The 137,364-nt window shown below is 54.2% G+C and overlaps 29 protein-coding genes across 31 annotated transcripts; 14 read left to right on the top strand and 15 right to left on the bottom strand.

Annotated features, from left to right (window-relative positions):
- Window positions 1-478: 478 nt before the first annotated feature.
- IUM83_13828 (uncharacterized protein) lies at window positions 479-888 on the bottom strand (the record flags this gene model as incomplete). The annotated part of the gene is made up of 2 exons (XM_067938529.1): window positions 479-661; window positions 730-888. The coding sequence occupies 2 exons, from the start codon at window positions 886-888 to the stop codon at window positions 479-481; spliced, it is 342 nt and encodes a 113-aa protein (XP_067790818.1).
- A 23,546-nt stretch (window positions 889-24,434) lies between these two features.
- Window positions 24,435-24,716, top strand: IUM83_13827 (uncharacterized protein; the record flags this gene model as incomplete). Its single annotated transcript, XM_067938528.1, has 1 exon — window positions 24,435-24,716. One exon carries the CDS (start codon window positions 24,435-24,437, stop codon window positions 24,714-24,716), a length of 282 nt encoding a protein of 93 aa, XP_067790817.1.
- Window positions 24,717-46,912: 22,196 nt separating this feature from the next.
- Window positions 46,913-53,165, bottom strand: IUM83_13826 (Gag-pol fusion protein; the record flags this gene model as incomplete). The annotated part of the gene is made up of 5 exons (XM_067938527.1): window positions 46,913-47,354; window positions 48,458-48,732; window positions 48,949-49,994; window positions 51,861-52,265; window positions 52,364-53,165. The coding sequence occupies 5 exons, from the start codon at window positions 53,163-53,165 to the stop codon at window positions 46,913-46,915; spliced, it is 2,970 nt and encodes a 989-aa protein (XP_067790812.1).
- A 176-nt stretch (window positions 53,166-53,341) lies between these two features.
- IUM83_13825 (Gag-pol fusion protein) lies at window positions 53,342-53,968 on the bottom strand (the record flags this gene model as incomplete). The annotated part of the gene is made up of 1 exon (XM_067938526.1): window positions 53,342-53,968. One exon carries the CDS (start codon window positions 53,966-53,968, stop codon window positions 53,342-53,344), a length of 627 nt encoding a protein of 208 aa, XP_067790762.1.
- Window positions 53,969-60,097: 6,129 nt separating this feature from the next.
- IUM83_13824 (uncharacterized protein) lies at window positions 60,098-61,568 on the bottom strand (the record flags this gene model as incomplete). Its single annotated transcript, XM_067938525.1, has 2 exons — window positions 60,098-60,361; window positions 61,134-61,568. 2 exons carry the CDS (start codon window positions 61,566-61,568, stop codon window positions 60,098-60,100), a joined length of 699 nt encoding a protein of 232 aa, XP_067790816.1.
- Window positions 61,569-62,127: 559 nt separating this feature from the next.
- On the bottom strand, window positions 62,128-63,210 carry IUM83_13823 (uncharacterized protein; the record flags this gene model as incomplete). Its single annotated transcript, XM_067938524.1, has 1 exon — window positions 62,128-63,210. The coding sequence occupies one exon, from the start codon at window positions 63,208-63,210 to the stop codon at window positions 62,128-62,130; it is 1,083 nt and encodes a 360-aa protein (XP_067790811.1).
- A 2,510-nt stretch (window positions 63,211-65,720) lies between these two features.
- Window positions 65,721-67,969, bottom strand: IUM83_13822 (cGMP-dependent 3'; the record flags this gene model as incomplete). The annotated part of the gene is made up of 2 exons (XM_067938523.1): window positions 65,721-67,269; window positions 67,344-67,969. 2 exons carry the CDS (start codon window positions 67,967-67,969, stop codon window positions 65,721-65,723), a joined length of 2,175 nt encoding a protein of 724 aa, XP_067790815.1.
- A 352-nt stretch (window positions 67,970-68,321) lies between these two features.
- IUM83_13821 (uncharacterized protein) lies at window positions 68,322-70,746 on the top strand (the record flags this gene model as incomplete). Its single annotated transcript, XM_067938522.1, has 3 exons — window positions 68,322-68,336; window positions 68,795-68,808; window positions 68,886-70,746. 3 exons carry the CDS (start codon window positions 68,322-68,324, stop codon window positions 70,744-70,746), a joined length of 1,890 nt encoding a protein of 629 aa, XP_067790814.1.
- A 404-nt stretch (window positions 70,747-71,150) lies between these two features.
- IUM83_13820 (uncharacterized protein) lies at window positions 71,151-72,437 on the bottom strand (the record flags this gene model as incomplete). Its single annotated transcript, XM_067938521.1, has 1 exon — window positions 71,151-72,437. One exon carries the CDS (start codon window positions 72,435-72,437, stop codon window positions 71,151-71,153), a length of 1,287 nt encoding a protein of 428 aa, XP_067790761.1.
- Window positions 72,438-72,677: 240 nt separating this feature from the next.
- IUM83_13819 (uncharacterized protein) lies at window positions 72,678-74,679 on the top strand (the record flags this gene model as incomplete). The annotated part of the gene is made up of 7 exons (XM_067938520.1): window positions 72,678-72,735; window positions 72,815-73,223; window positions 73,285-73,353; window positions 73,451-73,565; window positions 73,631-74,052; window positions 74,125-74,196; window positions 74,277-74,679. 7 exons carry the CDS (start codon window positions 72,678-72,680, stop codon window positions 74,677-74,679), a joined length of 1,548 nt encoding a protein of 515 aa, XP_067790743.1.
- A 746-nt stretch (window positions 74,680-75,425) lies between these two features.
- Window positions 75,426-76,003, bottom strand: IUM83_13818 (DENN domain-containing protein 5B; the record flags this gene model as incomplete). The annotated part of the gene is made up of 2 exons (XM_067938519.1): window positions 75,426-75,433; window positions 75,481-76,003. 2 exons carry the CDS (start codon window positions 76,001-76,003, stop codon window positions 75,426-75,428), a joined length of 531 nt encoding a protein of 176 aa, XP_067790744.1.
- Window positions 76,004-76,127: 124 nt separating this feature from the next.
- IUM83_13817 (uncharacterized protein) lies at window positions 76,128-76,819 on the bottom strand (the record flags this gene model as incomplete). Its single annotated transcript, XM_067938518.1, has 3 exons — window positions 76,128-76,398; window positions 76,552-76,607; window positions 76,817-76,819. 3 exons carry the CDS (start codon window positions 76,817-76,819, stop codon window positions 76,128-76,130), a joined length of 330 nt encoding a protein of 109 aa, XP_067790739.1.
- Window positions 76,820-78,910: 2,091 nt separating this feature from the next.
- On the top strand, window positions 78,911-81,665 carry IUM83_13816 (TKL protein kinase; the record flags this gene model as incomplete). The annotated part of the gene is made up of 3 exons (XM_067938517.1): window positions 78,911-79,310; window positions 79,366-80,130; window positions 80,215-81,665. 3 exons carry the CDS (start codon window positions 78,911-78,913, stop codon window positions 81,663-81,665), a joined length of 2,616 nt encoding a protein of 871 aa, XP_067790847.1.
- Window positions 81,666-81,828: 163 nt separating this feature from the next.
- On the bottom strand, window positions 81,829-83,493 carry IUM83_13815 (TKL protein kinase; the record flags this gene model as incomplete). The annotated part of the gene is made up of 1 exon (XM_067938516.1): window positions 81,829-83,493. The coding sequence occupies one exon, from the start codon at window positions 83,491-83,493 to the stop codon at window positions 81,829-81,831; it is 1,665 nt and encodes a 554-aa protein (XP_067790737.1).
- Window positions 83,494-84,665: 1,172 nt separating this feature from the next.
- IUM83_13814 (Dynamin family protein) lies at window positions 84,666-87,314 on the top strand (the record flags this gene model as incomplete). Its single annotated transcript, XM_067938515.1, has 1 exon — window positions 84,666-87,314. One exon carries the CDS (start codon window positions 84,666-84,668, stop codon window positions 87,312-87,314), a length of 2,649 nt encoding a protein of 882 aa, XP_067790738.1.
- A 2,130-nt stretch (window positions 87,315-89,444) lies between these two features.
- On the top strand, window positions 89,445-91,292 carry IUM83_13813 (TKL protein kinase; the record flags this gene model as incomplete). Of its 2 annotated transcripts, XM_067938514.1 has the most annotated exons (2): window positions 89,445-90,925; window positions 91,224-91,236. In XM_067938514.1, 2 exons carry the CDS (start codon window positions 89,445-89,447, stop codon window positions 91,234-91,236), a joined length of 1,494 nt encoding a protein of 497 aa, XP_067790681.1. The 2 variants fall into 2 exon arrangements, with proteins under 2 accessions (XP_067790681.1, XP_067790682.1); XM_067938513.1 differs by having other exon boundaries at window positions 89,445-91,292.
- A 202-nt stretch (window positions 91,293-91,494) lies between these two features.
- IUM83_13812 (uncharacterized protein) lies at window positions 91,495-93,540 on the bottom strand (the record flags this gene model as incomplete). The annotated part of the gene is made up of 1 exon (XM_067938512.1): window positions 91,495-93,540. One exon carries the CDS (start codon window positions 93,538-93,540, stop codon window positions 91,495-91,497), a length of 2,046 nt encoding a protein of 681 aa, XP_067790742.1.
- A 2,191-nt stretch (window positions 93,541-95,731) lies between these two features.
- IUM83_13811 (TKL protein kinase) lies at window positions 95,732-97,018 on the top strand (the record flags this gene model as incomplete). Its single annotated transcript, XM_067938511.1, has 1 exon — window positions 95,732-97,018. The coding sequence occupies one exon, from the start codon at window positions 95,732-95,734 to the stop codon at window positions 97,016-97,018; it is 1,287 nt and encodes a 428-aa protein (XP_067790740.1).
- A 537-nt stretch (window positions 97,019-97,555) lies between these two features.
- IUM83_13810 (putative phosphatidylinositol-3,4,5-trisphosphate 3-phosphatase) lies at window positions 97,556-105,975 on the top strand (the record flags this gene model as incomplete). Its single annotated transcript, XM_067938510.1, has 4 exons — window positions 97,556-97,562; window positions 97,638-97,762; window positions 97,839-97,884; window positions 105,743-105,975. The coding sequence occupies 4 exons, from the start codon at window positions 97,556-97,558 to the stop codon at window positions 105,973-105,975; spliced, it is 411 nt and encodes a 136-aa protein (XP_067790741.1).
- Window positions 105,976-111,017: 5,042 nt separating this feature from the next.
- Window positions 111,018-111,662, bottom strand: IUM83_13809 (thymidylate kinase; the record flags this gene model as incomplete). The annotated part of the gene is made up of 1 exon (XM_067938509.1): window positions 111,018-111,662. The coding sequence occupies one exon, from the start codon at window positions 111,660-111,662 to the stop codon at window positions 111,018-111,020; it is 645 nt and encodes a 214-aa protein (XP_067790835.1).
- An 853-nt stretch (window positions 111,663-112,515) lies between these two features.
- IUM83_13808 (DEP domain-containing mTOR-interacting protein) lies at window positions 112,516-113,256 on the top strand (the record flags this gene model as incomplete). Its single annotated transcript, XM_067938508.1, has 1 exon — window positions 112,516-113,256. The coding sequence occupies one exon, from the start codon at window positions 112,516-112,518 to the stop codon at window positions 113,254-113,256; it is 741 nt and encodes a 246-aa protein (XP_067790834.1).
- A 1,613-nt stretch (window positions 113,257-114,869) lies between these two features.
- On the top strand, window positions 114,870-116,729 carry IUM83_13807 (Gamma-tubulin complex component 2; the record flags this gene model as incomplete). The annotated part of the gene is made up of 1 exon (XM_067938507.1): window positions 114,870-116,729. One exon carries the CDS (start codon window positions 114,870-114,872, stop codon window positions 116,727-116,729), a length of 1,860 nt encoding a protein of 619 aa, XP_067790841.1.
- A 62-nt stretch (window positions 116,730-116,791) lies between these two features.
- On the bottom strand, window positions 116,792-117,857 carry IUM83_13806 (phenylalanine 4-monooxygenase; the record flags this gene model as incomplete). Of its 2 annotated transcripts, none has more annotated exons than XM_067938506.1 (6): window positions 116,792-116,802; window positions 116,884-117,020; window positions 117,089-117,219; window positions 117,283-117,561; window positions 117,635-117,709; window positions 117,774-117,857. In XM_067938506.1, 6 exons carry the CDS (start codon window positions 117,855-117,857, stop codon window positions 116,792-116,794), a joined length of 717 nt encoding a protein of 238 aa, XP_067790840.1. The 2 variants fall into 2 exon arrangements, with proteins under 2 accessions (XP_067790840.1, XP_067790839.1); XM_067938505.1 differs by having other exon boundaries at window positions 116,799-116,809.
- Window positions 117,858-118,098: 241 nt separating this feature from the next.
- Window positions 118,099-120,111, bottom strand: IUM83_13805 (Phenylalanine-4-hydroxylase, henna-like protein; the record flags this gene model as incomplete). Its single annotated transcript, XM_067938504.1, has 10 exons — window positions 118,099-118,221; window positions 118,294-118,467; window positions 118,542-118,595; window positions 118,670-118,753; window positions 118,835-118,918; window positions 118,988-119,239; window positions 119,321-119,419; window positions 119,490-119,587; window positions 119,665-119,989; window positions 120,061-120,111. 10 exons carry the CDS (start codon window positions 120,109-120,111, stop codon window positions 118,099-118,101), a joined length of 1,344 nt encoding a protein of 447 aa, XP_067790843.1.
- Window positions 120,112-120,820: 709 nt separating this feature from the next.
- IUM83_13804 (UV excision repair protein RAD23) lies at window positions 120,821-122,316 on the top strand (the record flags this gene model as incomplete). Its single annotated transcript, XM_067938503.1, has 2 exons — window positions 120,821-120,886; window positions 121,039-122,316. 2 exons carry the CDS (start codon window positions 120,821-120,823, stop codon window positions 122,314-122,316), a joined length of 1,344 nt encoding a protein of 447 aa, XP_067790842.1.
- Window positions 122,317-122,815: 499 nt separating this feature from the next.
- Window positions 122,816-124,132, top strand: IUM83_13803 (CMGC/MAPK/ERK7 protein kinase; the record flags this gene model as incomplete). Its single annotated transcript, XM_067938502.1, has 4 exons — window positions 122,816-122,881; window positions 122,968-123,187; window positions 123,248-123,807; window positions 123,884-124,132. 4 exons carry the CDS (start codon window positions 122,816-122,818, stop codon window positions 124,130-124,132), a joined length of 1,095 nt encoding a protein of 364 aa, XP_067790837.1.
- Window positions 124,133-124,307: 175 nt separating this feature from the next.
- IUM83_13802 (Serine protease family S10) lies at window positions 124,308-126,277 on the top strand (the record flags this gene model as incomplete). The annotated part of the gene is made up of 2 exons (XM_067938501.1): window positions 124,308-124,636; window positions 124,726-126,277. The coding sequence occupies 2 exons, from the start codon at window positions 124,308-124,310 to the stop codon at window positions 126,275-126,277; spliced, it is 1,881 nt and encodes a 626-aa protein (XP_067790836.1).
- A 6,810-nt stretch (window positions 126,278-133,087) lies between these two features.
- Window positions 133,088-133,768, bottom strand: IUM83_13801 (aspartate aminotransferase; the record flags this gene model as incomplete). The annotated part of the gene is made up of 1 exon (XM_067938500.1): window positions 133,088-133,768. One exon carries the CDS (start codon window positions 133,766-133,768, stop codon window positions 133,088-133,090), a length of 681 nt encoding a protein of 226 aa, XP_067790696.1.
- A 127-nt stretch (window positions 133,769-133,895) lies between these two features.
- Window positions 133,896-134,981, top strand: IUM83_13800 (uncharacterized protein; the record flags this gene model as incomplete). Its single annotated transcript, XM_067938499.1, has 3 exons — window positions 133,896-134,051; window positions 134,144-134,355; window positions 134,438-134,981. The coding sequence occupies 3 exons, from the start codon at window positions 133,896-133,898 to the stop codon at window positions 134,979-134,981; spliced, it is 912 nt and encodes a 303-aa protein (XP_067790838.1).
- Window positions 134,982-137,364: the final 2,383 nt, after the last annotated feature.

The following is a 137,364-nucleotide window of genomic DNA, read 5'->3' as shown; positions in this document are numbered from 1 at the left end:
CTCCAAGTTGGTAAGGCTTTGTGCGCTTTGGTCATCAGCTGGTGTTCCTCTCGTGGTTTCGCTATGCGACGCTCCAGATTACGCGCTAGCAAGGTGATCACATCGAGGCCAGGCTCACCATCAATACTCGCTGGGTCCTTCGACCTGTAGCGCGCTTGCGTGGGAGGGCTAGTCCCCGGAGAGGCTGTCGGCGAACACCTCTCTTCTTTGGGTTTGCAATTGGCGTATTGGGTGCCCGATCGCCACGAGAGGGTGGAGCAGCTGATCCGACTTCGACTCGCTCTCGAGCCGCACACACATACGCGGGTAGGGTCCTCACGTTATGTATTCGTTCCAACACAGCAACAACACAAAATTAATCTGCAACATTATAAACACAACATAACAAGGAACATAGTAAGCAACACCCCACATACAACATACCTGGCCTTTTTAGTCGCGATTTTCCGTCTTCATCGCATCGTCATCCCCGCAGCCGCTACCTCCAACGTCTCCGCTCTGACCTGGTGTCATCCTCCACGTCCTCGTCCCTGAACAGGTCGTCGCTGTCCGCATCCGCGTCGGCCTCGGCGTCGGCGTTGCCGGACATGACGCTGCCGGGCTTGAATCCGTCGTCGTTCGCCATCATGGCCTTTGCCTCCTCCTCGTCCGTCGCCGCATCCTATTCATCGTCCGCGCCAGCCTTGGCGCAGCCGGCTTGGGGCCATCCTTCTCCTCCTCGTCGTCCACCTCCTCCTCGTCCACCTCCTCCTCGTCCACCTCCTCCTTCTCCTTGACCAGGTCGTCCATGGTGTCGTCGTCGCTGTCCTCGCCGCCGCCAATGGCCTCGTCCTCGTCGCCACCGCCGTCCTTGACGTAGTCCTTATCGTCCGCGTAGGCCTTTGTCAGGTCTTGGGGTGCTTGGACTTAGTCGACCGCCTTGCGAGGTCGTAACCCGCCACGACGCCCTAAAACACAGCTCGTTAGTGCATACTCAGGACCCCAGTACGACGTACCCACACCATATCTTTCTCTCCACGGTCCCGCTGCCCTACTCGCCACTGCCCTTTTAACTTTGTGCGAGCCCCTCCACTGCTTACCTCCTCTTACTGCTGACAGCTAGTCGTCGCCCTCGCCCCGCACTAAAAGTTCGCAGCCTGTATCTTCGGCACAACGCAATGTATTGTAGTCTTAACTTGCTGCGGCCCTGCAACAAATCGCAACTGAGGGTCGAGCTGCCAGTCCGCAGCTCGGTGCCCCCTCTTACCTATCGCTACCCTACGCATTGGGCGCCTCGTTAACCTACTTGGACCTCTCCCTCTTCGCGCCTCATCACCATTCTCGCGGCCTCCTGGCCTCGCGTCGTAGATCTTGCGTCTCCTCTCCTTCCCGCATACTCGTCGTCCGTCTTCCTGGCGATCTTCTACAGACTCTCCTCTTCAACCTGGTTCACGCTGTGGTGGCGGTAACCGTCTCGTTCGCCATGGTCACCGTCTGCTGCTTGCCGTACACCTCCTGTAGTGGGTCTAACTTGACTCACTACTTTAGCTTACACGTTGCGCAACGTGTAGGAGGAAGCGTAAGTACTTAGTAATTACTTAGGTTAATTATATTTGAATACACAAATATAAGTTAAGTAAGCAAGGATTCCACGTGACTTAGATTAGGTAAAATGAGAACTGTATTGTTTGTAAATTGATCTTCCTCTAAAATCTGCTAAAAACTGTTTATCATCTATGAAAGGGATTGACAGCGGCTGGCTGTCAGAGCCCCGCTAATATGCATGTCTCTGATTGGTAGAAAGATGCTGCTTTCTACCAATAGGATCTTTGGGTATGTGTGGACCACTCATTGTGGTGGTCCACTTCAATGTATCCATTGGTGTGTCTTACACCAAGGTGAGGAAGTATCCAAAACTTTTAACAGATAGCCTATCTGTTAAATTCACAAGTGGCTGCAAGCCACTTGTGCGTGTAACCCCGTTACACCATCCCCCCTTAAGGTTAGACGCGCGGGGTCTCCGCACGTCAATCTTCGCAATTGACCATTCGTCAATTCTCCGCGTTTGGAGAAGACATCAGCGCTCATTCAACGATGAGCGCGCCTCAAGAGAAGTCCACAAAGTCGGTGGGGAGTCATCTCTCCATCGACGACTACTTCGAACGCCAGAAGGCGAAGTATGGCGACTTCGTCGACTTCGACGACGACGATGAAGACATGGAGGGCGAGGAGGACTCGCCCTCAAAGCGTAAAGACTCAGTGTCGAGCGAATCGCTCGACCCTCACGCCAAGAACGTTCGCCCGCGTGAAGGGGACGAATCGGACGCTTCGAGTTCGAAGCGTTCGCGTACTGAGAGTGATACCCCACTCGCTTCAGCTGGGGCTCTCAGTACTCCGCGCGCTGCTGCTGCAGCGCGTGATGTTAAAGCTCAAGGCTCTCCGCGCGCTGCGCCTGCAGCGCGCGATCCGTGGATGCCGTCCGCGTCCGAGATCTCGGACCGGTATGGGAACTCGGTACCTCCGAATGAGGTGCCGCTGTACGTATGCAGCGCCATCAAAGATGACGCTGTGGCTGCTGAGCTGCACTTTGATGCGGAAACGCATCAAAGACGCGATTACTACATCGGACTCTTTCATGAGCTCCGATGGTTTGAAAGCAAGAAGACCTCTTCTCGCAGCAAAGTGCCCGAATGACAGGCACTTTGTCAAAGCTGGAACGCCTTTGTTGAGAACTTCGACAAAAAGCGGAGTGCTTACCGTGATCGGATTAAGCAAGCGCGTGATCGCTTCGAGACGTACTCGAAGCGTGGAAAACTGGAGCAACTTCATGTGCTGCTTAGGAGGCAAATGTGCCGTGCGCTGTGCCCGAGGGCTTTCAGTGCACGAAGTGCTTCCCAGGCGCGGTCCGCTTGAGCGACCGCGACCTGAACGGGTACACGTCGTTCCGTGTGCCCGAGAGTCTCAAAGAGCTCCGTGCTAAGTTCTTAGCACGTGAGGGTTCGGGCGCTAGCGATGATCGCAGCGCTCGTATTACTTCTGCTGTACCAGCGCGTACTGCTCCTCGTACGCTCTCACCATTTCCGGAACGTCCTCCAGCAAGACGTTGCGCGGCTCCCATGTATCTTGATGGGGAGGAAATCCTCTCCAACGAATACGAAAACGAGCCCCTTGAGGGTTCGTATTCGGGATACTATGGTCAACAATCCGCTCAACAATCCAGCGGGTTGAGCCGCGGGCGTCACGGATCGGCGGTGGCGGGGGTGGGAACACGCCCCGAGTATGATCAGCCCCGGGCTGATCAGTATGCGCCTCTCCACGACCGGGTGACCGCCGTGGAGCGTCTGCAGGGCGCTGAGTTCGCCGCCCTGAAACAGGAGCTGGCGAACCAGAAGGCCCAAGTCGCGGCGGTCTCGCAGACCGCCTCGAATATCCAGGTCGAGTTGGGGACCCAGATGAAGGAGTTACTCCAGCGCGTCCGCGCGCTGGAGGAGAGGCTGCTCATCGCCGAGGCCAAGTCCTCCGCTCCTGCCTCGGCTCCTGCCAAGGCGTCGGGTCAGCCGAGCTAGATGGCTCGTGCTGCAGGTATGGCTTCAGCCGTCCGACGTAAAAGGTCGGATGGAGGCGCATGCTAGACGGTATGTCTAGCGTGTATGCGTTGCCGTGCCGTGCCAACACAGTGAATGGCCCGATGAAGCGCGGAGCAAGCTTGCTTGCTCCGAAATCCGAAACTGCATGTCTAGGCAGGTTTTGTGTAGCTAACAAATCTAATGAACCAACTTTAAATTCATTTGTGTTGCCTCTGCCCGCATTGTCTGCGTTCAGCTTCTGTTGATCAACAGAAGCTGCTATTGTGTCTTGGACAAACCGAATTACGGCTTGTCTTTTGGTGATAAAACTGATTGCATCCGAGCTGAAGTCATTCAGCTCGCTCTCCGCTAGAGGCCCTGCCTCTGCGTGGTTCTTTGCGGTGTCGGCGCCCTGCGTAGACCCGTGGTCTTTGTCATTGTTGTTGGAGGAGTCTGCGCCCTGCGCAGACTCATTCGTTTTGTTAGTTCTTGCAGCTGACACTGTGCAAGTGTCAGCGGTTTTCTGCGGCTGCTGTATTGCAGTCGTAGATCCTCCCCCGCTTAAAGTGGGAGCCATCACTCCGAGTAAACTCGGTAGACGTGGATGTCGCATGGCATTCACGTAGAACGGTGTATGCCCGGTTGAGGCATGCACTGAGTTATTGATGGCAAACTCTGCCATCGATAAGCACTCGCTCCAGTATTGGAACGAGTGAGCGTAGCTCTTCAACATATCGACGAGCACTCGATTCACGCGCTCGGTTTGGCCGTCCGTCTGCGGATGATCCGCAGTCGACATGGAAAGCTGGCCCCCAAGAAGTGTAAACACTTCTTGCCACAGATGCGCTGTGAAGCGCGGGTCTCTGTCCGACACGATGTCGGTCGGCATGCCATGGTGTTTGAACACCATGTCGACGAGCAGACGGGCCGTCTGCTTCGCGGTCACCTCTGCTGGCACCGCAGCAAGATGTACCATCTTGCTGAAGCGGTCGACGAAGACCACAACACTGGTATTCCCTCCGCTATCCGGGGGAAGACCAAAGATGAAGTCCAAAGACATGGACTTCCAACACTCCGACGGAGTCGGTAGTGATTGTAACGGAGCCTGCGCGAATGGCGCAGGATTTACGCGTTGGCATACCTCGCAAGCACGGAGGTACTGGCGCACCTACTTATACTGGTGGTGCCAGTAGAAGTCGCGCGTGAGAAGGACCTAAGTCTTCTCACGTCCGAGATGTCCCGCAGTCGGTGCATCATGATACTCGTACATGATCCTGAGTCGCAGGTCATGGTCATTTGGCACGACAACGCGATCCGCGTTGTCGTCGACTGCATTGTAAAGCTGTAGTCCGTCGTGCACACGAAAGCGGTGTACACGCGCTCGAAGGTGCTTGGGCAACTTCTGACGGGACTTGTCAGAAGGCGCTGTGCCATAGGCCAGCAAGAGCTTCGCGTCCGCGTCGTGCGCGTCCGCGGCCTTCACATCGTCCAACAGAGATGATGTGGGTTTGCTCGATCGCATGGCGTCAATGGCATTGACGTCAGCAGCTTCTGCGTAGTCCGGCCGACGTGATAACGCGTCGGCCACTACATTCAATCTTCCGGGTTTGTATTCGACCCGGAAGTTATACTCCGCAAAGAATGCGAGCCATCTCGTCATTCTTTGTGAAATGTGTGGTGACTTCACTGCAGTGCGCAGTGATGCATGGTCGGTGTAGACCACAAATGGTCTACTCACAAGCAAATACACTCGGAACTTTGCGAGTGCGTACTTCATGGCAAGGAGTTCCTTGTCATGCACCGGATAGTTGCGCTCAGCTGGCTTCAGCTGACGCGGTTGGTAGTAGACGACACGAGCACGGCCCTCGTGATCGTGCTGCATCAACGCGCATCCGATCGCGAAATCGGATGCGTCACATACTACGTGAAATGGGCGATCTTGGTCAGCCACTGCCAAGATCGGCGCCTCAGGCAAGCCCTGCTTGACTGCATCGAATGCCTTTTGGCAATCGGTTCTCCAATTCCACACAGCTTCCTTCTTAAGAAGCTGTGACAGCGGGCGGATCTTGCCCGCATAATCCTCCACGTACTTGCACAAGTACGTGGCCAAGCCAAGGAACTGTCTCCGTTCCTTAACATTTGAAGGCGTTGGCCATTCATTGATCACTCTGACCTTTTCTGGGTCAGGGCGAACACCATTCTTTCCTACGAGACACCCGAGGACGGGTATCTCGCTCGCCCCGAAGATGCACTTCTTCAGGTTCGCGTAGAGCTTATGCTTTCGCATAAGCTCAAGCAGCTTCCGGAGATGCACCCTGTGCATCTCTACGTCGGTCTTCCCGTCCACAGCCCGGCTGTGGATGAACACATCGTCGAAGTAGATCGGTGCGAAGTCGCGCACCGAGCGCAATAAGTGCGTTACGCACCTGTTGAAAGTCGCAGGGGCGTTCTTAAGCCCCTGTGGCATTACTAGCCATTCCCAGAGCATGCCGCTTGGCGTGCTCACTGCCGTGAGAGGGATATCGCTCTCACGCATTAGGATTTGATAAAATCCATCTCGCAAGTCGAGAGCACTGTAAACGGTGCTCCCGGCCATCGAATCGATGATAACATCTTTTCGGTATCGGTGTCTGCGCCGATACCGTCGCATCGTTCAGCTTGTTGTAGGCATGAACGATGCGCCATCCGCCCTGTGGCTTTTTGACACAGAACGTCGGAGCATTGTGCGGGGACTTTGATTCCCGCACTTGTCCTGCTTTACGACGACATTCGAAGAAGTCGTCGATTGCTTTTACTTGCTCCCGCGGCAGTGGCCACTGCCGCGTGACACAGGACTTCGTGCCCGGCACGAGATCAATCTCGTGCTGAATACCCTTATCCTGCGGAAGCTCCGCAGGAATCTCTTCCGGGAGTACGTCTTTGTACTCCCTCAGCAATTCGTAATAGGGACTCGACTTTAACGAGTCCCAACCTTGTTCCTCGAAGCGCTCTCGCTTCGTCTTGGCACTGAGAGTGTCTTCACTCTCAGTGGTACTTCCCATGAAGAGCTGCCTCAGCTCTTCGCTCTCGCTCTCCGTTCTTTCGCTGTTCGAAAGAACGCAGACCTGCTCGATGCGTCCATCGTGCAAGTCGCGTGTGAAGCGCTTCCAGCTCATGGCTGGAAGCGAAGTCAACTCCGACGCCGTCGTCGGAGGACTAGCGAGTTCTATGTCACGATACTGGAATCCAGTATCGGTGCGCGTCAAGACGTTCAGCGTCTCGACGCCCGGCGTCACCGCCTCAGTGTGTCCAGCAGACGGTTCTTGTTGCGTCTCGGTCCCGAACCGAGACTTGCGCAGCGTTTTCCACTTGCGCCGTCTTCTTGTTGTGCGGAGCCCGGCTCCGCACAGTTGTTCTTCTGGTCCAGGCCCGGCCGTGGTCAGTTGTTCGCCGGCGGACCCTGTCAGCGGGAGCGCGGTATCAAGCCCGGCTTGACCGCATTTTCCTTCGTGCAGCCCGGCTGCACGGTAATGTGTCGTTTCGCCGGCAGACCCTGTCTGCGGGCGCGCGATATCAAGCCCGGCTTGATCGCATGGCGCTTCGTCGTGCAGCCCGGCTGCACGACAGCATGCAAATTGCGTCAGTGTGGTACGTTTGCAACCGTCCGCACTGTTTGCAGCGTCACCTCCCGGAGTTGACACGCCTTCGTCACCTCGACGCCATTCATTGGCGGAGCCCCTCTTGACCGAGTGTGCGTCGGCTCCCGGAGCCGACGCGTCGTTGTCGACCTGACCTCTTCGGGTCAGAGGCTGTCCCTTACACGCTTGAACGTGGGTGTTGGTTCCCGGAACCAACATATCTTTTTCTTCTAACGTCGGCAGCATTGACGACGTGGGTCTCACTTGTGCGCGCCCTCGCGCACTTCTTGGGCACTCCGGGACAGCAGGATTAAGCGCTGTCTCGACTGGTGAGCCGCGGTAACAGGGCCATCGCTCTCTGTTCCGCAGTCGCGACCGAAGCGCACGAGCGTGCGCTTCTTCCAGTCTATCACCGGATTATGCCGTGCAAGCCACGGCATGCCCATTACTACGTCGAACTTATCGTCCAGGTCCAGGACGATAAAGTGTTCGACAAACACTCGTTGTTTGTACGAGAAGCGCACGTTCACGACGCGCTTCTCGGTCTTCACGATGGCACCTGTTGCCAGTCGTACCTCCAGAAGACTTCGAGGTGTATCTACCTCCTCGAAGTCAAGTCTCAACAGAGCTTCGTAGTCGAACAAAGTTGTTCGACGCGCCTGCATCTACCAAAGCTTGAAGAGAGTCACTCGCTCTCTTCGAGTAAACCTTCAAGATGACTAGGTTCGGCCTGTCATCTTGTTTCTGCAGTGAGAGCTGGTCTCACTGGGGCTGCAGTCTCAGTGTCGCGTGCCCGATGTCGGCACGCGCGACTGCATTACCAGTAGGGCGCCCCGCGCCTACTGGATGTTCGCGTTTTTTGTTGGTCGGCGGCGATGCCTAGCATCGCCACGACGGCCACCTCCAGGGGGCATGGGAGCTGTGCACTCCCGTGCAAAGTGACCGATCCTTCCGCAACGGAAGCATCGCACGATACCTCCCTGCTGCTGGTAATCAGTAGTTGTTGCGTTCGAGAGGTCCATTGGCTCCGGACCTCCCGTCCTCGCTACCGGGCGCGGTTGCGGCTTCGGCGCAATTTGATGGAGTTTAGCCCGCCGCAGGCTAAACGCTTCTTGCATTGCGAAAGTAATCGCAGCTTCGAGAGTACCCGAGTACTCGGAAGAGATAGGTCTACACAGGCCCATCTCTAAGCCCTTCATGAACGTGACGACCTTGGTCGCCCCGTCAATCGGGTTAAAAGTGCCTGCCACTCGGGCACTTTGCTGCGAGATGATGTCTTCTTGCTTAGGATCGGAGAGTCGGCGTCCATACGCCCAACTCCTTGCGCGTCCGCCAAGGCAGGACATGGCGAACGCGACCTTCGACAGCGGGTCGACGATGCGTCGAGCCGCTTTGGCTGTGTCCAGCTCGACAAGCCATCGGAGGAGAGGCTCACCCTCTCTTCCCACGTAATTGCTTACGCTCAACTTTAATGGTTGAGCACGCGGTGTCGTCACTGACGACGCCGTCACTGAGGAAGCAGCGTCACGCTGCTCCTTCATGATAAATCCCAGAGCAACACCATGTTGCTCCGTCGGCGATAGCGTACGCAGCATCGTAGCTATCGCCGCTTCTCCAATGACTGTTGACAGTCGTTGGAGGGCTTCCCACTCTGGGTCAGACAGGTGGGAGCAGTCAGCGCCTGCAACATGCGTTGCAGGCGTATTGGAGCTCTCCATGGGCACCTCCGTGCTCATGTGGTTCTCCGCTCCGCGTTCGTACACCGCGTACGAACGTCAAGCAGTCGGTCGTTGGACGGACTACAAAGTGCTACCAGGTGTAGTGGGTGTAACTTGACTCACTACTTTAGCTTACACGTTGCGCAACATGTATGAGGAAGCGTAAGTACTTATTAATTACTTAGGTTAATTATATTTGAATACACAAATATAAGTTAAGTAAGAAAGGATTCCAAGTGACTTAGATTAGGTAAAATGAGAACTGTACTGTTTGTAAATTGATCTTCCTCTAAAATCTGCTAAAAACTGTTTATCATCTATGAAAGGGTTGACAGCGGCTGGCTGTCAGAGCCCCGCTAATATGCATGACTCTGATTGGTAGAAATATGCTGCTTTCTACCAATAGGATCTTTAGTATGTGTGGACCACTCATTGTGGTGGTCCACTTCAATGTATCCATTGGTGTGTCTTACACCAAGGTGAGGAAGTATCCAAAACTTTTAACAGATAACCTATCTGTTAAATTCACAAGTGGCTTGCAGCCACTTGTGCGTGTAACCCCGTTAGAAGGCCCGGCCGTGGATAGTTGTTCGCCGGCGGACCCTGTCCGCGGGAGCGCGGTATCAAGCCCGGCTTGACCGCATTTTCCTTCGTGCAGCCCGGCTGCACGGTAATGTGTCGTTTCGCCGGCAGACCCTGTCTGCGGGCGCGCGATATCAAGCCCGGCTTGATCGCATGGCGCTTCGTCGTGCAGCCCGGCTGCACGACAGCATGCAAATTGCGTCAGTGTGGTACGTTTGCAACCGTCCGCACTGTTTGCAGCGTCACCTCCCGGAGTTGACACGCCTTCGTCACCTCGACGCCATTCATTGGCGGAGCCCCTCTTGACCGAGTGTGCGTCGGCTCCCGGAGCCGACGCGTCGTTGTCGACCTGACCTCTTCGGGTCAGAGGCTGTCCCTTACACGCTTGAACGTGGGTGTTGGTTCCCGGAACCAACATATCTTTTTCTTCTAACGTCGGCAGCATTGACGACGTGGGTCTCACTTGTGCGCGCCCTCGCGCACTTCTTGGGCACTCCGGGACAGCAGGATTAAGCGCTGTCTCGACTGGTGAGCCGCGGTAACAGGGCCATCGCTCTCTGTTCCGCAGTCGCGACCGAAGCGCACGAGCGTGCGCTTCTTCCAGTCTATCACCGGATTATGCCGTGCAAGCCACGGCATGCCCATTACTACGTCGAACTTATCGTCCAGGTCCAGGACGATAAAGTGTTCGACAAACACTCGTTGTTTGTACGAGAAGCGCACGTTCACGACGCGCTTCTCGGTCTTCACGATGGCACCTGTTGCCAGTCGTACCTCCAGAAGACTTCGAGGTGTATCTACCTCCTCGAAGTCAAGTCTCAACAGGCTTCGTAGTCGAACAAAGTTGTTCGACGCGCCTGAATCTACCAAAGCTCGAAGAGAGTCACTCGCTCTCTTCGAGTAAACCTTCAAGATGACTAGGTTCGGCCTGTCATCTTGTTTCTTGCAGTGAGAGCTGGTCTCACTGGGGGCTGCAGTCCTCAGTGTCGCGTGCCCGATGTCGGCACGCGCGACTGCATTACCAGTAGGGCGCCCCGCGCCTACTGGATGTTCGCGTTTTTTGTTGGTCGGCGGCGATGCCTAGCATCGCCACGACGGCCACCTCCAGGGGGCATGGGAGCTGTGCACTCCCGTGCAAAGTGACCGATCCTTCCGCAACGGAAGCATCGCACGATACCTCCCTGCTGCTGGTAATCAGTAGTTGTTGCGTTCGAGAGGTCCATTGGCTCCGGACCTCCCGTCCTCGCTACCGGGCGCGGTTGCGGCTTCGGCGCAATTTGATGGAGTTTAGCCCGCCGCAGGCTAAACGCTTCTTGCATTGCGAAAGTAATCGCAGCTTCGAGAGTACCCGAGTACTCTCGGAAGAGATAGGTCTACACAGGCCCATCTCTAAGCCCCTTCATGAACGTGACGACCTTGGTCGCCCCGTCAATCGGGTTAAAAGTGCCTGCCACTCGGGCACTTTGCTGCGAGATGATGTCTTCTTGCTTAGGATCGGAGAGTCGGCGTCCATACGCCCAACTCCTTGCGCGTCCGCCAAGGCAGGACATGGCGAACGCGACCTTCGACAGCGGGTCGACGATGCGTCGAGCCGCTTTGGCTGTGTCCAGCTCGACAAGCCATCGGAGGAGAGGCTCACCCTCTCTTCCCACGTAATTGCTTACGCTCAACTTTAATGGTTGAGCACGCGGTGTCGTCACTGACGACGCCGTCACTGAGGAAGCAGCGTCACGCTGCTCCTTCATGATAAATCCCAGAGCAACACCATGTTGCTCCGTCGGCGATAGCGTACGCAGCATCGTAGCTATCGCCGCTTCTCCAATGACTGTTGACAGTCGTTGGAGGGCTTCCCACTCTGGGTCAGACAGGTGGGAGCAGTCAGCGCCTGCAATATGCGTTGCAGGCGTGTTGGGGCTCTCCGTGGGCACCTCCGTGCTCATGTGGTTCTCCGCTCCGCGTTCGTACACCGCGTACGAACGTCAAGCAGTCGGTCGTTGGACGGACTACAAAGTGCTACCAGGTGTAGTGGGTGTAACTTGACTCACTACTTTAGCTTACACGTTGCGCAACATGTATGAGGAAGCGTAAGTACTTATTAATTACTTAGGTTAATTATATTTGAATACACAAATATAAGTTAAGTAAGAAAGGATTCCAAGTGACTTAGATTAGGTAAAATGAGAACTGTACTGTTTGTAAATTGATCTTCCTCTAAAATCTGCTAAAAACTGTTTATCATCTATGAAAGGGTTGACAGCGGCTGGCTGTCAGAGCCCCGCTAATATGCATGACTCTGATTGGTAGAAATATGCTGCTTTCTACCAATAGGATCTTTGGGTATGTGTGGACCACTCATTGTGGTGGTCCACTTCAATGTATCCATTGGTGTGTCTTACACCAAGGTGAGGAAGTATCCAAAACTTTTAACAGATAACCTATCTGTTAAATTCACAAGTGGCTTGCAGCCACTTGTGCGTGTAACCCCGTTAGAAGGCCCGGCCGTGGATAGTTGTTCGCCGGCGGACCCTGTCCGCGGGAGCGCGGTATCAAGCCCGGCTTGACCGCATTTTCCTTCGTGCAGCCCGGCTGCACGGTAATGTGTCGTTTCGCCGGCAGACCTTGTCTGCGGGCGCGCTATATCAAGCCCGGCTTGATCGCATGGCGCTTCGTCGTGCAGCCCGGCTGCACGACAGCATGCAAATTGCGTCAGTGTGGTACGTTTGCAACCGTCCGCACTGTTTGCAGCGTCACCTCCCGGAGTTGACACGCCTTCGTCACCTCGACGCCATTCATTGGCGGAGCCCCTCTTGACCGAGTGTGCGTCGGCTCCCGGAGCCGACGCGTCGTTGTCGACCTGACCTCTTCGGGCCAGGGACTGTCCCTTACACGCTTGAACGTGGGTGTTGGTTCCCGGAACCACCACATCTTTTTCTTCCGACGTCGGCAGCATTGCCGACGTTGGTCTCGCTTGTGTGCGCCCTCGCACACTTCTTGGGCGCTCCGGGACAGCAGCGTTAAGCGCTGTCTCGACTGGTGAGCCGCGCGCACCTGTTGGTGCGTGCGCTGCGGTAACAGGGTCATCGCTCTCTGTTCGTCGCGTTGCACTCTACGTATCTCCAGGTTCCAATGAGACAAATTCAGGCCCCACTTGACCGTTCGACCGTCAGCTGACTGCGACGTGAGTAGCCACTTCAGCACAGAGTACCGAGTGTACACGATTATCTTGGGACTGGACACAACCAGAGTGTGAAATAATTCCAGGACTCTCAGGATGGCAATCACTTCCTTTTCAACGACGTGATACCTCAGTTCGGCATCGTTCAGGACACGGCCCGTGAATCGGACGGGATGCACGATCCCCTCGTATTCCTGGCCTAGCACCACAGAAGCCGCCCACTGGTTTGCGTGCGGAATGATCACAAACGGCTTGGAACGGTCAGGATGCCTGAGCAGCGGAGTCGAGACGATCTTGTGTTTCAGGATTTCGAACGCTTCCTTGGCTCTGGACAAGTCTCGCCCGGATTTCACTTGTTCTTCCGTCAACTCATACAGGACGGCAGCGGTTACGGGGAGGTCTTCGATGAACTTATTGTAATAGTTCAGACTTCCCAGGAAGCTCTGCACTCCCTTGAGTGTCGACGGGAAAGGTAAATCCTGGACTCCCTTGGCAATCTTGGGTGTCGCCCGAATTCCTTCGGCACTAATTTCGTGCGAAAAGTACGGGATAGACAATTTTCCAAATTCGCTCTTAGGAAGGCTCACAGAGATATTCCAGTAGCGTAAGCGGAAGAGCAGGGCGTTCAAATCCAGGCACAACTGCTCCCAGGTGGGCGCACCGTGGGCAATGTCGTCGATATACGAGCTTCGACCAAGTACTGGACCCATTTGGGGTGGTGCCGGGATATTACGCTGAAACACCGTCATCTCGTCCGTCAGAACTGGAAGGTCAAGCGTCGTTTCGGCTGAAATCCTGGGTTCACCTGAGATCAATCCCAGGAAATCCAGGATATCTTGGTCGACTTTTGCGTCCTCTTCCGGCGAGAGTCTTACAAAGCCCCACAAGCAGTTGTTGAGTACTGCCTGGTAGATTAGGGGTGCATTCTTCAAGCCGAACGGCATTCGAACCCACTGGTAGTGGCCCAAAGGACAGATGAACGCAGATATTAACTTAGCTCGCTCTGTCATTCTGACGGCCCAAAATCCACTCGCCATATTCAAACTCATAAACCACATTGCGGACTCAAATCCAATCAGGAGGTCGTCGATGAGCGGCAATGGGTAATGGGACAGCTTGATGAATCCGTTGACCACCCGATAATCGATACACATCCGGATGTCAACGCCATTTTTCTTCAGGACTATGACAATCGGAGAAGCCCAGGCCGACGTCGATATTTTGATCAGCCCAGTCTGCAGGAGTTTCTTCAGAAGTTCAAACACCTTCATCAAGAGGTGAGGTGCAATAGACCTTGGGCGCTGGGCAACAGGTTTAGCGTCACCAACATCCAGGTCGCAGACCACACCCCTGCCCGGCGCGGGTGCCGTGTTGCCGTCACCCAGGAAGATTTTCCGATGATACTCCAGGATTCGTCTCAATTGTGCGTCCATTTCTGGCGTTGTTTTCCTATGAACTCCGACGTCAGCCTCCTTGATCATGCACTCGGGTGCTAGATCCTGCAACTCAGGGAGCATAACCAATTGGTCTCGCAGCTGCGAGAGCAGCTCACTGCCTTCACACATGTACACCGCGGGTTCATAGTCGAGATCCTTGGTGGTAGCCCTCAGGCAACGGTCGTACTCCTGCTTCAACTTCCCGAGCGGGGTCCCTGGCATGCCAGAGATCGGGATATCCCAGTATTCATCTAGAGACTGCAGCGAATCGTCGTCATCGTCGGGTACATCCAGGATTCACTAGACACACCGGGATCCGGGCCGGTGGATTCAGGGTCGCCTTCTTTACCAGTTGTCACCACAATGCCTTCTCCAGCGGTCTCCGCCTCACTTGTCCTTGCTTCGGCTTCTTGTGGAGTGACAACAGTTTCACGGGCACCTCCATCCGTCTGAGTCGCAGCATCCTGAGCAAAGCGCACGCGCCGAAGAATTGGCCTTGGAAGCACCGCAGCAAACATGGCTCTGTCAGAGCCGCCTTCAGGTCGAGGTAGAATTCTGAGCGACCACTGATACGCTGGCGTCTGAGTGCACCGCGGTTCTGGCGTGGAGTCCTGGAGCTCGGCGAGTCGTTGCATACGCATCTTGGCTTCAGGGGACGGTATATTCTCTAAGATAGATACTTGCCAATCCCGATAGGCTGAAGACCCTGGACGCACAAATCGACCTGCTCTTGGGAAGAACCCGTATTTCACAATTCTAGCGACAGGGGTTCGCGTGTCAATCCAGACGTTCTTATCCGAAATGTTCACCACTCGTACAGCCACTGGCCAGGATTTCGCTGCATAGATGATTTACGTAACCCAGCGATCTCCTCGTCCAGCCCACACCAGCTCACGCTGGGGATAGGTCTGGCCATACTGAATTCGAACCACCGCATCTTCTCCTGGTCGGAGATACAGACTGCGCTGGGGGTTCACCGGCAAGCCAACACCTGTGCGGTCTCCAGGCGACCATCCACACATGACAATTGTCTCTTCATCTGGCAGTGTCACAAGACCTTCGCGAACGCTAATCCTCAAACCAGCTGCAAACATGAAACTCATACCCAGAAGTACATCGATCGCTTCGCCGATATTTGCAACCCAGACATTCAGGATATACACCACCCTCGGACCGAGGGTGATCTTTACCTCAGCGCTTGCACCAATGTATGTCGGGACGCCTCCCATTCCGGAAACCTTGGTTCGTTTGTGCGACTTGAGTTTGAGTCCCAACTTACGCGCTAAGTCGAAACTCACAATATTCACAGTCGCACCGGTATCCAGGAGGACTTTCGCCCGACAGTCATTTACTGCATCGTGCACCATCGCAACATCACGTTTCTTTGGATCAGGATTGTGGTCTTCCCCTCTCCAAGATTCAGCTTGTACTCCACAATTTCATCAGAGTTAGCTGCATCAGGGTGCGATCCATCAGGTAGCGGGAATTCTGAACACGTAGTTGAATCCTAAATCAAAGTGGCCATGCATTGTTGGTTATCTTGGGTCCTTGCTCTCAGCTCCGGGCCTACGTACACTAGAACACATAACGCTGGGGCCTTCTTCTGCCCGGCGCGTACTGGGTCCCCACCCAGCGGGCTTATTGGTTTAACGGCCTCCCAGAATTTGCTTCGCCATCGAGGAGTTTATCCAGGATTTGGCTCGGCATGTCCTTCAGTGCACCTTGGCGGGCGAGTTTCTTCACAGCTTCTAGCGTCTTCCAGTCTTCACACGTTTTTCCGAGATGTAATTTGCCACAGTGCCCACACGGTTGGGCACGACACATGTGTGTCGGATGGCCCACGTCCAAGCATCGGTCACACTTCATGTCCTTCCAGCAGCTGTCTTCTGGATGTCCCCACTTCCCACATTTCTCGCAGTACTTGTCCCAATTCGGGTTGTCGCGGCGCGGCGAGCGGTAACCAGAATTCGCCCCAGGTACCTGGGCAGGTGGATGCCAACCCATGTTATCCATCACACGATAGACTTCATTCGCCACAGACTGCGTCCATTCAGCACTGCTCACACCTGGAGCGTTTCCATTCCCAGAGGAGACAACGTCATCCCCCCGAGTTCCGCGGGTCGATTCTGTATTCACGTTGGCATCCCGGGACGAAATCCTGAGATCGGCATTGTTATCTTGGAAGTGTCCGCGTTCCTCAAAGTCCTCGCTCACATCAGAGTCAGAGTCATCGACCCTGGTCTCAAAGGCACGTCCTGGGCGCTTTGACCTGAAGCGTCCTTGCGGGATGTTGTCAGCTCTGAAGTCCCGTGTCCTGGATGTAGGTGCATCCTGGTCACTCCGACTCCAAACATCTTCGTCCTGCTCCAAGGCGTACTCCAAGTCGGCGATACCCCTGAATCTCTGGCCTTGCAACGACGTCTTGAGTCGCGTGTCCCTGAGTTTCGTGATGGATCTTCGGATATGTTTCTCCAGGCGCTTCGATGACTTGCGGAAATCGATTTCAGCCTTGCCAGCCGCAGAATTCAACCGGTAAAAGAAATCCAAGGCGTTCTCAGAGTTCTTCATCTCCATCGTGGAATAACGTTCGGAGTATGGCGAGCGCGCCTTGCAGAACAATGCCGCCGACAATTCCTTCCAGTCACGCCGAGTGTGCTTCGACAACTGATTGAACCAGTCGCGCGCAGCTCCCGAGAGTTTCAACTTGAGTCCCTGAATCCGCATCTTGGTGGACCATCCTCCTTGCGCAGCCATATTCGAGAAGCGCTCCCACCAGTGTACGCGTTCTATGAGTGAGGCCTTGGTATCGAACTCACTCAGAGTGTTCGAGTTGATGTATGGTCGGAACGTCAGGAGTGTAGTGCCCCCCTTGGTCGTAGCTGCTGTCGTCAAGTTCACACCGGGGGCCTCATTCGAGCTGTCATCGGAACTGTCAGAAGCCGAGTCGTCGTCGCTGGATTCGGAGCTTGGGTCCGAGTCTGAAGGCGGGTCGGAATCGTGGCGGTTCTTCTTCTTGAACGTCTGCCTCCTGGCCGGCGAGCGTTTAGAGTCCTCGCCTCGGTCCTGCTGAACACCGGAGTCCGTTGTCCTCCCGGATGCAGATGTCTTCGCCACAGTCATAGACACTGGCTTAACCTCCGTCGTCACCTTGGCCTCCGTCGCGCCATGCTCCTGCTTCACGTGCGTCGCGCGGCGCGAAGTGTCGGTGGACTGCACGACGATCGCTCGCAGTTGAGTGAGCGGCGGCGAATTCGGAGGTGTTCTTCAAGCCAGCTGTCACATGTCTCTTACGTGCGACACTTGCGTCATCACTGATTACACCACTGGATACTGGACTCACAGTTGCAAATTCAGGGTCCTGAATTCCACCAATACTGGCTCGAGTTGCCAAATCAGGGGCGGCCGTTGCACGAAACACTTGAACTTGGGACAATGTTGCACGAAGGTCGCGCAACTGTCCGGCGTGGAACCCTTGCACATTCTGAGCAGTTTCCCGCTCACGGTCTCGTTCGGCCTCGACATCCTGGACTTTCTTCTCCAGGGCAGACACTTGTTCCTCCCAGGTCGCGTGAATCTCCGAGGCCCAGCGTGCGCGTTCTGCGTCGGCTTCGGCCTCGCGCTTCTGCCAGCGCTCCTCGTAGGCGGCGTCCAGGCGCGCAGCTTCGGCTGAATTCCAGGCCGAACCCTGGGTGCGCGTTGCATCCTGGGTTTGGCGGACCTCTAAACTCTGCGAGCGCCGTTCGGCTTCACCTCGAGCGATCTCCGCTTGGACCAATCGGTCAGTGAGCTCTTGGATCTGGTGCCGCGCTTCCAAGTCGCGCTGCTCCCTCAGGCGTTCACGCTCCAAGGCATCCAGACGCTCCCGGGCCAGAAACTCGCGCTGCTCCTGCTCCATGCGGGCCTGCCACTCTTGCTGTTGTCGCAAGACATTCAGCTCGATTTGGGCAGGCCCAGACCTCGCGGACACGGTAGAAACTGATCCAAGACGCCTGGATTCACCCGAGCGACTGGAGGCGGCCGACATCCTGGATTTCGCCGAGCGTCGAGCGCGCACCTCGCTCTTAGAGCTTTGGTGTTGACTCCGCTCATCGCCGCTGCCGTCGCCAGTGTCGACGGGCTCGGAAGAAGCTGGAATCCTGGATGCGTCGCGCTTCGGAATCCTGGCGTCGGCGTCAGAGTGCACGGATGGCGCCATCTCGACGTCATCTTGGTCGACCGGCACAAGCCGCGGAGGGATGAATGTCCGGGTGACTTGGAATCCAAGATCACCAGCGATCGCGACACCGCCAGAATTCTGGGCAACCAGCGCCAAGGCTCCGACCCTTTGACCAAGCGACATCATCGACGAGGATGAAGAGCTGCCGCGAGACACTTGCGCGCCTGAGGCGGTGCTTTCGTCTGAAGCTCGCGATGTGCCGAGGTTGGAATCCTGACGCGAGGTACCAGCCGAAGACTTGTACGCCGGCAGTGAAGACAGCGATGACGTGGACAACGCGGACGGCGTCGTCGGGACTTGCGGCTGAGGTGGTCCAAGCTGAGTGCGCTTGGACTGCGGCTCGCTGTCACTCGACCCTCGCGGGCTCCGTGAAATCCTGAGTCCAGTCACCCTGAACTTCAGGACAAACTGTCGCCCGAGTAGGTCCGCGTCGTAATCCGTCATCAATAAATCGCCGTCTTCATCCCACGTGTGGTAATCCAGTCTTGGCGGTCCTCCTGGCGCAGGTTGATCTTCAGGCGCAGCGTTCACCTTGGGAGGCACTCCGGCCACCACAAGTCTCCATTCGACAAGCTCCGCCGTGCGGAAATTCTGGATCTCCTCCATGACAGAGCGCACCATGCCGTCTGGAATCCTGGACGCACGTGTCGTGGACCATTCCGGAATCAAGTTGACGAACTCGAATCCTGCCTCAAAGAACAGAGTCTGGAGAATGGCGACACACTCGCGTGGCGTCATGACGTTCAGAGGATTCGGAGTAGCCGTGAAATCCTGGGCCCCACCAACGCCCCACCGGGCGAGGTGAAATTCAGAGATCCAGGCATCATCCTGACTCGTCAGAGCTGACCGCCACTTGAGGTAGTCGCCGGTCCCGTAGGCCGCAGCGAAATACGCATTAGCGTCCGGTTTTGGAGTTGGCCACTCGTAGTCGACACTTGAGGGCGTCACCTTTCCAGGTTCCGCGTCTTCCCAGCGTCGGACCTCGCGTCGCGCGTACATTACCGTACGCTCTCCATCCAGCACCGGTGCTCCCGATTCTGGAGCAGCCTCAGCAGCATCCTGGACGTTGCCTTCCGGTGTCGTCCTTGGCGCAGCTCGTGAACTTGGGGCCGGAATCGTGGGTTCAGGTGGTGCGGACCCAGAATTCACAAGTGAATCCTGGGTTTTCGCCTCCTCCTTCACACGCACGGGCTCCGACTTCACTTCCACCACAGACTCGTCCGAAGATGAAGACTCAGAAACCAAGTCCGTCACCTCCGGGGGCTCAACCGCATTGGCGCCTCCCTCAGACGCCTGAGCACCACCCTCGCGGACGTGCTCCTCCGCGACGTCAGGATTCGCCTCCGACGAGCCTTGAACCTTGGACGAAGCTTGGTCATCCTGGGTCAGCGGCTCGTTAGCCGGCTGATTTTGAATCGAAGACGCCTCGACGTCCCCTCCTTGCGCTGCGCCGCTCTCACGAGCAGCCTTCCTCGCCTTCCGAGCATCGCGGACGACTGTTTCCAGGTCCTTGTGCTCCTCAGGACCCAAACCTTGAACACGACGTGACTGACGCGCCGCACTACCGCGTCCCCCGTCATCACGTCCAGCCTTCTTCACCCCTCGTCCTCCAGGCATCTTCGACACTTGAAGTTGACGGGCACTCAGCAGATCTTCAACACTTGAACTCGGTGAAATCCTCGACAATCGAATCCGGGCACGCGCACCAGCTGAGGCGAGGCCGATGAAACCTTGATCGCCCAGGGGGGTTGTGTATAGCGTAGCCCAGGAAAATACTGGGAGTCAACAGAAGAAGAATAAAACCCAGAGTGCCGCAAAGCAAACCCTGAATTTCACCCTCCCTTGTTTGGCGTGAGTACCTTGCGTAATCCCTGTCGGCTCGTTTGTCTTCGACGGAACGGCACTTCACCGGAGTTGTAAATGTAGCCTTTGAAGAAGCGCTGAGGTGCACGTCTAATCCAGAACGCGTCCTCAATGCTGAAGGCAACCCAGAATTTCAGATCACCCGAACACAGAATATCACGAATTCAGGATCCAGGATTTCACTTCGACTCTGGGTGAAGCTTGGAACTCAGAAGGCACCTTACCCAAGTGCTCTCTTAGTCCGATAACCAACAAATACAGAGTATACAACACTACAACTAGCCGTCATTTATTCTTTTGGACCCTCGGACGGTGGGTCACTCACACTAGGCTCACTCGAGTCTGAAATCCAGGCACCTAACTCGCCTGAATACTCGCCAATACGCGCACCACCCTCAATTAAGAGGGAAAAATACAATCACTATCAGTTAGCCTTCCCGTCACACGCAGCAGTCAATACAATATCCTGGAGGCGACTACTTAGCACTCCAGAACACAATCGGGAACATGAAATGGGCTACCACGAGCACAGCAAGTGACCCAACTAGGATGTGAAATAGATGGATCACCCCAGGAAGCACAAGGCGTCTCTGGTCACCACCTAACTGGACTCAGAGTAGGTGGAGCTCACACAGACGACTCGTCCTTGTAGTCGATGTGCCCTTAATGTCCCGCGGTAGTAGTCTCGGGTCCTCCGGATTTCCGTCGGCAGGATTGGCCGAAGTCACTTGCGCGTTACAGGGAAAATTGTCTTGGTTACCGACTACACTATCACTTCTCTCTTCTGCACTCTTCTTCGGGCAAATGTCTTCGGTTCATTATGCTTCGGGTCGAATATCTTGGCTTCAGTATACCTTGGGTTCAGAGGTCCTGACTAGTGACGACTTGGTCGTCGCACCTCGTCGTGGGTTAACAAATGACTTGGTTTCACCATGCAGCGAGTCCGTTGTCTTGGTTACAGTATAGTGTGAGCACTCTTCTTCTTCTCTTCGAAAAGTCGAGTCGACAGGTCTTAGTGGATTCTCGATTGTTCTTCAAGCCACACATCACTTGATTGGAAACTGGCCTCAAACTGGCTCCAAACTTTCTTCGCATTCACACTCAGGATTCTACTTGGTATCTTGGGTGATTCTTGGAATCTTGGCGTAACTTGGTGAATCTTGGATGTCGGCTTGGGAGATACTTGGTTTCAGTATAGGGCGTCTGGATTCACGGCCTAATCCCAGGATTCCATCTTGAAATCCTGGGGCACTTGTCTTCACACAAGTGAATCTTGGGTTTCCGTGATGCACTCTGGGTGCAAACTCTTCTTCATCACAGACTATCGTGTATCTCCACAAACATCAACTTGTACGGCTTCCAGCGCGTGTGATCATGGTGGTGGTAGTGGGTGTTTCTTGGTACTTAATCCATCTTGTCGCTCTGGACCACAGCAAGACGAGGTGTACTCTGGGATACGTTCTCCAGAGACACTTTCCGCCAGCTTTTAGGCACTCGTCGTAAGGAAAGTCCGGTGGCTGGACTGAATGCACTAGTTGAATCCTGGGTTTGCACGCCCAGGATTTTGCACTTCCAGCCGGTTGGGCCCATCTGCGGTCAGGCGCGGGATTCCTTCCACAAGAACACGCCCCATACCTGTCGCCACTCATGTCACACGGGTACGGCCGCGCCGCATCCTCTCTCTCCACCAATCACAACTCAATATAGACTCCAAGTCAAACCAGTGACGGTTCGTCGTCAGCGAAAATCTGGGGCTGCTATGTGTCATCTCCGATCGAGCCAACTCCAGCCGCCAATGCATCAATTTTACCGCTCAATGCTTCAAAGTTTTCTTTCAGCACCGCTGCTGGCTGATGTACGACCGATTCCAGAGGATGAAGTTCAGGTGTCACCATTGAAGATGTTGTTGTTGTCACTTCCTTCCGACACGAAGCATACTCCACTGAGCTGAACAGGGGATGTTTCCACAAGCGATGGTTCGGATACTTTTCTTGTAAGCTAACAGAGTCCTGCAGAAAAATAACCCGCATATGTCTGAGCATCTTGAGAAAAGCACCATCGGCAATTTCAGTTTTGTCAGTGGCTGCAATTAACCCCTCTGACTTTTCGACATCAGGAAACACAAGGCGTTGTAGCTCATTGCTGGGAACGACGCATGCACGGTGCAGCCGATACGAACCACATTTCGTAGGGAACCCCGCCAAAGATCGCATTGCCTTTTTAGGCAACGACGTCAAGTCGTAGCCCTCCATGCGAGTTGCGTTCCATCTGCCAAGGCGGCGAATCTGCTCTTCACTTGCCCCGTAAGTCTCGGCTAGCTTTGCCCCCGACCCACGATTTGCATGCGTCCAAACAGTCGAATCGATACCACAGGCGTCAAAGGCTCGTTTAATTCGATTCAGTTGTGTGTTGTACGGCATATCTTTAGTTGTGTTAGATCCATTAATTAGACGAATGTCATACCATTTTTTCCAACACGACACATCTGGAAAGGGCTCCAAATCGATCTGCCACCTGCAAAAAAGATGACACGCCACAGCATTACGAGGGCATATCAATTCCGTTTTGCATCGCATTGCTGCACCATACTCGATCCTGCCGTGCTGATTCGTCTTGCCACGATTGATTAGAATAACTAGAGGTGTGCACAATGGAGGCCCTTCGTCCGGTAGCTCCAAACTTAACATGTCAGGTAGCTCGATAAACCGTCGCGTTTCTCCTCTCGCTAGCAACGAATGGCCAAGAAAAAAAATCTGCTCCGTCGCGAAGGGCATCTCCATCATTGTCCGACATCCAAAAGTCACGTAATTGATTAATATCCTCCACGTTGTAGCAGTCCAAAATGGTTCCCAGACCCGATCTACATCTGCGTGCGCTTTGCTTTGGCATATGCTTCAATACTCGCTATGCCCAGTGGCAACCCTTGACCATTTTCTCCTTTCTTCCGCTTATTCCCACGAGGAATAATATATGTTTTGAGGAAGGTCACTAGCTTGCCTTCGTAAACCAAACAACCATCATCATAGTTTTTCATTACACACCATTGCTTGAACTCAGCTTGCTTAGGTGCATACTGCTTCGTTGTGTTTGACGGGCGCGACGCTGCATGCTCCAGCACAATGTCAGAAACAACATTCGTAATTTCCTGCGCGTTGGACACCGAGACTCGAGTATGAGAATCCATGAGGTTGACTTGCTTGTTGCGGTGGTTGGCGTCGAGCGAAAGTGGAAGGGGGGGAGTGGGAAGGGGGGGGATTTTGTTTGGTAGGTGCGACTATCATTTGAACATGACACCGATGCAAATACAGAGGGTATTTTGCGCGCCTACGCTCAAATCCCCCACAGATCATTGGCCCGGTCGCTGGACGCGGTCCGCCTCGTCGGGAGATACCGAGATGTGTCCTCGCATGCTAGCGGGTTCATATTCGCACCAATTCAATACCGTGTCTGTGCATTACCACACCGAGCAAGCAGGATTCCCCCTCATACCACGCTCAGAACCCGCGCCTCTACGTGTTGATCTCGCTCCCGATCAAACCAGTGCATGCTCGAGTCGATGCACTTGGATAAGATCGAAGGGTAGCAAGCGTAAGCGCGTTACAGTTGGCATGGGAGTGCTCAAGTGCAGGAGTTCGTGAAAAGCGTGATATTCAAACAGTTACATTGCCTCTCTTGAGCGATTGATTTGCCCATAGATTATCCCGAATTAACTAGTCTTTTGTAGGTTAATAGGTCCCTCGTGCGATTTGGCATGGTCTCGGGAGGATCTATACTTTATGACCAAAGATGCGATATTTGCCGAGGTGCCGACCAACTCCCTAGATGATCTATTGTATTGTCTCTCCAATACAAATTTTCACAGTAAATAACTTTTTTATGAGAAAAACCGCTTTTCTTCCAGTAAGGTATTGTTGTTACAGGTAAATATCAATGTTTCTTTTTTTACGGAAAGAACTTTTTACGATGACCAGCTGTAAAAAATGCTATGTTCACTGTAAAAAGTGATCTGTTCATCACAACGACCAGATATGTAGCTCGCTCAGGCTGGCCCAAGCCTAGTCGGTAGTTCGCAAGCTCTAAATTTACTGCCAGTGTCTTAGGCTACCATTCCCGAATTCACCATGCGCTCGCCCAGCACCTTCACGACCAAGCAAGTTTCTCCTACTTCTTCACCCCGCTCCTCGACGAGCAAGACGAACCTACTGAGCATTTCCGCTGCCAGTGCGGTGTAGTTCGAAAGCAAGATGTTAAAACCGGTTATTCCAACCACTTCAGCCACTTGATGAAACAGCACCCCGACTACGTCACGACGCTGAAGAGCAGTGGCTTCAACTCAGGGACGCTTGTGACGTTTATCGATCAGAAGAGCCAGACCGTGTACTGCTGGCTCGACTTCACCACCGAGTGCAACCTGTCGTTTTCGTTCTGTGAGAACCCTATTGCCGACAAGTACACGAAGATGAAACGGATCTGCACCGAAACGCTGCTGAAGTACGCTGTTTTGGTAACCAAGGAGGTCAAGAATGCCATCAGCGTGTTGATCCCTCGCCAATTGGTATCATAATTAACGGGTGAACTTTCATTCGGAGCATTACGTTGCTGTGTTTGCCGTGTCTGAACACGACCAACACTCCGAGAAGGTGCTCCTGGCACTGGCACCAATTGTCGATGGTGATGCCGATGACCAGACGGCTGATAGCCATGTCGCTTTTCTCGCGGGCATTCTACCTTTCTTTCAACGAGACATCACCAGCATTGTGTACCTGGTGGGTGACAACTGCTCGGTCAACTCGAGGCTCACGGATTTGCTGCAAGTGCCATTTATTGGTTATGCTAGCCATCGACTTAATCTGGCGGTCAATTTGTTTCTTGACGACTACGAGCCCCAACTGGAGCACATACAACAACTTATGCGGAAGCTGCGAGGAATGAACAAGGCAAATCGACTCCGGTAATGTACCTTTTGTTCTATTTTTGTGCCATTTCAAAATTGGGATTCCGATTAAGCGCCTTTTTAACGTGGTTTTTAATGTGCTTTATATTTTGTGTAATAAGGAAAATGCACAAAGTGCAAGGTCAAATGAGCTTAGCATGTACCGTACACCTTTCTAATCATACACCCTGACATGCAAAAATATCTCCCAGGTTTGGTATACAATTAATGGCCTGTGATACTTAATAGGTTCGGTTCGCGGTACAGGTGTAAATTCAGGAACTGGGGATGAGCGAAAAAAAGCAGGCCACACACCATACGTACTGGTAGTTTGCCAGTGGTAGTAACGCTTTATCTCACGATGAAACGGGTCTAATCCCCCACAGTGTGCTAGTGGAGAAGTTGTCGCCAAACACCACGGCCAAAGTGCAACCGATGGATCCAGACATTATCCATTGTATTGTAGTAGGGTGGCCTGACACTGGTCGGCAGGGCGTGGCTCACTGCCGGTGAGCGACGGCTACGTCGAGACCGACGTGACGTAGTCGGTCGTGTGGAACTCCAAGGACAGTCGGTGACGGAGGTGTAACGGGGTTACACGCACAAGTGGCTGCAAGCCACTTGTGAATTTAACAGATAGGTTATCTGTTAAACGTTTTGGATACTTCCTCACATTGGTGTAAGACACACCGATGGATACATTGAAGTGGACCACCACAGTGAGTGGTCCACACATACCCAAAAGATCCTATTGGTAGAAAGCAGCATCTTTCTACCAATCAGAGTCATGCATATTAGCGGGGCTCTGACAGCCAGCCGCTGCCAACCCCTTTCATAGATGATAAACAGTTTTTAGCTGATTTCGGAGGAAGATCAATTTACAAACAGTACAGTTCTCATTTTACCTAATCTAAGTCACTTGGAATCCTTTCTTACTTAACTTATATTTGTGTATTCAAATATAATTAACCTAAGTAATTACTAAGTACTTACGCTTCCTCATACATGTTGCGCAACGTGTAAGCTAAAGTAGTGAGTCAAGTTACACCCACTACACCTGGTAGCACTTTGTAGTCCGTCCAACGACCGACTGCTTGACGTTCGTACGCGGTGTACGAACGCGGAGCGGAGAACCACATGAGCACGGAGGTGCCCATGGAGAGCTCCAATACGCCTGCAACGCATGTTGCAGGCGCTGACTGCTCCCACCTGTCTGACCCAGAGTGGGAAGCCCTCCAACGACTGTCAACAGTCATTGGAGAAGCGGCGATAGCTACGATGCTGCGTACGCTATCGCCGACGGAGCAGCGTGATGCTGCTTCCTCAGTGACGGCGTCGTCAGTGACGACACCGCGTGCTCAACCATTAAAGTTGAGCGTAAGCAATTACGTGGGAAGAGAGGGCGAGCCTCTTCTCCGATGGCTTGTCGAGCTGGACACAGCCATAGCGGCTCGACGCATCGTCGACCCGCTGTCGAAGGTCGCGTTCGCCATGTCCTGTCTTGGCGGACGCGCAAGGCGTTGGGCGTATGGACGCCGACTCTCCGATCCTACGTGCTTCAGCACGTACGAAGTGTTCAAAGAGGAGCTCAAACGCTTGTTTGAGCCCCCGCAAAACGAGTTCCGGTCGAGGGCGGAGTTCCTCGACCTTCAGCAGGGTAAGCATGACGTCCATGCTTACGCGCAGCGCGCACGATACTTGGTCTCAAATATCGTGACTAACTCGATTATCGAGGCGACTAAGGTCGTCACGTTAATGAAGGGGCTTAGAGATGGGCCCGTGAAGACCTATCTCTTCCGAGAGTACCGGAGTACTCTCGAAGCTGCAATCACTCTTGCCATGCAAGAAGAGTTTAGCCTGCGGCGGGCTAAACTCCATCAAATTGCGCCGAGGCCGCAACCGCGCCCGGTAGCGAGGACGGGAGGTCCGGAGCCAATGGACCTCTCGAACGCAACAACTGCTGGTTACCAGCAGCAGGGAGGTAACGTGCGATGCTTCCGTTGCGGAAGGATCGGTCACTTTGCACGGGAGTGCACAGCTCCCATGCCCCCTGGAGGTGGCCGTCGTGGCGATGCTAGGCATCGCCGCGGACCAACAAAAAACGCGAACATCCAGTAGGCGCGGGGCGCCCTACTGGTAATGCAGTCGCGCGTGCCGACATCGGGCACGCGACACTGAGGACTGCAGCCCCCAGTGAGACCAGCTCTCACTGCAAGAAACAAGATGACAGGCCGGACCTAGTCATCTTGAAGGTTTACTCGAAGAGAGCGAGTGACTCTCTTCGAGCTTTGGTAGATTCAGGCGCGTCGAACAACTTTGTTCGAGTACGAAGCCTGTCGAGACTTGACTTCGAGGAGGTAGATACACCTCGAAGTCTTCTGGGGGTACGACTGGCAACAGGTGCCATCGTGAAGACCGAGAAGCGCGTCGTGAACGTGCGCTTCTCGTACAAACAACGAGTGTTTGTCGAACGCTTTATCATCCTGGACCTGGACGATAAGCTCGACGTAGTAATGGGCATGCCGTGGCTTGCACGGCATCATCCGGTGATAGACTGGAAGAAGCGCACGCTCGTGCGCTTCGGACGCGACAGCGGAACAGAGAGCGATGGCCCTGTTACCGAGCAAGTAAAAGCGATCGACGACTTCTTTGAAAGTCGTCGTAAAGCAGGACAAGTGCGGGAATCAAAGTCCCCGCACAGTGCTCCGACGTTCTGTGTCAAAAAGCCACAGAGCGGATGGCGCATCGTTCATGCCTACAACAAGCTGAACGATGCGACGGTACCGGCGCAGACACCGATACCGCGAAAAGATGTTATCATCGATTCGATGGCCGGGAGCACCGTTTACAGTGCTCTTGACTTGCGAGATGGATTTTATCAAATCCTAATGCGTGAGAGCGACATCCCTCTCACGGCAGTGAGCACGCCAAGCGGCATGCTCTGGGAATGGCTAGTAATGCCACAGGGGCTTAAGAATGCCCCTGCGACCTTCAACAGGTGCGTGACGCACTTGTTGCGCTCGGTGCGCGACTTCGCACCGAGCTACTTCGATGATGTGTTCATCCACAGCCGGGCTGTGGACGGGAAGACCGATGTAGAGATGCACAGGGTGCATCTCCGGAAGCTACTTGAGCTTATGCGAAAGCATAAGCTCTACGCGAACCTGAAGAAGTGCATCTTCGGGGCGAGCGAGATACCCGTCCTCGGGTGTCTCGTAGGAAAGAATGGTGTTTGCCCTGACCCGGAAAAGGTCAGAGTGATCAATGAATGGCCAACGCCTTCAAGTGTCAAGGAACTGAGGCAGTTCCTTGGCTTGGCCACGTACTTGTGCAAGTACGTGGAGGATTATGCGGGCAAGATCCGCCCGCTGTCACAACTTCTTAAGAAAGAAGCTGTGTGGAATTGGACACCCGATTGCCAAAAGGCATTCGATACAGTCAAGCGGGGCTTGACTGAGGCGCCGATCTTGGCAGTGGCTGACCAAGATCGCCCATTTCACGTAGTATGTGACGCATTCGATTTCGCGATCGAATGCGCGTTGATGCAGCACGATCACGAGGGCCGTGATCGTGTCGTCTACTACCAATCGCGTCAGCTGAAGCCAGCTGAGCGCAACTATCCGGTGCATGACAAGGAACTCCTTGCCATGAAGTACGCACTCGCAAAGTTCCGAGTGTATTTGCTTGTGAGTAGACCATTTGTGGTCTACACCGACCATGCTTCACTGCGTACCGCAGTGAAGTCGCCACACATATCACAAAGAATGGCGAGATGGCTCGCATTCTTTGCGGAGTATAACTTCCGGGTCGAATACAAACCCGGAAGATTGAATATAGTGGCCGACGCGTTATCACGTCGGCCGGACTACGCAGAAGCTGCTGACGTCAATGCCATTGACGCCATGCGATCGAGCAAACCCACATCGTCTCTGTTGGACGATGTGAAGGCCGCGGACGCGCACGACGCGGACGCGAAGCTCTTGCTGGCCTATGGCACAGCGCCTTCTGACAAGTCCCGTCAGAAGTTGCCCAAGCACCTTCGAGCGTGTGCACACCGCTTTCGTGTGCACGACGGACTACTGCTTTACAATGCAGTCGACGACAACGCGGATCGCGTTGTCGTGCCAAATGACCATGACCTGCGACTCAGGATCATGTACGAGTATCATGATGCCCCGACTGCGGGACATCTCGGACGTGAGAATACTTACGTCGTTCTCACGCGCGACTTCTACTGGCACCACCAGTATAAGTGGGTGCGCAAGTACATCCGTGCTTGCGAGGTATGCCAACGCGTAAAGCCTGCGCCATTCGCGCAGGCTCCACTGCAATCACTACCGACTCCGTCGGAGTGTTGGAAGTCCATGTCTTTGGACTTCATCTTTGGTCTTCCCCCGGACAGCGGAGGGAATACCAGTGTTGTGGTCTTCGTCGACCGCTTCAGCAAGATGGTACATCTTGCTGCGGTGCCGGCAGAAGTGACCGCGAAGCAGACGGCCCGTCTGTTCGTCGACATGGCGTTCAAACACCAAGGCATGCCGTCCGACATCATGTCGGACAGAGACCCGCGCTTCACAGCGCACCTGTGGCAAGAAGTGTTTACACTTCTTGGGAGCCAGCTTTCAATGTCGACTGCGGATCATCCGCAGACGGACGGCCAAACCGAGCGCGTGAATCGCGTGCTCGTCGATATGTTGAAGAGCTACGCTCACTCGTTCTAATACTGGAGCGAGTGCTTATCGATGGCAGAGTTTGCCATCAACAACTCAGTGCATGCCTCGACTGGGCATACACCGTTCTACGTGAATGCCATGCGGCATCCACGCCTACCGAGTTTACTCGGAGTGATGGCTCCCACTTTAAGTGGGGAGAAGGATCTACGACTGCAATACAGCAGCCGCAGAAAACCGCTGACATTTGCACAGTGTCAGCTGCAACAATGGGCAAACCACATGAGTCTGCGCAGGGCGCAGACTCCCCCAACAACAAGGCCAACGACCACGGGTCTACGCAGGGCGCAGACACCGCGAAGAACCACGCAGAGGCCGGGCCTCTAGCGGAGAGCGAGCTGAATGACTTCAGCTCGGATGCAATCAGTTTCATCACCAAAAGACAAGCCGTAATTCGGTTTGTCCAAGACGCAATAGCAGCTTCTGTTGATCAACAGAAGCTGAACGCAGACAATGCGGGCAGAGGCAACACAAATGAATTTAAAGTTGGTTCATTAGTTTTGTTAGCTACACAAAACCTGCCTAGACATGCAGTTTCGGATTTCGGAGCAAGCAAGCTTGCTCCGCGCTTCATCGGGCCGTTCACTGTGTTGGCACGGCACGGCAACGCATACACGCTAGACATACCGTCTAGCATGCGCCTCCATCCGACCTTTTACGTCGGACGGCTGAAGCCATACCTGCAGCACGAGCCATCTAGCTCGGCTGACCCGAAGCCTCGGCAGGAGCCGAGGCAGAAGCGGAGGACTTGGCCTCGGCGACGAGCAACCTCTCCTCGAGCGCGCGGACGCGCTGGAGTAACCCCTTCATCTGGGTCCCCAACTCGACCTGGATATTCGAGGCGGTCTGCGAGACCGCCGCGACTTGGGCCTTCTGGTTCGCCAGCTCCTGTTTCAGGGCGGCGAACTCAGCGCCCTGCAGACGCTCCACGGCGGTCACCCGGTCGTGGAGAGGCGCATACTGATCAGCCCGGGGCTGATCATACCCGGGGCGTGTTCCCACCCCCGCCACCGCCGATCCGTGACGCCCGCGGCTCAACCCGCTGGATTGTTGAGCGGATTGTTGACCATAATATCCCGAATACGAACCCTCAAGGGGCTCGTTTTCGTATTCGTTGGAGAGGATTTCCTCCCCATCGAGATACATGGGAGCCGCGCAACGTCTTGCTGGAGGACGTTCCGGAAATGGTGAGAGCGTACGAGGAGCAGTACGCGCTGGTGCAGCAGAAGTAATACGAGCGCTGCGATCATCGCTAGCGCCCGAACCCTCACGTGCTAAGAACTTAGCACGGAGCTCTTTGAGACTCTCGGGCACACGGAACGACGTGTACCCGTTCAGGTCGCGGTCGCTCAAGCGGACCGCGCCTGGGAAGCACTTCGTGCACTGAAAGCGCTCGGGCACAGCGCACGGCACATTTGCCTCCTCAGCAGCACATGAAGTTGCTCCAGTTTTCCACGCTTCGAGTACGTCTCGAAGCGATCACGCGCCTGCTTAATCCGATCACGGTAAGCACTCGGCCTCTTGTTGAAGTTTTCAACAAAGGCGTTCCAGCTTTGACAAAGTGCCTGCCATTCGGGCACTTTGTTGCGAGAAGAGGTCTTCTTGCTTTGAAACCATCGGAGCTCATGAAAGAGTCCGATGTAGTAATCGCGCCTTTGATGCGTTTCCGCATCAAAGTGCAGCTCGGCAGCCACAGCGTCATCTTTGATGGCGCTGCATACGTACAGCGGTACCTCATTCGGAGGTACCGAGTTCCCATACCGGTCCGAGATCTCGGACGCGGACGGCATCCACGGATCACGCGCTGCAGTTGTAGTGCGCGGAGAACTGAGAGTCCCAGTGGAAGCGAGTGGGGTATCACTCTCAGTTCGCGAACGCTTCGAACTCGAAGCGTCCGATTCATCCCCTTCACGCGGGCGAACGTTCTTGGCGTGAGGGTCGAGCGATTCGCTCGACACTGAGTCTTTACGCTTTGAGGGCGAGTCCTCCTCGCCCTCCATGTCTTCATCGTCGTCGTCGAAGTCGACGAAGTCGCCATACTTCGCCTTCTGGCGTTCGAAGTAGTCGTCGATGGAGAGATGACTCCCCACCGACTTTGTGGACTTCTTCTGAGGCGCGCTCATCGTTGAATGAGCGCGGATTTCTTCTCCAAACGCGGAGAATTGACGAATGGTCAATTGCGAAGATTGACGTGCGGAGACCCCGCGCGTCTAACCTTAAGGTGGGGATGGTGTAACGGGGTTACACGCACAAGTGGCTTGCAGCCACTTGTGAATTTAACAGATAGGTTATCTGTTAAAAGTTTTGGATACTTCCTCACCTTGGTGTAAGACACACCAATGGATACATTGAAGTGGACCACCACAATGAGTGGTCCACACATACCCAAAGATCCTATTGGTAGAAAGCAGCATATTTCTACCAATCAGAGTCATGCATATTAGCGGGGCTCTGACAGCCAGCCGCTGCCAACCCCTTTCATAGATGATAAACAGTTTTTAGCAGATTTAGGAGGAAGATCAATTTACAAACAATTACAGTTCTCATTTTACCTAATCTAAGTCACTTGGAGTCTTATCTGATTTAAATTATATTTGTGTATTCAAATATAATTAATCTAAGTAATTACTAAGTACTTACGCTTCCTCATACACGTTGCGCAACGTGTAAGCTAAAGTAGTGAGTCAAGTTAGACCTACTACAGGCCTGGACCAGAAGAACAACTGTGCGGAGCCGGGCTCCGCACAACAAGAAGACAGCGCAAGCGGAGAACGCTGCGCAAGTCTCGGTCCGGGACCGAGACGCAACAAGAGCAGTCTGCTGGGCAGACTGCGGCGGTGACGCCGAATGTCAAGACGCTAAGCGTCTTGACGCGCACCGATACTGGATTCCAGTATCGTGACATGGAACTCGCTAGTCCTCCGACGACGGCGTCGGAGTTGACTTCGCTTCCAGCCATGAGCTGGAAGCGCTTCACGCGACTTGCACGATGGACGCATCGAGCAAGTCTGCGTTCTTCGGACAGCGAAAGAACGGCGAGCGAGCGAAGAGCTGAGGCAGCTCTTCATGGAGTACCACTGAGAGTGAAAACACTCTCAGTGCGAAGACGAAGCGAGAGCGCTTCGAGGAACAAGGTTGGGACTCGCTGAAGTCGAGTCCCTATTACGAGCTGTTGAGGGAGTACAAAGACGTACTCCCGGAAGAGATTTCCTGCGGAGCTTCCGCAGGATAAGGGCATTCAGCACGTGATTGATCTCGTGCCGGGCACGAAGTACTGTGTCACGCGGCAGTGGCCACTGCCGCGAGAGCAAGTAAAGCGATCGACGACTTCTTTGAAAGTCGTCGTAAAGCAGGACAAGTGCGGGAATCAAAGTCCCGCACAGTGCTCCGACGTTCTGTGTCAAAAGCCACAGAGCGGATGGCGCATCGTTCATGCCTACAACAAGCTGAACGATGCGACGGTACCGGCGCAGAACACCGATACCGCGAAAAGATGTTATCATCGATTCGATGGCCGGGAGCACCGTTTACAGTGCTCTTGACTTGCGAGATGGATTTTATCAAATCCTAATGCGTGAGAGCGACATCCTCTCACGGCAGTGAGCACGCCAAGCGGCATGCTCTGGGAATGGCTAGTAATGCCACAGGGGCTTAAGAATGCCCTGCGACCTTCAACAGGTGCGTGACGCACTTGTTGCGCTCGGTGCGCGACTTCGCCGAGCTACTCGATGATGTGTTCATCCACAGCCGGGCTGTGGACGGGAAGACCGACGTAGAGATGCACAGGGTGCATCTCCGGCAGCTACTTGAGCTTATGCGAAAGCATAAGCTCTACGCGAACCTGAAGAAGTGCATCTTCGGGGCGAGCGAGATACCCGTCCTCGGGTGTCTCGTAGGAAAGAATGGTGTTCGCCCTGACCCGGAAAAGGTCAGAGTGATCAACGAATGGCCAACGCCTTCAAGTGTCAAGGAACTGAGGCAGTTCCTTGGCTTGGCCACGTACTTGTGCAAGTACGTGGAGGATTATGCGGGCAAGATCCGCCCGCTGTCACAACTTCTTAAGAAAGAAGCTGTGTGGAATTGGACACCCGATTGCCAAAAGGCATTCGATACAGTCAAGCGGGGCTTGACTGAGGCGCCGATCTTGGCAGTGGCTGACCAAGATCGCCCATTTCACGTAGTATGTGACGCATTCGATTTCGCGATCGAATGCGCGTTGATGCAGCACGATCACGAGGGCCGTGATCGTGTCGTCTACTACCAATCGCGTCAGCTGAAGCCAGCTGAGCGCAACTATCCGGTGCATGACAAGGAACTCCTTGCCATGAAGTACGCACTCGCAAAGTTCCGAGTGTATTTGCTTGTGAGTAGACCATTTGTGGTCTACACCGACCATGCATCACTGCGTACCGCAGTGAAGTCGCCACACATATCACAAAGAATGGCGAGATGGCTCGCATTCTTTGCGGAGTATAACTTCCGGGTCGAATACAAACCCGGAAGATTGAATATAGTGGCCGACGCGTTATCACGTCGGCCGGACTACGCAGAAGCTGCTGACGTCAATGCCATTGACGCCATGCGATCGAGCAAACCCACATCGTCTCTGTTGGACGATGTGAAGGCCGCGGACGCGCACGACGCGGACGCGAAGCTCTTGCTGGCCTATGGCACAGCGCCTTCTGACAAGTCCCGTCAGAAGTTGCCCAAGCACCTTCGAGCGCGTGCACACCGCTTTCGTGTGCACGACGGACTACTGCTTTACAATGCAGTCGACGACAACGCGGATCGCGTTGTCGTGCCAAATGACCATGACCTGCGACTCAGGATCATGTACGAGTATCATGATGCCCCGACTGCGGGACATCTCGGACGTGAGAATACTTACGTCCTTCTCACGCGCGACTTCTACTGGCACCACCAGTATAAGTGGGTGCGCAAGTACATCCGTGCTTGCGAGGTATGCCAACGCGTAAAGCCTGCGCCATTCGCGCAGGCTCCACTGCAATCACTACCGACTCCGTCGGAGTGTTGGAAGTCCATGTCTTTGGACTTCATCTTTGGTCTTCCCCCGGACAGCGGAGGGAATACCAGTGTTGTGGTCTTCGTCGACCGCTTCAGCAAGATGGTACATCTTGCTGCGGTGCCGGCAGAAGTGACCGCGAAGCAGACGGCCCGTCTGTTCGTCGACATGGCGTTCAAACACCAAGGCATGCCGTCCGACATCATGTCGGACAGAGACCCGCGCTTCACAGCGCACCTGTGGCAAGAAGTGTTTACACTTCTTGGGAGCCAGCTTTCAATGTCGACTGCGGATCATCCGCAGACGGACGGCCAAACCGAGCGCGTGAATCGCGTGCTCGTCGATATGTTGAAGAGCTACGCTCACTCGTTCTAATACTGGAGCGAGTGCTTATCGATGGCAGAGTTTGCCATCAACAACTCAGTGCATGCCTCGACTGGGCATACACCGTTCTACGTGAATGCCATGCGGCATCCACGCCTACCGAGTTTACTCGGAGTGATGGCTCCCACTTTAAGTGGGGAAGGATCTACGACTGCAATACAGCAGCCGCAGAAAACCGCTGACATTTGCACAGTGTCAGCTGCAACAATGGGCAAACCACATGAGTCTGTGCAGGGCGCAGACTCCCCCAACAACAAGGCCAACGACCACGGGTCTACGCAGGGCGCAGACACCGCGAAGAACCACGCAGAGGCCGGGCCTCTAGCGGAGAGCGAGCTGAATGACTTCAGCTCGGATGCAATCAGTTTCATCACCAAAAGACAAGCCGTAATTCGGTTTGTCCAAGACGCAATAGCAGCTTCTGTTGATCAACAGAAGCTGAACGCAGACAATGCGGGCAGAGGCAACACAAATGAATTTAAAGTTGGTTCATTAGTTTTGTTAGCTACACAAAACCTGCCTAGACATGCAGTTTCGGATTTCGGAGCAAGCTTGCTTGCTCCGCGCTTCATCGGGCCATTCACTGTGTTGGCACGGCACGGCAACGCATACACGCTAGACATACCGTCTAGCATGCGCCTCCATCCGACCTTTTACGTCGGACGGCTGAAGCCATACCTGTAGCACGAGCCATCTAGCTCGGCTGACCCGAAGCCTCGGCAGGAGCCGAGGCAGGAGCGGAGGAGTTGGCCTCGGCGATGAGCAGCCTCTCCTCCAGCGCGCGGACGCGCTGGAGTAACCCCTTCATCTGGGTCCCCAACTCGACCTGGATATTCGAGGCGGTCTGCGAGACCGCCGCGACTTGGGCCTTCTGGTTCGCCAGCTCCTGTTTCAGGGCGGCGAACTCAGCGCCCTGCAGACGCTCCACGGCGGTCACCCGGTCGTGGAGAGGCGCATACTGATCAGCCCGGGGCTGATCATACCCGGGGCGTGTTCCCACCCCCGCCACCGCCGATCCGTGACGCCCGCGGCTCAACCCGCTGGATTGTTGAGCGGATTGTTGACCATAATATCCCGAATACGAACCCTCAAGGCTCGTTTTCGTATTCGTTGGAGAGGATTTCCTCCCATCGAGATACATGGGAGCCGCGCAACGTCTTGCTGGAGGACGTTCCGGAAATGGTGAGAGCGTACGAGGAGCAGTACGCGCTGGTGCAGCAGAAGTAATACGAGCGCTGCGATCATCGCTAGCGCCCGAACCCTCACGTGCTAAGAACTTAGCACGGAGCTCTTTGAGACTCTCGGGCACACGGAACGACGTGTACCCGTTCAGGTCGCGGTCGCTCAAGCGGACCGCGCTCAGAAGCACTTCGTGCACTGAAAGCCCTCGGGCACAGCGCACGGCACATTTGCCTCCTCAGCAGCACATGAAGTTGCTCCAGTTTTCCACGCTTCGAGTACGTCTCGAAGCGATCACGCGCCTGCTTAATCCGATCACGGTAAGCACTCGGCCTCTTGTTGAAGTTTTCAACAAAGGCGTTCCAGCTTTGACAAAGTGCCTGCCATTCGGGCACTTTGTTGCGAGAAGAGGTCTTTGCTTTGAAACCATCGGAGCTCATGAAAGAGTCCGATGTAGTATCGCGCCTTTGATGCGTTTCCGCATCAAAGTGCAGCTCGGCAGCCACAGCGTCATCTTTGATGGCGCTGCATACGTACAGCGGTACCTCATTCGGAGGTACCGAGTTCCCAAACCGGTCCGCGATCTCGGACGCGGACGGCATCCATGGATCGCGCGCTGCAGGCGCAGCGCGCGGAGTACTGAGAGCCCCAGCTGAAGCGAGTGGGGTATCACTCTCAGTACGCGAACGCTTCGAACTCGAAGCGTCCGATTCGTCCCCTTCACGCGGGCGAACGTTCTTGGCGTGAGGGTCGAGCGATTCGCTCGACACTGAGTCTTTACGCTTTGAGGGCGAGTCCTCCTCGCCCTCCATGTCTTCATCGTCGTCGTCGAAGTCGACGAAGTCGCCATACTTCGCCTTCTGGCGTTCGAAGTAGTCGTCGATGGAGAGATGACTCCCCACCGACTTTGTGGACTTCTCTTGAGGCGCGCTCATCGTTGAATGAGCGCGGATTTCTTCTCCAAACGCGGAGAATTGACGAATGGTCAATTGCGAAGATTGACGTGCGGAGACCCCGCGCGTCTAACCTTAAGGGGGGGATGGTGTAACGGGGTTACACGCACAAGTGGCTTGCAGCCACTTGTGAATTTAACAGATAGGTTATCTGTTAAAAGTTTTGGATACTTCCTCACCTTGGTGTAAGACACACCAATGGATACATTGAAGTGGACCACCACAATGAGTGGTCCACACATACCCAAAGATCCTATTGGTAGAAAGCAGCATCTTTCTACCAATCAGAGTCATGCATATTAGCGGGGCTCTGACAGCCAGCCGCTGCCAACCCCTTTCATAGATGATAAACAGTTTTTAGCAGATTTAGGAGGAAGATCAATTTACAAACAATAGAGTTCTCATTTTACCTAATCTAAGTCACTTGGAATCCTTTCTTACTTAACTTATATTTGTGTATTCAAATATAATTAACCTAAGTAATTACTAAGTACTTACGCTTCCTCCTACACGTTGCGCAACTTGTAAGCTAAAGTAGTGAGTCAAGTTAGACCCACTACATCACGGACCGGTATGGGAACTCGGTACCTCCGAATGAGGTACCGCTGTACGTATGCAGCGCCATCAAAGATGACGCTGTGGCTGCCGAGCTGCACTTTGATGCGGAAACGCATCAAAGGCGCGATTACTACATCGGACTCTTTCATGAGCTCCGATGGTTTCAAAGCAAGAAGACCTCTTCTCGCAGCAAAGTGCCCGAATGGCAGGCACTTTGTCAAAGCTGGAACGCCTTTGTTGAAAACTTCAACAAGAGGCCGAGTGCTTACCGTGATCGGATTAAGCAGGCGCGTGATCGCTTCGAGACGTACTCGAAGCGTGGAAAACTGGAGCAACTTCATGTGCTGCGGAGGAGGCTAACGAGCCGTGCGCTGTGCCCGAGGGCTTTCAGTGCACGAAGTGCTTCCCAGGCGCGGTCCGCTTGAGCGACCGCGACCTGAACGGGTACACGTCGTTCCGTGTGCCCGAGAGTCTCAAAGAGCTCCGTGCTAAGTTCTTAGCACGTGAGGGTTCGGGCGCTAGCGATGATCGCAGCGCTCGTATTACTTCTGCTGCACCAGCGCGTACTGCTCCTCGTACGCCCTCACCATTTCCGGAACGTCCTCCAGCAAGACGTTGCGCGGCTCCCATATATCTTGATGGGGAGGAAATCCTCTCCAACGAATACGAAAACGAGCCCCTTGAGGGTTCGTTTTCGGGATACTATGGTCAACAATCCGCTCAACAATCCAGCGGGTTGAGCCGCGGGCGTCACGGATCGGCGGTGGCGGGGGTGGGAACACGCCCCGGGTATGATCAGCCCCGGGCTGATCAGTATGCGCCTCTCCACGACCGGGTGACCGCCGTGGAGCGTCTGCAGGGCGCTGAGTTCGCCGCCCTGAAACAGGAGCTGGCGAACCAGAAGGCCCAAGTCGCGGCGGTCTCGCAGACCGCCTCGAATATCCAGGTCGAGTTGGGGACCCAGATGAAGGGGTTACTCCAGCGCGTCCGCGCGCTCGAGGAGAGGTTGCTCGTCGCCGAGGCCAAGTCCTCCGCTTCTGCCTCGGCTCCTGCCGAGGCTTCGGGTCAGCCGAGCTAGATGGCTCGTGCTGCAGGTATGGCTTCAGCCGTCCGACGTAAAAGGTCGGATGGAGGCGCATGCTAGACGGTATGTCTAGCGTGTATGCGTTGCCGTGCCGTGCCAACACAGTGAATGGCCCGATGAAGCGCGGAGCAAGCAAGCTTGCTCCGAAATCCGAAACTGCATGTCTAGGCAGGTTTTGTGTAGCTAACAAAACTAATGAACCAACTTTAAATTCATTTGTGTTGCCTCTGCCCACATTGTTTGCGTTCAGCTTCTGTTGATCAACAGAAGCTGCTATTGCGTCTGGACAAACCGAATTACGGCTTGTCTTTGGTGATGAAACTGATTGCATCCGAGCTGAAGTCATTCAGCTCTGCTCTCCGCTAGAGGCCCGGCCTCTGCGTGGTTCTTCGCGGTGTCTGCGCCCTGCGCAGACCCGTGGTCGTTGGCCTGAAAGAGTTGGGGAGTCTGCGCCCTGCACAGACTCATGTGGTTTGCCCATTGTTGCAGCTGACACTGTGCAAATGTCAGCGGTTTCTGCGGCTGCTGTATTGCAGTCGTAGATCCTCCCCACTTAAAGTGGAGCCATCACCCGAGTAAACTCGGTAGGCGTGGATGCCGCATGGCATTCACGTAGAACGGTGTATGCCCAGTCGAGGCATGCACTGAGTTGTTGATGGCAAACTCTGCCATCGATAAGCACTCGCTCCAGTATTAGAACGAGTGAGCGTAGCTCTTCAACATATCGACGAGCACGCGATTCACGCGCTCGGTTTGGCCGTCCGTCTGCGGATGATCCGCAGTCGACATTGAAAGTTGGCTCCCAAGAAGTGTAAACACTTCTTACACAGGTGCGCTGTGAAGCGTGGGTCTCTGTCCGACATGATGTCGGACGGCATGCCTTGGTGTTTGAACGCCATGTCGACGAACAGACGGGCCGTCTGCTTCGCGGTCACTTGCTGGCACCGCAGCAAGATGTACCATCTTGCTGAAGCGGTCGACGAAGACCACAACACTGGTATTCCTCCGCTGTCCGGGGAAGACCAAAGATGAAGTCCAAAGACATGGACTTCAACACTGACGGAGTCGGTAGACAGTGGAGCCTGCGCGAATGGCGCAGGCTTTACGCGTTGGCATACCTCGCAAGCACGGATGTACTTGCGCACCCACTTATACTGGTGGTGCCAGTAGAAGTCGCGCGTGAGAAGGACGTAAGTATTCTCACGTCCGAGATGTCCCGCAGTCGGGGCATCATGATACTCGTACATGATCCTGAGTCGCAGGTCATGGTCATTTGGCACGACAACGCAGTCCGCGTTGTCGTCGACTGCATTATAAAGAAGCAGTCCGTCGTGCACCCGATATCGGTGTGCACGCGCTCGAAGGTGCTTGGGCAACTTCTGACGGGACTTGTCAGAAGGCGCTGTGCCATAGGCCAGCAAGAGCTTCGCGTCCGCGTCGTGCGCGTCATGGCCTCACATCGTCCAACAGAGACGATGTGGGTTTGCTCGATCGCATGGCGTCAATGGCATTGACGTCAGCAGCTTCTGCGTAGTCCGGCCGACGTGATAACGCGTCGGCCACTATATTCAATCTTCCGGGTTTGTATTCGACCCGGAAGTTATACTCCGCAAAGAATGCGAGCCATCTCGCCATTCTTTGTGAAATGTGTGGCGACTTCACTGCGGTACGCAGTGAAGCATGGTCGGTGTAGACCACAAATGGTCTACTCACAAGCAAATACACTCGGAACTTTGCGAGTGCGTACTTCATGGCAAGGAGTTCCTTGTCATGCACCGGATAGTTGCGCTCAGCTGGCTTCAGCTGACGCGATTGGTAGACGACACGATCACGGCCCTCGTGATCGTGCTGCATCAACGCGCATTCGATCGCGAAATCGAATGCGTCACATACTACGTGAAATGGGCGATCTTGGTCAGCCACTGCCAAGATCGGCGCCTCAGTCAAGCCCCGCTTGACTGTATCGAATGCCTTTGGCAATCGGGTGTCCAATTCCACACAGCTTCTTTCTTAAGAAGTTGTGACAGCGGGCGGATCTTGCCCGCATAATCCTCCACGTACTTGCACAAGTACGGCTGCCAAGGAACTGCCTCAGTTCCTTGACACTTGAAGGCGTTGGCCATTCATTGATCACTCTGACCTTTCCGGGTCAGGGCGAACACCATTCTTTCCTACGAGACACCCGAGGATTTGCATCTGCCTGCCCCGAAGATGCACTTCTTCAGGTTCGCGTAGAGCTTATGCTTTCGCATAAGCTCTGCGAAGCCGGAGATGCACCCTGTGCATCTCTACGTCGGTCTTCCCGTCCACAGCCCGGCTGTGGATGAACACATCATCGAAGTAGCTCGGTGCGAAGTCGCGCACCGAGCGCAACAAGCGCGTCACGCACCTGTTGAAAGTCGCAGGGCATCTTGGTTTATTCCCCTGTGGCATTAGCCATTGAGCATCGTTGGCGTGCTCACTGCCGTGAGAGGGACGTCGCTCTCACGCATTAGGATTTGATAAAATCCATCTCGCAAGTCGAGAGCACTGTAAACGGTGTTCCCGGCCATCGAATCGATGATAACATCTTTCGTATCGGTGTTGCGCGTACCGTCGCATCGTTCAGCTTGTTGTAGGCATGAACGATGCGCCATCCTGTGGCTTCTTGACACAGAACGTCGGAGCACTGTGCGGGACTTTGATTCCCGCACTTACGACGACTTTCAAAGAAGTCGTCGATCGCTTATTGCTCTCGCGGCAGTGGCCACTGCCGCGTGACACAGTACTTTCGTGCCCGGCACGAGATCAATCTCGTGCTGAATGCCCTTATCCTGCGGAAGCTCCGTATCTCTCCGGGAGTACGTCTTTGTACTCCCTCAACAATTGTAATAGGGACTCGACTTCAGCGAGTCCCAACCTTGTTCCTCGAAGCGCTCTCGCTTCGTCTTCGCACTGAGAGTGTCTTCACTCAGTGGTACTTCCCATGAAGAGCTGCCTCAGCTCTTCGCTCGCTCGCCGTTCTTTCGCTGTCCGAAAGAACGCAGACTTGTTCGATGCGTCCATCGTGCAAGTCGCGTGAAGCGCTTCCAGCTCATGGCTGGAAGCGAAGTCAACTCCGACGCCGTCGTCGGAGGACTAGCGAGTTCCATGTCACGATACTGGAATCCAGTATTGGTGCGCGTCAAGACGCTTAGCGTCTTGACATTCGGCGTCACGCCGCAGTCTGCCCAGCAGACTGTTTTGTTGCGTCTCGGTCCCGGACTGACTGCGCAGCGTTTCTGCTTGCGCCGTCTTGCTGTGCGGAGCCCGGATCCGCACAGTTGTTCTTCTGTCCAGGCCCGGCCGTGGACAGTCGTTCGCTGGCGGACCCTGTCCGCGGGCGCGCGGTATCAAGCCCGGCTTGACCGTATTTTCCTTCGTGCAGCCCGGCTGCACGGTAAGGTGTCTTCGCCGGCAGACCCTGTCTGCGGGCGCGCGATATCAAGCCCGGCTTGATCGATACTTCGTCGTGCAGCCCGGCTGCACGACAGCATGCAATTGCGTCAGTGCGGTACGTTTGCAACCGTCCGCACTGTTTGCAGCGTCAACTCCCGGAGTTGACACGCCTTCGTCACCTCGACGCCATTCATTGGCGGAGCCCTCATGATTGAGGGTGCGTCGGCTCCCGGAGCCGACGCGTCGTTGTCGACCTGACCGCTTCGGGTCAGGGACTGTCCCTTACACGCTTGGACGTGGGTGTTGGTTCCCGGAACCAACATATCTTTTTCCTAACGTCGGCAGCATTGACGACGTGGGTCTCGCTTGTGCGCCTCGCGCACTTCTTGGGCACTCCGGGACAGCAGCATTAAGCGCTGTCTCGACTGGTGAGCCGCGGTAACAGGGCCATCGCTCTCTGTTCCGCTGTTGCGTCCGAAGCGCACGAGCGTGCGCTTCTTCCAGTCTATCACCGGATTATGCCGTGCAAGCCACGGCATGCCCATTACTACGTCGAGCTTATCGTCCAGGTCCAGGACGATAAAGTGTTAGACAAACACTCGTTGTCTATACGAGAAGCGCACGTTCACGACGCGCTTCTCGGTCTTCACGATGGCACCTGTTGCCAGTCGTACCTCCAGAAGACTTCGAGGTGTATCTACCTCCTCGAAGTCAAGTCTCGACAGGCTTCGTAGTCGAACAAAGTTGTTCGACGCGCCTGAATCTACCAAAGCTCGAAGAGAGTCACTGCTCTTCGAGTAAACCTTCAAGATGACTAGGTCCGGCCTGTCATCTTGTTTCTTGCAGTGAGAGCTGGTCTCACTGGGGCTGCAGTCTCAGTGTCGCGTGCCCGATGTCGGCACGCGCGACTGCATTACCAGTAGGCGCCCCGCGCCTACTGGATGTTCGCGTTTTTGTTATCCGCGGCGATGCCTAGCATCGCCACGACGGCCACCTCCAGGGGCATGGAGCTGTGCACTCCGTGCAAGTGACCGATCCTTCCGCAACGGAAGCATCGCACGTTACTCCCTGCTGCTGGTAACCAGCAGTTGTTGCGTTCGAGAGGTCCATTGGCTCCGACCTCCCGTCCGCGCTACCGGGCGCGGTTGCGGCCTCGGCGCAATTTGATGGAGTTTAGCCCGCCGCAGGCTAAACGCTTCTTGCATGGCAAGGGTGATTGCAGCTTCGAGAGTACTCCGGTACTCTCGGAAGAGATAGGTCTTCACGGGCCCATCTCTAAGTCCTTTCACGAACGTGACGACCTTGGTCGCCTCGTCAATCGGGTTAGTCACGATATTTGATACCAAATATCGTGCGCTGCGCGTAAGCATGGACGTCATGCTTACCCTGCTGAAGGTCGAGGAACTCCGCCCTCGACCGGAACTCGTTTGCGGGGGCTCAAACGCTTGTTTGAGCTCCTCTTGAACACTTCGTACGTGTTGAAGCACGTAGGATCGGAGAGTCGGCGTCCATACGCCCAACTCCTTGCGCGTCCGCCAAGGCAGGACATGGCGAACGCGACCTTCGACAGCGGGTCGACGATGCGTCGAGCCGCTATGGCTGTGTCCAGCTCGACAAGCCATCGGAGGAGAGGCTCGCCCTCTCTTCCCACGTAATTGCTTACGCTCAACTTTAATGGTTGAGCACGCGGTGTCGTCACTGACGACGCCGTCACTGAGGAAGCAGCGTCACGCTGCTCCTTCATGATGAACCCCAGAGCAACACCATGTTGCTCCGTCGGCTATAGCGTACGCAACATCATAGCTATCGCCGCTTCTCCAATGACTGTTGACAGTCGTTGGAGGGCCTCCCACTCTGGGTCAGACAGGTGGGGGCAGTCAGCGCGTGCAACATGCGTTGCCGGCGTGTTGGAGCTCTCCATGGGCACCTCCGTGCTCATGTGGTTCTCGGCTCCGCGTTCGTACACCGCGTACGAACGTCAAGCAGTCGGTCGTTGGACGGACTACAAAGTGCTACCAGGTGTAGTGGGTCTAACTTGACTCACTACTTTAGCTTACACGTTGCGCAACGTGTATGAGGAAGCGTAAGTACTTAGTAATTACTTAGGTTAATTATATTTGAATACACAAATATAAGTTAAGTAAGAAAGGATTCCAAGTGACTTAGATTAGGTAAAATGAGAACTCTATTGTTTGTAAATTGATCTTCCTCTAAAATCTGCTAAAACTGTTTATCATCTATGAAAGGGGTTGACAGCGGCTGGCTGTCAGAGCCCCGCTAATATGCATGACTCTGATTGGTAGAAAGATGCTGCTTTCTACCAATAGGATCTTTGGGTATGTGTGGACCACTCATTGTGGTGGTCCACTTCAATGTATCCATTGGTGTGTCTTACACCAAGGTGAGGAAGTATCCAAAACTTTTAACAGATAACCTATCTGTTAAATTCACAAGTGGCTGCAAGCCACTTGTGCGTGTAACCCCGTTACACCATCCCCCCTTAAGGTTAGACGCGCGGGATCTCCGCACGTCAATCTTCGCAATTGACCATTCGTCAATTCTCCGCGTTTGGAGAAGACATCAGCGCACATTCAACGATGAGCGCGCCTCAAGAGAAGTCCACAAAGTCGGTGGGGAGTCATCTCTCCATCGACGACTACTTCGAACGCCAGAAGGCGAAGTATGGCGACTTCGTCGACTTCGACGACGACGACGAAGACATGGAGGGCGAGGAGGACTCGCCCTCAAAGCGTAAAGACTCAGTGTCGAGCGAATCGCTCGACCCTCACGCCAAGAACGTTCGCCCGCGTGAAGGGGACGAATCGGACGCTTCGAGTTCGAAGCGTTCGCGAACTGAGAGCAATACCCCATGGGGCTCTCGGCTCTCCGCGCGCTGCGCCTGCAGCGCGCGATCCGTGAATGCCGTCCGCGTTCGAGATCACGTGTAATGGGGTTACACGCACAAGTGGCTTGCAGCCACTTGTGAATTTAACAGATAGGTTATCTGTTAAAAGTTTTGGGTACTTCCTCACCTTGGTGTAAGACACACCAATGGATACATTGAAGTGGACCACCACAATGAGTGGTCCACACATACCCAAAGATCCTATTGGTAGAAAGCAGCATCTTTCTACCAATCAGAGTCATGCATATTAGCGGGGCTCTGACAGCCAGCCGCTGTCAACCCCTTTCATAGATGATAAACAGTTTTAGCAGATTTAGGAGGAAGATCAATTTACAAACAATAGAGTTCTCATTTTACCTAATCTAAGTCACTTGGAATCCTTTCTTACTTAACTTATATTTGTGTATTCAAATATAATTAACCTAAGTAATTACTAAGTACTTACGCTTCCTCATACACGTTGCGCAACGTGTAAGCTAAAGTAGTGAGTCAAGTTAGACCCACTACATGTCCAGTCACCAGCGTACCGGTCGAGATCATTTACTGGGGTTCGTCAGTGTGCAGGCAGCACTGGACACACTTACACTGGTATTTTGACTTTGTCTTGTATGTGGGCATGGAAAAGTCTACGTAAATCGGCAGAACACACAGCTACACGCTGAAAAACCGTGATTTGCTGGAAGATCGATTTAATCACGATATGCTTGCTGTCTCGAGAAAGATGTGTCTCCTCAGAGAACCACCACCTATTCGCGCAGTTAGGGGTATTTCACCATCTACCAGGTGCAACGTGTTCGCCCCACACGCTTGGGGTTGGTCGTGACTGTGCTGATGCAGTCCGAAGTCCGTCAGGCCGACGATGTCACAACGTATGACACCGCGCCGGTGCGTGCCCGACTGGCAGCGACACCTATTTTATTTACAACACAAAGTCGAGGTAGCTAGGCTACCAACCGAGTTACCAACTAACCTCAATACATGTCCGCCCGACACAAACAACTTGAGTTCCGCCCTGGTCGCCTCCCTAGCCACTCGGGCGTACGCCCACGCGCGCCTGCCCTAATCGTTGCAGCCATCGAAAGACTTGGAAGCCGAGTGCTTCCTGGACGTCCCTCCGGAGTCGTCCACGCCGTACAGTCGTCCACCGAGCCGTCGCTGGTTACACGCCCCGTTCTACTCGCCGTTTCGTCCCTAGCACTCGTTCCGGGAGCGCGTCGTTCCGTTGGTCGGCCTGCTCGTCAGCCGTCTCGTCCTCAACCACTCGCCCGGCTTGCTCGTTAGCCAGCGGATTCCAAACTGCTCGCCCGGCTTGCTCGTTAGCCGGCGGATTCCACAATGCTCCCCGGCTTGCTCGTTAGCCGGCGGATTCCACAATGCTCGCTCTGCTGCCGTCTGGCACGGAAAAGATCTCACTTCGACTCGTCGGGCACGAAGTCCTACGCTCGCGATCCTGTCGTGCGGTAGCTCGTGCAGCAAATCCTGTCGCACACGAAGTCCATTGGGTTCACGTACTACACTGACGGCTACTTCAACACCGTCACCCGTCGCCTCATTCGCACCTAACGTCTCACTCGTTGCCATGACGCTGGCCTCCTTACACGACTTCCTCATCACCCGGGTCTTCCACGACCCGGTCGTCTCGGTAGAGTCGCTCATACTCGGCCACAGACGTCCATCGTGTTCGTGCGCGTCCTTCCTCAAGCCATAACTCCTTGTCATTTGTCGTCCATCGGATCGGGTCGCTATAGGGGCACAGCTCGTACTCCAGTACGTACTGCCCTGCTCCGTTGCGCCTTCGCCGTCTTCGTCGTTCCACCACGAGTCCACGCGTGATGTCGTGTCCAGCAGTGTCGTCCACTGCCGCTCGCGGTCGCTTCGTTCTTCCAGCACTCGCTGTTCGCTCAGCAGTCACCGTCGCTGCCAAAACAGGCGCTGTTGTCGCCGATTCATCCCGTGCTGGCTGTTTATCTTCATATTCAAGCTGTTCGTCAATGTCGAGCGCCACTTGCGCTAGTAGAGGTTCAGGGTAGTGGTAGCTAATAAGAAATGAAACGTGAGCTATCAGCGTCTCCACTTTCCCCGTGCCGTCCTCTCTCGTCAGCACAAAGTTGTCGTAACCAGCGGGTTCCACAATGCGTAGTGGTCCCATCCACTGATGTACAAATTTAGTGGCGTTCTTGCCACGCGGCGGGTTGTGCATCCAAACCAAGTCGCCTGGCCGAAACTCCCGTCTGTTCCTAACCTTGCGATTGTAGTATCGCGCTTGGCATTCTTGCTCACGTCTCCGAGCTTGTTCTGCGCATTCATGACTTCGCTCCATCGCCTTCAGCATGTTGGCGTGATAAGCAGGCAGCTCACCCGCCTCGGTCACTTCCGCACGTCGTAGTAGTTCGTTTGGCGCTCGTAGGCGTCTACCCATCTTGAGTTCGTTTGGGCTCAAAGACACCGTAGAGTGCTTAGCAGAATTGTAAGAATAAACCGCGAATTTCACCCACAAGTTCCAATCTGTCTGGCGTTCGTCTTGCATGAAAGTCGCGACACAGTCCTTCCAAGAGCGGTGAAATCGTTCAACTAGTCCGACAAGTTGAGGTCGGTAGGGCACCGGGTTCACTTGGTGCGCCTGTAGTAGATCTACGAGCTTTTCAATAACTTTGCCAGTCATTTCAGGTGCTCCGTCGGTCAGTAGCTCGCGAAATACCCCAAATCGTAATACAACTTCTTGCATCAGGAATGTTGCAACACTTTCTGCCGTATGTTGCGTCACGCAACACGCTACAGCATATCTAGTCACGTACTCAACAGCTGCAATTACATATCTGTCTCCACCTTCTGCCACTGGAAAGGGGCCGGCAACGTCAAGTGCCCACCTGTCTCCAACTGCGCCACCTCGTAAACTACGTAAAGGCGGAATCACTTCACGTGGCTTCGCTTTCCTGGAACCACATTCTTGACATCCGCGCACCCAACGCCTTACTTCGCGGTATAGCCCTGGCCACCAGTACAGCTGGGCTACCCGTCCGTATGTGTGAGGGCCACGCAGGTGTCCGCTCCACACGCTGCCGTGCATCTCCTTAAATACCGTCGACCACAATGTTGGTGGCACCATCCGTTCGTCGTCTCGATGGTCACAAGGCCGTACTTGCTCTCAGCCTTCATGCTTCCGTACTTGCCAGCCGCCAGTAGTCGCTTCACAAACTTGCTGCGTTGCTGCGCCGTCGCGATTTCGTCGTCGCTCAGCTGGAGCGTGTAATCGTCCACAGGGGCGGTGTCATCGTTACCGTCCATGCCGTCCACATCGTTCGTCACCGCCACGGCGTCGTTCACCACACTCGCTGTCGTCGGGACCTTTTTCGTCTTCACGGTCGTCGCGTTCGTCGTGCTCTTCTTGGCCGTGCCCTTGGTCGTGGGCTTCGCCTTCGTTGCAGGCGTCGTCGTTGCCTCTACAAGCGTCGTCGCAGTCGCCGGAGCTCTCGCACCCGATTTCGCTCGCGCTGTCGTCTTCGGTGCTCGTTGTTCGTCGGCTTGCGCTTCTTCCACGGGTCGAGCAGAGACTTCACCACGTCGTGGTGCTGGCGTCGTCATTTTCACGTGCGTTTGCGTTGTTGGCGCACGTCGTCTGCCTCCGCGTACCGCATCACTTCGTCGAGCTGAAGTTGTCACTGCTCGTCGTTCGTCGTCTCGTGCCACATCGGCTCGTTTTGCAGGGGCTCCGTCGTCACACGGAGTTGGTGCTCTCGTTAATGGCACGGTACCCAGCGTCGTTCGGGTTTCCGTCCCCACCATCGTCGTGATCATCGCTCTGGGATCCACCGTTGTTATCGCTTCTCGTACGCCTTCCAGTGCATCCGTGCTCACTGTCCGTGTCGTAGTCGTCGTAGCTGTTGGTGGTTCAGTGATCGGCGCCGTGTCATTGACGTCGTTCGCCTCATTCACGTCGTTCGTGTCGTTCACGTCGTCCGTGTTCGGCACCGTCGTCGCCCAGTGCACGTGCCTCTGTGCTTGCTCGCGAATGCGGGCACTGCGTCTCGTTGCAGGCGCATTCGTCACTGTCGTTTCGGGTAGCATCGTCACTGCCATGGCACTGCCTCCGCTGGTCGCCAGCGCGTCCGTCGCTGCGGGGCTTTCGTTCGTGCCGCGTGCTACTGCATCGTTCATAGTTGGTGTGTCTGGCTCGTCGTCACCAGCACTCGCCGTCTCGTCATTTGGCGTTGCCAAGCTCACGTCATCGTGGTACTTCGTTAGGTGGCTCGTCGGCACTGCGTCGTTCGTCTTACGCGCCGCGGCGTCCATCATGTCCACATCGTCGTCCTCGTGCACCGCGTCGTTCACGATGTCTGCAATGTTCATCGTGGCGGGCACCGTGTTCGTTGTACCGCCCTGCTTCCTGCTCACGCTGGTCGTCACGTCCAAGCGTTGCGCTGCCGTTGCGCTGCTCGTGGCGTCATCAAGGGCTGTGTCGTCGTTCCTTGTTGTGCGCACGTCGATCACTGCGCGGGTCGCTTCACTCAACATCGAGTCTGTCATGGCACCGGTCACCGCCGTGGCGCCTTCAATGGCCGTCGCCGTGGCGCTGAGCACAGTCGTCGCGCCATCCGTCGTGACCGTCTTCGTCGTGCTGTCCGTTGTTACTGTCGCCGCTGTAGTCTCGCCCGTCGGGACATGCACTGATGTCGGTGCTGGCGAGCCGGCCGTCACTGCCGTACTCGTACCGTCAGTCGCTGCGGCGCTCTCGGCTGTTGTCGCCTCCTTCGCCGAATCACGTGCTCACGAACCAGTTATCGCTGCTGTGTTCGTACTTGCCTCACAACGTCCTTTTGCCGCACTCGGTTTCATCTGTCGTCGTCGTTGTCGTCCCACCGCTGCTCGTACAGCCGCAGGCGCCCTGTATAAGGCGTCTGCGACTACATTGGTTGCGCCAGGTCGGTACGCGACCTGAAACTCGTACTCTTATAGTACTAATGACCAGCGATGCAATCTCCCGGCCAAGTTCGGTCGAGTCATCAACCACTTGCGTGCCGCATGGTCCGTAATGATCGTGAACGCTCTGCCGTGCAGGTACGGGCGGAACATCTTTACGGACCAGACCACCGCGAGGCACTCCAGCTCGGTGATCGAGTAATTCGACTCAGCTTTGCTATTTACCTTACTGCCGTATGCAATCGGCTGCCAACCATGTCCTTGGTCTTGCATGAGGCAGGCGCCCAACCCAACCTTGCTAGCGTCTGTCACTAAGCGGAACGGTAGTTCAAAATCAGGGTAGAGTAGCAAAGGTCGTGTAGTGAGCAGCATCTTAACTCGTTCAAATGCAAACTCTTGCGCTTCACTCCACTGCCACTCCATGTCTTTCTTCAGTAGTCGCGTAAGAGGTTCTACTATCGATCCAAAACCAGTTATGAACTTACGATAATAGCCCGCGAGGTGAACAAATCTCTTCACTTCCGTCGCATCCGTAGGTCGCGGGAACTCCCGTACGGATTTAACTAGTCGCTCGGCGGGTTGCACTCCCCGATCACTCAGATGATGCCCTAGGTACTCCATTGAAGTAGTAGCGAACGTGCATTTCTTGAGCTTGAGACTTAGGCCAGCCGATCTTAATCTCTCTAGTACATCTGCTAACTCCAATACATGTCGTTCAATACCTCCTTTCGTGAAGATAATAATGTCATCTAGGTACACAAGACACGTCATCCATGTCAATCCACGCAACACTCCATTCATAAGTCGCTGAAAGGTTGCCGGGGCGTTGGTAAGGCCAAACGGCATCCGCTTGAATCGATATAGGCCACGCTTGGTCATGAAGGCCGTCTTATCTCGATCTTCCTCAGCTACGCGGATCTGCCAGTACCCAGATCGTAGGTCTAGCGTAGTAAACAGACATGCTCCACCCAGAGATTCTAACGTTTCGTCTATCCGTGGCAGCGGATAGACGTCCTTGCGTGTGATGCTATTAAGGGCTCTATAGTCAACACAAAATCGCACGGATCCATCCTTCTTGCGAACAAGCACCGCGGGGAAGCCCCAAGCGCCTTCTCCATGTTCAATTACACCCGCCGAAAGCATAGAATCCACATTAGAGTCCACTACGGCGTCCTCTGTCTGTGCTTGTCGTCGCCGTCGCATCATGATTGGTGCAGCGCTCCCCGTATCAATATGGTGCTCTACATTGAGCGTAGTGGCGGGAGGGCACTCTTTCTGCGCGTTAGATAGGTCTCGATAGGCTCGTAATGACTTCAATACAAGTGCTCGTGAATCAGGTTCCTTCGTACCAATGTCAACATCGTGTTCGTCCTCCAGGGGCGTGAGGGTGTCACCTAGTTCGTCTAACCAAGTCTGTACACGCTCCATTTCCAATTCTCCGTGCGTCTGTAAAATCTCAACGTCTCGATTTACGGGTATCCATACACCTAGTTCACGCCTGCTTGGCAATTTGACACGACCGCCATATGTGTTGATTGCGGGAATTAGAGCCTTCCCGTCCTTGACCTTTGTCACTGCTGACGCGAGCAGCACTGCTTCACGATTCACGGTGGGTAGGAAAGTACCTTCCTCTCCATCTGGTGCAGCAATTGTTACTTCCACTGGTTGCACGGTTCGTCGGTGCAAATTCGTCGCGCGGACCAGTCTCACGGCCGTCGCTGCCGAGTCGTCGTCGTTGTCCGCCATCCTGAACGGAATAATGATCTCACGGCCACGCTCGTCGTAGCGCACCTCGCCGCGATCGAAATCCATAGTCGCCCTATGCTTCTCCAGAAAATCAACGCCTACCAAAAATTCATTCGTGCAGCCGTCGATGATGCACGCGTCGAGCACCACCTTCTGGCCGTACACGTTCACCATGTTGAACGTCCATACGCCCAGCACGTCCAACAAAAATCCGCCGATACCCTCCACGTAGGCCACCGGGGCGTTAACCCGTCGTCGTTCTCCGCGAGCCATCCACTCGGTGCCTGCTATCGAATAGCGCGCCCCACTGTCAATCTTCACGCACTGTTGCACACCGTTCACTAGCATGACGGCGGTGGGCAGCCCGTCGCTGGCTCCACACCGTCGTTGCTGTCCGTGGTCTCGTCCGTCATGGTGCTACCACGCTGCACCAAGTTCACGCGGACCCGTTCGTCCTTACGTACGTCGTCCTTGGCAGCACGTTGCCGCCGTCGTTCTTCCAGTTCGCCCCGCGCGTCGTCGGCTTGCTGTCGTCGTCGCCGTACTTGTTCAACTTCGAGTCCGGCGACCACACGTGCGACATCGTCTTCGACATGCGGGTCTCCATCTACTGTCTTGCGCGCACGCTGACGCTTCGTCTCACGCTTGGAGCGCTTGATGGTCATGCGCACCATCGCCACGCTGCCCAGTTTCGTCACCACCTCGTCGTTAAGCTCCATGCCGAGCTCCAACGTCGAGGACTCCATGGTCGTCACGTCGTCCTTCGTCGCCATCGCACCGACCGCCGTGTCGCCTTCCTCAGACAGCGCCACGCCGTTCACGTGCACAAGGGCTATCTTCGTTGTCGTCGCGGCGCTCGTCGTGACCGCCGTAGTCTCCGTCGTCTTGCACCCCGGCGTGTCGTCACCGCCTTGGTCGTCGTCATCCTCATCCACCTTGTGCACGTAGCGCAGCGTTGCCATGGCCGGCCGCACCGTGCTAATGTACCGTTCCGCTCGTTCGCCGTCGCGGACAGCGAGCTCCTCGTTCAAATGAGCGGCGACAGCTCGTCGTATTGCTGCCACGCTCCCGTCATTCGACTTCACTTGCATGTCGTCCATCTTCTCGCCTTCGTCATCGACCACCGTCGCCGGCACCGTCGACGCATCCTTCTCGCACGCCGTATCACCGTTCGTTGCCACCATCGCCGGTCGCCAGGGAGTCCGTCGTATCACCGAGCGTCGTAATCCCCCTACGCCGCTCGATCGTCGTTTTCCTGCAGCTTCTGCTCCTTGCTACGCTTGGCGAGGTACTCGTCATTGCGGGCGCGTGCTTCGTCGTCGGGGCACTCACGCGCGATGTGACCTGGTTGGTTGCACACCTAACACCTATTTTCATTGAATCGTCTGATCATTGACTTCGCCTCGGCCGCTGGGCGTGGAGCCTCGATGCCCTTGACTTGGCGTGTCGCTGCCATCGGTCGTCGTGCTGTAGTTCTTGCCTTCTTGGCGGGAGGTGGGGTCGGCGCAACTCCCGTGTCGTCGTCCTCAGTCTCCTGCTCGTCGTCGTCCTCGACGGCCATTGCCATGTTCACCTTCGCGTTCTTGTCGGTCTTGGTAACTATCGTTCGCTTGGTCGCCGTCGGTTCAGGTGCTGGCGCCGTCCGCTTCCATGCGAGCGGCGCCCACATGTGCGCGTTCCACGCTCTGCCCTTCTGCGCCTCCCACAGGCCGGTGTACTTGTTGTACACGCCGCGCGAATTCGTGAAGAACGCGAGCTTGGCTTCCTCTGCCACCTCTGCGCTGCCTACGCCCGGAATGATGGCCATGTTCCCGGTCGTTCCGCTAGCGGGTACAACGTAGGAGTCGGGTGCAGTCACGAAAGCCTGTCCAATGTTTTCCATGCCCTGCGCCACGTTGTCGATGGGGTCATTGATCTCGGTAGCTTTGTCGACAGCTTCTTCTAAGGTTCTCGGCTTCGGCCGCTGCTTCACCAGGAGTCTGGTCATCCTATCCAGGCTGCGGTAAAATTGCGCTAACAGCATACGTTCTTTGATCCGGTTGTTGCCACACAGGTCACGCAATGCGGCAGCGAAGTCAGCATACGTTTCTCCAGGCATTGTAACGGGGTTACACGTACAAGTGGCTGCAAGCCACTTGTGAATTTAACAGATAGGTTATCTGTTAAACGTTTTGGATACTTCCTCACATTGGTGTAACACACACCGATGGATACATTGAAGTGGACCACCACAGTGAGTGGTCCACACATACCCAAAAGATCCTATTGGTAGAAAGCAGCATCTTTCTACCAATCAGAGACATGCATATTAGCGGGGCTCTGACAGCCAGCCGCTGCCAACCCTTTCATAGATGATAAACAGTTTTAGCAGCTTTTAGAGGAAGATCAATTTACAAACAATAGAGTTCTCATTTTACCTAATCAAAGTCACTTGGAATCCTTTCTTACTTAACTTATATTTGTGTATTCAAATATAATTAACCTAAGTAATTACTAAGTACTTACGCTTCCTCATACACGTTGCGCAACGTGTAAGCTAAAGTAGTGAGTCAAGTTAGACCCACTACACCTGGTAGCACTTTGTAGTCCGTCCAACGACCGACTGCTTGACGTTCGTACGCGGTGTACGAACGCGGAGCGGAGAACCACATGAGCACGGAGGTGCCCATGGAGAGCTCCAATACGCCTGCAACGCATGTTGCAGGCGCTGACTGCTCCCACCTGTCTGACCCAGAGTGGGAAGCCCTCCAACGACTGTCAACAGTCATTGGAGAAGCGGCGATAGCTACGATGCTGCGTACGCTATCGCCGACGGAGCAACATGGTGTTGCTCTGGGATTTATCATGAAGGAGCAGCGTGACGCTGCTTCCTCAGTGACGGCGTCGTCAGTGACGACACCGCGTGCTCAACCATTAAAGTTGAGCGTAAGCAATTACGTGGGAAGAGAGGGTGAGCCTCTCCTCCGATGGCTTGTCGAGCTGGACACAGCCATAGCGGCTCGACGCATCGTCGACCCGCTGTCGAAGGTCGCGTTCGCCATGTCCTGCCTTGGCGGACGCGCAAGGAGTTGGGCGTATGGACGCCGACTCTCCGATCCTACGTGCTTCAACACGTACGAAGTGTTCAAAGAGGAGCTCAAACAAGCGTTTGAGCCCCCGCAAAACGAGTTCCGGTCGAGGGCGGAGTTCCTCGACCTTCAGCAGGGTAAGCATGATGTCCATGCTTACGCGCAGCACGCACGATATTTGGTATCAAATATCGTGACTAACCCGATTGACGAGGCGACCAAGGTCGTCACGTTCATGAAGGGGCTTAGAGATGGGCCTGTGAAGACCTATCTCTTCCGAGAGTACCGGAGTACTCTCGAAGCTGCAATCACCCTTGCCATGCAAGAAGCGTTTAGCCTGCGGCGGGCTAAACTCCATCAAATTGCGCCGAGGCCGCAACCGCGCCCGGTAGCGCGGACGGGAGGTCCGGAGCCAATGGACCTCTCGAACGCAACAACTGCTGGTTACCAGCAGCAGGGAGGTAACGTGCGATGCTTCCGTTGCGGAAGGATCGGTCACTTTGCACGGGAGTGCACAGCTCCCATGCCCCCTGGAGGTGGCCGTCGTGGCGATGCTAGGCATCGCCGCGGACCAACAAAAAACGCGAACATCCAGTAGGCGCGGGGCGCCCTACTGGTAATGCAGTCGCGCGTGCCGACATCGGGCACGCGACACTGAGGACTGCAGCCCCAGTGAGACCAGCTCACTGCAGAAACAAGATGACAGGCCAAACCTAGTCATCTTGAGGTTTACTCGAAGAGAGCGAGTGACTCTCTTCGAGCATTGGTAGACTCAGGCGCGTCGAACAACTTTGTTCGACTACGAAGCCTGTTGAGACTTGACTTCGAGGAGGTAGATACACCTCGAAGTCTTCTGGAGGTACGACTGGCAACAGGTGCCATCGTGAAGACCGAGAAGCGCGTCGTGAACGTGCGCTTCTCGTACAAACAACGAGTGTTTGTCTAACACTTTATCGTCCTGGACCTGGACGATAAGTTCGACGTGGTAATGGGCATGCCGTGGCTTGCACGGCATGATCCGGTGATAGACTGGAAGAAGCGCACGCTCGTGCGCTTCGGACGCAACAGCGGAACAGAGAGCGATGGCCCTGTTACCGCGGCTCACCAGTCGAGACAGCGCTTTATGCTGCTGTCCCGGAGTGCCCAAGAAGTGCGCGAGGGCGCGCACAAGTGAGACCCACGTCGTCAATGCTGCCGACGTTAGAAGAAAAAGATATGTTGGTTCCGGGAACCAACACCCACGTTCAAGCGTGTAAGGGACAGTCCCTGACCCGAAGCGGTCAGGTCGACAACGACGCGTCGGCTCCGGGAGCCGACGCACCCTCAGTCATGAGGGGCTCCGCCAATGAATGGCGTCGAGGTGACGAAGGCGTGTCAACTCCGGGAGTTGACGCTGCAAACAGTGCGGACGGTTGCAAACGTACCGCACTGACGCAATTTGCATGCTGTCGTGCAGCCGGGCTGCACGACGAAGCGCCATGCGATCAAGCCGGGCTTGATATCGCGCGCCCGCAGACAGGGTCTGCCGGCGAAGGGACACCTTACCGTGCAGCCGGGCTGCACGAAGGAAAATGCGGTCAAGCCGGGCTTGATATCATGCGCCCGCGGACAGGGTCCGCCGGCGAACGACTGTCCACGGCCGGGCCTGGACAAGAAGAACAACTGTGCGGAGCCGGGCTCCGCACAACAAGAAGACGGCGCAAGCGGAAAACGCTGCGCAAGTCTCGGTCCGGGACCGAGACGCAACAAGAGCAGTCTGCTGGGCAGACTGCGGCGGTGACGCCGAATGTCAAGACGCTAAGCGTCTTGACGCGCACCGATACTGGATTCCAGTATCGTGACATGGAACTCGCTAGTCCTCCGACGACGGCGTCGGAGTTGACTTCGCTTCCAGCCATGAGCTGGAAGCGCTTCACGCGCGACTTGCACGATGGACGCATCGAATAAGTCTGCGTTCTTTCGGACAGCGAAAGAACGGCGAGCGAGAGCGAAGAGCTGAGGCAGCTCTTCATGGGAAGTACCACTGAGAGTGAAGACACTCTCAGTGCGAAGACGAAGCGAGAGCGCTTCGAGGAATAAGGTTGGGACTCGCTGAAGTCGAGTCCCTATTACAATTGTTGAGGGAGTACAAAGACGTACTCCCGGAAGAGATTCTGCGGAGCTTCCGCAGGATAAGGGCATTCAGCACGAGATTGATCTCGTGCCGGGCACGAAGTACTGTGTCACGCGGCAGTGGCCACTGCCGCGAGAGCAAGTGAAAGCGATCGACGACTTCTTTGAAAGTCGTCGTAAAGCAGGACAAGTGCGGGAATCAAAGTCCCCGCACAGTGCTCCGACGTTCTGTGTCAAGAAGCCACAGGGCGGATGGCGCATCGTTCATGCCTACAACAAGCTAAACGATGCGACGGTACCGGCGCAGACGCCGATACCACGAAAAGATGTTATCATCGATTCGATGGCCGGGAGCACCGTTTACAGTGCTCTCGACTTGCGAGATGGATTTTATCAAATCCTAATGCGTGAGAGCGATATCCCTCTCACGGCAGTGAGCACGCCAAGCGGCATGCTCTGGGAATGGCTAGTAATGCCACAGGGGCTTAAGAATGCCCCTGCGACTTTCAACAGGTGCGTGACGCACTTGTTGCGCTCGGTGCGCGACTTCGCACCGAGCTACTTCGATGATGTATTCATCCACAGCCGGGCTGTGGATGGGAAGACCGACGTAGAGATGCACAAGGTGCATCTCCGAAAGCTACTTGAGCTTATGCGAAAGCATAAGCTCTACGCGAACCTGAAGAAGTGTATCTTCGGGGCGAGCGAGATACCCGTCCTCGGGTGTCTCGTAGGAAAGAATGGTGTTTGCCCTGACCCGGAAAAGGTCAGAGTGATTAATGAATGGCCAACGCCTTCAAGTGTCAAGGAACTGAGGCAGTTCCTTGGCTTGGCCACGTACTTGTGCAAGTACGTGGAGGACTATGCGGGCAAGATCCGCCCGCTGTCACAACTTCTTAAGAAAGAAGCTGTGTGGAATTGGACACCCGATTGCCAAAAGGCATTCGATACAGTCAAGCGGGGCTTGACTGAGGCGCCGATCTTGGCAGTGGCTGACCAAGATCGCCCATTTCACGTAGTGTGTGACGCATCCGATTTCGCGATCGGATGCGCGTTGATGCAGCACGATCACGAGGGCCGTGATCGTGTCGTCTACTACCAATCGCGTCAGCTGAAGCCAGCTGAGCGCAACTATCCGGTGCATGACAAGGAACTCCTTGCCATGAAGTATGCACTCGCAAAGTTCCGAGTGTACTTGCTTGGGAGTAAACCATTTGTGGTCTACACCGACCATGCTTCACTGCGCACCGCAGTGAAGTCGCCACACATTTCACAAAGAATGGCGAGATGGCTCTCATTCTTTGCGGAGTATAACTTCCGGGTCGAATACAAACCCGGAAGATTGAATATAGTGGCCGACGCGTTATCACGTCGGCCGGACTATGCAGAAGCTGTTGACGTCAATGCCATTGACGCCATACGATCGAGCAAACCCACATCATCTCTGTTGGATGATGTGAAGGCCGCGTACGCGCAAGACGCGGACGCGAAACTCTTGCTGGCCTATGGCACAGCGCCTTCTGACAAGTCCCGTCAGAAGCTGCCCAAGCACCTTCGAGCGCGTGCACACCGCTTTCGTGTGCACGAAGGACTGCTACTTTACAACGCAGTCGACGACAACGCGGATCGCGTTGTCGTGCCAAATGACCGTGACCTGCGGCTCAGGATCGTGTACGAGTATCATGATGCCCCGACTGCGGGACATCTCGGACGTGAGAAGACTTACGTCCTTCTCACGCGCGACTTCTACTGGCACCACCAGTATAAGTGGGTGCGCAAGTACATCCGTGCTTGCGAGGTATGCCAACGCGTAAAGCCTGCGCCATTCGCGCAGGCTCCACTGCAATCACTACCGACTCCGTCGGAGTGTTGGAAGTCCATGTCTTTGGACTTCATCTTTGGTCTTCCCCCGGACAGCGGAGGGAACACCGGTGTTGTGGTCTTTGTAGACCGTTTCAGCAAGATGGTACATCTTGCTGCGGTGCCAGCAGAGGTGACCGCGAAGCAGACGGCCCGTCTGCTCGTCGACATGGTGTTCAAACACCATGGCATGCCGTCCGACATCGTGTCGGACAGAGACCCGCGCTTCACAGCGCACCTGTGGCAAGAAGTGTTTACACTTCTTGGGAGCCAGCTTTCCATGTCGACTGCGGATCATCCGCAGACGGACGGCCAAACCGAGCGCGTGAATCGCGTGCTCGTCGATATGTTGAAGAGCTACGCTCACTCGTTCCACTACTGGAGCGAGTGCTTACCGATGGCAGAGTTTGCCATCAATAACTCAGTGCATGCCTCGACAGGGCATACACCGTTCTACGTGAATGCCATGCGGCATCCACGTCTACCGAGTTTACTCGGAGTGATGGCTCCCACTTTAAGTGGGGGAGGATCTACGACTGCAATACAGCAGCCGCAGAAAACCGCTGACACTTGCACAGTGTCAGCTGCAACAATGGACAAACCACATGAGTCTGCGCAGGGCGCAGACTCCCCAACGACATGGCCAACGACCACGGGTCTGCGCAGGGCGCAGACACCGCAAGAACCACGCAGAGGCCGGGCCTCTAGCGGAGAGCGAGCTGAATGACTTCAGCTCGGATGCAATCAGTTTCATCACCAAAAGACAAGCCGTGATTCGGTTTGTCCAAGACACAATAGCAGCTTCTGTTGATCAACAGAAGCTGAACGCAGACAATGCGGGCAGAGGCAACACAAATGAATTTAAAGTTGGTTCATTAGTTTTGTTAGCTACACAAAACCTGCCTAGACATGCAGTTTCGGATTTCGGAGCAAGCAAGCTTGCACCGCGCTTCATCGGGCCGTTCACTGTGTTGGCACGGCACGGCAACGCATACACGCTAGACATACCGTCTAGCATGCGCCTCCATCCGACCTTTACGTCGGACGGCTGAAGCCATACCTGCAGCACGAGCCATCTAGCTCGGCTGACCCGAAGCCTCGGCAGGAGCCGAGGCAGAAGCGGAGGACTTGGCCTCGGCGACGAGCAACCTCTCCTCCAGCGCGCGGACGCGCTGGAGCAACCCCTTCATCTGGGTCCCCAGCTCGACCTGGATATTCGAGGCGGTCTGCGAGACCGCCGCGACTTGGGCCTTCTGGTTCGCCAGCTCCTGCTTCAGGGCGGCGAACTCAGCGCCCTGCAGACGCTCCACGACGGCCACCCGGTCGTGGAGAGGCGCATACTGATCAGCCCGGGGCTGATCATACCCGGGGCGTGTTCCCACCCCCGCCACCGCCGATCCGTGACGCCCGCGGCTCAACCCGCTGGATTGTTGAGCGGATTGTTGACCATAGTATCCCGAAACGAACCCTCAAGGGGCTCGTTTTCGTATTCGTTGGAGAGGATTTCCTCCCCATCAAGATATATGGGAGCCGCGGAACGTCTTGCTGGAGGACGTTCCGGAAATGGTGAGGGCGTACGAGGAGCAGTACGCGCTGGTGCAGCAGAAGTAATACGAGCGCTGCGATCATCGCTAGCGCCCGAACCCTCACGTGCTAAGAACTTAGCACGGAGCTCTTTGAGACTCTCGGGCACACGGAACGACGTGTACCCGTTCAGGTCGCGGTCGCTCAAGCGGACCGCGCCTGGAAAGCACTTCGTGCACTGAAAGCCCTCGGGCACAGCGCACGGCACATTTGCCTCCTCAGCAGCAACATGAAGTTGCTCCAGCTTTCCACGCTTCGAGTACGTCTCGAAGCGATCACGCGCTTGCTTAATCCGATCACGGTAAGCACTCGGCCTCTTGTTGAAGTTCTCAACAAAGGCGTTCCAGCTTTGACAAAGTGCCTGCCATTCGGGCACTTTGCTGCGAGAAGAGGTCTTCTTGCTTTGAAACCATCGGAGCTCATGAAAGAGTCCGATGTAGTATCGCGCCTTTGATGCGTTTCCGCATCAAAGTGCAGCTCGGCAGCCACAGCGTCATCTTTGATGGCGCTGCATACGTACAGCGGCACCTCATTCGGAGGTACCGAGTTCCCAAACCGGTCCGCGATCTCGGACGCGGACGGCATCCATGGATCGCGCGCTGCAGGCGCAGCGCGCGGAGAGCCTTGAGCTTTAACATCACGCGCTGCAGCAGCAGCGCGCGGAGTACTGAGAGCCCCAGCTGAAGCGAGTGGGGTATCACTCTCAGTACGCGAACGCTTCGAACTCGAAGCGTCCGATTCGTCCCCTTCACGCGGGCGAACGTTCTTGGCGTGAGGGTCGAGCGATTCGCTCGACACTGAGTCTTTACGCTTTGAGGGCGAGTCCTCCTCGCCCTCCATGTCTTCATCGTCGTCGTCGAAGTCGACGACGTCACCGTACTTCGCCTTCTGGCGTTCGAAGTAGTCGTCGATGGAGAAATGACTCCCCATCGACTTTGCGGACTTCTTCTGAGGCGCGCTCATCGTTGAATGAGCGCGGATTTCTTCTCCAAACGCGGAGAATTGACGAATGGTCAATTCCAAAGATTGACGTGCGGGGACCCCGCGCGTCTAACCTTAAGGGGGGGATGGTGTAACGGGGTTACACGTACAAGTGGCTGCAAGCCACTTGTGAATTTAACAGATAGGTTATCTGTTAAACGTTTTGAATACTTCCTCACATTGGTGTAAGACACACCGATGGATACATTGAAGTGGACCACCACAGTGAGTGGTCCACACATACCCAAAAGATCCTATTGGTAGAAAGCAGCATCTTTCTACCAATCAGAGACATGCATATTAGCGGGGCTCTGACAGCCAGCCGCTGCCAACCCTTTCATAGATGATAAACAGTTTTAGCAGATTTTAGAGGAAGATCAATTTACAAACAATAGAGTTCTCATTTTACCTAATCAAAGTCACTTGGAATCCTTTCTTACTTAACTTATATTTGTGTATTCAAATATAATTAACCTAAGTAATTACTAAGTACTTACGCTTCCTCATACACGTTGCGCAACGTGTAAGCTAAAGTAGTGAGTCAAGTTAGACCCACTACAGGCATCATTCGTCGTTGCGTAACACGCCACTCGGCCATGGACTTGTCTGGCCGCTCTCCGTACCGCCGGAGCAGCGAGGACTTCAACCGCGTCCACGTCCTCTCGTTGTCACGTAGCTTGCGATCCAGCTGGACCCACCAGCGAGCCGCACTGTCTTGTAGCTTGTTTCCTAAAATGTAATACAGCTCTTCATTCGCCCAGTCACCTCGTCCTGACAGTCTTGCTCCTTCCAGGGCGAGATCCACTCGGGCGATCCACGTCGTCACGGAGGTCTGAGGCGTGGGCAGGAACGTCGGCAGATCCAAGTCGCGGATGGTTCGTCGTCGGTTGCGCTGGAAGTCGCGGTCGCCAGGCATCGTCACGGGTTGCCGTCGTCCACGTCGCCCACCATCATCATTGCCAGCGCTGGAGTCGTCATCGCTGTCGGAGCTGCTCGAGGAATCATCGTCGTTGCTGCTTGCATCTCCGTCGTCGCCGTCATCTCGTGGCTGATACGCCACTCGCCGTTCCGTGGCTGCCGGCGGCGTTCGCCGCGACATCCCCGTCGTTGGTGTACTTCGTGAAGCTGGAGGGCTCGTCGTACTCGTGGGCTGCTGTGGCGGCTCCGGTGTCGCCGTCGCCCTTGTCGTCGTGGTCATCGTCGTTGGTGCGCGACCGTCCGTGCCGGTAGAGGGTCGTGTCGTGGCTGTTGTCGCCGTACTCAGCTGGTCCAGCCTCGCGTCGATCCTCGCCACCGTCGCCACCATCTGCTGCAGGGCCACCGTCAAGGCCGCTACTGGAGCCATCGCGACTCCTCCGTCGTTGTCGTTGCCGTCGGTTGCTTGATCCCGTGGTTCACCCGAAGCGTCACCAGCGTCGTGATATCCGCGCGCGTTTCCCGGGTTATTCTCGTCAGTGGGGTCGTTGTCCTTCATCTCATCGTCCTCGGCCGCGTCTCCACGTACGTCAGCTGTCTCGTTTTCTTCATCTCTTCCGGCTGGTACGGGTACCGTCTTCGTTCGCGTCTGAGTCCCAGTCACGCTTCTTGCCGTCTGCGCGACCACCGCAACTCTCGTTCGAGCCATTGCAGCGTCCGCGGTCGTCTTCGTGAGTCGTGGGCTTCGTCTAACTCGCTCGTTAGGACGCCCCTGTGTGTCCACCATGCAACGTGTTCGCCCCACACGCTTGGGGTTGGTCGTGACTGTGCTGATGCAGTCCGAAGTCCGTCAGGCCGACGATGTCACAACGTATGACACCGCGCCGGTGCGTGCCCGACTGGCAGCGACACCTATTTTATTTACAACACAAAGTCGAGGTAGCTAGGCTACCAACCGAGTTACCAACTAACCTCAATACACGTCCGCCCGACACAAACTACTTGAGTTCCGCCCTGGTCGCCTCCCTAGCCACTCGGGCGTACGCCCACGCGCGCCTGCCCTAATCGTTGCAGCCATCGAAAGACTTGGAAGCCGAGTGCTTCCTGGACGTCCCTCCGGAGTCGTCCACGCCGTACAGTCGTCCACCGAGCCGTCGCTGGTTACACGCCCCGTTCTACTCGCTGTTTCGTCCCTAGCACTCGTTCCGGGAGCGCGTCGTTCCGTTGGTCGGCCTGCTCGTCAGCCGTCTCGTCCTCAACCACTCGCCCGACTTGCTCGTTAGCCAGCGGATTCCAAACTGCTCGCCCGGCTTGCTCGTTAGCCGGCGGATTCCACAATGCTCCCCGGCTTGCTCGTTAGCCGGCGGATTCCACAATGCTCGCTCTGCTGCCGTCTGGCACGGAAAAGATCTCACTTCGACTCGTCGGGCACGAAGTCCTACGCTCGCGATCCTGTCGTGCGGTAGCTCGTGCAGCAAATCCTGTCGCACACGAAGTCCATTGGGTTCACGTACTACACTGACGGCTACTTCAACACCGTCACCCGTCGCCTCATTCGCACCTAACGTCTCACTCGTTGCCATGACGCTGGCCTCCTTACACAGGTATTCCGCTGGGTTTACTGTGAAAACCAGTGATTTTGTCACTCCATATAGCTCTGTAAATCAGGGCTCTGAGCAAAAACGATACGTGGTAATTTGTACTGAATAGGAAGGTAATGTGGGTACTAATCTGAGTAAGTTTGTTTAAATAGGAGTTGGGAACTGGGCTCTAAAGCCATCTTGTCAGAACAGAGTGGTGAGGGAGAGAGACAGCGGAGACACGATGTCCGCGTCCTCGACACGGACGCTGGTTCTGCTCGTCCTGTTGATTCCTCCTATTTTGAATTATAACTTGGATAGTGTTTGCATAGCCGCTTGCTCGGTGGATTTATTTGTGCGGACTTCCTCGGAATGCCGATTTTTCAGCCTATTTAGAGACTAAATCGATTCCGACTCTAAAATAGCTTGACGCGATGCTGCACAAGACCGATTATAATTAGGGGTATCCAATTCTAAATTAGGGATGGGTCGAAATAAATAAGGGTTCCCGTCTCTAAATAAGGTACTAAATCAGCCGATTTACTATCCGATTAGACATTTTGAGTGCTTTTCACAATATACCCGGTCCCAGTAAAAGACCCAGTCTTTGACCAGAATATGCCGAACATGGAAAGCATTCTAATGATTTTTTTCGGAGGGCCTGGTCACTGACCAGCATGAGCGAGGTGCTTGGCGGCGGCGCGCGATCACCCATCTCCACCAAGGGCCACCAAGAGCTTCTACGCGCAGGACGTCGGCAAGTTCTGTCGCTCCAGCGGCACGTGCGGTGACAAGGTGCGCAAGGTGACCGACCATTAAGAATGTCGATGAGCGTCGTGACCGTGAACAAGAACTAAGAAGACCAGGCCATGCTCGACAACGCCAAGATCAAGGACATGTGGGTGGATGCGTGCGCTTCGTCGCAGGTGTGAGCCCAAGCGACTGGGCACCGACCAGTGCGACCTGTATCGCCGAACCTGAAGGATGCTGAATGGTGGCTATCTGGGCGCTGCACACTCGGGATTTACGGCGGCGCAGGACACAGCAGCGTGGAGGCGTTCGTGAAGTTGACGTGCGACTGGCACGTCAACGAGATGCCCTCACGAGGGTATCGTGGTGCACAAGCCGGAGCAGATGAGTCGGTCGCGCAGGATGAAGAGCGGCTTGACGTTCGGCTCCAAGGTAAGAGTGGTGTCGAGAGATCGCGCGTACTGCAACCGAGGTGGCGGGGTTCGTTTCGTTTGAAAGGAGCCATTGGAGGGTCCTGAAGCTTGTTGAACGGCGTGTCTCCGAATCGTGGCTCTCAATATAATGGGCTGCACCAATACATGCACCGTTTCCTCTTTTCTAGCTTGGCAATCACAACTACTTTAGGACTTCCAATACACTTGCTTAGTTCTTCACTGTTCCCATTAGCCTAGATTTGGTCGATATCCTGTATGTAGAGAAGTTGTCGGAATGTCGGAACGGTTATATGGTACAGCACGTTTGAGTGTGGAGGTTGAGTAGGGTGTTCATATTAGCATCTTATTGTTTGTACACTGGGTGAACGCGGTCCATCGTCTGCGTCTTGTTGCTGGGTGGAGGAGCGCTCGCTCGTTAGTTCGCCGGATGCCGGCGACGGGGAATATTTGTTCGTTCAAAACGGGTGCGTCGCAAGCGTTAGCTGCGTTGAGGTAGTCCTCTCGTTCGGCGACGATGGTGGGAAGGGGGCCTCTGCGTCGGAGAGGGAGAAGCTGTAGCCAGAGGCGTCGTCGCCCGCTTCGAGAAAGCTTCGGCGTGCGTACGGGTCGTAGGACAGCGAAGACGAGCGAGGTCTCATGTCCATGGGAGGTGACGGCTGCGCTTTCATGTACATGAAGTTGCCCGACTCGTCCGAGCCGTGCCCGGACGGCGAGTTGGTTGGGAGCTCGTTGGTGTTCGACAGCGGACGGAAGCCGAAGAAGCTGTATCGGCGCTCCTTCTGCTGCTCAGCTTCCTGCTGTACTCGTCTCCGACGCATGACCGCAAAACCAAACACGGCAAGGGAGACGACGGCAGCACAGCCCAGCGTTAAACCAAGTATGAGGCCAACGTGGGAGCTGGAACTATCGTCCGTGGATGCCGACTTCGAAGACGCCGTGACAGTCATGCGCATGAACGACGCTACGTCGAACCTGAGGTCGTCTCCGTTTGGTACCACGACATGTGCCATCAGCGCGTACGTTCCTTCGTTTCCAATACTGATCTTCGTGGAGAACAGGGCCTCGCCGCTTCTATCAGAGAAGTTCATGGCCGCCGCAGAATACGCCAACGTCTTGTTTTCAGAGAATGGCGAGCACCTCGTGTCGTCGCAGTAATATATGTTCACCTGCGGCAGGTTGACGTACTGGCCAGTGGAATCGTCGTAGACTGTCGTCATGTTCACCACTACTCCGTCCGTGCCGGTAAACGCGGGCTGCTTCGCAACGGTCCAGCTCACCAGAGCACCGGCATCCACCGTAAACGTCGTCGTGGAGACAGTCATATTCACCGTGTACGGACAGTTAGTGCCGTTCCCCGAGTACGCAACACTAGTAGCATCAACATTCTCGTCCTCGGCAGCTGCAACGACAACCCAGCAATACGACTCACTGCCGTCGTTCGCGTACGTCTCAATCTCCACCTGCTCCGCTACGTTCTCCTCGGTCGCGAACATCTCGAAGTATTTGATGAAGTCATACCTCTGCGAGTCCGCATCGTTCCCGGCAAGCGTCACCTGAGCAAATCCAGAGTACCAACCAGTCGAAGGAATGATTATGCCACTGGCATTGAATGTCGCTGTGCCTGCCGACGAAAAATTCGCTGAGAAGTCTGCGGACGACACATCCACGGCGCCTGAGTACTCCGTGCACGCCTTGCTTCTTTCACAGAGCTTCACAACCGAGCTCACAATGGTGTAGTACCCGCTCTCGTTGGTACTGTCGTCGTCCAGTACAAAGACTGCTTTCAGCGGAGTCGGCAATTGAATATCCTTGGACGCATTGCGCGTTAGCGTGGCTGTCCACGCGATGTCGACCGGCTGCTGCGCCTGCACCACATTTACTGCCTCGACATCGAGCTCAACCTCGGAGCTGGAGCTGCTCGCCAGAAGCACGTTCGCGTCCAGCGAGGCTTCCAGAGAGTTCTGCGCCGTCACTCGGCAGTAGGTTTCGTCGCTGTCATAGTCCCTGTAAGAATCAAAATCCAATGTCAGATATCACTCGTAGTAGACCGCTATCACAGCATCAGAGCCAGCACTCACACAGCCTCCACTTGGACGTCCTTCACGACGATATCCGCGAACGTCTGGAAGTAGTACAGCAGCGTTGCGTTGGCGGCGTTGCCGAGAATGGCGACGGCCGCCACCGTGTAGTTCCCCTCCTTCGCGTAGGACAGCTCGTCCAGCGACTCGAAGTAGGTCGCGTCCGAGCTGGAGAAGTTGCCCAACTGCGCGGTCGTGAACGTGTCGACACCCAGGATACTGGGAGTGCACTGCAGCCGCGACGTGCAGGTGCGCACGTACGTGGAGAGGATCTGCACGGGCTCGCCGGCGTGGTCGGTACTGAGCGTGGTCATGGTGTCAGGCGGCACGGGCACGTCCATGGCATTGGGTGAGTCGGTGTCGAGCTGCACGGCCCAGAGCAGTGGCACGCTCTGGTTGGGCGCGTAGGACGCGGCCACGAGCGGGAACGTCACGTCCACGGCGCAGGCCGCGCCGCTGTAGGCGGCCATTGCCGTCATGAGCGACGCGGAGCCGTCGATCTCCCAGCAACTGGTCTCGTCCGCGGCCGCCGGCAGCAGCAATAGCAATAGCAGCGCTGGCCCCGTCATTGCGGCGAGGAAGCCCATGGCCAGCGTCGAGCCGAACGAGAAGTGGCTCGGGATCAGCTTTTCGTCTGTGAGATCGGACCTGTCTGCTTCAACTGGTCACAAAACTGGTCGACAGCATGTGGGAACTCGGCTAAGTGCGATATGAGTCCAACTGGGCGTGCAAAGACATGCCTGTTGTCGCAAAAGTGGGTGCGATGGAGCGCCTCTACCGGGTCAAATGACTGGGACTTTGTATAAGCGTATCCTTCGGCGCGAGAGAACGGCCATTCCTGTCTCGAGCAAAAAGCGGGCTCCGCTGTCACACCGGCGCTTCGCTGGCAGTCGATCTCCAGACGCTTGCTTGCAAAGCGGCTCGGCGAGCAACATGCAGCGGCGATCGAAGCCTTCGAAGCAGCGAAGCAGAAGCGTCATGGCTTCGACGTCGGTGTGTCTCTTCAAGTGTGTCGTCGACTCGACTCGACACTGCGTCGAGTCGAGGTCGGTCGGTGGTCGCGTTCAATTGACTGGCGAAACCGTCGCCCTGTCAAGGACAGCTTCGGCTGTGTCGCCGCCATGGCATTACACTCGGAAGCATCTGGTGCTGCTCAGAGCACCGAAGGCGGAGCCGCCGTCACAGCGTGAAGACCTCCGCCACACCTGCTCGCACTTAGCCGGAAGCGAACAGTGCGCCAACTTCATTCTATGTTTTGGTGGAGTGGCATACGACATAGCGGCGAACTGGCGTTCTTGGACATTCAGACACTTCCAATCGCTCATTCGCTCGGGGGCACCGCAAGGCGCCAGACCCGCGCCCCGCAGTCGCCCGCAGTGCCGCCGCTGCATTTCGTTCGCGCCAAGTAGGAGGCACAGCAGTCGCAGTTAAAAGAGCTCGAGAGCTGGTAGCGTCCGACCACCATGTACGTACTTGTCCAGTCGACTACCGCAAACGGCGACTGTCGCTGGAGTCAGCACTAACGACGTCCACGCAATGCAGGGTGACGTACAAGATGGACGGCAGTACGACGTACTGCTACTACATCTCGGAGAAGTACTCGCAGAAGCAGCCCGTGGAGGACGACGTGCTGGTGCAGGACTCGGGCCACGCGTGCCCCATCACGATCCGCGTCGACATCGCCGACGAGCTCCAGAAGAACGCGCTGATCCCGCTGCGCTACACCGCCACGCTGGACACGACGTCGGCCGACGCCAGCTTCGAGTTCCCCGACCCGATCGTGCGCGTGGCTGTACCTGACTACCTTTTGGGCAACACCAACGCGTCCGCCGAGTCCTCGGGCAGCACCAACGAGACCACGTACGACGTGGCTGTGGCCAACGTCGTCATGTGCGACTGGCGCTCGTGCAACCTCTTCACCACCGCCGCCGAGAGCTCCACGTACTACTCGTCCAGCAACAACCCGAATGATTTCTCCGACAAGGTCGCCGTGTTCGGCTCGCAGGAGCTCGTGATCCCGAAGGACGGAAAGTACACGGGCTACGTGCACCTCGTGGTTAACATCGCAGGCAACTCGCGCGCCGATTTCGTGACCTTCTTCCCCGTGCAGATTGGTGACGTCGCTGGCACCACCCCTAGCTCCATTACCACTGATGGCACGACCACGTACTGCTGGACTTCCAAGGATGTGTCGGTGTTTGATCCCAGTGTCTCAGGCGACCTTACTATTCGAACGGGAGAGTACTGCCCCGGTGCAATGTCCATGTCGCTCTCGTCGACGAATGTGTACATTGGTGATACGATCGATATTTCTTGGATGCTCGATATGTCTGACTCGACCACGGATGACTCGACCTTGATTGCCGAGGTGTCCACTACGGATGCAATCCTGGACCCGCGTACCGATATTTACTCGGTTGTCCCAGTGTCGGTCTTTAGCGGTTGCCAGCGAAACGTGGATGGGGCAAACTGCTCCACTTACACGGGTGACGAATCGTCGACATTTGCCATCGCGGAATTTGATGACACGAACCTCACGAGCGACGCCGTCAGCTACACCACGAATTATACGTTTACTGCGTCGGGACAGTATACGATGTTTGGCCGTGTTGCTATGGTGACCGTGGATGGTGACCGCATCGATATGGCCATTTACTCGAGCGTAACAGTTTCGGTGCAGGGAGGCAGCAGTGGCAGCTATCTGTTCCTGTACATTGGTATTGCAATTGGCGCTGTGATTCTGCTTGCTGGTATGCTCTTCTGCTACATGAAGAAGCGCCGCAACGAAGTGAACACGAAGGATATCCCCTTCCGCCAACCAGTCAGTGGGCTGGAGCGTTCAAGCGACTACACTATGGCGTCGTCGAACTTCCTGTCGCACAAGACACCTGCACAGCTGCAGGGACTCGATATGAGCGGTGACTACAGTGCTGGCAACACCGCTCCATCCTACCTCGCCGTTGACGCCGCGGATAGCGGCGTATTTGACAAAACGATTCGCGCGGAACCTGGCCAAGTCGCTGAATCGTTGGAAAGCAGTGAATCGCTGTCACTGAACCCGTTCGATCGCGCTAGTTTCGCGGGTTTGAGCGATGATGTTGCAAGCTCACGGCCTTCCGAAATGACCAAGTTCTCGTTCCAGTCTGGATACGACGATGACTCGGAGTGGGAGTATGATACGCGGCAGCTTCGAGGCGGCAGTGATTTCAGCGATTTCTCGTCGGACCCTGGCACTAGCCTGCCTGCTTCTAGCACCTTTGAAATGGGGCGTGGTATGCCTATTCTGGAGGAGGACGACCTGGCCGACCACAGCTTCAGCAACGACCATCACCCGTCTAGCTCTACCAACGACCCGCGTAGCACGACCAGTTCTGGTTGGACTGTACAGGAAACTATGCAGTGAGCGTACTGCGAGATTTACAGGTAGCTTCGTGGGTTCGCCGCTGTAAGGATGACATCGCTTTGTTCCGCAAAGCACGGGGGCGAATGGAGTGTTCCGAGTTTTTATTACTTCAAGTATTATCAAGCACAAGGACGATTTTGTAGGGATGCTAGCTTCGAGGGATTGAAGAGTGTAGTGCGTTGCGTAGCGTGCGGAAGGGGGCAGCCTGGGGTGGGGGCCAAGTTAGAAACATCCCGGGCAGCCTTCCTTGCTCTCATGAGTTCGCCGAAGCATTTTAGAGATCATCAAGTCTAAATAGTATGTGCGTCTAGCAATTTCATCCAGCTTCATGTATGTATTTCGCAGGCGTCAAGCCTCGCTGCTATCAACTTCACTTCCTTCTAACTGCCTGCACCCGCACTAAACTAGACAGCGATGGGTGCGTGGTCATCAGACCCGTGCATCGCCGGAGGACTCAGCTCGTCGTCAGCCTCTTCAATGGCGCCGTAAGCTTCAGGTTGAATAGACAGCAATACCGCTCGATCGGTGGCCGATGTTGACGACGGCGCAGCGTATTGAGACGGGCGTTCGTTTGACGAGTATGACGAAGACACCGATCCGTGCCGTGTGCGGCCTCGATTGGCAGTCTCCGTGTCCACAGAAAGCAGCGACGACAGCGACGCCATGCGATCCTGCTCCTTGAACGAGTCCACATGCCCCACCGAGTGAAAGTGCGCTTGTAGAATCACCTTGAGCTCATCCTGGATGCACAAGATGCGAGCTTCCAGGTCCACATCGTTCGCGTCGCGGCCAAATGGGCACTCAATGGAGGACGCCACGTTGTCCAGCGCGAAGAGCAGCACCGCCGCAACCCCCACGTACAGCGGGGTCATGAATCCAAACATCGGCGCCAACGTCGCCCCCATCAGCAGCAAATAGCCGAAGACGCACGCGTGCAGGCACTGCGCCAGGTTGAAGGCGATGGGCACGTTGCACAGGTTGAAGATGCGCGAGTACATCTGGGGCAGCGTGGACACGATCTTGTTGAGCTCCATGGCCTGCTCCACGGTCACGTAGCTCTTCCTCCTGGCGCGGTTGATGGTGCGGCGCAGCCAGAGCTCGACGATGGCGGCGCGCATCTTGTTGGCCGAGCCCACGACGTTGCGCTCGCGGTTCCACGTGTGCTCGCCGAGCGTGAGCACTTCCGTGCTCGAGAACTCGTCCGCCTCCTTCTGCGTGAGCAGCGCGCGCAGCTCCAGCGGCGCGTCACTCTCGTTGCAGTCGTGGAACACAAGCGTCACGTACAGCAGGATGTAGCGCTTGACGTCGCGAATGAACTGGCACTTGTTGCGGATCTGCGCGCGGTCGCCCACGCCCTTGCGCGAGAAGTGCACGAAGGCGCAGGCGGTGGCCGTGAGCGTTCGCGCTGCGTCGGCCAAGGCGCTGACGTCGTTCACGCCACGCTGCCACTGACGCAGCGCCATGAACACGCGCAGCCCCACGAGCACAGCCAGGAAGGCCGACGCGCAGAGCAACAGCGGCTCCAGCGCCTGCGTGGGCAGCAGCGCCGGCTTCTCGCGCTGCAGCGCCACCAGCGCGGCCGCCAGCGCCGCCACCAGCGCCGCACGACACAGCGTAGACGGCGCAGCGATGGCCGAGCCGTGCGAGTGCAGCAGTAGCCGCCAGAGGATGTGGTTGCTGTAGTAGATCATGGCCAGCGGGCGACTTATGGGGACCTGGTGCTTCGGCGACTGGATAATTTGGCTCACCGAGTACTGTGGAGGGTATACAAAGACCAAGATATTTGCTTAAGGGCGGTCGCCACATACAAAGACCAAGACGTTGTGCTTTTGAAGGGCGGACCGAAATGATTGTGCTCGGGAGGACTCAGGACCTGCGAAACAGCGTAATCATGACGGGACGCAGTTTCCGCATTCTCTTCAAGGAGCGCCATGCGCAGGTGCCAGCAGTGCCGGCGCTCGCTGGAGAGCGAGCTGCTCAGCGCGCCAGGTGGGGCCTCTCGCTGCGTGATAGGTACACCATCCTCTTCTCCTTGTGCTGAGCTTCACGTCCGTGTGCTGCTGTCCAGTGCTGGGCGAGTCGTACGTGCTGCTGCCCACCGCCAGCGCCTCGCAGAGCATGCTGCTGCTGCAGAAGCTGCCCACGAGCGCCGCGCCGCCCGAGATGGACGAGGCCGGCGCCTTCGGGGAGGACCTGTACGCCAGCGCACGCTACAACCTGTCGCTGCAGCAGCAGCAGCAAGAGGAGCAGAGGCGGCAGCAGGCGCAGCGGCGGCAGAAGCTGCAGCAGCGCCAGCGTCGTCAGCAGCAGCGGATGAAGGACAGCTTCACGGCGGCCGGGAGGCAATTGGAGGCGCACGTGGGGCGCGCCAGCCACGACGAGGACAACGCAGAGCTGGAGGACAGCATGGTGGCCGTGCCCACGTACGCCGACGTGAGCCACCACGTCCAGCTGCTCACGACGCAGCAAGCCCATTGGTATGACTGCTCAGGGGGGGAATTTGGGTCTTTGGGTCTCTGATTTGGTGCTTTTTTGCAGTTCTGGGCTGCCGGTGACGACGCCGGTGTGCAAGGAGTGCATGGACGGCATGGTCACGCTGATCGACGGGTGAGATGTCGACGCTGTCGGAAGATTGGGTGTAATTTTTGGCTGTTGTTGCTCAAATTTGGTGGCGGGTGGGTGGAATTTGTTATTTTGTTTGCAGACAAGCGGAGCGGGCGAGGTACGAGAAGCGGTGCTTCGCTGGGTTCCTGCACAATACGACGAGCTCGGTGGTCCACAGCGAAGATGTGGAGCAGATCGACGACAAGATCCGATTTGTACGTGCAATGGTATTTGTTCGCGAAGGTCTTTGTGGCTGACGTGACGGACATGTGTTTGCAAGTATGAAAACGAGCTGAACGCGCTGGAGGAGAGTTTAAAGCTGATGGAGAGCGAGCGAGAAGTCATTGCCCAACAACAAGAAGCGGTGAATGAGGAGGAAAAAGCTCTTATTTACGAAGAGGCTGGGTTGTGGGAGCAATTCAACGGGCTGCAATTGCAGGAAGCCGTGTTTCAAGAGGTCCGGGATGCAGGCACTGCGCAGATTGACGCCATGGAGCGCAAAGTAGCTTCAGCCAAACACTTGAATATCCTGACTGACATGTTCGTCATCGGCTACGACGGCGCGTTTGGCACGATTAACCAGTTCCGCATGGGCCAGTCCGCTTCGTTTGCTGTCGAATGGAACGAGATCAATGCTGCCTTCGGCGAATGCGCGCTGTTGCTGCAGACGTTGGCCAGCATGGTTGGACTGGAGTTTTCAGAGTACGTCAAGCCTCAACTCGATGACGTTCAATGTGTGTTGTAGCTAATATGTTGCCGGCTTGGGTGCGTTAGTTTCAAGATCGTGCCGCTGGGCAGCTTCTCCAAGGTGATTCGAACTAGCAACCTCCGCATGGAGTACTGTCTGTAAGTTGTGTCATTGTGGAGACTACGATACACAGTGGATTAATATTGCTTGCGGGGTATGGGTACTTTCTGCCGTGTAGGCACGGATCGGATCAGCAAAACTTTGCTGAATCACACTTCAACTTGGGTTTGGGTGCCTGGATCACATGTTTGGGACAGTTGATGACATTTGTTCGGGCTCGAGACCCGTCCATTCGACTACCTTATAAGGTTGCGAAGCACTCGATTGGAGGGTATTCCATTCTCTTCCTGAAGAACAAGCCCAAGGAGTGGACCAAAGCTCTCAAGTACGCGTTAACCAACTTGAAGTGGCTGCTTACGTGGGTCACTGCCCGTGGATACAGCATTTCTGCGCCAAACATGACGGCTTCTGTGGCTGCCCCTGTCCCCAGCAAAGCCGCGCTCGCTTTTGCTGCTAACCCTCCTGTGATGCGCACCAGCGGATCGAAGCAGAGTGTTGTGATCATGGAGCATTTCTCGTAAAGTTGTATTTTAGACCAAAATGAATATGTACATGTGGCAGAAGGGAGTTCATGCGTCTAACATCTGCCTGTTTTCTTCGTCTTCAGCTACGCTACAATTACCAGAGCGGTAAGATGCGCTGGGCCAGCCCCCTTCTCCTCGTTCTTCCGTGTGGTTGTCTTGTAAATATGTGGAGGTACGGCGTCGCTCTCTAGACCTTCGAGTAATCGCCTAAATAGTCTCGCAGTGCGGCGCGCACAGCTCATTCCGTGGGGTTGTTGATCTCGACAGCCTGCCGTTTCGACTGCGGAGAAGCAGCATCTTGCTGCTCAGGTTGCGTGACCTCTTTGGCTTCCTCGGTGCTAACCGCAATGGTGGATACACTTGACAGCGGCCGCTTCTTGCCGAGTTTCGCGCTCAGGTCAACACTAAGGCTTCCGGGTTCAGCTTTCTTCTCGGTCTCCTTCTCAGTCTTCTTATCCGCCGCCTTCTCTGCCGTCTCCTCCGCCTTCTTCTTTTCCGTTTTCTTCTCCGTTTTCTCCGTTTTCTTCTCATCTTCGGGCTCCTCGTCACTATTGTGGGCTTCAGAGAAGAAGTGCAGCAGCAGCTTGGCGTCTTCAGGCTTCGTTTTTGGCATGGGAGCCAGCAGAGCCTGTTGCGACGAGTTCGTGTTCGGTAGGATCTTGCGGCCACGAACAGATACAGCGAGAGAAGAGGGGAGTTGAGCAGACGGCATAAGCTGGGTACCCGGTCCAACCCCACCGGCACTAAGCGACTCGAGGAAGCGGGCTTCCACGACTGCCAGCTCCTCCCGCGCGCGACGAATGGCCTGGCGGTTGGCGGGTGTGTTCTCCATCGCGCGGAAAATCTGCTTGCCGATGGAGCTGTTGCCCTTGAGCTTCTTGGTTACGCGCATGGCCTCGCAGTTGAGGCGCTTTGCGAGATACCAGCGCAGCGAGGTGCCGTCCTCGACATCCAACAGTCCGCGCTTGAAGTAGTGGATGATCATGTTTGTGAACGCCTCCTCCTCTGGAGTCCATTTGCCGCTGCGAAGACCCGGAGAGCACTTGGACTTGGTCGATCGCTTCTTGGGGGTGGCGGCCGCTGCAGCCGGCAGTCCGACTCGAGACACCGAGGTGAGCACCGCCGCGGCGTTATTTGTCGCGCTGTTGATACTTTGGGAATGCCGGGCCGCGTCCAGGTTGGTTGCTGTCGGCTGCTGGAAGGCGGGCTGCATGTTTAGCACGTTGTACTGATGTCCAAAGGTGGATGGCTCCTGCGGGTTGGTGCTGCCGGTGTGGGCCAGGCTCGCGATGGCATGTGCGACGGACGCTCCTGTAGACATGGTGGTGCTTGTCGATGTGGTGCTGGGAGTGGCGCTGGAGCTGTTGGTGCCGGTGCTGCTGCTGCTGCTGTTGCTGCTGCTGCTGGTGCCGCTGCCAGTAGCGCCGTTCACGACGCTCTGGCTGCTATTGACCATGGACAACATCGTCTCGGACGAAATGGTGCTCTTGTTGCTCTTCTAGCAGGCTGGTGGATGGGGGGAAGTTGAAGCTCGAGGTGGGCGCTGCAACTCCCGTCTTCGAGGTCGGCCTGGCTTCAACTGGGTAGACAGGAGGGAGGGAACGCGATCCAGAGAGCCTCTTGTCGCGCTTGAAGCGAGCAGTCCCGGGGTGCTCGGAGTCTGAATTGAAGTTGGTGGCTCCTAGAGATTCGACAGTGAAGTGGCGAGGCCGGAGGCTTCAAGTACATCGACAGAGAAGAGAGTCAGCCGAGCCGGACAAACACACGTCCGCCATTCAAACGCGCAGGGCTTTGAGTATGCAGAAAAGGAGCGCGCGCGCTTCCTGCTGCTTTGCCCGCCAACACCACAGCCTGTGGGCGAGGACGCACCTTTTCACTCGCGCTTTGTATGCTCCTCGCTCGCCGCTCGATTGGCTCAACAGGTCCTGCAGCACCAAACCCGCACAAATCGCAGCGCCGCCATCAATCAGGTGGTCGTGGGTAGGAGAGCAAAAACCACTTAGACACGGTCTCCACTAAGACACGGTCTCCAGGTGGCTGGCCACGCAGCTATCCGTGGCTGAATAGCTGCAGGTTGTAGCTGCCACGAAGGAGGAGACCGAAGTCTTTGGGACGGCTGCCCACTTCAACTTACCAGTCGCCCAGGCAGTTGACAGCAACGGATAACGCTGTCTCCAGGAGGGAGAAGCCAAAGTGACGCCTGCGTGACTGATCTGCTGCTGCTGCTAGTTTGCTGCTGCTGCTAATGCTGCCGAGGAAGGTCTTATCTCGCTTGGCGTGCTTCGACTTGGATAGTGGAGGCCCTTTCTTCTTCTGGTTCTGGCCCAAGGACAGCGCTGTACCCTTTCGCCAAGCGCGTCTGATTGGCCGAAAAGTGGCAACTTCAACTTGGTGGAGAAACTGTGGCCGTCGTCAGGGCTCCCACCCCGCAGCGCCAAAGCTGGCCCACGGCAGGAAAAGCGTCCAGAAGGACGGCGACACAGCGGAGGGGGTGTTTATTTGCGGCGCGCTGGGGCTTCCTTGACTCAAGCCGCTAATTTTGAGCGCGCAGCACCTGGTGGTAGCGCTGATTTGCGAGCCGAGCCCACTTCAAGCTGCGACTTGGAGTTTGTATGCCGCCAACGATTGGCGGCGACAACGCCGCGATATTTTACACATCATCCTGGCCCGACCTAACCCGCCGCGACGTCGGCCGTCCTGTCAAGGGGCCAGCGCAAACCATGGAGATGCCTTGCTTGCTGCGACAGCAGAGACCTCGCAGTCAATACAGGCTCTGTAGGTAGGTAGGCTCGACTTGTTACATATATGACCTTCGCTGCCTCGCCCTTGATTTTAGCGCCAAAAACAGCGCGAGGACGATGGGACGAAGATCGTGTCACACCTTGAAGTTGCCTAGTTGAAGCGGCATGGCTCGCGGCCGCGATTTGCCCAGGCCGCGCTCACAGAGCTACTACTGTACACTTGCTCTGCCAGCGCGGCGAGTGCGGCGCCCAGCTACTACAGAGCACTGCAAGACCAGCATTGGAGATCAGCGGGGTGGATCCCTTGGTGTGTTGCGCATGCACTGGGTCTGTCGTGCCCACTCCACTTAAACTTAGCCGCCCGTTACGCGCGTGAACTGTAGCTATCTTCAACGCTGCTGTTCATCATGGGACAAAACGCCGTTCGGCCAGCAGGCATTTGGCACCGTGGCTCTCGACTTGCATCGACACCGGACGATGCCCGATTGACGCACGCTCGACGCCGCCAAGGCTTGGCCCTAGCGGCGACTTCCGCGTTAGCTCACTTCCGGCACCGCGCTCCTGCCCGCAACTGTGTCGGCCGCGTGGTGCGGCCAGCGAGTTTCACCATGTGCGAAGGGGGAACGTAAATCCGCGCTGACTCGATGCAGACGAGTGAGATGAGGTCCAGACGGTTGCTGCATACGAAAAAAGTCGGACCATGTAGTGGGGAATCCCCACTCAGCGGGCACTGGGGATCAACGACCGACGCCTCCTGCTCGCAACACGGTTGCGTACAGACCTTGTCGAGACCTTGGCGCGGTGCAAGTCAAGCGTAGCCGCGTACAGACACAAGTGTGATAAGGTCAGGGGGGGGGGGGGCAACAACACGCAATGGTCAAGCGAACAATGCCTCTACGGGCGCGTTGGTATCAGTCCGCTGCAAAGTAATGTTAGATTGCGATCGCGCCGCCATGTTCCACCGCGCGGCCTGTCCGCTGGCGCTCGAGTGCACGAGCGATGCTATCGCCTAGCAAAGCACACCGCTCTGAACCTGTGAGTAGCTCTTTATTTCACCCGTCCACGCTCGCTGGAGCTTTTAGGCGTTTTGTAGAAGGTTGCTTTGAAGTTGAAGTGGTTGCAACCTTTCAAGATCCACTCAACCAATCGCTGATTTTACAGCCGCCATTTCAGCGAATCAAAGGCGCCACGCGCGACTCGTGCTGGTAGAACGAGCAACACGTTGTTCTACGCTTTGAAAGCCGTCTCTCTCCGTGGAAGACGCCTCGCAACGTGCTAGTAGCAAGAAAATCAATGCTGCCGACGCTCCGTACTCCTTCAGTCGCTCACAACTCAATTGCTCGCGTCTCGTGCATCTGGTGGTCTGAACCACAGCGCAGCTCCAGCGTTTCAAGGCCCCGCCCACCAACTCAAAAGTTATCTGATCTCAGTAGCAAAACGACCTGCAGCCCGTCACTACTTCAGCTAACATCGATCCGCTCGCCACCATGCCGTCTCAAGGTGGCAGCGGGTCCTTCGCTTCCAACTCCTCGGTTGTCCATACCGTCTCACCGACGCCCAGTCCGGCGGAAGCGGCCCAACTCGAGGCCTTGATGGCGTATCTGTTGTCTCGATTCCACACGCTGCAGCTCTTTTTGCTGCTCGGCTACGGCATCATGTGCCTGCTCTGCGTCACCCTCGTGATCTACTTGCGGCACAACCGGTACACGGCACTTCGAGGAGATGCCACTGCTGCTCGAAAGATCATCTTGCCAGCATACGAACCACTGCTGTGGGTGCTCGGCTGCACGACTGGGGTCTACACCACCTTCTTTTGCTCCGCTTTGGCGACAAAGCTCTACACGTACGACATCTCCAAGCTCGCCACCGAGGCGTTCTACTCCGGCCGTCAGTTTGTCTTCCTCAGCGTGATTGTCTTTTATGCTGCAGAAGAGCGTGTCAGGACCAGCTCTTCGACGCACACTGATGATCACATTGGTGCTCTCAACGTACACTATTCCGCTCGTTTGGGCCATCACGACCTACTACCAAGCGACCGACCTGTACGCGCCGCTAACGGCTGCGCGATCTCTGATGTTGCTGCTCTATTCGTACGTCTTGATTCGTCCACCGGCTCGAGCCAGCAAGCGTACACTGCGCGAGTTCTGCGTGTTCGCGTACATTTACTACGCACTACTGTTCGCGTACAACGAGTGCTTCCGACGCGGCCACTTGGAGACGGGATTCTACCTCACGTACTCGAACCTGCTTTGTGGCTCGCTCTGTCCGCTGGTTATCTGGCGCGTGCTGCGCGCTGACACAGAGCATTGGAGAGGTATGGGTCAACGTGCTGTAGCACTGCAGCGATTGTTTTGCCAGACGCGCGGCATGCCTGAGCGGGTATCGTCAAAGGGTCTCCACATCCTGATCGAAATGCATCGCAAGTTCATCATCGACTTCGCCTACCTGGAACTACAGCAACGCATCGGCGTCGGAGCTAGTGCTGTCGTTTTCAAAGGACTGCTACGATCTTCAACGGACGTAGCAGTCAAAGTCTACACCCCGACCGATTTCACGGAAGACACCGTTGCTGCATTCTCGCAGGAAGCCGCACTTTGCGGCGCGCTTCACCACCCGAACATCGTCGCCTTCCACGGTATGTGTGTGTGCCCGCCCACCATTTGCCTGGTCAATGAGCTATGCGTCGGAAGCCTGGAGGACGTGACCTGTGCGGCGGCAAGGCGGCGATCAAGAGGGAGTGAGCACGATCACAATCGGCAGCAGCTTCTGATCAATGTTGCTTACATGCTAGACGCAGCGCGAGCTGTGGCGTACTTGCACAGCTTCCGCCCGCCGTTCTTGCATCGCGACATAAAGCCTACCAACTTCCTGGTGGACGCGAACAGCACAGTCAAGCTCACAGACTTCGGTGAATCTCGATCACTTCCTCGCGCGCAGGTGGTGAGCAATGGACTAAGCACTAATACTGCTACTACTCGTCGGGGTAGTCTTGGGGGATACGCAAGTGATAAAACGTCGACGGTGGCTATGCTAGCCAGCGACGATGCGACAGCTAAGGCTCCAGCTGAGCGTGCCAGCATTGAGATCGCCGTTGTTGGAGCTGCCAACCTCCAGCAACTGCGGGGATCGACGGTATCTACTGGAGTGGATGGCGTGAAAACCAGCGCCAAGGATGGCAATCGAAGTAGTATTGATGCGAACGCTGTGCGTATGACGGTTAAGGGCACGGTAGACTACATGGCTCCGGAGGTTATCAATGGACGGGCTGGCCTTGCAGCGTACGGCGAGGCTGCAGATGTCTATTCACTGGGCATCACGATGTGGGACGTGCTCAATCCCGGTCAGGAGAAGTTCCCAGGCACAGGTAGCAACCATTTCCGCGTCTTCGACCTCGTCCTGGAGGGCCAGCGCCCCGACTTGGATGTTCGACTGCACCCCAGCATTCGCGCGATCATTGAGAGCTCTTGGCAGCATGATGCGCGCTTACGTCCGTCGGCACACAGCGTGGTGAGCACCCTGGAAAGCATTCAAGAGGAGCTCAGCGCCGCGTTCGCACTGGAACTGGCGGACGAGCTGGAGGATGCGATGCGATTAGCCAAGCCGATTGACGCCTCGAGTGCTCCGTTGGTGGCTCCGCAAGGATTCTCTGGTGAAGACGCCATCGCGCACATGTGCCAATTTCAATACGTGGGCAACTCGAGCGAAGCAGTACGTCTGGGGAATGCCCTCATGGACTCCGGCTTGCTCCACCACAGCAAACACGCGCGTCCGTTTGAGGAATCCGACGAAGTCTACTTCTTCGACGATGACAACATCAACTTGTGCCAACCGCTAGTGGTTGGTGCCTACACGCAGGACCACAAAGGCACGGCTGAAATGGAGAGCGCAACCGTGATCAGCTCGTCTACACGCCCATCGCGACGCGCCTCACATCGATCCGGTTCCACCAACCCTTTCACCAGCTCAGCTCGTGTGCGTAGCGACAGCTCTCAGTCGCAATCCGATCAAACGCTTCTCGAGAACGGAGTTTGCGCTTGCCGTAAGCTGGGACAGCGCCTCAAACTACCCAAGACGTCCAAAACTCGCCACAGATTCCGCCGAAGAGGGAAGGGCAAGGGAAAACCATCGCCTGCCATGGTAGCAAGCGACGCCGCGGAGCAACTCCAAACGAGACTTCTTCTCGAGTCTCCAAACGATGCCAGTGAATTTGAAGGCTTTGACGCGAGCCCAACAACGGCGTAGTTCTGCTTACCACTTTCGTTTGTCTTTCCATAAGCATGCAGTACTTATACTGAACATTTTTTTCTTTGGGACTTCAGTAAAGTACTCAATGCAGTATTCTCGATTCCTTGTTGCTGCTTGTAGCGAATTATCAGCAGGAGCTACTATGCCTACATTAGATACATTAGACAGTGGTTTCCGCATGCGATTCCAACTCCTCCTCGGCAAAACGACTCAACTGAACGATTGCATCACACAGGCCAAGCCGCTTCGACGGATCGAACGCACACAGCTCGCATACAAACTCCCACTGTTCATCGCTCACGAAGGCCTTCGGTCGGGATATGAAAATGCGATGATTCAAGTTGTATATCACCGATTGGTCTGGTAGGTGCGACCCCCACGGCACATTCCTACTCACAGCTTCCACAACGCACATGCCAAACGAATACAAGTCCGATTCGAACGTCGGAGCGGAGCTCTCGCTTCGGAGTAACTCCGGCGCCTTCCATCGTACGGCACCCGTCGAGGTGTTCGGCTTCGACTCCATCAAAGCGAAGCTGAACCCGAAATCCGTCAACTTCGCCGTCTTCTCCTCCGTCACGAGGATCTGGTTGCACTTGAGGTCGCCGTGCACGATCTTCTTACCATGGAGAAACTGTAGTCCCAAGGCTGCTCCGTGAAGCAATCGCCACGTCAAAGCTTGGTCAACATGCTTGCTTTTATTCAAGAAATCGACGAGGTTCCCGTTCTTGGCCTCTTCACACACGAAGAAGCACGGTTGACTCACGTGGCACGCACCAAACAGCCTCACAACGTTCGGGTGTTGCGCTCTGAACCAGAGGCGGGCTTCGCGCTTGAACGCACGCATCTCGTCCTCAGTCACGGCGTTGACGCACTTGACCACCACCTTCTCTCTGTACCAAGTACCATGATACACCTTGCCAAAGGATCCAAGCGCGAAATGTTGTTCCTCTCGCTGCACCTCGTACTCGGCGAGAAACCAGTCCGGAACGGCCTGCACGGACGCGCCTGACAGGCGAATGATGCTCTGCTTCACAGATCTCAGCATGGTTTTCGAGTCGGCAGTGTAGCTGTCTCTCTTGCGCGTAGTCTCACTACCGAGCAACACCAGTGCATCTTCTTGCGACTTCTGACTCGGCAACGAGTCTAGTATCCTCATCGGGTTGGTTTTCCACAGCCGAACGAGGGATGCCTCCACTTCTTGCGTGTCGCGATCCCAGGACTCCATCCACTTTGAGAGGTTGTTGTCCCCTTCGGAGACTTCGGCTACTACGGCGTCAAGACGTTCATGAAATTCTTTCAACAGACTAATCACCATTCGGGTGCTCACGAGTCGCTCGAACGGGTTTCTCTGCTTGTACTTCACTAGGAAGTGGTGGAAACGAGCCCGAATCGAGGCGAGGTCCGCTTGGGCATTGGGAGGTACGATTTCCGGTTGTTCGTTGGCTTGAATTTGCATCCGCTGCAGCCTCTCGAGAACATTTTCGCACATCGTACAGGCCTCTTCCATTTGGCCGCACATTGTGAGCAGGTCTGTAAACTGCATCGTGACATCGTCAGGTGACTGCGGCGCGATGACAGGCTCTTGTCTGTTTTGATGAAGTTCTTGGTTGGACGCTGGTGAGGCGACACGAACGGCATCAAATCCATGGTGGACACGGGGGCCTGCGGTACGGTCCGACAAAAGTGCGACGATTTCACTGTGGTTATTGTTTTGAGCCATCTTCAGTGCGGTGTCACCTTCATAGTTTGTCGCGTTGGCGTTGGCGTTCTTGGCCAGCAGTAAGCGCACGATGGCGGTGAAGCCGCCTTGGGCCGCCCACATTAGTGGTGTTTGACCATCGTCCATGGATAACTCGGTGTTCGCACCATGATCGAGCAAAAATTTAACAATATCGGTATATCCCTTCCACGTGGCTAACAGTAAGGCTGTGGCTCCATCCCTTGCTTGCGAATTCACGCTGTCACAGTTCCCTAGTAGTAACTTCACAACACTTAGATCACCCCAGAGAGCTGCAGCCATGACCGGGGTAAAGCTCGAATAGTCTGGGTCGGTCACTGATGCGCCACAGTCGATCAACGCACTAGCTATCTCTGTTTTCCCAAAAGTACACGCCAGAAGTAGTGAAGTTTGGCCGTTGGTATTCTGGGCGTGAACGTCCGCTCCTGAGCCTAGAAGCAGACGAAGACTATCGATATCCCCGAATCGAGCTGCGAACATGAGTGCAGTGTGATTGTCCGGTTTCGCTAGAGTGGTGTCTGCTTTATTCTCTAGCAAGAGAGAAACGGCCTCCGGCTTACACCATGCGGCAGCAAGAAGTAGCGCTGTATCGCCATTCGCAGCTTGCCTGTTGATATCCACGCCTCGTTCAAGCAGCAAGCGCATACTCTCTGTTTGGCTTCGCTTGGCTGCGACCATTAGGGGGACTTCACCAATATCATCCGCCAGCTCAGCTGCTGCCCCAGCATCAAGTAGCAGCTTCATCACACCTACGTGACCCTGCTCCGCCGCGATGGCCAGAGCAGATTGGCCTCGCTTGCTCTGAAAATTTACATCCACTCCTCGAGCTAGAAGAAGATGCACACCTTCCACATTTCCAACCTTTGCAGCTTTCATCAGGGCTGTCCAGCCATCCTCGTCCTTGTATTCCACATCTTTCCCAGCGATCAATGCGGCCTGAAGCTCTTTCACGTTCCCGGTAGCGGCAGCTCTCACCAAGTCCATCGCGTTTTCCAAGGTGAAATTTCAAGTGGCGTTACGCCATCCCAGCGATGGGTGCATGAAGGAGGAAGCTCCTCCTGACGCTTCTGACCTAAATGATTCTCTTCCGAACAGAAAGCATAAAATCTAGGTGTGCTCGAAGTACATGGAAACGCAAGAGTACCGTTAACAGAGGTGCCAGTGAGAGAGGGCAGGTACAATATGACACAGATCCAAGCGTAGCAGATCTCAACTTTCCTGATCGCTCGCACTTGAAAACCCGGCAAGCATCCGACATGGAGGAGACTTTCAATACAGGACCTGAGGTGATGCAGACGGACATCAAGCTCGCGTTGGTTCAACCCACTGAGTGGAGAGGTGTCAGTGGCACTGACACCTCTCGAACCCTGCAAAGGTACCTGGAATCGATGAAATGCCAACTGAGAGAGATCGCCCTTGCTGCTGAACCCCTGACCAACATACGCGATGAGATCGAAGAGAAGGTTGAGAAGACGCACGATCTCTTACGGGAGATCCTGCTTCGAGTCGAACAGCACCGCGTGTCGGTCTTGGTCACGGGGACCATGAACGCCGGCAAAAGTTCGTTAATCAACGCTCTCTTGGGTGCCATGTTGTGCCCGATCGGAGACCAAGCCACGACGGCGGGTATGCTTACGATTGAGCGGAGCTCCAGCGACCACTTCGAGTTGCTGCTCGAACCAAGCGACTCCCAGCAGGACGCCCTCGAGCTTTCAGAGCAACGAACGATCCTGAAAACCAAGTCCGCTGCTGTGGTGAGCTCCAAGTTACGAGAGCTGAACGCAGCCGCTCGTGGGGGCGACAACCAAGCGCCTGACGCAGAGTGCGAGTTGAGACTTCGAGTGCCAGAGCTTGTCATGGCCCACTCCAGCAACACCGCTCTTGAGATTGTCGACTCTCCTGGCTCCAATGAGGCTCTATCGCCTCATCTTAACGAGAAGTGGGCGGTGGCCATCGCGCACAGCGATATCGTGATTGTGGTGGTCGCCTACTCGCAGCTCGAGACCAAGGACGTCGCGGCCTTCTGGACGAGGTACGCTCGGGAACTACCGAGCCAGGCGTCATCGCGCAACCTCCTTGTGTTTGTCAACAAGTACGACCAGGCGGACTCAAGTCACGCCTTCACCGAAGAAGACGAGGAAATTGACCACATTCGACGCCGGTGTGTGCAATGCGTGGAAGATGCCACTGAAGGTAAGGTGAATTTACTTGTCGACCAAGTATTCCTCGGGTCAGCGCGAGACGCTTTGCTGTCCCAGATCGCGACGGGCATTAACGACGAACATCCAGACGAAGACTTTCAGCAGGAGTATAGTGAAGTTAGCGCATTGGCGAGTCGTGTTTTCGGAAGGCGACGAGAACCTCCGCCGGCTTCCGCGGGCGCGTTGAAGGACCTGGTGAACTGGTGCGACGTCCGCAACGATAGCAGAATCGACGCGTTTGTTTCTTGTTTCGGAGCCAAGGCCCGTTCTGCGGAGGTCACGCACGTGTACAAACTTATCGCTGCTGTTGATGCAGCTGTCTTGGAGATACGATCAGCGTATACTAGTCGTGGTGGTTACTTTCAACAGGAGATAACGAAACGGGGAGCCGAAGAGAAAGAACTGTGCTTGATGGAGAAGAAGGTCGAGGATTACTTCACTTCAGACATCGAGCCTGAAGATACCGTCGCTGAAGATGAAAGCCGACGATTACTTGCGGAGTGGATTTCAGAGACCAACGATGCGATAATGGATGCATTAGACTCGCAGTCGAGTCAAGTGCCTCTCTCGCTCAGCGTGACGGACGAGGAGCTGCTAATTCACGCACTTGAACGTTTCGAGCAGTCTGCACGAGAAGCGGTACGATTAAGCGCAGAAAGCTACAAACCTAGCATCGCCGGAATGACAGAGGCGCGGTGGTTAGGCGTTCGAGCGTGTGACGATGACGTCCAGCGTTTACTTGCGGGGATAAGAGGATCATTATCCGAGGAGGTGGTCGGATCGTCCCATGCAGTGAGGGTCCCCACAATTGACGCGACGCTGGAGCAGTTGAGCGATTGGATGCTATACGCCGTCCGCGTGGACGTCGAAGACGCTACAGCACAACTAATGCTCACTGCACGTACAGAATCTGATCCTGGTGCCGTGTACAGATCGGAAATCGATTTCGCTCGCCCGGTCAATAGACGACGACTCCATGGGGACTTCTACCACGACAGTGACAGCGGGCATATCAAGCTGGGGCCTGCGGCAAACCCTTTCACGGCAACATTCCAAGTCGACGAACGCTTTGAGAGCCACCCCTTCGTGCTAGAGCTGAGCCACCTCGCTAGTGACGGCGGTCCATCGTCTCGAGCTCCCGTGACGGTTCTCCTCAATGACCACGTGATCCGCGAGAACTTTTGCCCCCGCGCTGAAAACGGAAGCGAGAATGACCATATCGGCCTCTGGGACTACGCGTTTAATAGTTGGCATCTCGATCCGTTGATTGTGCAGCGCGGTGAGAACCGAGTGCAGATTCGCTACTGTGAGGGAGGCACCACGTTCTACTGGCTTCGCAGTATCTGCTTACATTGTGAAGTGCCACCTACTTCAACCACCGTGATTGATACTAGAACCATCAAGGACTTCGTGCAAACATCCATTCTTTCGCGCCTTCAAGAAGGTTTGGATTCAGGAGATGGTGTTTTGACCCGAGCGCAGCACGAGTTATCGTCGCCACGCTCAGTGCTCCAAGCGATTCGGAGTCACTATAATCGCGTGTTCGTCGCACTCAAGGAAGTCAAAGTTCAAGATCAGGTAAAATTTGAGTACCAGCAGCGAGCACGGTTGCAACCGTACTGTCGTACTGCGAGGGAGCTGGCCTCGAGTTGCCAGACCCTCGCCAATGAGGTTGGTACCGCGACACCACCAGCTGAGGCCTAAATGCTTCTATGTCCACGGTTTAGTTTTTTGATATCAAAGCTGTCAGTACAGCAGGGTCAATCTGATGCCAACTTGCACCGACTCACCGACAGCTATCCACCCGAATACATACTTTGTCCGTTTGACTGAAAAATGTTGGGTTTGCAACAAATACTTAAAATTCATTCCTCAGCTCTTACTCCTATAATCGACAGTTGGTTCCTAATTCGATTCCGATTCCTCCGCGGCAAAATGACTCAACTGACCGATTGCATCATTCAGACCAAGCCGCTTCGACGGATCGAACGCACACAGCTCGCATACAAACTCCCATTGCTCATCGCTCACGAAGGCCTTCGGTCGGGATATGAAAATGCCATGGGTCAAGTTGTATATCACCGATTGGTCTGGTAGGTGCGACCCCCACGGCACATTCCACTCACAGCTTCCACAACGCACATGCCGAACGAATACACGTCCGATTGGTACACCACCAGCTGAGGCCTAAATGCTTCTGACTTCAAGTAATTGCAGATTGTCATTTTGTCCGCTGAGCGAGTGCAGGGCTGTTTTCTTTTCCACCTTAGTCAAGTGCGTGCCGGCCTTACAGTCCAGCAGTACTGAACAGCAGCCAGGCCCCTCTGCACACAGAATGTCCCCGTTCGATGCCTGCGTATTTTAATGATAATAAAATATCCGCTCATCTGAAAATGAGACTGATTTTTAACTTGACGGATAACGCCGAATTGTGTACCGCATACTATTGAATTGAACGCTTATAAATTCAAGAGAGATACACGAATAGGAGAGGATACACTATCGAAACTTAAATTCTGAATTGAGAGCTAAAAGATAATTTCGTCCAGATTTTCGAGTAGTTCGTCCGCGGAGTCTTCACCTTCGGGGTTCTTGTTGCGAGCGAGCATAGACGTCGTGGCGTCTGGATCAGTTCTCAAACCACGGAGAAAGCCCTGGTGCTGTTGCAGAGCGACTCATAATGTCATCGGGTACGGGGTTACAAGCTGTTTTTAAACACTAAAATGGAGATTGCCACCCCTAAAAGGCAAAAAATTAAGAACAAACTCATGTGCTTTTCTCGAATTTTAGGATAAAGTACCGAAAATAATACAAAAATATTCTGAAATCAAGTTTGTCCTAAGCTTTATAGTAACGTAGTACTTTGCTGAAGCTAGTGGAGGTATTCAAATTGGCGTATTTTGTATACTCAACAATTTCTATCAGATTTGAGAGGAGGTATCCAATTCAGGAAGGGTACGCTATTTGGTGCTATCCGTTAGATACGCGGCACACGAAAATCTCGCGAGAATGGTGGGGGAACGACGATCCGCTGGATTGCTGCTACAGGCTGCTGAGAGCGGGGAGCTGGAGGTCGTTCAAGCTGAGTTGGATGGTGGAGCGAATGTGAATTTTCAAGATGAAAATGGCTGGACTGCGTTGATGAAGGGGTCAGTCAGCGGACATGGAGAAGTAGTTCAATGTCTTTTGGAGCAAGGGGCAATCATAGACAAACGCAATAACAAAGGAGACACGGCGTTGGCACTGGCAGCGAGTCATCGTAACGTTACTGTACTGAAGAAACTGGTCGAAAGTGGGGCAGAGATTAATCTGGCTAACGAACTTCGTGAGGTTCCACTAATGGCTGCTGCGCTGGAGAACCATGCAGATGCCGTACGATACTTACTGGAGTATGGAGCACATGTCAACATGCAGGAGAGCAACGGTAACACTGCTCTACTGTTGGCCTCGTGGAAGGGACAAGTAGAAGCTATTCGTGTCTTGCTGAAAAAAAACGCAGATGTTAATATCTCTAGGCCGGACAGGAAAACTCCGCTGATGTTTGCAGCTCAAAGTGGACTTGTTGATGGGATGCAGTTGCTTCTGGACCACGGTGCCGATATTCACGGGACCGATTCTAATGGATATACGTCGTTGATGTGGGCGGCATTTGGGGGCAACGAGGAGATGGTGAGTGCCCTAATCGCCCGTGGAGCCAAACTGGAAGCGAGGAATATAAAAGGAAGAACGGCGTTGAGTGTTGCCGCTTCAAATGGAAGTCTACGAGCTGCTGACACTTTAATTCAATGCGGAGAACATGTTAACACCACCGATTTTTATGGCGTTACCCCCCTCATGGTGGCTGCTCTGCATGAGAAGGCCGATATGGTCCGATTCCTACTGGAACAAGGCGCAGCCGTCAACTTGCAAGCCCACGACGGGGAGACGACACTCTTGTTGGCGGCGTGGAGAGGCCATACTGAAATTGTGAATATGTTACTGGACCACGGAGCAAATACCGAGTTATCCAAGGACGATGGACAAACACCACTATTGTGGGCGGCCCAAGGCGGCTTCACCGACATCGTGCGCTTACTGCTGGCCAAGAACGCCAACGCCAATGCGACAAACTATGAAGGTGACACCGCACTGAAGATGGCTCAAAACAATAACCACAGTGAAATCGTCGCACTTTTGTCGGACCGTACCGCAGGCCCCCGTGTCCACCATGGATTTGATGCCGTTCGTGTCGCCTCACCAGCGTCCAACCAAGAACTTCATCAAAGCAGACAAGAGCCTGCCATCGCGCCGCAGTCACCTGACGATGTCATCATGCAGTTCACAGACCTGCTCACAATGTGCGGCCAAATGGAAGAAACCTGTATGATGTGCGAAAATGTTCTCGAGAGGCTACAGCGGATGCAAATTCAAGCCAACGAACAACCGGAAATCGTACCTCCCAATGCTCACGCGGACCTCGCCTCGATTCGGGCTCGTTTCCACCACTTCCTAGTGAAGTACAAGCAGAGAAACCCGTTCGAGCGACTCGTGAGCACCCGAATGGTGATTAGTCTGTTGAAAGAATTTCATGAACGTCTTGACACCGTAGTAGCCGAAGTCTCCGAAGGGGACAACAACCTCTCAAAGTGGATGGAGTCCTGGGATCGCGACACGCAAGAAGTGGAGGCATCCCTCGTTCGGCTGTGGAAAACCAACCCGATGAGGATACTAGACTCGTTGTCCAGTCAGAAGTCGCAAGAAGATGCACTGGTGTTGCTCGGTAGTGAGACTACGCGCAAGAAAGACAGCTACACTGCCGACTCGAAAACCATGCTGAGATCTGTGAAGCAGAGCATCATTCGCCTGTCAGGTGCGTCCGTGCAGGCCGTTCCGGACTGGTTTCTCGCCGAGTACGAGGCGCAGCGAGAGGAACAACATTTCGCGCTTGGATCCTTTGGCAAGGTGTATCATGGTACTTGGTACAGAGAGAAGGTGGTGGTCAAGTGCGTCAATGCCGTGACTGAGGACGAGATGCGTGCGTTCAAGCGCGAAGCCCGCCTCTGGTTCAGAGCGCAACACCCGAACGTCGTGAGGCTGTTTGGTGCGTGCCACGTGAGTCAACCGTGCTTCTTCGTGTGCGAAGAGGCCAAGAACGGGAACCTCGTCGATTTCTTGAATAAAAGCAAGCATGTTGGCCGAGCCTTGACGTGGAGATTGCTTCACGGAGCAGCCTTGGGACTACAGTTTCTCCATGGTAAGAAGATCGTGCACGGCGACCTCAAGTGCAACCAGATCCTCGTGACGGAGGAGAAGACGGCGAAGTTGACGGATTTCGGGTTCAGCTTCGCTTTGATGGAGTCGAAGCCGAGCACCTCGACCGGAGCCGTACGATGGAAGGCGCCGGAGTTACTCCGAAGCGAGAGCTGCGCTCCGACGTTTGAATCGGACGTGTATTCGTTCGGCATGTGCGTTGTGGAAGCTGTGAGTGGGAATGTGCCGTGGGGGTCGCACCTACCAGACCAATCGGTGATATACAACTTGAATCATGGCATTTTCATATCCCGACCGAAGGCCTTCGTGAGCGATGAGCAATGGGAGTTTGTATGCGAGCTGTGTGCGTTCGATCCGTCGAAGCGGCTTGGTCTGAATGATGCAATCGGTCAGTTGAGTCATTTTGCCGCGGAGGAATCGGAATCGAATTAGGAACCAACTGTCGATTATAGGAGTAAGAGCTGAGGAATGAATTTTAAGTATTTGTTGCAAACCCAACATTTTTCAGTCAAACGGACAAAGTATGTATTCGGGTGGATAGCTGTCGGTGAGTCGGTGCAAGTTGGCATCAGATTGACCCTGCTGTACTGACAGCTTTGATATCAAAAAAACTAAACCGTGGACATAGAAGCATTTAGGCCTCAGCTGGTGGTGTCGCGGCACCAACCTCATTGGCGAGGGTCTGGCAACTCGAGGCCAGCTCCTCGCAGTACGACAGTACGGTTGCAACCGCTCGCTGCTGGTACTCAAATTTTACCTGATCTTGAACTTTGACTTCCTTGAGTGCGACGAACACGCGATTATAGTGACTCCGAATCGCTTGGAGCACTGAGCGTGGCGACGATAACTCGTGCTGCGCTCGGGTCAAAACACCATCTCCTGAATCCAAACCTTCTTGAAGGCGCGAAAGAATGGATGTTTGCACGAAGTCCTTGATGGTTCTAGTATCAATCACGGTGGTTGAAGTAGGTGGCACTTCACAATGTAAGCAGATACTGCGAAGCCAGTAGAACGTGGTGCCTCCCTCACAGTAGCGAATCTGCACTCGGTTTTCACCGCGCTGCACAATCAACGAATCGAGATGCCAACTATTAAACGCGTAGTCCCAGAGGCCGATATGGTCATTCTCGCTTCCGTTTTCAGCGCGGGGGCAAAAGTTCTCGCGGATCACGTGGTCATTGAGGAGAACCGTCACGGGAGCTCGAGACGATGGACCGCCGTCACTAGCGAGGTGGCTCAGCTCTAGCACGAAGGGGTGGCTCTCAAAGCGTTCGTCGACTTGGAATGTTGCCGTGAAAGGGTTCGCCGCAGGCCCCAGCTTGATATGCCCGCTGTCACTGTCGTGGTAGAAGTCCCCATGGAGTCGTCGTCTATTGACCGGGCGAGCGAAATCGATTTCCGACCTGTACACAGCACCAGGATCGGATTCTGTACGTGCAGTGAGCATTAGTTGTGCTGTAGCGTCTTCGACGTCCACGCGGACGGCGTATAGCATCCAATCGCTCAACTGCTCCAGCGTCGCGTCGATTGTGGGGACCCTCACTGCATGGGACGATCCGACCACCTCCTCGGATAATGATCCTCTTATCCCCGCAAGTAAACGCTGGACGTCATCGTCACACGCTCGAACGCCTAACCACCGCGCCTCTGTCATTCCGGCGATGCTAGGTTTGTAGCTTTCTGCGCTTAATCGTACCGCTTCTCGTGCAGACTGCTCGAAACGTTCAAGTGTGTGAATTAGCAACTCCTCGTCCGTCACGCTGAGCGAGAGAGGCATTTGACTCGGCTGCGAGTCTAACGCATCCATTATCGCATCGTTGGTCTCTGAAATCCACTCCGCAAGTAATCGTCGGCTTTCATCTTCAGCGACGGTATCTTCAGGCTCGATGTCTGAAGTGAAGTAATTCTCGACCGTCTTCTCCATCAAACACAGCTCTTTCTCTTCGGCTCCCCGCTTCGTTATCTCCTGTTGAAAGTAACCACCACGACTAGTATACGCTGATCGTATCTCCAAGACAGCTGCATCAACAGCAGCGATAAGTTTGTACACGTGCGTGACCTCCGCAGAACGGGCCTTGGCTCCGAAACAAGAAACAAACGCGTCGATTCTGCTATCGTTGCGGACGTCGCACCAGTTCACCAGGTCCTTCAACGCGCCCGCGGAAGCCGGCGGAGGTTCTCGTCGCCTTCCGAAAACACGACTCGCCAATGCGCTAACTTCACTATACTCCTGCTGAAAGTCTTCGTTTGGATTTTCATCGTTAATGCCCGTCGCGATCTGGGACAGCAAAGCGTCTCGCGCTGACCCGAGGAATACTTGGTCGACAAGTAAATTCACCTTACCTTCAGTGGCATCTTCCACGCATTGCACACACCGGCGTCGAATGTGGTCAATTTCCTCGTCTTCTTCGGTGAAGGCGTGACTTGAGTCCGCCTGGTCGTACTTGTTGACAAACACAAGGAGGTTGCGCGATGACGCCTGGCTCGGTAGTTCCCGAGCGTACCTCGTCCAGAAGGCCGCGACGTCCTTGGTCTCGAGCTGCGAGTAGGCGACCACCACAATCACGATATCGCTGTGCGCGATGGCCACCGCCCACTTCTCGTTAAGATGAGGCGATAGAGCCTCGTTGGAGCCGGGAGAGTCGACAATCTCAAGAGCGGTGTTGCTGGAGTGGGCCATGACAAGCTCTGGCACTCGAAGTCTCAACTCGCACTCTGCGTCAGGCGCTTGGTTGTCGCCCCACGAGCGGCTGCGTTCAGCTCTCGTAACTTGGAGCTCACCACAGCAGCGGACTTGGTTTTCAGGATCGTTCGTTGCTCTGAAAGCTCGAGGGCGTCCTGCTGGAGTCGCTTGGTTCGAGCAGCAACTCGAAGTGGTCGCTGGAGCTCCGCTCAATCGTAAGCATACCCGCCGTCGTGGCTTGGTCTCCGATCGGGCACAACATGGCACCCAAGAGTGCGTTGATTAGCGAACTTTGCCAGCGTTCATGGTCCCCGTGACCAAGACCGACACGCGGTGCTGCTCGACTCGAAGCAGGATCTCCCGTAAGAGATCGTGCGTCTTCTCAACCTTCTCTTCGATCTCATCGCGTATGTTGGTCGGGGGTTCGGCAGCAGGGCGATCTCTCTCAGTTGGCATTTCATCGATTCCAGGTACCTTTGCAGGGTTCGAGAGGTGTCAGTGCCACTGACACCTCTCGACTCAGTGGGTTGAACCAACGCGAGCTTGATGTCCGTCTGCACCACCTCAGGTCCTGTATTGAAAGTCTCCTCCATGTCGGATGCTTGCCGGGTTTTCAAGTGCGAGCTCTACACTTGGGCCTGCATGGCGGATAGAGCTCCCCAGCGATGGGTACAGGTCTCGTGCATGAACTTCCTTTCGACTCTTCTGACCAGCCAGGAGTTTCTTCGAACAGAAAATGAGCTTGGAATGGAGTCAGAAGTGTATCATTAGTAGTGGCGCTGGACAAGAACTCACTCACTTTGCAAAAGAATCTCACTGAGTGATCATGGACGTGCTGAGTGCCGCAACTACCGGGGACTTGAAAAATGTTAAGGCGACAGTGAACGCAGGGGCGGATTTGGGATTCCGAGACGACGTCGGCGGGATGACCTTAACAAAAGCAGCTCAGGCCGGAAATATGGAGCTGGTACGCCTCTTTCTTGATCGAGGGTCCGACATTAACGCCGTAGACGAGAACGGGTGGACTGCCCTAATGGAGGCGTCGTGTCACAACCACCTGGACATTGTTCGACTCCTTCTCGATCATGGCGCGGCAGTCGATGCGCAGGGAACTTACCAAAACACGGCGCTACTACAGGCCACCACGAACGACCACGTTGATGTTATTCGCGTTTTACTGGACTACGGCGCTGATGTAAGTCTTTGTCGCCACTCCGATGGAAACACAGTGCTAATGGCAGCAGCTCACAACGGAGATAACGACATGGTCAACCTGTTCGTGGAGAAAGGAGGAGATATCCACGCCAAAAACATTGACGGATGGACGCCGCTCATTTGGGCGGCATTCGGTGACAATGGGCTCACGATAGGTCTCTTGCTACGACTTGGAGCCAACCTCCGTGATCATAGTGTACATGGGGTATCTGCGCTTAGTGTTGCGGCAGCGAATGGGAGCATCGTTGCTGCACAAGCTCTGATCGAACTCGGTATACCCCCCGATATAAGGTGTTTCTCTGGTGTTACGCCGCTCATGGCAGCAGCGCTACACGGACAACTAGCTATGGTGCACCTCCTTCTGGATAAAGGTGCGGATGTGAACCTGCAGGCCCAAGATGGAGACACAGCCTTGCTGCTAGCAGTTTGGAAGGGTCATAGAGCAGTGGTAGAAGTTCTGCTCACTCACAATGCCAACACAGAAATGGCTAAGGACGACGGACAAACACCGTTGATGTGGGCAGCGCAAATGGGGTTTACAGATATTGTACGCTTGCTGCTGGAAAAGAACACCACCGTCAATGCGACAAACTGCGAAGGCGACACCGCGCTGAAACTGGCCCAAGACAACAACCATTGCGCTGTGGTCGCACTGTTGTCTGCCGGTCGTGGAGGTACTTCTACCAAGGTTTTTTCAAGCATAAACGACCATAGCTATCCCGAAGAAGGACGCATTTTAAAGAGTGGCTCTGACTCTCGATCCGATTCGTACCCCCGACAGCAAAATTACCGCGTCAGCCATGTAGTCAGTGCCCCCAACTCGACCTCCAACCAAGAATCCCAGGAAGGCCAAGCTATCGCTTCACACTCTTCAAATTATGTCATGATACAGTTCACAGACCTGTTCACAATGTGCGGCCAAATGGAAGAAACCTGTACGATGTGCGAAAATGTTCTCGAGAGGCTGCAGCGGATGCAAATCCAAGCCAACGAACAACCAGAAATCGTACCTCCCAATGCTCAAGCGGACCTCGCCTCGATTCGGGCTCGTTTCCACCACTTCCTAGTGAAGCACAAGCAGAGAAACCCGTTCGAGCGACTCGTGAGCACCCGAATGGTGATTAGTCTGTTGAAAGAATTTCATGAACGTCTTGACGCCGTAGTAGCCGAAGTCTCCGAAGGGGACAACAACCTCTCAAAGTGGATGGAGTCCTGGGATCGCGACACGCAAGAAGTGGAGGCATCCCTCGTTCGGCTGTGGAAAACCAACCCGATGAGGATACTAGACTCGTTGCCGAGTCAGAAGTCGCAAGAAGATGCACTGGTGTTGCTCGGTAGTGAGACTACGCGCAAGAGAGACAGCTACACTGCCGACTCGAAAACCATGCTGAGATCTGTGAAGCAGAGCATCATTCGCCTGTCAGGCGCGTCCGTGCAAACCGTTCCGGACTGGTTTCTCGCCGAGTACGAGGTGCAGCGAGAGGAACAACATTTCGCGCTTGGATCCTTTGGCAAGGTGTATCATGGTACTTGGTACCGGGAAAAGGTGGTGGTCAAGTGCGTCAACGCCGTGACTGAGGACGAGATGCGTGCGTTCAAGCGCGAAGCCCGGCTCTGGTTCAGAGCGCAACACCCGAACATCGTGAGACTGTTTGGTGCGTGCCACGTGAGTCAACCGTGTTTCTTCGTGTGCGAAGAGTCTAAGAACGGGAACCTCGTCGATTTCTTGAATAAAAGCAAGCATGTTGACCAAGCTTTGACGTGGCGATTGCTTCACGGAGCAGCCTTGGGACTACAGTTTCTCCATGGTAAGAAGATCGTGCACGGCGACCTCAAGTGCAACCAGATCCTCGTGACGGAGGAGAAGACGGCGAAGCTGACGGATTTCGGGTTCAGCTTCGCTTTGATGGAGTCGAAGCCGAGCACCTCGACTGGAGCCGTACGATGGAAGGCGCCGGAGTTACTCCGAAGCGAGAGCTCCGCTCCGACGTTCGAATCGGACTTGTATTCGTTCGGCATGTGCGTTGTGGAAGCTGTGAGTGGGAATGTGCCGTGGGGGTCGCACCTACCAGACCAATCGGTGATATACAACTTGACCCATGGCATTTTCATATCCCGACCGAAGGCCTTCGTGAGCGATGAGCAATGGGAGTTTGTGGGTGAGCTGTGTGCGTTCGAGCCGTCCGAACGAGCGGACATGCCGACTGTTATCGAGACGCTGGAAAAATTCGCGAATTACGAAGCGAATATATCGACCTAATCGGAAAAGTGCCCTCGCGTAGCGCAATATGCCACAAAGGCATAACAAATACATGCAGTTGACGGGTCCCCCACTCCTATCTGCTCACGTTCCGTCTTAAAAGCTACTGATGCATGTATTCCTCGTTTTCGTACGTAAAAGCACCGCTACACTACTTCTCGACCCAGAATTCCAGAGATACCATCCCTGTCACGTCTGACCACATCATGCCCAAGCTCAGTACCCGGCCTCCGGTATCGAGAAGACGTACCGGAACAGCGTCAACGAGGTATCCAAATTGCTCAACTTGCGGCACCCCAACGCCTACCGCGTCTACAATTTGAGCGAGAGGAGCTACGACTACAGCAAATTTGAAGGTCGGGTGGCCGAATTTGCACGTGAAAAGTATCCGGGTCCAAGGTGTGCTGGATTTTGACGCTGCACCGAGAGGAGGATGCACACCATTCTTGCAGTTGCTGACAGCACCCTCGCAACATCATCACACGGAATTGTTCTACACTAGCTCGCCTGAGCTTGAAACGTACGAGGCAGACCCAGATGGGTCGTTCGTCTTCGAGGTGCGTTTGCTGGTGAGGCACGTGATTTGATGCCGAGGACTGACGCGTTTGTTGTGGTTCAGGTAATGTGGTGGTACAAGGTGATGTGTTGGTGAAGTGCTTCCACTCCAAGAAAGCAACGCTGTCGGGCAAGCACATGGTCCCGATGTTCCACTTCACTTTCAATACCGACTTCTTCCACGATAGGGTAAGTGTCACGAGACTTGGCTGAGCAAGTGACGTGTGCGCTAACAGCGATGTCATCTACTGTACGTCTCGTGTAGAGCAACTTGCTCAGGTTGCCAAAAGCCGAAGTGGATGAGGCTACAGGTAACCAAAGGTTCCCCGAAAGTTTCGAGGTTCTCTGCGAACTTGAAATTCTAGAAATGAACGGGGACCCAGAACTACCATCGGGGAGCACTAGTATGGGAGATATCCATATATCTGAAACGCCTAATGAACACAACGCCTACAAATCACAGTGCTTGAAGGAAACAGCCCCTTCAATGCAAGTTTGGCTTCTGTACAAGCAAGATGGGTTTTTCACTAGTTGGAAAACATGGTGGTTTGTGGCACGGTAGGGGGAAATCCTGTACTACCGAGGGAGGTTGGATGCTGCACCACCTCTAGAAAAAGTTGATGTACGAGGTGCAAGTGTGGAAGTTTCTGGTATCAGCGAGCCGAAGCGGGGGCAGCATTTTTTTGAGGTAGTCCTTCCAAGGCCCGATCAGCGAACTTTTGTTTTTGGTACCAAGACCGAAGAGTAGCTAGTTGCCTGGATTAATGGAGTGAGAGCTCAGTCCGTATATGGCAGGGCTGACACGACGTCGACAGAGCGGTCTTCTTTGCCTCGCAACGATACAATTGCTATGAGCATTTTTGGTCATCACCACCAGCGTCAGCCACACAAAGCACTCCAGCTGAATCTGCGATTGTCTCGAGCGACAAACTTTCAACAGAAGCGCAAATGTACGCATACTCGGCGGACGAGCAGTGGGAAGTTGCGAGGCTTCAGCAATTCATGTGCGAGACACGTAGTGCGAGCACAATCACTGAAAATGACACTGAATACGATATGAATTCAAAGGCATCGACTTTGCATGGGCTGAACAAATCTCCTCACGGAACACTCATGCGCCAGCTCCACTTCTACATTGTTCGCCATTATATGGCTGATGCCGAACAATTGTGAACAGAACTTGTGCTTGTAAAGTTCCCGCTGCTTGTTGATGCGATGGTCTACAATCCACATGACTTTATTCTGCTAATTGCTGGTGTGAATAATTTCAGTCCCTGATGCGGTGAAGACGCACATCGAGCAAAAGGGGGCTTCGGATTGCCAAAATTCAAAGGAAAATTCTACGTCTTCCAGAGGGAGAAACTACAAAGTACTTAATACAGGTTCTGACTCTGAAAACAATCCCTATCGCGACGAAAATTACGACCCATCTAACCAACCATCAAGCCGACAGGACATAAGCTCAACTACCAGCTCGATCTCAACCGAGGCCCGCGACGCTGTTGTAGTTCACTTTGAAGTCCTACTGACAATGTGTGAGGAAAATGCAGGAGACTTTCGAAATGAACAAGTGCGTTCTGGAGCGATTCGCCAAAATACAGCAGCAGATTGACGATGAGAAAGCTAAAAGGCTGAGTGAGTTTCGAGCACTCCGAAATCGTTTCCAAGCCTTCCTCACGAAATACAAGCAAGGTGCAGCGTTTGAACGACTTGTGAGCGCCCGGACGGTAGTTGATCTGCTGAGAGAGTTCCATGTATTACTCGATTCAATTGAAGCAGAAGTGTCTGGTGGGTCAATAAGTCCGATTAACCAGTTGGATGGAAATTTGGAACAAGAGCGCCAAGAGGTAGAGAAAAAGTTAGTACGCCTATGGGAGGCCAACGCCATGAACATCCTCGATGCGTTGCCAGACCAGACGTCACAAGAAAACGCATTACTGTTACTCAGTTGCGAGACTACCAGCAGTCGGAATTCTTCCAGTGCTCAATCAACGGAACTACTACGGTCCATTGCCCAGTTTCTCGTTCGAATGTCAGGAGCTGCCGCCCCCGTTGTCCCAGGGTGGTTTATCCCAGACCATGAGGTGCAAAGGGAACGATCCCATTTTGCACGCGGTTCGTTTGGCAAAGTGTACCGCGGGAGGTGGCAAATCAAAAAAGTGGTGATCAAGTGCGTGCATGTAGTATCCGCTAACGACGAGCGAGATTTCTCGAGAGAGGCTCGGGTTTGGCTCCGGGCTCAGCACCCGAACGTTGTACGATTCTTCGGCGCATGCCATTTAACGCGGCCGTGTTTCTTTGTGTGTGAAGAAGCTACGAACGGCAATTTGGTTGACTTTTTGAGCAAAAATAAGGAAAATCGGGGGGCATTCGTGTGGCGCTTGCTGCATGGTGCAACATTGGGTTTGCAATTTCTACACCAGAACAGGATCGTCCACGGCGATCTTAAGTGCAACCAGATCCTGGTGAGCGAAGATTTGACTGCAAAATTGACGGATTTCGCGATGAGTTTCGTGTCAATGGAGTCGAGACCTGCCACTACGAGTGGAGCTGTCCGATGGAAGGCCCCGGAACTACTGATGAACAATAGGAATGCACCAACATTTGCGTCGGATTTGTACTCGTTAGGAATGTGCGTCGTGGAAGCTGTAAGCGGTAGGGTACCTTGGCAAGTTCATCTTCCTGACGTTGCAGTGGTTTATCAGTTGACGCATGGGGAACTGCCATCTCGACCGAAAGAGTTCAAGAACGACGAGCACTGGGAGTTCGTGCGCAAGCTCTGCTCCTTTGAGCCATCCAAACGGTTGGATCTAGCCGCTGCTGTAGAACAGCTTGAGATTTTTGCTAACGTAGAAAGGATTCAGGCAGAGAATGGAAGTATCGGATGCGGTGACACCCACGGCAACCGCCATTCAATAACTACTGTAGTATGATGTGCCTGGTGATAGTTCTCCTGTACCCTTGAGCAGCAAATTCAACATCAAGATCGATGAAGTGTTGAATGATGAGGATGACTATTAGGCGCTTTCAAATACTGTAGTTATGATGCCCCAATCCTTGTAGCTTTAGGCATTATTAACAACTAAAAAATGCACTGCCTATTTGTGCATTGTGTTGTATGTGCGGGGATTGTTGCCTGTCGATATCAAACCTGTGAAAATGTCGATACCTTTGCTGTCTGGGAAAACAAAACTCTAGCGAGAAATCCGATTCTGCGCCTTATTCAGGCTGCAGTAGTGTCGCTCGTGTTCGGCACGGTCCTTCTCACGGAGTTCCTCACCACAGCCATTTCCACACACCACAAACCGCATGGGGCATGAACGCTGGTGGTTCTTGAGCGTATTACAAACAAACACTTCTCCACAGCCAAGAGGGCACCAAATTGGTCGGAAGGTGCATTCCCACATCTCGTGCCGTTCCTTTTCGTGAGCTAGCAGCAACTTCACAAAGCACTGGTATTTGCACGTCACCTGACGCATTCTGCATTCCTCTTTCCGGTGGTGAGCTATTTGCGCGTGAGATAGATTTGTCTGGCCGCACAGTCCACACACTGTCAACCGATTGGGGCATTGACTGTTCTCGTGCGTTATACGGTCTTCCTCTAGAAGTGTTTGCTGGCACTGCACACAACTCACTGTGCGTTTGCGACATTCCTGCGCTGCGTGCATATCCAAAGTGTGCAGTGGCACTCGGCGACCACAGCCTAACCGGCAAAGCACCAGTCGTCGAGGACAAGTTGTTGAAATGTGTTCATCCATTTGCAAGACAGGAACATTATTTCGTCCACACCGGTTTGGACAGATCAACTGACGCAAATCGCATTCATCTTGCTCGTGAATTGCTTGGGTGTTTGCTATGACGGTTTCCTTGCAACCCCATTTGCATGCAACGCGACGAAGTAAACAGACGGTAGTCTCGTGGTGAGGACGATTCTTTAGCAGAAGATCATTGAGCGCACATCCATTTCGACAACGCACGCTGCGGTGAGGGCAATCTCCTGTCACGTGAGCCTTTACCTCTTGCCACCGAAGCTGGAAAACTTCGGGAGTGGTGCCTTCATCCTCTTCTGTTTCTGCTATCAAACACTGCAATGGACAGGGGACAATCCGCATAGGACACTGCGTTTTTGCATGCAACAGGTTCCGCTGGTAGGTCATACTCTCGCCACAATCGCACACCACCATTCGGAACTCGCAGTCATTTTGGAGATGCTGTGCACGATACTGAAAAAGGTACCGATCAGTACACTTATGGTTTGTGCAGCTGACAAGCCGAAGCGCGCAAGAATGCTCAAGGTGGTCTTTTAACTCCTCCGCCCATAACTTTTCGATGTCGCAGCCATTTGGGCATGACACATGACGCTTTGGGCACTGATGTAACTCGTGGGTTTCTAAAGGGTTGGTGTCTCTGATAACCTTTGCTTGCTTTAGCAGGTGATCCTCGAATTGAGTCATGAAACCACATCCCCACTTGCACACACCATACAAGCCTGATATCGTGCTAATTACATGCCCACGCTTACCACCCATCGCTGCTGCTAGCATACTCGCAATTTTCACGAAACCACGGTTTTGTGCATAGTCCAATGCTGTTTTACCTTTTAAGTCGTGCAGGTACACATCCACTTCTGGGTAAGCCAAAAGGAACCGCACGAATTCCTCTTTCCCATTGCCTGCAGCTACCATGAGCGCGGTACGGCCGTTTAAGCGTGCCACCAGATTCGGATTCGCATCGCGCTCGATCAACACCTGAGCGCACTTCAGCGTGCCATAAAATGCGGCAGTCCCCAACGCTGTAATACCCTTGGAACTCTCATAATTGACCAACGGTCGATTCATTACGCGGTCCAGCAAATATTCAACCACCAACACTTCTTTGCCATCTTCATTCTCTACGTAGACTTCTTCGACACAAGCTGCCATCAGCGCAGATAAACCGCCACCACTCGTTTCGAAGTCTGCAAATGCCCCGTCATCCAGTAGACGCGATACCTCGATGAAATCTTGAGATATAATCGCTGCCTGTAAAGCCGCGTGCTTTTCTTTAAGCTCAGCATTCTTTCGCAGGACACTTCGTCTTATCGCCAACTCTTTTTGCCATTGATGACTCACAGCTTCCATCCTTGATAGAGCATCATTCACAAACTCAGCGGTGGATGCGTAATATGTAACATCAGGAGATTCCCACCCCGTCGTTGCCTTGAACAAGCGACTGTCATAATATTTCAGGGCACAATGGAGCGTATCTGCCACTGTCATCGGTCTGCTGTAGTCGATCTCATCCGAATTTCCTTGATCAGTTCGGGTCTTTTTTCTGCTCCGATGCCAGCGGCTGAAGCTTCCACTTACCTTTTCGCTTTACCATATCCTGGCCTTCCGGTGAGATGGGAGCTAGATCCTCAAGAAGAGCACCGGGATACACTCGCTCGGGTAACACGTACGTCTTTTGCCACAATTTCGCATCTTCCGATAGCAGAATTGCTGCGATTTCTGGATACCCGTTGATAACAGCCTCGTGAAGAGCTACTCGATGGGTTTGGCGGAAGTGTACGAGTTTACGACGGTAGTGCCCAACAATAAATGAATGCGCCACGTTGCGAACTAGTGCATCTGTGACCGCGTCGGAGCGAAGTTTAACACCACCAGCACTCATTTCTTGCATGCGCCGCTCCCGTTCAAATTTCTTCCTAAACTGGTAATCGCGCACGAGCACCTGGATGAACGAGGCACACAGGGTTTGTTCCTCGAATTGATGGCCGCTACAAGCACCATGGGACATCAGCATGTGAACTATCGCCTCATTACCTACAGCGCAGGCAAATGTCAGCGGAGTGTGTCCACTCAACGCCGCATAATTCAGCAATTTGTATGTGTTCAGACGTTTCTTGGCCACCTCGAGTTCCTTTACAGCTGCATCAGTCTGAACGCGAACGGCTTCGACTTCTTCTTGGCGTGCTGGAAGAGATCGAGCTTCCACTTGGGCCTCAAAATTGGCATGCTGCTGTTTTCGCGAGCTAGGGTAAGAGCTGCTTCAAGTTGGCGTTTCGCTCCACCAGAACTTGACGCTCGGACCGAGCCTTGTACTCGATCTCGACCCCTTGCACCCACGTAGCCAAAATCCCCACGATGTTACCACGAAGTGCCTCTGCTGGAGGAATTCGACTATTCAAACTACGCTCACTTCCTTCGCTGTTAGTGAGGAATTCCGCTCGACTCTCCTTAAACGCCGCTGAGCACGCAGCGAAGGCGGGTGTTTTCAGACATTCCCGGCGGACTTTAGCCATGACATCGGGGGATATGGTTTGCTGTCGATATCCGCGTAGTCGGCGTAAGAGACTACAATCCATGAGCAGAGCCTGAGCTGTCTTCCACCATTCCACATCAGTGTACTCTGTCGCGTTTCGTCTTCCACGGGGAACTACCCCGCATAGCAACGAGAGCTTTCACAACAACGAGAGGTCTCCGAAGGAACATGGGCGTTTAGTAGCAATGCGATATCTTGTGCAGTGATTTCGCGGATCATAGCTAGCATGTCCACTTCAAGTACGTGCGAGTCGATGTCGGACGCTTCCTCGGCCTTTTCCACATTCTGTAAGCGACGGCAGCTATCATCAACTTGCGAAGATAAATGAACTGTTTCGACACGCTTCGCCTCCGTCTCTGCAATGCATTCATTGAACACGTGGATAGCGTCTTCCAATTCAGCGCGCACCGCCTCTGCCTGTTTCTCTTTCTCATTGACCAAATCCTCAAGAGCCTCCATGGGGTTTGCGACGGGAAGCGCGTGGCTTGCCGTTTTAGCAGAATACTTGAAACACTGGATCAAGTGATCGTAGTTGGAGCACGCGATGGCGATAAAAAGCTCACGCTGAGCGCGCTCAAGCTCCGCCTGTTCTTCAAGCAATTGGATGATCGCTTTCCATTTTGATTCAGTTGGAGGGTGTTTGTTAGCTGTCATCGTAGTCGCAGGATCCGACTCTGCGAATGCGTGAGCCATTTGAATGAGGTTTCTACCTTGTCGGTTAGTGTGAGAAACGTTAGCTCTGTTTTCGATCAATAGTTTTACCATGTCTGGATCTTGTGCAATGCAAGCTTCTGACAGTGGCGTTCTGCCCGAGATGTTTCAAGGTTCACATCAGCTCCGAACCGGAGCAAAAGTTGAATGAGATCCATATTACCGAGAGAAGAAGCCAAAACCAGCGGCGAAAACCCATTCGCGAATTCTTCATTCACCACGACAGAGGCATCGACGTTCTGCAACAAATACGTTGCGAGATCAAGATCTTGCGTCTTCAAAGCCCAGAGCAGTGCATTTTCACCGTGGACGGCACACCGAACAAGCTTGTTTCCTATGTGCCAGACCCGAATAGGACGAGCACACAACTTCCCGCCGACGCCACACGGAACTACCCGTTGACGACAGCGCTTCCAATGATCCTCATAGAGATACGCAAAAATCCACTCACGGCACCCTGTTGGGCACTCCATGGTACGCATCAAGCACTTGCACTTGAGATGCTCCTCCATTTCGCAGCACGGTACATGCAACCCGCATTGGTTTTCACAAAACAGCAACCGCTTAGAGCATTCATCCTTTTCGTGGGTATCGGAGTCGATATCCTTAAGTCGCACACCGCAACCTTTTCTGCAGCTTACAACTCGTTGAGGACAGAGGAGATTGTGGTGTTCTTGCAGCGAATCAAACTGCATTCGTTGCTTGCACTCGTTGCAATCCACAAGGCGCTTTGAGCAGCTGTACAGAAGATGATGAGCGATCTCGTTGTGGCGTAAGGTTTGTCCACAGCCAACTTCGCATTTACCATGTGTACGCAATGGACAATCATCTTTTTCGTGTTTATCACGCTCGCAAAACCAAATTTCCCCATCACAAATTCTGCACTTAATCGAGCGTTTGGGGCATTGAGTAGATTCGTGCTCGCTGGTGTCATCCCAACAAATTTTCTTAGAACATCCAAGTCTGCAACCTCGAGGACGTCGCTGACATTCTTTGTCGAGATGCGCTTCTAGCATTTTCACTGGGAGTGACGAGTGGCAATACTCGCAGAAGGCACACCGTAATACGCAGTGATTCGATTCGTGCTCCGCACGAAGCGAGAATGCCATAATTTCCCCACATCCCAGCCGGCATTTTCCATTGCGCATGTTGCAGCGCTTTGCCAGATGAAAATCAACGCTGTGCGCTGGAAGTCGCTGCCCACAGTTGAGAGGACATGGAACCAGTCGGTGACAGCACTCATCTTCGATATGAGCAGCAATTGCACTTGCCGTCAGAAGGCCACATCGGAAGAAGCGAGAGGCATCATGATCTTGTGGCAATACGACGTCGTACTCGCGCAGATCAAGCGACATCCAAACAGAGCGTCCATCTGGCAGTTCAAGTAAATGTTGCGCTTTGCTTTGGTCGAATGTTAGAATGCGGCAAATGCAGGAGGTACTCTTCTGCATTTCGAGCTGGTCGCACGTCCGCTGAAGGTTAGCGTAGAGAGTTTGGAGCCATTCTAGGAGGAACCCCATCGTCTCTCGTTTCCGAAAAACAGTCGGTACTGTTTTCAACTCCTCTTCACTCGATTCAGACTCAGTCCCGTGTTGCTGCGCACTATTCATCCTAGCAAGAAACATTTCGTACTTCAAAACGCGCTTCTTCATCACCTTCAGGCTGGTTTTTCTTTCCTCGATCCGTGCAATCTTCTCGTCCCCACTCAGCAAAGAACGTATGCATTCATTATCACTGTCGAATAGCCGGATGTGTTTACCACACAAATCGAGCGGGCAGTATGTCTTTCTTCTAGGACAGTTGCCAGCGTCTTGTAGTTCATGTACCATCACGAGGTGTTGAGGCAGCACCACAACATTTGCACCTGTGTTGCAGCAATGATTAGGACATGCCTTATATTCCAGCATGCATTGCCAGCGATAGTGTTCTTCTGCAAAGCAAGCCAATATCTGCTCGCTCAGCTCGCATCCATTACGACAAGGTACAAGTCGAAATGGGCATTCATCAGTTTCATGGTGATGGCGCGCGGAAGCCGTACCGGCAAGTCTTTCGTCACAGCCGTAGGGAGCCCACTTGCACGAGAGCTCCCGCAGCTCACACAGTGTAGACAAATGAAACTTCATATCTTCATACGTCACCAATATCCAGCACCCTCCGTTCACAGAGTTTTTTCCAGTGCAAGGAACCATTCGTTTCGGGCATTCTTGAATTCTGTGAGTCTTGGCGTAATTCGCAGTGAAAGTGGCTGGACACCCAAGGTCGCACATCACTAATCGTAAAGGGCATTCAGAACTCTCGTGATCATCCAGGTCGTCAAAGCGTACCACGGCTCCACACAAAAGTCGACATTGCATGTCACGTTTTCGACAGTGGTGATCGAGGTGGTGGTTGCGGTCTCGGAAAAGCATTTGCTCTTGGCATCCATACTCAAACTTTGTGCACGATACCCGACGCATTGGACAAACATGGGCGTCGTGCTGCTTTCGCTCTTCGAAAATGAACTCGGCATCGCAATTATCGCATTTGATTCGGCGTTTCGTGCAATGATGCTGTTCATGTGTCGGTAGCACATCCTTGGGGGCAATAAAGTTACAGCCATCGTGATGACACGTGGTAAGTTTCGTGCGCTTTGCGTGGGTATCAACATATAGTTTGTGATCTTCAGCCTCCTTGATAGCCTTTTGGACCTGTCGAAGAACTTGAATCTGAGGAGCCAACGCTTCATCACGATCTGAACACGGCTCGGCTTGGAGATCAGTGCAGATCAAATTTGCCTGCTCTACAGCATATTGTGCCAGGCTGAGGGCATCTCTACCGGTTTGGTCTCGCAACCGCATCTTCTTCAGAAAGATTTTGTGCCACTCCGTTTCAACGGCCTTAACTTCTTTAGCCCATTGGCCGCTTTTGTAAGACTTGTTCTTGTGTAGAGCTTGCAGCTTTGGGTCGACTTCACAGGAGAAAGTTTCGATTGGTTGTGCTGGAAAACACTGATCACGCGTGGCGATAAGAAGATGATGCACGATCTTGGCTTGCGAATTGCTAATCGCGTGCATTAACGCAGTCTTCCCATCCCTCGTCTTTTGATTTACATCAACTCCAAATCGTAGCAAGTGCAATACCACAGCCTCGTGACCACAATAAGACGCCCATGTCATTGCAGTATGGCGGAGTCTTGTTTCATAATGAAGATCGGCTCCCAACGCAAGCAACTCCTGCACGGCTGCAACGTAGCCGAAAGCTGCACACTTTGCCAACGGGGTCCAGCCTTCTCGCGTTTCAATATTGACGAAATATTGCGATCGGAATGGAATATCTGTCGGTGTGTCGATCATGACCTTCAAGTCATTGAGAGCGCGAACAAATTCGGTCGATGGTATCGTCGTCGCTTTGAGGAATCTGGTGAGCCCACCTTCGTCGAAGAACTGTGGTGCTATCAAGGTTTCAATGCGCTGAATGTACCCTTCGTGACGATTTAAAAGCTCTCGACACTCCACCACTCGTTCTTGGCGATTGGCGAAACTTTGAAATTGGATAGATTTTTCTCGCTGCCGATGCTCTAACCATTCGAGAACTTGCGTGTTACCTGTCAGCTTAGCCCAATCAAAGGCAGTTCTCCCTGACTGATCCGTCTTAAGCAGATTCGGCTCGAATGCAAGCAGACTCTCAACGATGTCGTTTTCATAACCGTTGCTATCGACATTGTTCGCTCGAGCGCTTAGAATTGGAACATCTTCGCCAATGTTGTTTGATAACAGAAGGGTATCCGACACACTTCCCTGCTTGGGGAGCGGCCTATGCGGTGCCACAGCTACAGCGATAGCTTTCATGAGCGGCGTGTACCCCTTTTTGTTGGAAGTGTCAATCGAGACTCCGCTAAATACGCAATCAAGCACCACAATACCAGCGTCAAAATATCTCGATTTTTCCAGGCTAGATGACATTGATGTCGTACCTCTTCATCAATATCTGCAGTGCATCCAGATTCTTAGCTGACACTGCAGCAAGAAGTGCAGTCTCCCCCGTCTTGGCTTCGTAATTGGCTGGTACGTCTCCATTTGTGACCATCCATAGAACCTGGCGAAAATCTCGTCTTCGTAAAGCCTCTTCGTATTGATGACACAGCTTTGAATCCACGATGCGTGTTGCATTATCCCCACTGTCTACACCAAGTTTACCTTTTTTCTTCCTCTTTTGTGGCTTGGCTCCACCGAGAGATGCATAAGGACTGGGGTCTTCGACATCTCGCTCGATAGCGATGTACTTTTTGGATTTGCCTCGTTGAGACTTCGAATACGGAGTCAGCAGTGGCGCCAACCTGGACATTTTATGAGTCTCACCCTCCTATACCTTCGTCTCCTATAGCAACTATCTGGATCACCTTTTGGCGTGAGCATTCGCTAATTCCGTTTTAGCTCGTGCGAACGCTCCAGTATTTTTAGGCAACCGACAACATTAGGCAGGTTGGGTTGGTTATCTTCAACCTCTTCCGAACCAATTCAGCACGCATTGACGTTGTCAGTTCATGCTGTGGCAATCCCTCTAAATTGCTCAAGCGCAGTTATTATCAAGGTTGTCATCCTTCGAGACCAGTCCGCGACGCGGGTGTTGGCGAAATGAGGCGTCGGTCTGGTCTCTCGCCTGCCCCGATCGAGTTTCTCCCCCGACGATTCTATCTGGTAGTGATTCGAGAGCGAACGAATTGCTCAATTCGCCGTTCGAAGGACTCAAGTCGTGATTCATCATTCAATTCAATGGCGACTGCAGATCGGCATCTCTTCCCAAGAACGCCAGGCATCCAATTCGTATCACTCCAGGATCAACTTTTACCCAGCACCCCAAGTTGCGGCGAGTTTTTGCTTGGAATCCCCCAGACAATTCGCTTCAACTCTTTTCTGACAGGCATCTTGAGGTCGACCGCCACATCTCCACTCGTCGAAGACTCCGCTACATTATGTGACGCTGCCAAAGTTGGCTCTGAAAAGGCGCATTATTTCTTCTTGCGAAGGCGGCATCTTCGAGAGGAAATTCAAGCTGTACACCTCATTTGCAGATGGCGCCTTTTGTACCTTAAGCTGCCTCCACACGAAGCATTGGCCCCGTTTGAACACCTGCCCTACCTTTTCTCGCCATATTTGTCTTCGTCAGATCCATTTGACCCGCCAAACCTTCTGGTGTCACTTGTAGGAATAGCCAGCGGTCTGGAGAAGGAGATCTTGGGTCGATATACTCGTACGAATGGAACAACAGAGCCCACTTGGGATTTGTTGGCTCACAGTGATGAAGAACCAAAACTCTGGACGATTTCTCAGCGGTTCCTTGTATACAACGGATCTTGTACTGGAGAAGCGGGCTCTGATGAAAGCCGAAAAAGTGCCGGGCTCAAACAGGACGAACAACCAGATGATCTGCGGGACACGTTATCAGTTTTCAAGCGACGAAAAGTTTCACTTGTGGTCAATATGAGCAAGCCAAACTGCGAGCCTAGTGTGTTTTCCACGGAAGGGTTGGAAACACTGGACATTGCGGCGACACCATCCGCGTCCACTTCCACACTATCTCATGGCGACAAACTCGCTCCAACGGATGAAGTTCTCGTAAGCAGATTTCTCGAGGCTTGCGAAGGCACCGAGGGCCTCATTGCAGTTAATGCCTCCAGCGAACTTGGCTGCGTGTCAGCAGCAACCTGTATCGGATGCTACTTGATGAAGCACTCAAATTTCACTTCGCAGGAGGCAATAGGCTGGCTCCGATTCTGTCTTCCCGTGAAAATTCCGTTAGCTTGGGAGCTGTTTCTTGGCCAAATGCAGTCTCAAATGTGGTTAGAAGGGGAGCGATTCCGGAGAGCTAGAGAAGGTGACGACATATCCGAGTCGCCTACCAGCGATGCGATGCATATCAACATCGGGAAAATCAGTCTTGGTCGAGTCTCGCTTCTAGGCACTCGAGATCGAGACAGACACCGCGCTGACCCCCACACAGCGAATATCCCCGTCACCACTTGTCTCTCCAGTCGCACGCAGGAACCTCACCAATCTCCAACGGCAGCAACGACCTCGGCCCAACTCAAACGACGTCCGCTCACGCAGGGCAGCGCCGGTAGTCGTCGGTATCACCGCAGCACTGACGGCACGAGCTTGCGTGCCGACTTTGCGCTCATGCACAAGTTCCTCCACCAAACTCCATCGACAAGTACGCGGTCACCAGCTACCTCCACCTCGAGCACAACTACAGCAGCAACTCCTCTCCACGCCGTTCCATCGCGTCCGAAAGCTTCTCGATCACCCGACGGCACCCCAGCAAACTGTACCGAAGCCCCGCGTACACCATAAAAAACATAAAAAATAAAAAAATAAAACACGAGATCAAGAAATGATCAACTTTGAAAAAAAAAACAATAGGATCACCTCTTCCTCACTTTTCCCTCTCTTCCTCACAACTTCTCAAAGTGGTTAAGCGGTGCCTCTGCGTACTTTGCAATTGTGTCCTGGGCGATCGCCATGACTTTGTCGTGCACCTGCTCGATGGTGCCCGTGGCGTCCACGACGTGCCACTTGGGCGTCGTGCGCTCCATGATGTCATGGAAGTTCTGGTACACCTTCTCCTGGAAGGCCGTGGTCTCGTACCGCTCCTGGCCGAAGTCGGCGCGCGTGGACGCCTGCGTGACCGGCACGTCCAGGAAAATGACGGCGTCGGGCTTGGGCAGGCCGATCTCGGGCGCCCAGCACCAGTCGAGCGACATGCCGCTCTTGGCGGCCGAGAAGGCCACGCCGCTGAACGAGTAGCGGTCCATGATGATGTGCTGGCCGCTGGCCAGCAGGCTCTCGATCTTGCCGGCGGCCTCCCAGCGGTTGGCCGAGAAGAGCAGGTGGATGGCGTGGTCGTCCATGGCCTCGGAGCTCGTCAGGTACGAGTGGATGCTCTGGCCGATGGCCGTGCTGCGGTCCGGGAAGTGCAGCAGCGCCGAGGGCTGCGACGGGGATGACGCATTCAACGCCTCATGCAGCAGCTTGGTCTGCGTCGTCTTGCCGCAGCGATCCACGCCCTCGAAGAGCAGGAAGATGCCGCGTCGAGTCATGCTTGGCCTGGTGGTGCAGTTTGGATTTGGTAAGATGGCGGGAGCGGATAGAGACTGACCAGGGGCTGAGGACGTCGAAAGACCAGTGGATGTATATGTATGTGCATTATCCTAGAGCTCCTTGTTGGCAATGAAAATCCTACTAACGTTCATGTAGTCTTCTTCACCCGATGTTCCACAATCTGTTTGGGCGTGGGCTGATAGCGCGCTGGAGCTTGTTCATGCTAGGCTAGGGCGCATACAGATCGGCAACGGGCAGCAATTTGTAACAGCGGTGATATTCTGCGACCTTGGGTGCTCGTTCAAGCATCCATCTTGCTCTCCAGCAAGGGAGGGGTGAGAGATTGAATCATGACAACGAACTAGGCGAGAGGGGCAAGACGTTTTCATAGTTTGCCAACGTACACAAACAAGAGGTGATAGCTTTGAGGCGTGTTTTGCTTTGCAACTTGCGTTGCTCACGCTTTCTTGGGACCCCTCACACGTCACCGCTCGCGGCAGCTTTAACCAGCGACGTGGCCGCCGCAGGTCTCGAGTTATTTCTAGTCGCGCTGAGACTATGTCATGCCTATCAATGTCACCGTGCTGTCAGGCTCCTCGGGGTATTTCTGCTTAGCTCCCACCGAAGAAACGGACAACCACTCCATCGCGTTTTCACCGGAATATGTTGGATCTGTGTATCGCGCTACAACAAGGTAGTCAATCGAAAATTGCGAATCAAGATCACCGCCTGCGATGAAGCGCTTTGGGGTAGCCGTGAATACCGACCGATTGCCATCTCCAAGCATTATCACATTTGCTCTCAACCAAGCAAGCCCTCCTTCCACTCCACACCCACCCAGCACCAACAACCATGACCAAGTTGACCATTATCCTCAGCTTCGCCGCCGCGGTCGCCGTGGCGCTCACCAGCTTCGACGGTGTCAACGCCGCTAGTCTCCGCACGGTCGATGCCGACAGTTTCCTGGGCAGCTTTGATGACAGCGCCGACGCTAGCGACAGCGGTTCAGGCGAACGCTTCTTGTTTGAGGTAGAGGGAAGCGAAAGCACCGACAGTGATGCCGATGACGAAGGCAGTGAGAGCCTCGATGGAAAACGTTTCCTCGTCGAAGTGGAAGACAGTGCCAGCGCCGACTCGGACACCGGTAGTGAAAGTGTCGACGGTGAGCGGTTCCTTGCCGAGGTCGAAGGCAGCGAGAGTACCGACTCGGACGAAGGCAGTGAGAGTGTCGATGGTGACCGCTTTCTTGCGGAGGTCGCGAGTAGCGAGAGTGCGGACTCGGACACCGGCAGCGAGAGTGTCGATGGTGAACGCTTCCTTGTCGAGGTCGAAGGCAGCGCGAGTGCGGACTCGGACGAAGGTAGTGAGAGTGTCGACAGGGACCGTTTTCTTGAGGAAGTTGAAAGTAGCAAGAGTGCTGACTCGGACGAAGGTAGTGAGAGTGTAGACGGCGAGCGCTTTCTAGTTGAAGTGGAAGGCAGCGACAGCGGCAGTGTCGAGGATGAGGGAAGCGCTAGTACTGAGGACGACCGTTTCTTGAAGGAGGTCGAGGGCAGCGAGAGCGCCGATGACAGCGAGAGCGGCAGCGCGTAAGTGGCGGTGATGACCGCAATGGGTCTCTGAGTAGGCAAAACTTCAGTTATGAACTACCACGATATGGTGGCAATAATATCAAATTCCAGTTGCAAAGCATCACGACTCTGACTATTTGCGTTATCCAAAATGTAGAGCCCCATACTTCAGAAATGTTCTTTAGGCGTGCACCGACAGCCTCAAAGTGAATCGTGAAGGAGCTATTACTCGTCTCGCTTGGTCAAGTCGGTAAGTGTACGTAGTTGCGTCTAGCATCAGGCTACTATTAATTTGCTAGATCAAGCAAGATGCAGGGATAACCTGCATCTTGAAGTGCAAGTCCCAACCACTTCTGAAGTGACTTCAACCACTTCAACCAAGACCACTCGATCGTGATCGGACCCAGCTGTTTTAAGCAGCACATTCACAGCGCGAAGTGACACCATCACCACCAGCAACGAGGAGCGTCAGCGCCGTCGGGCCATCCTGATGAGCCTGCAGCCAGCAGCCTGCAGCGCAAGTCTTGTTATTTAGCGCCGCCAACTCGATAGGACAGAGAAAACACACGTCACGGGCACTCCGAAGTCGCAGCCTAGCTGGTCTGCACTCGTATTGCTGGTGAGTCACCAGTGGTGACAAACCGAGCGCGACAAGCGAGCGGCGCGTGTCGCTTCGATGACGCGCTTCCTCCGGCTGTTGCCGTTGACACATGGCTACATGATTCATTGGGGCAGCTGTCGGCGACATGGTCCCGACGCGTCTTAGTAACGCGCGCAATATACCGTAGCGCCGCCCCGCACGCGGGCGTGTCAGCCTGGCAAGTTGAGCCCCAGCACCGGCACCATCGAAGGCGACAAAGACAGGGGAGAGCCGCAGCGTAGCGACCGCCGAAAGGTCCATCTTCGCTGAGCCGAGCCGAGCCAGACCAGCGCTGGGTGGTGATAACACCGGCGATGCCTTCCCTCCGCCACCGAGCCCGAGCACCGGTGCGCGTCGACGAAACTGCGTCAACGCGTGCGAGACCTCGCCAGGCGATTTGCAGTCAGGCTGCTGATCTTCCGGCGCTGGGGCGCTTCAACCACGCGCTTCGACGTCGTGTGGGCCACACAACCTCATTTCAGGCTAATTTTGGGCCAATCCGCTTGGGGCCATGATGCGTCGTCACCCGTCCGGATTGGGCTTCAAGCTCCGCACCTTCTCTACCCTCCCTTCCAAACCCCATATATCCCATATCCATTATCACAGTGCACACCAAATCCCAGTCTTCCTCACCAACAAACCTACCCACAAACTACGCCGCATCCGCCGCCCTCTCGACCTCTTCTCCATCGCCTCCCGCAGAGTATCTGCTCTCGCAGACCCGGCGTGGCGCTATGCACCCGCGAGCGACAGAGCCATCAGCTCCCAAGGCAGAAGCGTCTCCATTCCCCAACACTGCCCTCGAGCCGCACGCCTCTTCCTCCTCCTCCTCCTCCCGCCTCCATCGCCCCTCCCTCCCTCCTTCCTGACCTCCCGCATGCACCCGTCACTGAACCTCGAGGCCCTGTGGCCGTCGCCGCCTTAAGCGCGCGTTGCCGCGGCGCCGCAGCCGCAGCCCGCGCTCCGCCCTGGCGCGCGCCGTGTTCCCGCGCGTGATGGAGTTCAAGGTCATCAGCCGCGAGAGCGACAAGCACGAGTTCATGCCCGTGGTGTACCTCATGGACCGCTCGCCCGCCTGGCGCCGCCGCGTGCCGTCGCTCGTGGAGCGCGCGCTCGTGGAGGACTACATCACGCCGCTGGTGGCCGAGATCCCGGACGACGCCGACGCGCGCCAGCTGGCCACGGTGCGCCGCGAGATGGCGCTGCGAGCCAACCTCCTCGACCCGTTGCGGCCGTCGCTGGACGCCGCCAGCACCGACGAGACGGACTACAAGATGGGCGTGCTCGTGGACTTCGCCCCCACGCCGGGCAATCCCGGCAAGGCCGCGCTTAATAAGGTCGTGTTCCAGATCGCCACGGCACTGCGTGCCGCCAGCTACAGCCGCGCACTCGTGGTGCCCGTGGCCATGCACTACTGCTCGGCAGCCAGCTTCCTGGACGTGCGCCGCTACGCCGGGCTGCGCTACGGCGCGCCCGTGCTGCTGGAGGAGCGCGAGGTCGCCATCTTCGGGGAGGACCCGACCGAGTTCACGCAGCACTTCAGCGCACGCCTGCGAGCGGCGCTCACCATGCCCCCGCCGCCCTCCGTGGCGCAGATCGAGATGCTGCGCCTCACGCGCACGCTGCACGTGTACTGCGCCAAGGTGGTGCGCGACGACTGCTTCTCCCGGAGACAGCGCGCGTCCATGAACGAGGAGATCATGCAGATCCACTTCCGCACGTCCAACCATCCCGCCATGCACGAGCTGAAACGCAATATGGCGGCCTATTGCGCAACGCTCAAGCACTGGAAGCTGCGAGACGAGGACATCAACTCGGCCAGCGTGCTGCTCGCCGTCGAGGATGTGCCCAAGCACCCGCTGCACTTCGTGTGGCTGTTGGCCGCGGCGCTGCGCTTCACGTTCAAACTGCCCGGCCGGCTGTTCCTGGCCAGCGCCTGCGACCTCATTTACCGCTTCCCGCCGCGTAAATCGCACAACAGGACGCTTCCATTGGTCGCCGCGGCGGTCAAGGCCTCTCTGGGATGCCTTGCGCTTGGAGTGCTTGTGCGTGCAGTTCCTGCGAGCATTCTGGGATGGATTTTCGCCGCACTTGTGGCGATTGTGATGATTGTAGATGCGGCGACGGCGCACACTGCAGCGGCTGATGTGCAGCACCTCACCCAGCACTGGAAGAAGCTCCAGTTTTACGTGATGGATGCGGACGAGTTGACGCGTCTGAAGGAGACGCGAGCTGTGTTGGCTCGCAGTATTCATGACATCGTGGCACGCTATATGTGCACCGACCTCCCCCCTCCGGTTCTGCAGGACGCGTCCAAGTCAGCGGCTTCACCGACCTCTGTGCTGCTGGACAACGATGAGTACACGCTGAACGCGCACCACAAAATATTTATTAACGCGCCGCGCTCGTTCCCGCTGTCTTTCGCTGCGAAGATGAAGGACCCGGAGATCGCTCGTCGCGTCGTATACGCGCCGAAAATGCTGCGCGATGAAACCTGGCGTAACGTTTACGAGACGTTAGCACCTGTGCACCTGCGCTTCCGTGTGGTGCTGGCTGACAACAAGGGCGACAATTTGCCAATGGACGAGCTTATGGCTACGCCTTTCTTCGGTGCCGTGCTGTCCGCCTACATTTTGTACCAGACGCGCTGCGCTGAAGAAGAGAGCAGCACCTCTAGCTCCAGTGGAGATGATGCTCACTTGACGCAGGATGAAGTGCAGCAGGAGCATGCTCGTGTGTACGGCCAGACTGAGCAGAATGTGGACGAGCAAGCTCTCGGAGGCTATGGCTCCATCCAGGAGATTATTGACGCAGCACTGCAGATGGCGCAGGATGAAGAGGAATTGACGGAGTAAGACGAATGAATGTGTGTAATACAAACTTGACTGTTGAAATGATCATGTTGAAGTGGTCGCTTTCAGATTTTAGCTGTATCCTGCGAACAAGGGTGTGTGTGCTTCGTTAGCGCAGCGCGCGTAAGATTCATAGGCTGTAGGAAACAATCTGTACCTTGTGCCCTGGCCGACCCAGCAACTCCCCCTTCGTAGCCCACCGGTGCGGATCCATACAATCGTTGTGCATCTTGTCTAGAACTTTTCGTTGGCGCATCTGTTGACATCAGCAGCTTGTCGATAGTATCTCCGTTCCTACAGTTGAGGTTGAGATGTTAGTACCTATGCCAAATAACCTGTTCTTGTGCTTTGAGCTCGCTCACCTCGCAGTCGGAGAGTAGCTTCCGGCCTTCTGCAGCGGCAACTTGGGAACACCAAATATGTCGAGTTGTTCACGCAACTTGGCTTCCTCTGCTTCAAACATGCGGATACGGTGAAAGTTTCCGCGGGATACCTAGATCAAGAAGCATGTGAGAGCTGCGAAGTGAAGCTAAAAAAGAAAGTTGGCCCACGTTACCTGGCCTTTGTAGCTGCTGGAGTAGGCTGCAACATCCTGGAATGTACTGGACCCGCAGATGAATCCTTCATCGTTCGTGCCCAGATCGGATTTCCTGGCAGCCCGAGGAGGACTGCCCATGGAGTGAACGACAGCAACGGATGTATTGGTGGGCATTGGCACGTTGCGTGCCACTTGTGCAGCTTGGAACTCGCGTAACTTGCGTTGCATCAAGTCTCCCAGGCGATCCACGACACCCAAGTCGGTGCAACATTCATACATCAAGTTCATCTTCGAGTTCTACGAAGGAAAATGCAATTCCAGTGTAAGAATGCTGATCAAAACTACTTTTGGAAGTAATCTACGAACGTACAAGTCCGTAGACCTCCCGCTGAAGCTTGTCGTTCTGAGCTTTTAACTCTTCAATGGCGATTCTGCTCTCCATGGCCTGTTGATCGATATCCACATCATAAATATCGCATTTTACTGCACAAGTTAGTAGTACAGCTCACCTCACGCATCCATTGCCCCGTCGTGGGATCAAACTTCTTCCCATCGGGACCGTATTCGCCTCCTTGACCTCGTGGTGAGAACATCTTCCGCGGCGACAAGAATTTCAAAACAACTCATGAAAAGGAAATGCCAGCGTACCAGCTCGTCCTCCAGACATATATCACCACGCTAGCTCAAAATAGGCAAAGTCTCATACCGCATGGTCGTCAAATGGTGTGCCATGTTAGAGAAATGGCTCAGCATGAATATGCTCAAAGGCCTACAGTGGAGTAAGACCTCTATGACGCCGGCGAAGAGAGGTATGATTTTTAGCGAACTCGCGCTTCAGATCTGCTCGCGCTGCACAGCACGGTCGATCGTCACAGACTGGGAGTACGGGTTGTAGCGAGCCTGGAATGGCTTCTTCAAGTCCTCGCAGAAGCCACGCATCTTCTCCTTAGCATCAAGCTGCACACGTACGATGCAAACATAAATCAGCAACATACTTTTCTGAAATATGTCAACGTTAGCATTCCATACCAGGCTGTCAGCCACGTAGTAAACAGGCTGGTAGGTTGTGATAGGGTATTTTTGCTTGCAAGCCGAAAACGGGTCCCAAGGGCGGTATTCAGGCACTTCAGCACCTGCAGGGCGGTTGGTAGCACAGGCGTACTCCATCTCTCCAAAGCTCGAAAGCAGTCCAGCGCCGTAAGCCTACACAACAATTATTACGTTTAGTGTTAGTGATTCAATACCGCCGTCTGTAGTAGGAATACAGCACTACAAACCTTGTATTCACCACGCTGCTTGGTAAGGCCAAACTCCACAGAAAACCAGTAGCACTGTACCCGACATAGACACAAGAACATGCTTAGGTGATGTAACGTAAGTGTGACGATTGGAGAAGCAAACGTACTGTGGCAAGGCGCTCGATCTCTTCGTCAGACGCACCGAGAGAAGCCAAACCAACTTCGTGCGAAAAATCAGCGAAATCGGGGTCCTATTGGCACGAGAATTTGGCGGTTAGATTATGCATTTCATTCATGAACATGTAGCCACTTCCGCAGAAAAATGCACGTACCGCAAACATCGGAGCGTGGCCCATGAGTTCGTGGCAAATGTCAGGCTCCGGCGTGTAGAGCGGCATCGAGTGGTGGCGAATGTACTGGGTACACGTAGATCAATGCGGTTAGCAGAGATCAAATCAAATTGCACGGGTAGTGCCCATTCTTACCTGCGTCGAGAAGAAGACGCGGAAAGCAAGGCCGTTCAGAAAGTCACGCGACGACAGCAGACCTCCAACGGGACGCAGCGTGAAGCCAGTGCACTCCTTGAGGAAGTTGGAGATATCCTGCTGCTGCGGGATGTTGTCCTCAGCGTACCCGCAGTTGCTCTCAAGCAGCGGGATGATGTAGTTGAACTCGTCGCACGCGTGCTGCTTCCACATCTCCTTCATGCGCTTGTAGATGACTCCCCACGTTTTAATCTGATGCAAGCAGCAAGCGAATTGCATCACATTAGCTTACAGATCAACCACGCGTCACCGTAGTTCACAACTACAACGCACCTCGTCCTGCGTGTAGTCAAGACGCGGGATCGGATCTCCCTGACGATACTTCTGGGAGATCTCGGCGAACATGTTGCGGCGCTTGCGGTACACTTGGTCCTTAAAAGAGCACAACATCAACGTCAGCTCAACCGCTCCAGTGCCTGCATCAGCTGAGCGCTCCACGTACGTTGAAGCCCGGGTGGTCCGACTCCAGGTCTGTGCCAGCGTCCAGGATGTTGGCCACGGAGCGGTCGAGCTCCTTGATCTTGCGAGGGAACCACGGCACTAGCAGCAGACAAAATGTATCATTGAATAACGGTCAGTGCACCAAGAATCTCACACCCCTGAGCGTAGCAGCTCACCCTTCTTGTCGTGCAGCACCACGACGTCCAGGCAGTTCCGCTGGAGGTCGGCCATGAGCTCGTCCACGGCTGCGTCGCCGCGCTTGCCCTCGAAGTCGATGAAGAAGCTGTAGTTCATGTTGTGGCCCTTGGCGGGGCGCGACTCGATGCGCGTCATGTTCACGTCGTGCTTCCAGAAGAACTTGAGCGTCTCCTGCAGCGCGCCGGGGCCGTCCTCCACCTGCAGCATGATGGACGTCTTGTTGTCCTCGCGCAGCGAGCCGTACGAGCGCGTCGACTGCAGCCACGAGGCCACGAGCGGCGCACGCGCGTTGGCCGGGCGCACCTGGGACGGCAAAGAGGACAGTTTAGACAGGACAAGAGGGAGCGCCTTCATTAGAGGGTGGTGGGACGTACGCCGTGCGCGAGGAAGGAGGTGCGGGGGAGGCGGGCGAGCGAGCGCAGCATGGCGGCCAGGTGTCCGGTTGTTAAATGTGACGTTGGAAGGTGACGCTAGGGGCCTTGAAGTTCCACTTCTGATTGGACGCCGAGATCCGCGTCATAACATTGTAGGTTGGGATCTGAAATCGTACCTTTCATGGGGTATAGTGAAATCAAGTGTAATGATAGAGGGCAACGTGAGAAACAGCGTGTTTGACCGATTTGCTTCAACATCAAGAGCTCGATTGTATACTCCACACACGCATTGATAATATACATACATGCCTCCCACCGATAGGACGATAAGCTCAATGAGACGCAGGGTTTCAGTATCTCTGTCCATGTGCCGCCGAGCTTACCATGGTACACAGTATTCAAACTCTCCACCACCTATCTGGCATCTTCACGCTGGTAGCTGCAGGCTTTAGCCTAAAGCTGGGACTATCATAGCGTGGAAGTGGGACACTACGTTTTCTACACTTCTTTCGAACCGAGCAATACCCGTACACGCAACCGTCTTCGTGGCATCCGAAGCTCTCGTTTCGACCACCTCGACTCTGTCCCAAATTTGCGTGTGCATGTCTGTGGTCCACATCACAATCGTACCCAGCCTTTTCGTACGCCAATTTTACGCGTACTTAACTAATCCGACTAATAAAACCGTGCTTTTAGAGGGAAATCTTTCTCCCGCTTTTCACTTTCGAGAATAAAGCAAGCACGCAACCGAAGGACGACGATGAAGCTCACGGTCAAGACGCTGCAGGGCGTCGCCTTCTCCCTGGACGCGGAGCTCACGGACGCGGTAAGCAGTTGCTCCACTCTTCTCCCCGCGCAGCGGCACGTCCGCACGCGCCTCTCTCGCCCCGCGGCGCGCTCCACAAACCGCAGCAAAAGATCGGCGCAAAACAACAAGAGAAACCCTCTGACCATCACTCTGTTGTTTGTCCTCGCCAGGTGTCGGCCGTGAAGCAGAAGATCGAGGGGCTGCAGAGCTTCCCCGCCGCCCAGCAGAAGCTCATCCACGCGGGCAAAGTGCTCAAGGACGACAGCACGCTGGCCGAGTACAACGTCAAGGAGAACGACTTCCTCGTCGTGATGGTCACCAAGCCCAAGGCGCCCAAGCCCGCTGCTGCTGCTGCCCCCGCTGCTGCTGCTCCGGCTTCTACTCCCGCTGCTGCGGCGCCTGCCCCTGCTGCTGCTGCTGCTGCCGCGCCGGCAGCGCCCAGCACGTCGTCGGCTTCTAGCAGCTCGTCGGCCACCGCCGCGGCCGTGTCGACCCCGTCCGCGGCCCCGGCCACGACTGCTGCCAGCTCCTCGGCCGGAGACGGCAGCGGCCTCGTGGCGGGCGAGCAGATGAGCGCCGCGGTGCAGCAGCTCGTGGACATGGGCTTCCCCGAGGACCAGGTGCGCAGCGCGCTGCGTGCTGCCTTCAACAACCCGGAGCGTGCCGTCGAGTACCTGATGAACGGCATCCCGGAGCAGGCTGCGGCGCCCGCGCAGACGGCTGCTCCGTCTGCTGAAGCTGGCGCTGGCGGCGACGACGCGGCCAACTCGCTCGAGGCGCTCCGCAACCACCCGCAGTTCGATGCGCTGCGTCAGCTGGTGCAGTCCAACCCGGCGGCCTTGCCAGCGGTGCTTCAGCAGATCGGCGCGCAGAGCCCCGAGCTGCTCCGTTTGATCCACCAGAATCAGGACCGTTTCGTGCAGATGCTGAACGAGCCTATTGGTACCCGTGACGCCGGAGCAGCTCCGAGTGGTGGAGCTGGCGGCGCGCCCTTTGACCTGGGCACGGGCGGCGGCGGCGCCATGCCCACCCCGCAGCAGATCCAGCAGTTGGTGGACTCGCTCACACCTGAGCAGCAGGCTCAGATGGCGGCACAAATGGGAATGACCCCCGAGCAGCTTCGTGGTCTCTCTCAGATGCTCAGCAACCTGCCTCCTGGAGCTATGGAGCAGATGATGGCATCTATGGGCGGTGAAGGCGGCCTCGGTGGACTTGGCGGAGGCGCCGGCGCTGGCGCTGGTGGCCACCGTATCATGCTGACCGAGGAGGAAGCGGCGGCGGTTGACCGACTTTGCGAGATGGGTTTCGAGCGCACCGACGTGATTCAGGCATACTTGGCATGCGACAAGAACGAGGCGTTGGCGGCCAACTTCCTTATGGATAGCGGAGACTTTGGCGGTGGCGCTGGAGGCGCAGGAGGCGACGACAACGATGACATTTACGGCTAAATATCATACACTTGAGCGAGCGAGCGCACCCAGGCTTGGCTGGCAAGACGCGCGACACTCCTCTTGCTTTGTAGTTCGTATGCCAAGCTTCTTGTGGTGATCAGAGTGCCGCCTTGTTCTCGCTGACAGAAATACCGATGGGGTTTTGACTGATGACGTGTTGTACAGTGCTGGATCGCTTTTGAAACTTGCGACCATTTTTGTAGGAGCATCCCAACTTGGGACCCAAGCGGCCTGATCCAGCGGCCTGTGAGAGCTGTCCTTGAAGTTCGCAACAGGTTATTGCCCCAGGCCAGAACAGACGACGACGAGGTCGTAAAAATACTTCGCTGTGTTCGGCGGTAGCTGCGTCCTGGTGACTCCGCCAAATTTGGTTTCGGTTTGGCCTGCCTCGACTTCCCACGCGTCGAGATAGCAGGGCGACGTGGCATCTCCCGACTTTCGGTGGTTCCTGCACCCGTTCTGCTCGCGGCTGTAGATCAACAACACAGCACAAACCATGGGTGAAGAAGTGGAAAAGCACGTGCTGCGCAAGTACGAGTTGCTGCAGAAGCTCGGCAAAGGCGTATGTACTTGGCAATGCGGTTTGATTGCCTTCTTGTCAAGAATAAGTATGTTGTTAACGCTCGAGGGGTGTGGGCTCGTGTGCAGGCGTACGGTATCGTGTGGAAGGCTATCGACAAGAACAATCGGCAGGTGGTGGCTCTGAAAAAGTGCTTTGATGCATTTCGGAACGCTACGGACGCGCAACGCACTTTTCGAGAGGTCATGTACCTGCAGGAACTAAACGGCCACAGCAACATCATTCGTCTGCTGAACGTGGTCAAGGCCGATAACGACCGTGACATATACCTCGTCTTCGACTTCATGGGTAAGTGATGCAAGGATTGTCATCGTCGAGACTTGGTCCTAACAGCGTGCTTCTCGGTAGAAACGGACTTGCATGCGGTCATACGAGCCAACATTTTGGAAGAGATCCACAAGAAGTATATCATCTACCAGTTGCTGAAGTCTCTCAAGTACATGCACACGGCGGAGCTGCTGCATCGCGATATCAAGCCGAGTAATCTCCTACTAAACTCGGACTGCCACACCAAGCTCTGCGACTTTGGGCTTTGCCGTTCCGTCGCTGAGATCAGCGGACCCAACCCCGTTCTCACTGACTACGTCGCTACGCGCTGGTACCGTGCACCCGAGATTCTGCTGGGCTCTACAAGGTACGCCAAGTCGGTGGATATGTGGGCAGTTGGTTGCATCGTGGCCGAAATGGCCACCGGTCGACCTGCGTTCCCCGGCACCTCCACCATGAACCAGCTCGAGCGTATTCTGGACGTCACCGGTCCACCATCACAAGACGACATCGAGAGTATCAAGTCGCCGTTCGCCAACACAATGCTCGAGAGTCTGCCGACACCCAAGCAGAAGTCGCTGGAGGAGCTGTTCCCGAAGGCGTCACCCGAAGCGCTCGACCTCATCAAGCAATGCTTCTGGGTACGTGAGCGATTGCAACCATCGACACTGCACCGACATCTATCTAACAGCTTTATTGTGTCTTTGTGTTCCTTAGTTCGATCCGTCCAAGCGGATCTCGGTTATAGACGCGTTGAAGCATCCGTACGTGGCCCAGTTCCACAACGAAAAGGACGAGCCCAGTGCCCCGGCACCTCTGCAGATTGTCGTCGACGACAATACCAAGTATTCCGCTGCCGACTACCGCGACCGTCTCTATCGCGAGATCATCAAGAAGAAAAAAGAAGTTCGGCGGAAAGCCGGCGAGCAAGAAGCAGCAGCATCGGGGCCGACTACCGCGCAGTAGACCAGGCGATACAGCCTGGAAGGCTATCCTATCGCCATTATTACCGCAAATTAGTCATTTTTCACAAAAAGGCATAAAAACACAAACTCCCGCATACTTTGTTCGAGTAAGTGCGAATTTAACGTTAAAAAAGCACCGATCGGTCGGGATAAGACGCCACTTTAGCATCGTCGAAATGGTGGCGATTCGTGGCGCGCTCGTGTCCGCCGTAGCGGGCGGCCTGGCGTCCGCGCAACGGCTGCACCCAACCAGCCAGCGCGCTCTGGAGCTGCAGACTCAGACGCAGCCAGAGCAGCAACAGGAGCAGGAGGAAGAGACAGCGGAGCGCGTCCTATCGACGGACGACGAGGGGGACCTGGTGTCAAACCTGCCAGGCTTGGACTCGACGATCCACGTGACGCAGCACGCAGGCCGAATCGCCCTGGGTGACAACGACAAAAACACGATTTTCTACTGGCATTTCCAGGCCGACAAGGACGCGGACAAAGTGCCACTCGTCATCTGGTACATGAAAATTTTCTAAGCAATTGACTTATTTTTGCGTTGGCGACTAACTTTATTTTTCTCTGCTTATTGTTATTTTTTATACCTAGGTTGAATGGGGGTCCTGGTTGTTCGAGCACGCAAGGGCTGTTCCTCGGCAATTCGCCGTTCAAGCTGAAGGACGACTCGACGATCGTCAAGAACGAGCACAGTTGGCACCAGTTCGCGAACCTTTTGTTCGTCGACCAACCGGTAGGCACGGGCATGTCGTACACGCGGGGGAACGACTATCGGGCCGATGAGAGCGCTATTGCGGATGATTTCCACGAGTTCTTGACCAAGTTCTTGCAGCGGCACACCGAGTACCTGTCGGATGGAGATGGCGGGTTGCAACACTCGCGGGAGGTGTACTTGTTCGGAGAATCGCATGCGGGTCGATGGATTCCAGAGTTCTCCGAGCGGATTTTGCAAAAGAATAGCGACCCAAATTATCAGATCAAGGTTGACTTGGGAGGTGTGGGCATTGGAAACGGGTGGGTGCACCCGCGGATCCAGTACGAGTACAGTGACTATGCCCACGGACTTGGTCTGCTGACGTTCGGCCAGGTGAGGTCGCTCAAGGCTTCTTACGCTACCTGCTTGGCTGATCTGGATGCTGGGACGTACTATTCGAAAGACTGCCTGGGCAATATGGACGCTATCACGGGTAGTGTCAAGACGGGCAACGGAGGGAACAGCCTTAACTTCTATGACGTACGGCAGTATGTGCATAGTGTCCAGGCGTATCCATCGGGTCAACAAAACATTTTCAAGTATATGAACAAGATGGAAGTGCGCAAAGCTTTGCATGGAAACGTGGACAAAAACTTCCGGTTTGACCTCTGCAGCAACGGAGTGTGGCGAGCACTGTCGAAGTTTGACGGCGTGAGCACACTGGACAAGGTGGAGTCACTTCTTCAAGGAGGCCTTCGAATGCTCTTCTACAATGGACAATGGGATATGATGTGCAATCACTATGGCACGGAGAAGTTGCTGCTGAACTTGAATTGGAATGGTTCTGATGAGTACCAGCAGGCCAACAAATACACGTGGCGTGTACAGGGCCGCCAGGAACCTGCAGGCTTTGCGCAACAGGGTGGTAATTTGACCTACGCGGTGGTTACTGGAGCGGGTCATATGGTCCCCTTGGATGTGCCTGATGTGGCTGCAGATATGCTGCACCGCTTCGTGAACAAGCTCGAATTCAACGACAAACAGCAAAGCGTCTTAAACACGCGTTTAAATTCGACTGATCTCGAGGTCTCGTTTTGTTACTCGCCATCGGATGTGTCTGGCACCGACGTCGCATACGCCGCACAAGATCAGACTGGTGGAAACAGCAACCACGTGCACATCGGGATCACGTGGCTGTGGGTGGCGCTGGTCATCGCTGCAGTAAGCAGCATTCTGGCTGTGTGCGTGACTCTTGCTTGCCTCCGCAACCGAAGATATGGGCGATCGGACCATGAAATGATTAACCAAGTGAGCGACGATGAAGATGTGGACCAGTTGGACGACGACGAGGAAGAGTATTCTGACGAGGAAGAGGTCGGGGAGAGCGCACTCGTGAATAGTGTGAGTCAGCGCACCCCAAGTCCTCGCTCTCGAGTGACCGAGGTCTAAATGGTCAATATTTGGTGTCTTTAGTCAACGTAGCTTGATGCGTCAAAAGAATGTGCTCTCACCGTAGAACAAACACTGATAGAGACTTGACGTACACTTGAGTTCGTGCGCGATCTATTTGGGAAGCCAACCACATAAAAGTAAAACTAGAATCGAGCAGTTGACGCGGACTCACACATATGATTCTCGCTCCTGATGAGCGCCGACAAACCTCTAATACTACCGATACCAACAAGCGCCCATTTCGGGCAGGCGCATCTCGCGCGCTTGCTCAAGTAGCCGTCTTATGGCATCGGGCCAAGGGCTCCAAACTTTCCAAATACTCTATCGATCGTGCTGAAGCTCTGGACAAATACTGCGAGCGCACATGTGGCCTTCGCTGTTGCTGGAACTTTTGGTCGAATGCATTCCTGCTAATGACCCTAAACGCGGGCCGAAGGGCAACATTGGAGCTTGTTTTCGTGTTACTATTATCGTTTTCTCCGTTGCGGCTGGAACTTTGTTTCAAGTCCGAGCAACAGCACCTGGTGTAGCACCAGAAAATAATTGTACTTGGGGTACGGTGCATGTTTGGAATCAGCAGTTGTATATTCCGGTTCCCGTTTTCTGTTGTGTTTGTTGGGCTTACGGCTGGGACAGGCGCTCACGTTGGAAACGCTATCGCTTATCTGCTGAGTGACATTGTTTGTTATCAGCTTTATATTTGCCACCCAAGGGGAACAACAATCGCATCACTTCTGCAGAAATGAATTCTTTAGTAACTATTCCGGCTCAATGTTTTTTGTTTGTCGCCCAGGGAGTGCTCGTGGCAGTCAACTTGACCCTTAGTTCGGTGTTTACGGCATGCTCATTCAAAGAACAGGTAGTGCTTCGTCTCTTTTTGCCTGTCATCAAACTCGGTTTAATGTTAAAGCACTTCGTAGCGCGACTCGTATCTGAGAATCCATTCCCGCCGTCGTGATATTTTCCGTCGATGTGTTCAACGGATTTTACTGTACAGCTCAATTTGTAACCAGGCCTCCAAATCCTGGTGGACCCGATGTTGATGATTGCATTGACTTTCTTCAATACGATGATGTCGGAAAAAATGGACGCGGATGTTGGCGGAGAAAGCGAGTGATTTCGCTGAGCGTCAGATTAACGCATTGCCCAAACCAAGGGAGAGTACATATCCACCGACAGAGTTGCTGGGACGGCTATCGGGAGCGCCATCCCTGGCGGAATACCGAGGATTCGACGTCCGTCCAACTGGATCACAGTTTTTGGAGCGACAATTGGAAGTGGAGCCAGCTGCACCAGTGGATTAGCTCGAGCATCGTACAACTTGTATTCGGCATTCGCAAAGTCGGGATCGAACTTCACACAGAGCACGCACTCAACTCCTGGCATCACAGCCCATATTGATATCGCCGTGTGGTTGAGTTGTCCTTGTGCCATGCCCCACGGCTGTGAGACGCCAATCTCAATTTTGATCGTCCGAAAATCATCAAATGTTGGAACGCCTGGAGGAAGCACGGATCCCGGTGTTGTTCGGCGTGGTCCATAACTGAGGTCTGGGCACCATCGTCGCCCCTGAGAATTCTTGGCGGCCATGTGGCCTTTGAGCCATCGACGAACATTTTGCTCGAAAAATGAAGTACCTCCGCTAAACTCAATAACATAACTTCCGTGCGGAGCGTCGGCAAACTCGATGATGTGGATCTCTCCAGCGTCAGCAAACCATTCAAGAAAATTGGGTCGAACGATGTGTCCGTCGCTGTCAACAAACGCGTTCCATTCATCTTCCGTCGCCTGGCACACACACAACGTGCCAGTCGCCGGTGGAGGCTGTTCCACTGCAACTTCGAGAGCAGCGTTGATGCGATCAATGCTGGAGAGAAGGTGAGTAGGAAGAGGAATCATGATCGCCGGTGCGACTGGTGCTACCACGGCTGTCGCAGCGACCACTGCTGTAACTACAGATCGAGGTGTAGCGATCGCGTCCGCTGCCTCCGCCGTCGATTTTCTTTGGACTGGAAAGGATCTCACCGCTGCCTGCGACGGAGCTCGGAAAATCAAAGCTTGGGACGAGGTGACGGAGAATTGCTTGATTTTCATTTTAAAACTAACAATGGTTTTGTACGCAGCTGCAAGCTTACTTCCGCATTTCACGGCACGATGAAGAAGTCCCTGCTGCAATATGGCTCGAACGCGAGCTGGGAGGTTCCGCACACACTTGTGAAGAGGTTATTGAGTATGTGAGCGACAACGGCTGACGACAGAAAGGAGATGTAATTGCAGTGTAAAATCGTATAGCCTAAAACCACTCCGCCTTTCGAAGTATTTTAGTTCAATTCGAGATACATCACCAACAGTTCTTCCGTGCCGTGCAGCTATAGAGTTTTTGCAGCGGAACCTGAAAGCATGTTGATGATGTGAAGATGTTCTGATTGTCGACTGTAAAGTTATGTTTAGACCTTCTTCGTAACGCTCATGAGGCTGTAACGCCATAAGTTGGCACCCGAACTGCTGACTAGGCATGGTTAGCTTGTTCTTGTTGTGACGGTCATTCAAAATAGTGCGACAGCATTTACTCTCACTGTGCGGAAATCAGAGACGACAAGAGAATGCTGCTCAACTCGATCGTGCCCAGCGTAGGAGACTCACACGTTCCTCCAGAGCCAAAACCCTTCTCGTCGCTGCTGTTGCATCGAATGATGTCGATTCGAACACGGGTGAAGATCTCCAAACTTGGACAATACTCTGCGAAGCGCGTGGAGGCCCTTGAAAAATATTGCCAGCACACTACCCCGTTGCGAGTGATTTTGGTTTGTATACTAATGCCGTGGCCTGCACTGATGCTGGAGCTTATCACTGAGTGGATTCCACTTCAGAACCCGTCAAGTGGCTGGAAGGCAAATTATGGAGCGTATATCCGACTTTTTATTGCAATTTCATCAGCTGCAGGCGCGGCGCTTTTCCAGATTCGCTCGACAATACCAAAACTCTCACCGTTAAAAATGGTTATAATAGCAGGCGGAAGTGGATGTTGCGCGACTGCAGTGACGGTGGTCGTAGCAAAATTTTGGGTGTTTCCCGTTCCATTTAGTTTCTTCATCTTTGGACCATGCGTCACGGTTACTTTTGTCGGATTATCCCTTTTTCTGCTGAGAAACTCGAGTCGTACAACAGAGGAGGTCCAAGGTTCCCTCCTTCGAAAGCTGTCTCTCATCATCGCTCAAGTACTTCTGGCGACTATCTACATCACATTCAATGTTGTGTTTGCGAGAAGTACATCTGCGGAGCGAGTTCCTCTCGTTCTGATTCTTCCAGTGATGAAAATTTCTCTGAAGCACTTACTGGCGCGGTTGGTCTTAGATACACCAGAATCCATACCTTCCGTCGTCGTCTTCACGGTTGACGTTTTCAACGGCTTGTATACTTCAACATGCATGCAAGCTTCAGGATCTTGGTACACTTCACTTTTGATGATATTGATAAACATCGTGTATACAGTTCTGTCTGCGTTGGACATCAATCGCACTGCTAAGAAATTCCAAGAGTTGGATCGAAGAACTAGCTCACTTGCACGGAAGGAACAAGCGTGGAATACCGTGGGGCCACAAGCAAATCCAAGAACTCGTTCATCCAGCATCATGATAAGCGCCAAATCGCAAAGCAGGACTCAGACAAACCATGAAGTCTCCGTTTTCCAGAATGCTAGAAGCTTGGAGTCTACGAAAGCGTCGATCACCGCCATGAAAACGCAGTTGTCGTCCTGCTTGTTGTTTCAAATGGAATATCGAACATTGGTGGGATACATTGAATCAGTTATTCCGCTACTATACGCGGTATATCTTTCAGTTCTAATCCGACTGCCGAGTGCCCAGTACTATCCTCATTCGCGTTCGCTGACGATCGAACAACTAAAAACTACGATAGCAAGCATTGCAGTGTACGCGGCAACAGAGATTTTATCTCTTGTTTGGCTCCACGTTATGGTGAAACGCAAGCTAGGCTTTTCGTTATTTTATCAATTGGCCTTTGTGTTGGAGACAGAAATGGAGCAGCTTCAAGGCCGATTATTTGTGTGGATTATTATTTTGTTACAAATTACCCTGGCTCACTTTGGTATGTATATTTCCCCCTTCAAAAATGCTGTGGTTTGAAGGCCTGATGTACGGTGTGGTGTGTGTGTTCCTGTATAGGTATGGATTTTACATTCCGCTTCGCGTGGCTTCACCCATAGTTCACCTATACTTGATATACAGCGAGGGTATTTTTGCGTTAAAATAAAGCAAGGAGACGTGCCGAGGTCAGTCCAGTATTGGAATTACTGGACATGTTGTTTGGTGGCCACAGCCTCCGTGCTCACGACCTTCTTGGCGATTTGATTGTTTTCACAAACGCCACGTCGCCGTACTTCGTGGTAGTCGATGTCATCAGCGACATTGCCACTTTACTCCTCCTTAGGTCTTCCACGAGCATTAGCCAGGCGAGGAGCAGCTGATGATCAAATAGTTTTTCTGAAAACTGGGATGGCGTCACCTTGTTGGGACCGTCTGCAGACTTGAGCGTCTGTTGTGTATTCCGATGCAGGGGTGATCGTAACGAAGACGCCATGTGCAGACGCGGACGCTACTCGTTATCGCATTTCGCTGGACCGCTAGGACAACAAAAACTAAAACTGCTTTCACTAGAAAGCTTTCTTCTTACGACCGCAGTCAATGTGACATCAACGACGCAGATGCCGGATATCGATATCAGTGCTTGAGCTGTATCCAGCATTACCATGACAAATGTCGTCGTGACGTTGTTCAAGCTCCAGATCCCTTCGCTTATACGTTATGACGTGGTGAAATATTGCTTGTGCTATCCTTTTTATATTGACTTTTATTTTTACCGGTACCATTTTGTCTACGCTCTTTTTGTTGTTGTTGGAAACTGGGATAGAGCAGCTGCAAGGGCGGTTGTCTGTGAGGATCGTCAGTTTACTGCAGTTTCCTTCAGAGCATGTCGCTGTTGATACGCCACGAAAAGATGGATTACACCGTCAAAGATTAACAACATATATGAGGGAAATGCAATGTAGTCCAAATATATGCATTCGACCCTGGCTGAAAATAGAAGTATTCATCATATTGTCTTATTCCGAGTAGTGAAGGTATGCCATCACGCGCCGTCGCCCCTGCACCTTCGTCGCAGCGATCTCTCCATGATTTTACTGCGCTTCCACGAACCTCTCGAAGTCTGAAGCACCTTAGCACTCTATGGGATTACATGAAGATTTCTGGACTTGGTGAATACTCTGCTGAGCGCGTGGACTCGCTAGATAAATACTGCGAGCAGACACGTTTTGCAAAAGTGATTTGGGTCGCTATATTGATGCCAGTACCTTCTCTTTTATTGAGCCTCTTGGTCGAATGTATTCCTCTTCAAGACCCAGCAGATGGGTGGAGAAGTAACTCGGGTGCCTACATAAGGCTTTGTAGCGTTGTTTCGTCCGGGGCGCTAGGGTCCACCATGTAACTTCGAACGGCGATCAAAATTTCAAACTTGGGAACAGTTGTAGTTGTACTCGGGACTGGATGTGGAACGGCTGCATTGATGATAATGATAGCTAGTCTTTGGGTGTTTCCGATCCCATTGTGCATCAGTATCTTGGCACTTCCTGCCGTGATTCTGTTCGTACTGCTTTTTCTACTGCTTGTCAAGCACCAAGCACCTCAAACAGTACAGATTTCAAGCAAAACTCTTAGGCAGCCGCTTTACCTTATCGCCGCTCAAGCGATTCTAGCGATAATTTACACCTTTTTCAGCGTCCGTTTTGCACGATGTTCACCTACACAAGGTTTTGCACTTCTACTACTTCTTCCGGTGATGAAAATCAAGCTAAAGCACCTAGTTGCCCGATTGATGTCCAGTAATCCAGGCTCAATCCCTGTTGTCGTTGTGTTCACCGTAGATGATTTCAATGGTTTATACAGCTCGATCTGTATACAAGTGTCTGGTTCATGGCTGAGTCTGCTTTTGATCATCGGGCTAAATGTCCTGCAAACCATGCTGTCTACGACAGAGATTAATTGTGCTGCGAAATATTTTTCCTTGCTGGACCGAAGGCGCCGGGTTACAATCGACGTGAATTCAGTCAACATGAACGGGGACGCATCTATTAATGGACCCCCGAGGCGCTCTTCAAGGCTACTGCAAAGTGACAACTCCTCGTTCCACGATTCTCATGACACTCAAGGAAATGTCACGAAGCTATCTGCAAAGCTATTGTTTCTGCTGGAGTATCAAGCTCTCGTCGGATATACTCAAGCCTCCATCCCGCTAATTTAGGCAACCTATCTGATCGCCCTCGTATATATGCCAAGTTCGAAGAACTACCCACAAAGTCGTTCTCTCCCTTCGGAACAACCACGAACAACTATTGGTAGCATCATAGCCTACTCAGCGACTCAGCTGCTATCTCTATCGTGGCTTCACTGGGTCGTGAAGCGCAAACTTGGGTTTTCTTTGCTGTACCAGCTCTCGTTTGTCCTAGCGACTGAAGTTGAGCAGCTCCAAGGCCGCCTGCTGGTATGGATCATTTTGCAGCTCTCTTTAGTGCATTTCGGTACGTCCACCTCGAACTCAGTCGCAAAGTCATGAAACCTACTCGCTAACTATGGTAATCTTTAGGCATGGACTTCAGCTTTAAGTTCAAGTGGCTTGAAAATCAAGCGCCCGACGTATGAGCGGTAGATCAAAACACCCCAATGGAAACAGCCAAATTTCGGAATGATGTTTGCCATCGAACCCCCAACCGGAAATACACCCAAATGCAACTCACAAGTCCTCCTTCGGCTCGCTTGGCTTCACCAGCGGGTCGATGATCTTGCGCCAGTCCTCAAGTTTCCAGGACGAGTCGGCGTCTTCGAACGGGACGCCGTTCAGCGTGTACTGCGGCGTGCCCGTGACCGTCCGCGTGCACGCATACTTCCACGCGATTCGCGTGTGCTGGTCGGCCTCGGTGCCCCCATAGCCCGTCATGCCCCGTTCCCACTGCTTGTCGGTCAGGTTGGGGAACGTCTGCATGGCCAGCTCCTTCAGCTCGTCCGTCACTTGCACCGCGCTCTTGTCCTTCGTGGCCTTGTTCCCGAACCGCTCCTGGTTTTGGTAGAGCGCCTCCAGCCACGGCGTGAAGTGGTCGTCACCCAGTGCCGACGTGACTGTGAACACGGACTCGGCCGCAACGAAGCCGTGCTGGTGGAAGGGCAGCGGGAACAGCACCGCCTTGACCCGCACCTGCTCGGACGCGTAGTGGTCGGCCAGAGCCTTGACCCCGTCGTAGGCCGCCTTGCTGAAGGGGCAGAGCAGATCGATGTACGTCTCCAGTTGCACCTTGGCCTCTCCGCTGCCGTGGCCGATAGTGAATCCAGGAGGTTCGCCCGGAATCGGCACCTGGGCCGCGCCCAAGTGCAGCAATAGCGCCGTAGCCAGCACGGCGAGCATCGACTTCGCCATCATAGATCTGGGATAACTAGTTAATGATTTTTTTGGTTGTCAAATGCAGAACTGATTCTGATTGGCTAGATCTCTCGTCCAATGGGGCGAGCTTTTCATCATGAGGAATCAGATCGGAATTCGCTCAAAGATGGCGCTCTCGACGTTCCTTGCGCGCTTCTTGTTGCTCTCCATGGCGCTGTATGCAGGTGTCGCTGCCCAGAGGATCCCCAGGAGGCCGCCTGGGTTCACGTTGGGAGGCGGCAGTGCTGACGCCGGCGTGCAGCTCGAGTCTTATATCGATTTGGTGAGATCTTATTCTTGCATACGGGATTTGGCGATGATTGGATACTGTTATTTTGATTGACGAGAACTGTATGTTTGGCTGTGTGGGGGCAGTTGTGTCCGGACAGCAAGTCCGCCTACCCGGGGCTGAAGAAGCTAGTGGAGCACTATGCGCCCAATGAGCTGCGCGTTCGCTTCGTGCTGTTCCCGCTGCCGTACCACCAGCACGCGTTCGCGACAGCGGAGGCGGCGTTCGCCATCACGACGACACTAGGAGACACAAGCTTCACCAAGTGGCTCGAGACCATTTACGCCAATCAGGACATGTGAGAGCTTCTGTCTGGTTACATGTGTCACATTTGAATTTTGATTTTTACTGACCTTCTATTTCATGAGTTTTTATTAAAGTTTCTGGAACAAGGCGACGAAGGACATGAGCCCGGTTCAAGTGGTGGGAACGCTCAAGAAGTTGGCTCAGAAGACTTTCCCGTCGCTGACAGACGAAGAATGGGACAAGCAGATGACGGGGTACGGAGGAACGGACGTGGATGACCACACGCGCGAGTCGTGGAAGTACACGTGCTCCAGAGGCATGTCGGGCACACCCATGTACACGCTGAACGGCGTACCTTTCGATGCCGACGCGGACTGGACTTTTGACCAATGGTTCAATGTCATTGACCCACTTGTGAAGGCGAACAAGCCTGCAGTTGACGTGCAAAGTGCGGCGCAGATGGCATGGAAAGATGTCGACTTGAGCGGAGTCCCTCGCGCTCAACCAGATCGTGACGTGATGCATCTGGTGCATTCTGGACAGTGGACTACGACTGCACAAGTGTGTGCAGGGATTGCCGGCGGAGCGAGAGCGTGCGAGTATGTTCCTGGTCGTGCGATGTGCTGCCAGGCGGATGAAGCTTGCATTCTCCGTGAAGGATGTGTGACACTGCAATGAATTTGAGAGATGGACGTTCACCATCACGGCTATCCCGATGAGTCCCATAATGGTAGTCGTAAATGCAATCTAGCACGGGACTCTAGCAAAACACCGTTTGTGCAAGTCCAAGTTGCATATTCCTGACGTTCTGAAAAATCCACCTTAACTAGCTTTGCAATTCCCCCGGCGTTACTCACATCATTGTATCCTGTGCAGCGACGCTCATAATAATGCTTGTCGCCCGGAGAACGGTGTACATAAGAATCTGTCACTGTGTTTTTGTACCACTTTGTCTATGCATTTCCTCGTGGGCGCTTTGTCTATTCATGTCCTCTTGCTGGACATATAACGAGCACAACCACCGTTGAGAAGGCATGCGGTCGAACAGCGCTGTGGTTCCTCATGATTCTTCTTCCGCTTGGAAAATCTACGAACAAATGCAACCACTCTGTGGGGTATATGCATATCTCTCGCCTTGACGCGCACTCAGCAGTGCGTGTGAAAGCTCTCGATAACTACTGCCGGCAATCGCCCAAAGTACGCTTGATTTTGGTGGTCACTCTAGCGCCGCGGCCTGCATTATTTCTCGAGCTGTTTGTAGACTGTATACCGCTTGAAGATCCAGCATCAGATTTGAGGGCCAAGTACGGACCGGTTTTAGATACGCTGTCTTCTGCCGCTGCGGGCTCGCTGTTTCAAGTTCGAGTAATTACGCCAGAACTTCCGTATCCAAGACTCGTCCTTATAACGCTTGGTATTAACATTGCATGCGGTTGGACGGTGGCACTAATACTTCTGACAAGTCTGTGGATCTTCCATTCACGATATATTACACAATAGTTTTGTGGTTTTAGCGGTATTTGCGGTACTTTTCGTGAGAAACGTGCTTCACCTGTTTTTTTTTTTTTTTTTCAGACGATGGAGGGATCGTTCCAGCAAAAACTGTATCTATGTAATCATTGCCGAAGTAAGGGTTGCCACGGTATTCATCGCCTTTAGCATGGGCTCCGCAAAGTGCACTCCTCACCAGCGTTTTGGGCTCCTTCTGGCTTTAACTTAACATTGATAACATTGGCCTCAAACATGTAGTCGCTCGGCTTGTACGAGGCAGTGACGAGCCGTGGTTGCTTTCACTGTCAATGTGTTTGACGGACTCTACAGCTCGATCTGTATACAGTATTCCGGCTCCTGGTTCGCCTCGCTAGTAATTGCAACGATGAATTTCGGCTTCACAGCTTTATTGACCTCGAGCATAATTCTAGCCGTTAATTGGTTTAATGTCATAGGCAGTTTGGATAAAACAACTAAGTGGGCTGCGGCATCCGCTGTTAGTACTTGCAGGCACTCAAGTCTCATGAAATGTGCGAAGCGTGTACTTAATCATCCTAGATCAGCTGTCAAGCGCTATTACTTAACCCTAGTAGTAATTCTTAGAATATTACTCCGGCGTTTTTTTTTCTAACGGTAATTTACCAACAAGAACGATTCTGGAACGTTCTTTCCAACCAGACGCTATTTCGTCGACAGCATCGCTAACCACCCTCTAGCGCGAAGGAGGCCTCCTCCACACCTGCGAGCACCACAGATAGCAACAAACCGCATTCAAGTAGTAGAGAATATGATATCACACAAAGTCGATTGATCCTGACACAAATATATTCTAATATAATCACAAGTACAATATATAGGCAACATTAGTCTGGAACATGAGCTTACAGGATATTATTAAAAAAAATCGACATGTAGTTAGCTTTTGCAAGTCTAATGATAATATGAGCATATTTCATTGTATCGCATACCATATTCTACCGGATCCCAAAAAAGATTCAAGACGAATCCAAGTTATTGTAAAGGATGTATTCAAGCAATACTGTAGATCTAAGGGTATATCATATTCTTTGCAATTATATCGCAACTTTGATGGGATTGGTCAAGTAGGAGGATTCAGGGCCCTTGAAGAGTGTTTTCAGACTAATATTGACGTGTACGGTTTTGATGATGATCTGAATGCACGCATCATTCGTAGGTCTGTACTCACGTTCAGTAGCACTCTAAATATTCTTACTTATAAAAATAGAGCATACTACATTGTTAATGTAGATATGTTGTGCGGTAGGTATTGCTGTCCTTTCGAAACATGTGGAAGAATCTCCAATAGCTGTGAAAAACTGCGAAATCACAAAAAAAATTGTAATACCTAGTTGCATATCGAAAATATATCAATGCCGTACCCAAAATAGTGTGGTAAGCAATGTATGCTACTTTTTCTTCCAAAGAAAATACCATTAGCTTAGAGCTCATTTAGAGCAGCTAACAACTTGGGCATCTTCTCATTAACAAAGTCATTCTTCTTTAGCCAATCGATGTATCCACAATCGAATGAATAGATCTGTTGGATAGT

This window comes from Phytophthora cinnamomi, assembly GCF_018691715.1.
Source record: "Phytophthora cinnamomi strain GKB4 chromosome Unknown Contig44, whole genome shotgun sequence".
Lineage (NCBI taxonomy): Eukaryota > Oomycota > Peronosporomycetes > Peronosporales > Peronosporaceae > Phytophthora > Phytophthora cinnamomi.
The sequence above is the reverse complement of the archived record's forward strand: the minus strand, read 5'-3'. Positions and strand labels throughout refer to the sequence as shown.